We start from the raw sequence: 134,283 nt of genomic DNA on the forward strand, positions 1-134,283 counted from the left end.
GAACTACCTAAAAATCAGTCTTCTTGGGCTGGGATGTTGCTTGGGGGCAAAGCATTTGCCTTGGATGTGCAAAGCCCTGGGTTCAATCCATAGTTCCAAAAAAGAAAAAGGAAAAAAAAAAAAAAAAAAACCCAAACTGATATCAGTCTTCTTTCTATTGATATCATACACTAGCAAATCTGAGTAACATCTGTGATGTAGAGATATTCCCCTCTCAAAAATGAAAATACTTTAATGGCTTAATTTTAAACAATTCTTGCTGTAGTTGAATTTTAATAACATATGTGTGTCTGTTTTGTGTTGCTATAACAGAATAGCACAGATTGGGAAACTTGTATGGAACAAAAATTTATGGGCTTGTGGTTCTAGGAGTTGGGAAGTCCAAGATTGAGGGGCCAGTGTCTGGTGAAGGCCTTCTTCTCATCACTCCATGACAGAAGGGTAAAGTGAGAGCCAGAGAAAGAGCCAAAGGAGGCTGAACTCCCTCTCTGGCTTCCACAATAATGAACCCACACCTGCAATGGTGGCATCAGCCTGTTCATTCTACATTTATGGCCTAGTGGCCTCTCATCAGGCTCCACCCCCCAGCACTGATTCATTGGAGATAAAGTTTCCAACACAAGCTTTTTGAGACACATTCAAATGATAGCAATATGTAAGAAGCTAATTAGAACATTTTATTATTTCTATTTGATTAAATTTCATATTCTGCATAAAAACAAAGACAATTCCCAATTAGTCAACCTGACCCAGAAAACCTTGCTTCAGCTATATAAATTCACATTGAGAGGAAGTCCATTAACAGTTAAAAACCCTCGGAGCTTGCTTCAGGCTAAATTCCTGTTCATGTTTAAACAGTAGCTTCAAAATAAACAATGATAGCACAATGATTGAAAAGACAAAAAGCAGAACTCCAAGGACTTCAACTGTGTATCCCATTATGTTTTAATTTATGTTTACAATCCTTAAAACTGAAGAGACATTTAAAGCCTCTAGAATCCATCACACTATCTTGAAGAAACAAAGATTTGGGACATTGTATTTTCTGGGAGTTATTATTATCTGGAATTTTTTATGATCGCTGCCAAATACATCCTTATGTTTAAGATTTCTCATAATGATTTTGATGCATATTGCTTCAAAGGAAATACATGTTTTGGAATTAGAACTAATACTTTTAAAAATATATATATAAAAGAACTAATACTTTTTTAAAAATAAATATATATATTTATTTATTTATTTATTTTAGTTGTTGATGGCCTTTTATTTTATTCATTTATTTATATGCAGTGCTGAGAATTGAACCCAGTGCCTCACACATGCTAGGCAAGTGCTCTACCACTGAACCACCACCCCAGCCAAATACATATGTTTGTGATCAATTACAAATGAAATAGATTGAAAAATCTAGTTATATTATCATTTACTCAGGAACATATACGTAAGATTAATTATTATAAAGTCATCAACAATTGACAGAAATAAAGCCTTGAAAACAAACTGATGTTTTAACCATGGCAATGAGTGATCATTTGGATATGCATATTCTTCTTTGTTCAAAGAACATTTTATTGTAATGGAAAAGCATTAGTCCATTATTCAATGCTTCTGTTCTGGTTCTTTTTATCATTAATCCTTTAACTTTAAGGTTATTACTAAAACTGATTTTATTTTATAAAGAAGAGTAGTGTTAAGGTAAGATCATCTCTGAATGTCAATTATACTATATCTTTCCCAGGACTTAGCAGATGCAGGTAGCAGGGATTTCCCGTTTTCTCTTGTTTCTTGTGGTGCTGGAGCTGGATTCCAGGGCGTCATACATTCCAGGCTAGTGCTCTACCACTGAGCTACCCCCAGTCCTGGGTAGCAGGTTTTTACCTGCATCTGGACTGAATTTCATGCCAGTTTATTATCTACAATAGAATTTCCTGCACTGTGAAGTTTTCTCAGGGGTCCATTCCTGGAGGGTTAGAGGAATTCTCTTCATGGTGAATCCCACAGCCTTTTGTTCTCAAATAACTATGTCAGGAATAAGTGTTTAGAAGATTGTCTCTCCCCAAAAACATGAACTCCAAGAATATGGGGAATACATATTAACTAATTAGTATCTACTGCATTTCAAGTACTCAGCAAATTCTCCTGAAGTCAATTTATGAATTTACACACATCATGAATAAGTAAGCCTTAATGTTCTTACTTAGGAACATTTGAAATGGATGATATTTTTTTTCTTTATGAGCATACTCTATCCCTAATATCATTAATATTACTTTAAAACCAGGCCTTACTCATGTTAAGTCTTGGTAAATCTGAATAAATGCTTTGGAAATGCTCAAATAGCCACTCACTGATCTGAGGATCGTCCAGGATAGGGTAGTTCCTCAAATTTCAATCAATCCACACCTCTTCATTTTCAGTTTATTTGTATAGTTATTTACTAAATACTTTTTTCTAATTCTACTCAGTTTGAAAAAAAAATTATCATCAGAAAAAACTTCCATGAATTTTGGGGTTTTATGTGCCTATTACATTATTTTTCTAATGCACACTAAAACAGCCACATAAATATCAAAACACCATATGTCCATCCTACTACTGTCTGAAATCACCTTGTGTATACATGGGAAACACTGGCACAGTGGAATGGCCACAGACTTTGTGATAAGAGGAATTCATGCTGGATCTGGAGTTTTGCCACCTACAAAGTAATTTACCTTCCTTAAAAGCCAATGCTCCTGCCTAGCAGGTGGCACATGCCTGTAATCCCAGGAGCTTGGGAGGCTGAGACAGGAGGATTGTAAATTCAAAGCCAGCCTCAGCAAAAGTGAGGCACTAAGCAACTCAGTGAGACCCTGTCTCTAAATAAAATACAAAATAGGGCTGGGGATGTGGCTGAGTGACTGAGTGACCCTAAATTCAATCCCCAGTACCCAACCCCACCAAAAGTCAATATTCCTTATAAATATGGAAATCAGAAAATGACCTCAGAGAATTTCTATGATAATTAAACGAAAAACATACGTCTCTCCTGCATTACTTTTGTGTTCAACAAAGTACAGCTGCTAAAATGATATTGATGCTTCTGCCTTTAAACTGCAGCCTCTCTTTCTCCATTTCTCACTCTAATATTTTGTTGATCACTGACAGAAACTAGATGGTCCAATTTTATGCAAAAGAAACTTGGGTCATAGCAGTTGCATGGAGTGAAAATAGGAAGGGACATGATAGTGTAGGCACAAGAGACAGAATGGCATCGTCTCTGGGCACTGCTCCACTAGTTAGTTATCTCCATCCAAGAAACTCCACATGGGCTCTGTGGGGTCATCTTTATATTTAGTAAAATTGAGGGAGTAAATTATTTTTCCATTCAAAGCGTTATTTGATAAAATGCTTCACTGTTTAATACATCTCCCCTTGCTTTCTTGTTTTCTCTTTCTCCTTTCCCCTTATTTTTATTATGGGAGTATATAGAGAGCAAAGTTCACTGTGAGAATGAAAAGATTTTTCTACTCTGATTTCAAGAAAGGGTTTTTCAAGTTCAAACAGGTTTTAACTTAAGGTTTCTCGATGCTTCTCCTATTGAACCATTAACCCAGCCCCTCAGGAGAGTGTTCTAATCTTCCCGCTTTCTTCCACCCAGGTGGCACCAGTTTGCATTTATTTATTCTTCTCTTCTCTTGTTGTGGGACTTGCACTCTCAGAGAGAAAGTAGGTTAAAAACAAGAGCAGAAATCAATAGCGGGAATTCGAAGAGTGGACAAGAATTTTAGTTTACTTTTTTTTTTTCTCTCCCAGAGAGAAAAGTGCTTAGAGTTTTGATTGTATGGTAGATACCTCTAAAGCATTTAATTAAGATGTCTGAGGCAGATAATAACAAATGTGAGGGACTCCTTGGATGATCATCAAGCAGACACCTTGAGACAAATGTGCAGCAAAGCAAGAATATGCTTCTCCTTTTGCCTCTTCATCCTGTGGACCCAGCCAGCCGACGATGCATAACTCAGAGGTCAGCCCCACTCGTTCTAGGTTAAGACAGATGTGAGTTCAAATCCTAGACCTAGCATCATCAATGGCAGCACTAAATGTTACTTAAATTCTCTGAATCTCAGTTTCCATGGACGGAAATTGAGATTATACAGAATTTTATGGAAATAGAGTGAGGAACTGTTCTGTTGATTTATTACCACATAAAAAGCTATTCTGGGACTTGGTGTAAACATGTCTATGTCATTAAACTCAAGAATTTTGGATATCAGGAGTTCAGGCGACATAGAATGTCTATGTCATCAAACTCAAGAATTTTGGATATCAGGAGTTCAGGTGTGACTCTTCTCCACTCTTCCCTCATCTGGGAAGATTCGTATAGGCTGGGGCTGCCTTGAATGACTGGAGGTTGGAACTTTCTGGAGAGTTCTTCAATTTCATGGCTGGCTCCTGGACCAGAATGACTTATTTAGCTGGACTGGCATCTCTCCTAATATAGTCAAACAGCCTCTCATGTACTATTTCCTTCAGGTCTCTCCATTATGGCAACCTTGAGATGATCAGACTTCTTATGTAGCAACTTGGAATTCCACCAGTGGGGATTCTAGAAAACAAGATGGAAGCTGATTGACCTTTTACAATGTAGTCGCGGAAACCACACAGCATCATTTCATAGGGGATCAGTCTATGCTCCAGCCCTGTCGGAGAGCTAGGGTATGATTGGAGCTCCAGAAATGTTTTAGGTCAGCATACCACAAATTAATCCCCTGTAGTAAAGTGCCTTAGTGAATGGATCAAAATATATTTGAACATGCCCTTCAGAGGGCACACATCTATCTATCCATCCATTAACTCATTATATCACAACACCCTTCTCTATGTAGGAGAAATCTTTTTCCTTAGTATGCAAATAAAGTAAGCTCAGGGAGTTTAAATCTATTTCTCAGCAACCCACAATAAGTGGTGGTGTGGCTGGGAACAAAACTCAAGGTTTCTGATTCATGATGCAATCTGTTTTGTTTTGTAAAGTGAATGGGGGAAACACATTCACTATGTAACTTTCTCTATGAGAGAGCTCTGCTCACCACTGACAATTTCAGCTCAACTATAAAACCTGTTTGTGTATGTGTGTATATATAGTAAGTTCTTTTTAATATATGTTTCCTTTTATTAGCTTAGAAAAGTAAAGTTACATTTCACATCTACATAATGTGGCACTTTCTATGAAAATATTCTTATGGTTAAATCCTCCCCTTTTTGTATTAAGAGAAAAAAGTCCCCCAAAGACTGACTTTCTGGAACCCTTAACAGTTATTTACACCTTGATACAAATGAGTTTCTCAGAGTGTCTTGTGGTAAAGTTATCCATCTCAAAGCTGACAACCCATTGTCTATTCTACTTCTCCCTCAAGTGGGAACTGACCTTAGATCAAGGTGTGGTCTCAATTTATTTCCATTCTACTTGCTAAAGAAAGTTTCAAGAGTGGTCTTGTGACCACATTTCGGCCAATAAACAACAACAACAAGTTTATTGGGGGTCTTCTGGGAAGATTTCCCTAACTCATTGGAGAGACTCTGGAATTCTAGCCCTCTCATTCCTCAGGGATCCAAAGAAGAAATCCGGTTTCCCAGTCGGTTGCAGGAAGTTATCAGACAGTCCTCAGAGAAGAAAGGCTGGAGATCAAATCCATGTTCGGAGAAGGACCATGATCAGGAGACTCTCAGAAAATCACAACTGTAGTGGACACTACTTGCCCTTATCTCCTTTTCCATATGATTGCACACCCACAGCTAGGAGTACTGACTACGAACAGCTAACTGCTGTCCTTCCACCTAAAAATTGCTCTTTGTGGATGAGGAGGCAAACCTTCCACATGCCCTCCACCCCTGAAGTTATGTGTTCCTCTATCCCTGGAATGTCCTGAAGCAATGACTCACAGCCACTGAGATGTGAAATACCACCCTCTTACCTCAGGTGTGACCAGCTTTGTGTTACGATTCATGCTCCAGAGCGTCCATGGGATCAGGCTGAAGCTGACTCCACCACATCTCTGCCTACCACCTCCCCTTGCCCCATCCTGTTTTCCTCACTTCCTGTCTCCTGAGGGTACTTCCTTCATAAATCACCTGGACCCAAATTCCTATCTCAGGTTTTCCTTCTTAAGAACCCAAGCTATGACAATGCCTGAAAGTCTGATTAAACCATATATGACACATGCCCTATCTCTGTTCTTCAAGTTGTGTACACCAGTATGATTCTTTATCTTTGAAGAGACTATGAGTAAGCATTTTATTTTGTTATTGTTGTTGTTGTTGTTGTTTTGTTTGTTTGTTCCTTGTACTCAGAAGCTTCCTAAGGAATGACGTGTAGGCTAATGGGCGTTGATTACGAAATTTGAGTCAGAAAAAGTACATGTCCTAACTTTATATAAAGGACATGTTTTTTGCTACTAGAACCCGGAGTATAGAATTTTGCACTCAGTGAGGGACAAAAGTTTTCTGGGATAAGCATTTTTGAGGGTGTGCTAAATATATGTTTCTGTAAGTGTTATTTGCATATAAAACTCAGAAATTCCAGGAACTTAAGCCAGGTCAGTAGGCTTAAGTTCAGAACATGTATGACCACTGACAGACATGAGGGGTAAGCAGGGCAAGAAGTTGAATCAAATGACCAAATACCACTGTCACTATCTTAAATGACAATGGAAAAAATAATAACTTAATCCCTAAAGGGACTATCTGGGATGTAGAATTGAGGAAATTGACCTTGGGTTTAGGAAGTCACAAGATCCATGTTCCCACCTTAGGATGTAGGTAATGAGGATAGATCTGGGCCTGTGTTAACCAGTTCAGTAGTCATTTATCACAAGCAGCTATTGAGCACTTATATGTGACTAGTCTGAATCAACATATATAGAAAGTGAAAAATATATAATGAAAATCAAAGAATTATTAAAGGGCTGGTCTGTGACTCAGTGGTATAGAGCACTTACCTTATATCAGGTTGGATAATATATACTGTTAAAACTAATCGTACCTGTTTCTTTTCACATTTTTAATGTGGCTATAGAAATTTTAAAATTACCCCTATGGTCACCCTTTTGACCTTGTCCATCCTTTTATTCCTTCTTGGACCCAGATGATAGTTGTAGTTCCTGAGGTCACTTGTCATGTCGAGAATAGAAGAACAAAGAGAGAAGAAACTTATGACATTGTGGATCCACCATAGTCTTCCTCACAGGTAATTCTCCAAGTTTTTTTTTTTCCATATGATGAAAAAGTTGTTCTATTTTCACACTTGTTTAACTGATAAACTTGTGCAACCGAAAAACCTAGGCGATCCCTGGCCTAGGAGAAAGGATAGAGTACACATGATTGGTGGTGAGGAGTGAACAAAACAGAAGCCAAGTAAACTGAGCCACATGGAAATGAGAGAGAGGTTAGGGTGGGGGAAGAAATTCTTTTTGAACTGCATCAACTTTCACTAAGGGGCTCTTCTTGACTGAGGTTCCTTCAGAGGTGCTTTCCATCAATATAATAAATACCCAATTGTCAACTTATAAAGAGAAAAGGTTGGTTTTCAGAGGTTCTAGTCAGTCATCAGTTGGACTCCTTGCTTTGGGCCTAGGGTGAGACAGCAGTTCATGGTGGAGGCTCATATTGGAACAAAACCACTCACCTCACAGTCAGAAAGAGAAACAGAAGCAAAAAGGAGCCAGGGCCCCTCAATCCCTTTCAAGGGTACACACCAGATGTCCTGAAACCTCTCACAAGGCCTCATCTCCAAAAGGTCCCATAGCCTCCCAGTAGTGCTACCCTAGGGACCCAGCCTTCCACAGCCACATATGGACCTCTGGGGAACATCAAGACCCAGACAGCAACAGGCACCCCAGAGCTTCCTTGGTAAAACAAAACTCCTTTAAAATCAGGGCTTGCCACCACTCTGGTCTCACTTCCTTTCACTTTCCCTTCTATTTTTTTTTTTTTTCCTCTACCCTTCCTTTTAAAACCTTAAGCATTAATTCTTTATGAAAAAGGCAAAGTCAAGTGGAAGAATCAGAGATCAAAAGAAGATGAAGAGCAGATAGGTACCAATAAAATCATTAAGCTTGTAAAACCAAGTAGTCATATTGCTTCCTGATGGTTAAATTGTGATTGTGAAGTGGTGACGTTGTGAAGGTAAATCTCTTGTAATAGTAGAGCCAAGTTTTCAGAAGGACAGAGAGACGAGCCCATTTCTTTTCTTTCCTTTACTTCAATTTTTTTTTTTTTTTTTTTTTTTTTTTTTTTTTTTTTTTTTTTGGTACCAGGGATTGAACACAGGGGCACTCAACCACTGAGCCACATCCCCAGCCCTATTTTGTATTTTATTTAGAGACAGGGTCTCACTGAGTTGCTTAGCATCTCCCTTTTACTGAGGCTGGCTTTGAAATTGCTATCCTCCTGCCTCAGCCTCCTGAGTTTCTGGAATCACAGGTGTGTGCCACCACACCCAGCCTGACATGGGCCATTTCTGTCACATCTTTGTGCCATTATTTTCAATACCTGGTGCACGGGTATTGAATTGGCTTTCAACCCAGTAGAGAATGATTTTTCAACTTCATCTCTCTATTCTTTGTCTTTGATATATATCTATCATATATAGACTTCGTTTTTTTACCCAAATTATTGATATATACTTCTTCTTCATCTCCAGTAAATAATGAATCCTCATCCACCCGTATAAACTGAACTTAAAACTTTCTTGAACACTTGTTTTAAATCTTACCAAAATACCTTTCTCAGGTTCATGTATTCATTCAGCAAATATAATAGTGAGATCCTAAAGTTAAAACTTCTGCCTTCATAGTGAAAACACAAACCCCATAATTTAACAGTTATATAAATATAGATATAGAGATATGTATAGAAACATGTTAAGTAAACCATTTCAAAACATTTTATTTGTATATTAAGGAAATGGTGCTTCAAGGAGGATGATTTAAGTTCCACATTAGCTAGTAAGGTCATGATTTTGGAGTCTGAACTTTAGCTATAATGAAACACTTGTCTCATATGAATATGCAGGATTTGTATTTATTCCAAGTCATGATTTGAGGGATACCCAAAGGAGAGTTCATTGTATTTAGACAAAATTTCTGTGTCCTTTTAGTGTTGACTAGAGTCAATATTAACCATATTTGCAATGTCATCTTTATCTGGAATAGATTTTAATTTAAAATGCAATTAAGATTATGTCAGTAAGGACTCCTTACATGCAAGCAACAGAAAGCCCAGATTGAGTAACATAATAAGAGAATGTATTTACTCATGAGATTGGAAATCTCAGAAGTAGGGCAGCTTTGCCTCAAAGTCTCACTGTGTCTCAGGTCTCATTTTCTGGTAATTCTCTCAGGTTCTTCCCTCCTTTGTGTTTGTCCTCATCCTTAGACTACTTTCCTTCATGCAGGGAAAGTAGGAAGACAGCTTCCAGGATATCTAAGGTTCTCCATCTCCGTCACTTCTAGATGGAGAAGATCTCTTCCACCACAATCATCATAGGAAGATCCAAAGTTTCACATTGGATTAGCTTTCATCATATCATCATCTCTAAATTATTAATGTCAGAAGGAGGATGGGAATTCTCTTGATTAACATGAGTTAATTCTACCTCTAGAGCTGGAGGTATATTCAATTTTATATAAAGCGTATGTCTGCTCTTCTGGGAGAAAGGGTTAAACAAATCATTGAGGACCACCAGAATGTCCACTGTCAAAGAAGATAAAGCAATATTCCTAAAGTGTACTATTTGCTCTCATATCATGTTCAGTTATATTAAACCGTATATATGGCTTTATATATATGTGTGTATATTCATCCCTTGGACTGGAAGAACTCACAGATTAGATTTTGTGAAGCTTCCTGACCGGATAATTACAGTCTAGGAGAGTGACTAATAAATGCAATATTATGTGATAAATACCACACCCAACAACAGAAACATAGTCTTGGAATTACATGAGGCTCAGATCCAAGCTCTGCTATACCCGAGCTATGTGGCCTTAGGCACATGTCCTGAAAAATAAAATGTATATAATAGCACTTTATCATTCATGATGGATTCAGCTACAAGTAATACAAAGCCAAAATGAAATTACTTCATGTTAAAGAAGACCAGGTTGATTGCTTCAGATACTTGGTGACATAATTAAGGGCTTGAACTTCCTTGCGTTATGGCTACAGGGGCCCAAACCATCTCTTCACATAGGCCCCCAAAGGGGAAGTCATACATCATCTCTTATTAAGAGCAACAGGACTCCTTGTCAGAAGTCGCTCTTTGGTCTACCCTCCCCCGCACCAGCACACTTCCTCTAATTTGATCAGAATTGCATCACATGCCCATGTCTAACCTCTACCTGGTAAAACTAGTAAAATTGTAAGATCAATTTAGAGTAATGGATATTGATCCTCTTGAAATATGCAGGGAGGAAGCTTTCTTCCTCCAGAATATATAGATATACAGAGAAAAAGCACTAAAAAACCTGGAAGGAAAGTCAGAAAGGAAAAGTCATGTGTTGTTAGAAGTAGAGGTAGATATGGCCAAGATGGACTTGGGAAGCAACCACAATGCCTACTAAACCAGCCCAACAGTTAGTAATGAAAAGATCTTAGAACAGTACATAGAATGTTCAAGGGCTCAATAAATGGTTATTAATGTTAACTTAAAAAAAAAAAAGACAGGTATAGTTGGGGAAGTTTCTCCCAAGATGATTCACGTTGGGTATTAAAGACAAAGATATTATGAAATTGCCTAGTTGAGAAATTACAAAGAAAATGTGCACTTTAAAGGGGTTGTGGAGGTTGTAAAAGTGAACAACTAAAGGGATGCTTCGTTCCAAATTTCTGGTTTGACACGAGGTATAGTAGAGAAATCCAGAAACACTTCAAGCATTATGGCATGAAGTGAACAATATCTATGGATGTCTGTGTCATTTGTTAATACAGAGAAGTGTCAGGTTTGGTTACAGAGATGAGCGGGACCAGGGATGAGCATGATGAGACTGAAGTGTCTGCAGAAGATTCCAGTTCCAAATTAATTGTAGTACAAACTGCCACTATTCAGTCCATTAAGGAAGACTTACTGTATACCTACTGTGTGCTTGGGACTAAATCTAATCATTCAAAGCAATCTTATATAATCTTTTCAACCCTTCTTTAGGATAGTTGCCCACTGATCTCCAACTGTGGCTTTCAAAACCTATTTTGGAATCCATTCACTGGTGCATCACTGATAGTTAATTACATTGTTGGCAGCAGCATTCTCAAACACAAAAGCCACATTGTGTATGTGAGCTCAGGAGTGTGTTTATCTGTCTCTCATTATAATTAGAATCAGCTCTGCTTACTCATTAGCTATTTCTATACACTCAGAACCTGACAGTCAAATGCTTGACAATGCGTTGAGTGAAATAGACTGATGAAATACAAGATTCAGATACCTGTAATGAAATTCTTAATGTTGATAATAAATTACATAAGTATATATACACACAAACACATATATATGTGTGTATATATATATATATATATATATATATATATATATATATTCACACACATACACATGTATAACTTGACACTAGTACTTTACAAGTTATAAAGAATTTTCATAGACATTATCATGGTTATTTTCATGTTGATAGACACTATTTCTTTAACTAAACTTTTATTTTGAGATGTTTTAGATTCACATACAGTCGTTAAGAAACAAGGCAGTGGGATTCCATGCATCCCAAACCTAGTTTTCCCTCAATGGTAACATTGAAAATCTGTCCATCACATCACAATCAAGATATTGACATTGATATAGTCATGATTCCAACATTACTTTGACCTCAATTTTCCCCCCTGTTGCCTCTTTATAGTGACACCAACTTCTTACTGTGTTACCTGCTCCTTAATTTCTGGGAATCACTAATATGTTCTCCATTTTTAAATGTGTATAATTTCAAGACTGTTATATAAATAGAAGCATAAAGCATGTTTTGTTTTGTTTGATTGTTTGTTTGTTTTTGTTTTTGTTTTTGTTTTGCAGTCAGCTTTATTCACTTGGCACGTCCTTCTGGATATTTATCCAGGTTTCGGCTTACATCAATACTTCATTTTTTTTTCCTTGTATTATTCTCATGGCATATCTATATTACAATTTGCTTAACCATTCCCTACTTGATGGACATATGTGTTACTTTGACTGTAGACATATTACAAGTAAACTACTCTAAAGATTCTTGTCCATTTTTTTTTTTTCCACAAACACTTATCTTCATTTTTCTGGGATACATGCCCAGGAGTGAAATTGTTGGATTATATATTATTTTAATGTTCCATTGCTTAAGATATTGCCAAAATGTTTTCCAGAATTCTGATGACATGAATGTTAGATATATCATTACATTCTCACAGGTCCCTGAGGCTCTGTTCACTTTTACTCTTCCTTTAGCTTTGTTAGTGGTCTATATAGGATACACACATACTTTATTATGTATCTTATATATGCATATCTTATTACAGTCCACTCATATCAGTTTATCAGCTTGAGTGACATGTAGAAATATCATCTGTCCTTTCCTTTTACCATCCTCCATTTGTAATACAATTATCTTAAATATTTGCTCTACAAATATTTAAAGCTACATCAGATATAGTGTTATACAATAAAACATGATTTACAAAACCCAAAAGAAGGAAAATATATTGTTTAAACTATGTTTTTTTTATTTATATATAACAGCGGAATGCATTACAATTCTTATTACATATATTTTACTCTTTCCATTGTACTTTCTCCCTCATTTTCAAATTTGCTGGTAAATAGATGGAACTGGAGACTCTCATGCTAAGTGGAAATAAACCAATCCCCCAAAAACAAAGGCCAAATGTTCTCTCTGATATGCGGATGCTAACACACAATAAGGTGGGAGGGGCGGAATAATAGAAATACATTGGATTAGACAAAGGGGAATGAAGAGAAAGGAGGGGGAATAGGAATGGGAAAGACACTAGAATGATTTGGGCATAACTTTCCTATGTTCATATATGAATACACACCAGTGCAACTCCACATCATTTACAACCACAAGAATGGGAAGTTGTACTCCATGTATGTATGACATGTCAAAATATATTCTATGGTCAAGAAGAACAACAATTTTTTTTGTTTTAAAGATATTGAAAGACCCACCGATTCCCTGTCCAAGAAAGACGCACGAGGCACTGGCTGCAAACGCAAGAGGTTTATTCAGACACAGACGCCTGTGGGTGCTCAGCAAAACCTCAGCCGGAGCTTTGGTGAACTGGCACACCAGGCTTTGGGGTACAGGTCTTTTATAGGATAATGGGGCAGGTTTCGCGCACGCGGTAAGCAACAGGTTTCTTATTGGTTATTTTGAACCCAGCATATAGATTAGCTAAAGGGCAAAGTTGTTCTTCACTTTATGTTATCAGTTCCTATTTGCCTAAGAATGCCCTGGGACCTGTTTTTTTTTTTTTTTTGTTCTTTTTCCAACCATCCTGTCCTTTCACAATAGACTACCCTTAACTGATTAACAGATAGACCTCTCCGGTGTTTAGTGGGTTAGCAACACGCCCTGATGGTTTCACAATGGGGCCTGGGGTTTCTGGGCTGGGGTCTTTCATTCCCCCCTTTGTCTGGAAACTTGGGAACCAATCATGGTTCCCTCAGTTGGGGGCCTATTTAGGCAGACTCTACATCTTGGTAAACAGTAATCCTCAGGGGACAGTCTTTAACTTTCCAGACTTACTTAAAATTGGCCTCCTAGACCCAACCTGACTCGATTTACCTATCTACACTGCCTTTCCATTTTTGGCTTTGTTTCCCCCTAATTTTAGAAACTTGTGTGGAGAAGGGGCGATGACTCGTTCTGGCTGCTTCAGAGCTGAAAAAGGGGTGTCGAACATGAGGGGGCTTGAAGACGTGGGGGGCGACTTGGGGGACGTGAGTTCCCATTTAGAAGTCAGTTCCATTTGAGATCTGGTTGGGGAAAAACAGGTTGTCATCTGGGGATGAGTGTTTCTATGAGAGAAACAAAAACCATGAGTACTGAATAAGTGTTGCAAAAGCTGGAACATGTCACTATACATAAGTTCCCTCATCAGGCTTTAACATCCTCAGTTAACAGGACTGTGAACATAACATTTAACTTTTAGGGTTACAGATGTCCTTTCCCTTAAGACACAGTTTAATAATTTAATGTCATCTGATCTTGCAAAATCCTTTTACTAGTTTGACCTCTGTGTCTAATAGAGAAATCTTTAATTCTGTTACTCAGGGCTGGATAACCATACTAGCAAACACCATGCCTACCTGTGTAGGTTAGAAATAAAGGCCTTGAACTAAAAACTACTCTGGCAGTTCCTTTTGATAGTTATTAGGCATTCCTGCCTAAGAATCTCTTTTGTAGCCTCCAGTTCACTTATTTATGGAAGTTACATTTAACTATTATTATTATTTAAAATGCCCAGGAATAGCTGTGATTTGGCTTTGACTGTCTTTGCTAAGTGTTTAAGATGAAGCAGTCAAACTGACTTTTGTTTCTATCTATTGTTAACAGTCAGCTGAGTTTCCCTGGGAGTCCTCGGGAACTTACAGCAGCTTTTCAGATCTGCTAGTGCCATTTGCGCTAGGATGGGTCCAGGCCTTGCTTGACCATGTGGCTTCCCTCGGAAGCATCAGGGATGTCTCCCTTTTCTGATGACCCTCCTCTTCACAGCAAATGCACTGATTGGCTTTCTGTCCTCCACTGGTCTCATTAATCTCCCTGTTCAGGAGGTTATGTGGCCTAGAGTTGCAGAGCCCTTAGGAAAAGTCCCCTATCCCCTGACTCAGACTGACTCAGAGGGCAAGAGCCAAATTTTTAATTTTAAAACTTAATCTTAAACATCCAGCAAATAAGTTTTAACAGCCTTATATTAAGAGCACTGGGCTTTAATGTCTATCTCTCTATCCTGTAGGTGATAACTCCTTATCTTACATTAACCCAGGTTGTGAGTTCTTAAATCAGTACCTCTGCAAAACATTAACAGGCAATCTTTAAGCCATTTTGAAAACTACAAGATAAAATTATCAAGAGTAAAAACATATTTAGTTCATGTAATAGCTACCTTGAATTTTGGTGGAGTTATACATTATATCCCCTGTTTGAGATCCTAGTAATCTTGACAAAAAACAACTTTTGGGCACAACTTTAAATGTACTGAAATCTAGCCTACTTCTTTCATAGTCACTTTCACATGCAGTGAGATGGGACACAGAGCCTTATCTCAAGTAAGGTGGGGCTCTTCATAGATCTTAAATACTATAGTTCTGAAACTGATCTTTGCTTTTTAAACATTATTTTACAAAGCCTACATAAATTGTTGTGAACTTGAGCAAACACAACATAATATCACATCTAAAACATGAATTAAAGAAAGGTTGAAAACTTTTAACCTTTTGTAGAAAAGTAGTAAAGTACTTTTGTGTTTTACAATAAAACCTTTACACAGATTAAGCCCTCATTAACTTAAAAATACACTTGTTGTATCTCAGTGTAAAAAGGTAACATAGAACTGTACATCTTATTGATAACAAGTCCAGTTATAGAACACAAATGATTTAATTATATCTTCAACATGTCTTTCTTTTAAGCCTAAAATTACCATATAACTTTAGAACACCAGCTTGATATAATGCTCTTTCTAAGGCTTCTACCTAACAGACTTGTATACCTGGAAGATGTGAACATATTAATAGCACCAATTACATTGATGTTTATATTAACCAAGTTTAGCTTTTAAAGAGATAACATAGCACAATTCTCTAAAACAATAGCACTTGTTTAACCAGCTGTTTAATTTCTTTAAGATTACTTGCTCAAAAACTTATACTTGTAAGCAACTTACACAGACCTTCTTTATATCATTTACTTAAACTCTTTTAATTACTTAATCATATAGACTCTTATCCAGAAACACATTTTCCCTCTATGAAATCCATACCTAGAACCTTCTAGTTTCTCTTTTTTATCTGTTAACCTCCTTCTGTTCACATTTTGAAACAATACTTGTAAATTTTGAATTTAATCAGATTACTTTATAGACATAAACATTTTGTTAGGTTTTATTTTTGAACACCTAGAAAAACTTATAATAAGCTTAATTTTAAAGACATCTTTACTCTCATCTGTTTACCTAATTTAAATTGAGCCATTTGAATCACGTGAATCAAAGATATTTGGATCCATTTTTAAAATTTTTCATGAGCGCTCCTCATCTGTCAATTGGCATATCACTGCATGATATATGAACATACATACACACATACAGACATACTGACATACAACACGTAACACAGTGTAACACAACACAATAGTAAAGGCCTTGTTGCTTTCTCAGGTGATATCTCATTGCAATGTTAAAAAAACTCCATAGTTGATCAAAAATAGAACTTATCAGAAAAACATTAACTTGTCTATAGGATCAAAATCATGAGCTCAAAAAAAAAAAAAAAAAAAATACAGAATCTAAGAAAAAAAGCAAAAGTCCTAGAAAAAATTGACCGGCCTGTAATTAGTAAATGCCATACAATTTACTCTCTGGTTTAATCTAGTTTGAGTTCCCATAAAAAGACACTTTTACTTTTTTTTTTTTTTTTTCCTTGGGCCTCAGATCTGTCTCCTACTGAGTGCTCCAGGCTTCTTCTATTTGCATATCAGCTTAAGTCCTGGCTGAGGTCTGGGAAAACTGGAATTCTGAGCACAAACCTCATGCCTAAGGCATTTTAACCATAAGTCACAATTTCCAGGTTTGGATGTTGAAAATTATGATACAAGTTTAAGATGCAATTTATAAAATTTCATACCTTTTACATTTTCCTACACTAGAAAAACTTGCTCACACAAAACTGAAAATAGGATCTCTACCATCAGAAGAAATTTATTTAGGATCATTGAGTCACTTTCATTGTTCTGAAGTTCCTAAAGTAGTATTAAGTTTCATTAAATCACCTGGAGAAAATCTTAAAAGAGAACTACACACTACCATGTATATCCAAAATTAAGCTTTTAAAAAAATTTCCAAGACTGTTGCTATTCAATGTTATTTCAATAAGCCAGACCAACGTCCCAATCCAACATTTTTTTTTCCTGAATCTTATACACTAAGGAGAACAGATACCAAATCATAATTTACTATCCTTGCCCAAATTAATGCACTGGTACACCTAGTGAAATCTTTTCAGGCTACCCAGTTCAAAATTGATAAAAAAATAACACTGAATGATTGGGAGTTACTTGCCAACTTGGAAGTAGAGTTCTTTTAATTTTCTATCCTAAGTATCTAATTTCTCTGGCATGAATTATCTGAAATCAAACTAAACAATTACCTAACCCTAACTTTTTACTGCAAGATTGTGCAATGCTTCAAACTCATTTAGATACCAGATGTTACAATGAAACATCCTCTTTTAGACACATTTAGCCTAGATTATCCCCAAGAAACAATCAGACAACTAGATAAGAAAATATCTCTCCAGGTTTTGAACTTCCATTTAATTATGACTCCTATCAGTGGCACCATAGATTTTCCCAGGAGTGGACCAGATGTTTTCACATAGGGGCAACTATAGGTGTAAAATCAAGGGTCTCAGTGTGACTGACTTTACTGCATTCAGGTGGAGTAATCCTTGCAGTGCAGGGAAAGAATGAGGAAATTCCCCAGAGCAAAGATGGCTCTGGCAGCTGCTGAGAAATCCTCAGTTTCCCCTTTACTTATAGGATTAGCACCTTTGGATAGACCCAATCCCAGGCAATCTGGCATATCTCCTAACTTTTCCAGTAGAGTCAGTTTTTATCTGCCTTAGGTCTTGAAGGGGGAAGAGGGAATGTACTTTGATTGGCTCAAGTTTTTTTCTTGACTCTTTTTCTCATGGCAGAACTGTAGACTAAAGGAGCCGCCTAAGTGTTAAGGGATATCTACTGGTTGTAAGGTAGCAGATTACCGGAAGAGTTGATTCTAAAAATGCCTCTCTAGCAGCTTAAAGAACACAGCTCATTTTAAACACTGGGGTGGTAAAACAGACTATTGAAAGTTACCTATGCACCTTAGGGAACCTGGGCAGATTTTGCTAATTATCCCGTGCCTTTCTTAGTCCTGCAACCTGATTTTCTAACATTTCTGACCTGCGAAGGAAGGAGAGCATCCAGGAGGAATGGATGCGAGGTTGTGGGAGTGTTGCGTAGCCCATACGGAGGCAAATGTGATTGGGGCTTTCCCTCAGTGCCATTCATCTACCGATCACCCTAGATACCCCTTAGGGCTGTCGGGAGGGGGCTCAAGAGAAAGGACCAGAATTCCGCAGTTGTTCCAAACTCCTTCCTCCACCTCCACGCATCTGAGGCAGATCGGGATTCGGGACACTGTGTACTCACGCCAATTGCTCTCCGGGCCCAGACAGAAAAGTTGGAAGCGGCTTTGCCTGAACCCAACATGCCTGCTCTGTATTGAACAGGTGATTAAGAGCTGCCTAGGCCGAGAAACCTCTCACCCGAGTCTTGAAGAGTGGCGGCTGCACTAGTTGCGTTTAAGTAGCCGTCGGGTGCCCACCTTACCCTCCAGAGAGAAAGAGAGAGAAAGATGCACCTCAAACAGACATGGGGTGCGTGCACTTACCTCGGTGTAGAATCTCAGTCTGGGACAGAATTTATGACTGAAAGTTCGGCTCCCATTCCCAAAGCCAATTAATGCCAATTTAATAATGAGGACAGGGTTTTGAGAAAAGTTAAAGCGAGATATCAAAGTTTTTAGATCCCCAGCAGGCATTTCTTAACCGCAGTGGGTGCACGCAAGCCAACTACAGGAAGAAAAGAAAACACTGCTTCCCTAATCTCGCTTACAATTTAGGTTAAAATTTAGCTAAAGTTATCTCCACACCTCTAAGGCAGATTGAAATTTGGGACTCTGCATCGGTCCAAAGTAAAACAATGCCATCACACTAAACAGAGACATAAAAAGACACACAGAGACACACAAAGACATAGATTCCCTTTTCAGATTGTCAAAAAAAATGAAAGTGGGTGTTGGCCCCAAGCCAACTGGGGCCTTCCCTTCAGATTTGGGGAGCATCCCCCTCAGATTGGGTCTGACAACGCCAGATTGGGAGATTAGTTCTCTTGCCAGGGTTTTGGGCTGGGGACAGACAGGACAATAGAAACACATAACACAAAATTCGCAACGCGGCCACAAAATTCGCAGCACATCGTGGATTGCTACCCAGAAACTAAAGGCTCAGATGGATCCGTCAGCTACAAAATACTTTACCAAATACTTCACAAAATACTTTACTACAGGCAATCCACTCAGAACCCTGGGACGTCTCCCAGGGTGGCAGGAATCCCTGGGACGTCTCCCAGGGTGGCAGGAGAGAAGTCCGAGTTCGTCAACTCCTTCTCAAGCTGCCCAGAAAACAGAGCGATTACGCGCAATCGTACGGACGCCGCGCACAGACAGATAACGACCAAAGACTGCAAACATAGAACAAAAGAGACACAAAATGACACGAGCTGGCCAGCTTACCTCCCAGTGGTTGCCGGGTGTTCCTCGGGCAGGGATCCGGACGGGGTTACAGGAGTTCTCCTGGCTGGCTCGCCAAATGAAAGACCCACCGATTCCCTGTCCAAGAAAGACGCACGAGGCACTGGCTGCAAACGCAAGAGGTTTATTCAGACACAGACGCCTGTGGGTGCTCAGCAAAACCTCAGCCGGAGCTTTGGTGAACTGGCACACCAGGCTTTGGGGTACAGGTCTTTTATAGGATAATGGGGCAGGTTTCGCGCACGCGGTAAGCAACAGGTTTCTTATTGGTTATTTTGAACCCAGCATATAGATTAGCTAAAGGGCAAAGTTGTTCTTCACTTTATGTTATCAGTTCCTATTTGCCTAAGAATGCCCTGGGACCTGTTTTTTTTTTTTTTTTGTTCTTTTTCCAACCATCCTGTCCTTTCACAATAGACTACCCTTAACTGATTAACAGATAGACCTCTCCGGTGTTTAGTGGGTTAGCAACACGCCCTGATGGTTTCACAATGGGGCCTGGGGTTTCTGGGCTGGGGTCTTTCAATATCTTTTAGTCTAAGTTTTATGGGAAACAGATTCTCTTAGTTGTACTTCATTGAAGAATATCTTCACTTCCCCTCTTTTCCTGAAGGATATTTTTATTAAATTTAGGGGATTCCAGTTTTACAGGTTTTTTTCTTTTCTTTTCAGTGCCTGAAAACATTGTGCAACTTCACTCTGACCTCCATAGTTTCAGAAGAGAAATTCCTGTCTTCATAATTTTTTCTTTCTTTAGGTAAAATGTTATTTTCCTTTGGCTGCTTCAAAATTTGTTTGTTTGTTTTCAGAACTGTTTTTGTGGGTGGTGATGTTGGGGATTGAACCCAGGGCCCCGTGAATGCTAAGGCAAGCACTCTACCAACGGAGCTGTATCCCCAGCCCTTTAGAACTTTAATTATAAGATCATAATGTGTCTTGGCATTGATTTCTTTGGTTTTGTCCTCTTCAGAATTGTTTTCTTCCAGTTTCCTGAATCTGTAAATTTATATTTCTCTGGAGGGAGAAAGTGGAGTTAGCCATTATTTATTCAAATACCTTTTCATCCTGGTGTTTTTTTTTTTTTTTCCTCTTCCTCCAGGATTCTGATGAAATGAATATTAGATATATTATAGTAGTCTAGCAGATCTCTGAGGCTGTGATTTTACCCCTCCCCCCCACTTTTAATTCTATTTTCTCTCTAGTTCGGACTGGGTGATTTCTATTGTTTTAACCCGAATTCATCACTTATTTCTTCTGTCCTTTCCAATCCTATGTTTATTCTATCTACTGAACTTTTTATTTTGGTTATTATGTTTATTTCTTTTATCTTCAGTTTTATTTTTACTTTTTATTTGTTTTACCTATAGATATTTACAGGTTTTGTTGGATTTTTCGGCTTCAAGCCTGGGCTATGTGAAGCAAAAAAAGAAATCCCAGAGACATCACTGAAGCCAGATTTAAAAACAGGCAGTCAGGGTAGATAGATAAATAGGGCCAGATAGAAGAAATCAGGTTTGGGCCCTGAAGGTTGAAGGTTGCGGGAGATTGAAATGTTAATGTCCCAAAGCCCAGCCTTTGCAGCCCTTCCTAAAGAATTGTTAATGAAGCAACTTCTGAGCACACAAGGAACTGCTAATTAATTCACCCTGGGCTCCCAGCCTACCTGTTTCCCATCTTTTGGCCTCCCCACAGGCATTCCTGATTACATGTGCAGAATGAGGGGAAATGAATAAGACGAAGGAGACAAATGCAAAAAACAAGGATTGGGTCCCCTTTTTCCTCCAGGGAGAAGTCTGTTTTACTATCCTTTAAGTAAAGATTCTCACTTTCTACTCTACGCTTGCCTCAGCAGGCTCCTCTGATGTCATGCATCAAACATTTGGGCCAGCAGAACTCGGCCAGGTAACTGGCAATGATGCGGGGGAATCATTGATGTCATGTGATAAGGTCCCAAGATGGCCTGCCTTCACCTCTGCACTTCCCAGAGTCTTCTTATGTTTGTCTTATATATTATAACACTTATGGGGATTTTATTTGTATTCATCAGGGGGAATAGAGTCTGGCAATAGAAGTCTGGCAGGATTATAATTTTGATTTTTAAACTTAAAACCAATTGGATTTGAAAATGTTGGATGAATTGCTGAGGGTCATTTAGCTAAAAGGTGTAAAATCAGCAAAGCAGTTCACAGTAAGTACTGTAGAAAGACACAGGTTGGGTTTGGCTGCCAGAATTACCACTCACTCAAAATATTAGTAGTTAACTTCTTTTCTGAACCTAGAACACTTTCAGAATCTGATAAAAGTTGGTATTCTCTCTTTTGCAAAATGTACTTGTGTAAATACACACAAAAAAATTGCATATTGTGTGGACAAAAAATAGTATACATTTTAGGTTAGGATCTCCTATTAAAAAATTAAAAAAGAAAGCATGCTGAGGATCTGTGTAGAGGGAAGAGTGAAGCCATGCTTCTAAGGATACAGCCAGAAAGCACATTTGGAAAAACCATCTGCTGGATCTCACTGAGATCACGAGGGGATCTCGTCGTCAAGAGGTTCTGAGACCAGACATGAGGAGAAGACAATCGAGGTGGAAACTTGAGAGTGCCAAAACAATGGCCAGATTTGAAGGCAACTGCCCCAGGACCCTACCCACTGTCCTTTCCTGCCTCAAGAGGTGATTGTCCCAAACAGACAGCTATACTAGGAGGCTCACTGTATGGGAATACTGTTTTCCAATTGATCAGTACCAGGCAGAACATGTTATCCTAGGCTCACAGCAGACACTCTGGCTCTAGAACACTCCTGGACCGCTTCTGAAGCAGAAGCAAAGGACAGTTGTTTGGACTTTGGGAACAAACTTCAGCAGGTCAGCGTACCCAGAGCAAGTAACAATGGTGAAAGCTTAACTTATTAGAGACATATAAGCCAGCAGAAAGAAAGGTTCAGAAGGCCATGCAGAATAGAAGAAAGATCACCCAGATAGCTGGATAAGCATTTTGGCTTTTACTAGCTGTGTAGCCTTGGGAAAGTCCCTAATGTCTTAGAATATCAATTTCTTTATCCATAAGGTAATAACACCTACTCTTTATATCAACAACAATACTTGTACAAGTGTTTTCATGAAAAATAAACCCATCACTACATAGAGATTCTTTGTGAATTAGACAAAGATAATCAATATTATTTTTAGATATAACTAGAGATTATATACTTCATCCAAAAGAAAAATTTTATGTACAGATTTTTTTTTTTAATTTTTTGTGAGATAGTCTTGTAAAGGGCCCCGTAGAAAACCTAAGTCATATAATCAAGCTATGATCTAGTTTGAGGCTCTTGAAGACAATTAGCCTGAGGAACATGGGTGTGCCCCATAAAAGAAGTAAATATGTTTCATTAGAGCAGATAGCAGATATGAAAAAAAGTAGAGCAGAATGAAAGTTATCTATCAAATCAGCTAAATAAAACATTAAGCGTTGAGTGAAAATAGCCTAATGTTTTAATTGTCTTTCAGGACATTGTTTTGCATGTGGAGGCAAAATGACAAGAATAAAATTCAAAGGCAGGCTTTCTGAACTACTTACTTCCTCTGGAATCATAAAGAACTGGTAGCATTTTGATAGTCTGTAGGTGAGGAATGACTAAGTGAGGCGGTTGGTAGTTTAATTTTTTATGTCTTGGAGATAAGTATTTACCACGGCAATTCTGAACAACAACCAATGAGTTCATTGTCAACTGTGGGGAGAAGGCAACTCTTTGAAGTGCCTGGAGGCCTAAGCAGCACATACTTTTGCACTGATTCAACAGGTTAATAATTAATATTCTCTTGAGACTTGTGCAAATGATTATGCAAGAGCACACATCACCTGTGCATTCTTTACCCCTGATACACTAAAGCATATGTGTTTTGTCACCAAATACTCTTTGCAATCATTCTTAGTAGTTAATCTAAAGTTTTTGTATTTAGAGAACGGCTGTGAACTGACCACAGTCAATTTGTCATTGACAAATATTTAGTTAAGTTTTGTGGGTGGGAGAAATTAAAAATGGATGAGAACTCAGGGTCTTCCTCACATCCTTGCAACCAGGTGACATGCAAAATTGAAAGTCTCAGATTGAATTCTGCCACACGTACAAATGTTTATCAGCCAACCAGCATTGACCTTTTCTGTAAATCAAGTGAAGATGCTGTTCGTGGTCATTTTACATACTTTCTATTTTAGAGAAAACAGTCACTCTAGGAGACTGTTTAAATTTTCTAGCAGCAGAATATAGTTAGTCTGAGATCAGTGTCAGGCTATTCCAACAGTGGCTGAACATACAGGATATAAGACCTCATGTTCTATGTATGCCAAAGCAGGAGCACCTATATAGTCCTTGAAGCCAATCCACATATTGCCAAGCATCAATCATTTAACAAATAAAAATTCAATTCTGATCTCCATTATGCCAATTAACAAACCCTCTGGAGTTGACTGAAGCTAAAAATGGCTATTCCAAGACGGAAGCTGCCTAGGGTGCAAGCTTTTTATAAGAGATTTCCAGGGGCTGGGGATGTGGCTAAAGTGGTAGCGCGCTCGCCTGGCATGCGTGCGGCCCAGGTTCGATTCTCAGCACAACGTACAAACAAAGATGTTGTGTCTGCCGATAGATAACTACAAAATAAATATTAAAAGATTCTCTCTCTCTCTCTCTCCCTTCTCTCACTCTCTCTTTAAAAAAAAAAAAAAAAAAAAAAAAAAAAAAGAGCTTTCCAAAGGCTATCAAGTACACTTGAAATATTTATCTTTGGTTAGGGTACAAAATTGTTAACCAGAAAATCTCAAGTATTCATTGAATCTAATTAGCGCACATGAATTTGGGTGTTGTAAGATGTGTAATAGCATGGATTTGAATTATGCATTAAATACAGCTCTTAAAATAGTGACCATCATTATTCATCTGACATCAACTAAATAAATCCTCTTTAAGATGCATTGTTAAGTCCGTGAACCTGCATTGTTAAGTGACTGTACTTTTGTGAAATGAACAATTAGAACAGTTTGTTGTAATTATAACAATAACTTATGTTTGATTAAATGTCTAACTTCCAAAGTTTGTGATATAGTTTGGCTAATGACTAGTTATTAAACTGAGTTATTATGACACTTAGGACGCAATGTCCAAATGGGAATGAAGTCCAGCATTTTCCAAGGAAGCAAGTATTGGGCTAGACAGAAAGATTTCAACTGCATTGTTGTAATTTTCTTTTAAAAAGGTAAGAATTAGAGATGAATGTTTTGACAGCACAAAACTGATTATTAATCTCCACTGTGGAGGATATAAACTCTCTCTCTGGAAGTGAAATCTATCCTCATTGGTTTGTACCATTCTCAGTTTGAGAAAACAGTTTTCAGTATTTTAAGAGGAAGTCCATGCTGGTGTTTAAATCCGATGACAAGTATCACCAGACTCGTTCGGTAGTCAGGCATTGAGAGCCATGCGGGTTTTATTTCCCTGAATGCACAACCTCCAAGTCCCACTTCCTGAATATTGTAGAGTTTGTTCATTCACTTGTCCTCCATTGGCATTTATTGAACAGAAAATATGGATCAGGCACAAGAAGCTAAAGATGTGAAAGATACAGTTCCTGCCTTAAGAATATCACAACCATGTGGGGGAGCCTGAGATCTGGCTAACACATGGCAGCAGATGACAGAGTGGCTTGGAGCCCGGTTTCTGCACCCGGTCTTGCTGAGCTATGTTCTAGCTCTGCTGTTACATGACTTCTCTGCGCTACAGTTTCCTCACCTATAAAATGATGTTATAATGCTACCTACTTCTGAGGATTGTTGTGAGGACTAGAGATATTTATTCTCAAACTATCAAGAACAGTATGTGCACAGAGTATCATATGCCCTAGACAATCCACATTGGCTGTAATTATTATTACTAAGTGTAGATTGCTTTGGGAGTTCCTTTCTTCAAAAACACCCCTCCCTGTAACCCCATATCATCCCAAACATAAATTCTGCCCACTCAAGTTTCTTATTATCTTCCTTATCTGTTGACTTCCCTCTTTTCCCTTGACATGACTTTCGTTTGGACTTTTGTTATTTCACACTTGTTTTCTTAACACAGTCCTCTGCCCTCAGATGCATCCTCCAGACCTTCTACTTGCTGACTTGCAAATCTTACCTGATTGTTTCCAATCATCTCCCTCCCTTGATCCAAATTTACTTGAGTGCTTTTTTATCATCTTCATTCAGACATGAAAACAAAAAAAAAAAAAAGAAAAAACAGAGTGTCTTGGAGCTCAAGTTATCCTGAGCCATTCTAGGGTGTTAAAATTCTTTATTGTGCATAAAAAATGAGTAAAGTCTAAAATGAAATCACAAAAATTTTGTACATGTATTTGTTCATAGCATATAAACACTTTGAACACAAATACAAATATATATATTTGGCACAGTTCACATGATCATTGGAGAAGCCATTCCATTCTTCACAGCTGACGTGGCTCAGTATTTGGTACACATGTTGACAGCCACATCTCCCTGTTTCAACTTCATCAGTGGGTTTCTCTGTGTTCATTAGCCTGATGGGGCTGATACTAATTATTTATACAACGTCAGTTAATTATCTCCCATACCTCGATAATGGGGAGTGGGATCACCTTGCTGGTTCTGCTTCTCTTGGTATTTCCTGGGACTAGACAATCTGACATTACTTCTTCACTCAGGCTAAGAAGCTTAGATAGAAGAGCTAGAGTCACTAATGTCTGGCTGGGCATTTCTTTCTCCTTATGGCCTCTTGCATGGCTGGCTTGGGCGTCCTCACAGGACAATGGTCTCATGGCATTTGGAATTTTTAACTGGTAATTGGTTTCTGAGAGAGGAAATCTCTCTTTAAGGTCAGTCCCAGAATAAGCACTGTGTCACTTTCAATTTATATATAATATATATAATTTATTGTGAAAGCAAGTTACAAAGCTGGCCTAGATTTACAGGGAGATAACATTTACAAAACAAACTCCATCCTGCCCATCACTGTGAGGACCAGTATGTTAGTACAGTGAAGGAAGGGAAAGAGAATGGTCACCTTCTTCAAAGAAGATCACTACGCTCAAATCATGTCCACATCGAGATCATTGCTGGTACTGGATCTTTGGTTCTCCTCTGTGACACGTCTGGCTTTCCTCTCATGATGAAGGGTGACTGCAGCATTTGTAATTGTTTTACCCTCCTCCAATTATGCCTAAAGGTAGGTGATCCAACGTGGTGAGTGACAGAATATTCCTTTCAGGTATTTCTTTCTTACTAGGTATTAAAAAAGATTTTCCCCACAAGTCCCATCAGATTTCTTTTTGCATCTCTTTGACCAGAACCGGGTCAAATATGCACACTTGGATAAAGATGGGTTATTCCTTAAGCATCCAGATTCTAAATAAAATTTAACTTTAAAGACAAGTAAGAAGGGGCAAATTCAATTTAGGCAAGCCAGAAACGGTGTTGTCAATATTGTGTAAATGTCTGTAGATAAACTGAGTTTACAGATGAATTGAAAAGTTTAAATTAGAAGCCTACTATCTCGCTATCACCAGGGTGCTCTCCTCAAAATAACCCATGATGTTTTTGCCTATGAGAACCTTCATGATCTTGCTACCTGCCTACTTATTTAGCATCTTTTCCCCATGATCCCCTACCCTTAACATCTCTTCCATTCCAGCTATTGCCTCAAAAATTCTGGATGACAAATTACCCCAGGAGTCAGTGATTTAACAAAATTCATTCTTCTTACTCTCACATATATGGGTTGGCAGTAGGTAGGCTTAAGAGTCTACTAACAGGGTTTGGGTTTTGGTCCAAGTGGGAGATTGAATCTGAATCTCTTCCACATGCCCCTTGACCTCCCTGGGCTAGCTGGTTAACAAGGGCCACTTGGCTCAATGTCATGTAGAACAACTGTCCAAACACCTGTTAGGTCTTCACTTGCTTCATGTCTATTAACACCCTGGTGGCCACAGTGACACAGCCAAACTGAAGGTATGGAGTCAGAAGCCTTTGCTTCTGCTGGAAGGAACTTCATAGCTCTAATGCAAAGAGCATGGATTCAGGGAGGGGCGTAGAATTGGAGCCAAGAATTCCATCTAAAAATCCCTTCAACTCTATACATTAGGCACTCTGAAATCTTCACATTTGCTTCCCACTCTAAGCTTGCCCATCATTTTGTCTTCGCATGCCTGACCTGTGTCTCTGTAAAACCCTCCACGTTCCTTTACCTGTCCACCCAAATGAACTTCTTTCCCTCTGCTGACCTCTACTCTGAGGCTGGAATGGTGGCCTCTTCTGTCTGCTCCTGTGATAACTCTAAGCTTACCATATTTTCATTAAAAACATCACCTTTATGAATCTTATTGGAATACTTATCTATGTCACCTTAGAACATGAAGGCGGCCTAATGCCCTTTAATTAAAGTTAGGGCTACATTTCTGGTTTCTCATGTTCTTGGCATTTAACAGGATTTGGGGTTATAGCAGAGAATAAAATATTAGATGAATGAATAGATGGATGAATCATGGGTTGAAATTCTATCCTGAAATTAGTGATAAGCCACTGAAGAATTTTAAGTGTGACTGTTATTCTTGCATTTGGGCAGGGAACACTCTGGTAGCAGTAGACGATGTAAGAGAATGGAGGGAGACTAGACTGTCAAGCCTGTGAGAAAACTGGAGTCATCCCACGTGAAATAACAAAAGATGGAATTAAGACAATGTCAGTGGAAGTGATGAGAACAGAAGAGACTCAGGAGTATTTAGGAAGCAAATAGGATCCAGTGCATGTTTGGTTCTGAGGAGTAGAGACAAACTCTTAGCTGACTTCTCTACTTCTGGCTTGTGTTACCAGTTGGAGGTAGAGACTCTTCTCCATATAGGGAATATAAAAAGGCAATGTACCTTTGTATTATTTTAGAAAAATGAGCATGTGATGCCAGAGTAACATCTAGGAAAAAAGTCAAATAGGCCAGTGGATGAATTGTCACTTGAGTGAGAAATCAGAAGTTGATAATCAGATCTGAACATCATCATATATTTGAAGTGAAGTCATAAAAGCATACATGTTCTCCCAGGAGGAGTGAGAGAAAAAGTACTGAGGACAGAACTGCATGCATCAGCATTTGACCAATAAATAAGTGGAAGAAAACAAGGCTTTAGAGAGACAGAAAAGGAGCAACTGGCTAGGCAGACAGGAAGCAGGTGTATTTATCTGCCAGGACTGTCATAACCAAACACCATAGACAGCATGTCTTTTTTTTTTAATTATAAAAATTTATATTATATATATTAGTTGTTGATGGACCTTTATTATATTTGTTTATTTATATGTGGTACTGCGAATCAAACACAGTGCCTCACACGTAGAAGCAAGCACTCTACCGCTGAGCTACAATTCCAGCCCCGACAGCAGGTCTTAAACAACAGAAATTTATTTTCTCATGGGTTTGGAGCCTGGAGGTTCAAGACCAAAGCATTGGCAAGTTTGATTTCTCTGCAGCAGCTGCCTCCACCTGTGTTCTCACGTGGCCTTTCCTCTGTGTGCCCACATCCCTGGTGTTGCTTCCTCATTTTAGAAGGACCCCAATCACACGTTGGGTGAAGGGCCTATACTGATGGTCTCATTTAGCCTTAATTATATTTTTGAAGTCCCAGTTGGCAAATATAATCCACGTGGGGATCAGAGCTTCAACAAAGGAAACTTGAGGCAAAGATGTGATCCTCCGTGTGGGAAACAGCAGAAACATGGAAACCAAAGGAGAGAGGATCCCCAGGGAGAGGGTGTGCTAGGCAATCCAAGGGTCAGCAAGCCACTGACCACCTGTTAAAGACAAGGTGTGACTAAGCTGTCAACTTTCCAATGGAGAGGTGACTGCACTAGTTAATGAGTAAGAGGGGAGACGGTGGCAACAGCAAAGGACAGCTTTGATCATTCCAGAGTCACCCAGAACTGCTAGAGCTACTGGGTCAGTGCAGGGGAGGAAAGACGTTCCCTCTCTCCCCTGAGAATTTAAAAAACAGTCCATGAAATAACAAGCAAATCAACTGGAGAAAAGGGACACAAGATTATGAGTATAGGGGTATCACAGGAAACAAAACTGAACACTCAAAATCCCAGTGAGATTTAGGACTTATATATCCCCTTCAAAGGGGATATGAGATGGAGGATGTACATAACTTAGAGGGGAGAAAATGATTTCAGGAAAAGATTAGTACGTCCTCAGAAGAGGTGATGGTGTGTGATAAAGTTTGTCTGGGCAAGGGGTCAACTTCTAGTCTCTCTTCCTGTGATAGGAGTTGATCTTCCCTGGTAGATGAAGCTCTCCAGGAGGGGACCTATGACCACTGAGTTCCTTTTGGAGGATCTGTCTTCAGGCAGAGAAGGGGAGTCAGAAAATGTTTCTCCCTACATTGGCTTGTCTCCAATTACCAATTGCCGCTCAAGGTCATCTGCACACCAAAGCAGCTTTGGGGTGGCATTTCTTGAACTCCTTGACTGGTCAGGACTAACCCTTTGTTCAGCTTTCTCCAGAATGCAGACTCTGAAGCCAGACAGGCCCGAGTGCAAACTTGAGCTCTGTCTCTTACTAATTATGTGACCTTTGCCAAATATGTAATCTCTCTAATCCTCAAATTCTTCATCTGTAAAGGAGAGATTAGAGTAGTTCTGCAAGGATATGCTCTAAAATGCCAACAATGATTATCTTTGGGTAATAGGGTTAAGAATTCTTTTTAATTTTTGGCTTTGGTTTATCTGTATTTTATATATGTTTCCTACCTACAATTAACATACATTGCTTTGTAGTTTAAAAAGTTATGTTTTTCCAAAAGAATCTATTGATACCTTCTGCAAACCTGTGGCATAATTGCAGTTTTTATTAATATCTAAGAAAACTGCAAGAGAGAGGACGGATTAAGAAAACAGATATTCTCATTTTTCCCTTTACTGCAGACCAGGAAACATACCATTGAGTAATTAGTATTTGTAGGGCACAAAGTGGGGATCTAATTTGAAAAGATTTCAAGGATTTTGCAACTGGTGGGATAGAATTCTAAGGAGGAAATAAAAGATCACAATGTAGTGTATGTCATAATGGGGCAAATATTTAAAAATAGATGAATTATGTTCAATGCTGGGTCCTGCCTGGGTGAGGAGTGATCAGATGAGGCTGGGAAATCACAAAGTACTTCCTGGGGGAGTTAGCATCATGGATGGCCCTTAAAGTTGGGTGACCCTCAGCAATTTGCTATTGTCTCAATGCTTATTGGTTTGCTTCACAATAGAAGGAAAACTGGTCAGGAGATAAGAGCTGAGAACACAGAATGATTGATTCATTAGGAGAGGAATCTCCCTGTCCACCAGTTTGGCTGCCAGTAAACTCAACAGCTGTATATCAAAAAGTATAGGGGGGCAGGATGTCTTTCTCTCACCACAATTGAGAAATGCAAGGTTCAAACCAACCACACTTTGATTCAGTTCAATTCTTTGTGCCTATCAGCACAGAGTTTATAAAATTGGAAAAATAAAGATCATCAGGCTGTTTAGCTTTGATTCAAGTTCAAGTTGATTTTTATTGTTTTGCAACTTGGTAAGGGCTTTACAATTACCTTCCCTGTTGTTAAACTCTGAGTTAGCCTTTTTTTTCATTTCCGTGGTAAATGACCCAACCTCTGCATTTATTTATTAACTGGCTGAGCCCACAGAAAATTACAGTAAGCCAAATAAACAATGATAGGTGAAAACAATATCCCCATTGAGAGTATCAGACTTCCCTTTCAAAGAGAATCCCAAAAGGAAGGGCATCTTGACAACTTTTTCAGTTTCAAATTGCAAGATGCATGAGTTTACACTCCTAGGATTTATCATAAAGAATTCTAAAAGACTTGTTGTGGTTTGTACTTGGCAATGCTGAATTCAGATAATCCTTAGCTTTCCAGGTGATTGCATATTCAATCAGAAATGTTAAAAATAAACCAAATTAAAATCTACATTAGTGGCATATGGTGAAAAAGATCACTGGTGAAACATTTCACCACGAATCAAACAGCAGAGAACCAGCGTCTAACTATGTAGGGCACATCCGTGGGATGACAACAGTCTTTGAAACTGCCCAGGTAAGAAAGTACATCTCTATTGTCCAGAGGAACTTGAGCAAATTTGGAGAAAAACAAAAACCAACCAAACAAAAACACCCCCACACTTCTCTATTCTTAGGAAAAGGAAGTAGTGTTGACATCACCTTTGCTGAAACCTAATCTGTTTGTATCTCAAATTATTAGGTAAGAGAATGCCTTCTCCAGACTTATGAAGTACCTATGATGGTTGAGTACAATTTTCTTCCAAATCTCTATCACATCTGCCATTTATTTTTTCAATAAATATCCTGAATCACCTCTAATGGGTTTGTTGCTGGAAACAGTAAGTGGGGGAAATCCACAGTGGTTGCCCTCTAGAAATTTGGAGTTGAATGGGGGATAGGAATAGAAATTAAAGAATGATACACATAATTATAAAACTGAAGCTGTAGTAAGTGCTAAAAGAAGAGAGGCAAATGATTTCAAGAAAACTTATACCAAAAGATGTACTTATGGAGGTGAGAGGAAGGAAAGGACAGAGGAAGGGAAGGACACAAAGGAGAAGGTTTTATCTACTGGGAACACAGAAGCATGTTCGAGGAGTGTAGAGAGGTGCTCAGCAGACAGGGAATAAAGGAAGCCAAATGACAGGTTACAAGAGAGGTGGGGGTTTAAAGGCAAGTACAAGGATTTTGGTTTCTATATTCTCTTTTAATCAGAGGTTGGTGTAGCCAGGAGTGCATTTTGCAAAGCTGATTTCCGCTCTGGTTTGAGAAATTGAAAGAAAGGGCCCAAACCCTGACAGAGAGTGAATGGCTGAGAGATGTTTGCTTAAGGAATGGCAGTGGCATGGGAGGGGTGTTGAGAAGGAAATGAGGAGACCAGGATTTTAAACTCAGTCTTCCTAATCTTCAATAACCTAGCTCTGGCTAGGTTATTGGTGGGCAAGATGTTTAGCCCAACTGATTATCCTGCATCTCCTTTACCCTAAACATGAGGGCTGGGAAGTGCCATTTTCTTAAAAGATACAACATCTCAAGGCAGCTTTTGGTCCTAGTCTGAACAAGACGAAAAATACCAGGATGAAGCAAATGAACTCAGACCAACAGGAAAGATTTCAGGATTGGGTTTGGGGGAGGGCTATTTGCTTAGATTCCCAGCGAACCTGACACCTGCCTCTGCAAGTAATCTTTCTCAAGCAAAGAGATTCATTGCCTGAACAGCTGGAAAATCTCCTGACTACAGCGCTATCCAGAATCTGTATCTTTTCAGAGCTGGAAATAGGTTGACCATATAATTCATTATCTGATCTGAACCCATCTAAGAGAAAAGAGGTTCTATTAGTATTTGAACTGTAAAACAGATGTAAATTAGCATTGTTTTGGGCAAACCTGGAAACCCCAGCAAGAAGGGAAATTTGAAATTTTCTTCCTACTGTTACTTCCTTTCACTTAGAAGCTACAAATTCTCTTTCTTTACTTGGAATGAAAACGTGGGCATCAGCTGTCAAAATTGGGGTACCATGGGAAATCATCAGAAACGTAGAATATCAGGCTATCTCCTTTACCCAATGAATCAGAATGTACGTTTTAACAAGATTCCCACGTGATCAATAATGCACATTAAAATTTGAGAAAAACCTCTAGACTTTAATCCTACAGTAAAATTTTCTTTTTAACAATGTGGTGGAGTGTGTGTGTGTGTGTGTGTGTGTGTGCATATACACACAACCTAAGTTTAACGAAGCAACACTTATCATTATATTATTGGAGAAAAATGTAATCAGGGCTCACTAACTGAATTTCAGGGTCCACTCCTGAATCTCAACTTGTAGTTTGAAAACGCAGCTATAAAGCACCTAGAACAACCCAGAGAAGGTTACCAGGAGGGAGGAGATGCTTCCTGGGGTGCTATGGAAAGTGCAGACACTTTCCATGTTGGTACTTTGTGAAATGCATGCACTTAGTCACTCCTGAGTAAATACTTGGACCAGAGGAACTCCTGGGTGATGTGGGAGGGCGGTGAGGGGCAGCTAAGTCCTCGCAGGGGCCGGTCTTGGGGACGTGATTGGCAGCTAGGAGAGAGCCAAGGCTGGATGCCGAGGAGAGGGAGAAGGCTCTCTGGCGGCTAGAGGTCCTGCCCAGCTGTTGGCGAGGAGTTTCCTGTTTCCCCCGCCCAGCGCCCGAGTAAAGTTGTGAGTCACTCGCGCGCACCGACCGACGACACCCCCGCGCGCGCACACGCTTGGGGCAGGAGCCGGCCTCCTGCGCAGCTCGCCTCGGCCGCCGGGGGCCTCTGCCGGCCTCCAGGCGCCCTCCTAGCTGGCGAGCGGGCACCACATCTGGCCGGCACATCTGTCCGGCCCGCCCGGCGCGGGGGTCCAGAGAGGGCGCGGCGCGGAGGCGCAGCCAGGGGTCTGGGAAGGCTCCCTCCGCTGCGCTCTGGGCTCGGTCTATGACGAGCAGCCGGGTCTGCCATGGGTCGGGGGCTGCTCAGGGGCCTGTGGCCGCTGCACATCGTCCTGTGGACGCGCATCGCCAGCACGATCCCACCGCACGTTCAGAAGTCGGGTGAGTGGCCCCCAGCCTGGGCTGGGCGAGGCGCCTGGGTTCTCTTGGGCGTCTCAGCCCTTCGCTGCGCTTGACAGTCGGCCCCGGGATCCCGGGACTCCGGCCGAAACCGGGAAAGTTTGTCCTGGCGGCACCCAAGCAGCCCGATTCCTGTGGCCGCAGGCATGTGGGGGTTTTACTTGAAAAACAGAAGAAAAGTTCAATTGCCAGGGGGCGCAAGGCATGTCTGGCCCCCTTTGTGCGAGCAGGAAAGGCGTTTTGTTGGCCGCGATCGGAGCGAGCCCTCACCCCCGGAAAGGGAAGTTTGAGAAGTTGGTTATCTGCAGGCGGCCGGGGAGCAGCGGCCCGGGGCAGCAGCCTCTCAGGCCGCCAAAGCAGCTGCACACCTGGGCCCTCTGTGGCCGAAGGCGATGCTGCGTGCACACCCAGCTCTTCCGGAGACACTCCTTCAAATGGCCACTTAATCAGTCCTTAGCTCCTGGAAATGGCCACGCTACCCACCCCAGGCCGGTTTCTTGGCCCTGAATTATTCAATACAAGATTCAAGAAGAGAGATTTCCAAAGTTAATTTGTCTGGGGTTGCCTGGGTGGATAACGGGGCAGTGGAGATAGTAAGGTAGAAAATAAGTTCTAGGCTCTGGAGATGGTTGTCTGGAGCAAGAGAGTCCTGCCTTCAGAGAGTTGAAGGTTCTCTGCAGCTATTATTTGAGGGAATGGTTAAAATGGCAATGGTTAAAATCCAAGAGATGTTTACAAGGAAAAATGCACGAATTACGTTCTTAAAGACTTCTGCAAAGTGCAGAACCCATAAAACGGCGAAGTAGGTATTTTGTTGCTGTGATTCGTACACCTTGGCATGTGCAGCTGAGGTCTGGCAGAATATTCCCCTTTCTAAGTCTCAGTTTCCTCATCTGTAAAATGGCATGGTGGAGATTTGGATGATTTTACATACCTTTCACCTTGTAACATTTTACACCCTCTCCCCCTCTTGGCAACCTGGAGATGTTCTATGAGGATTTTGGGTGAAATGCAGAGGGTTTGGTTCTCCACTATTGCAAGAAAGAAGAACAAATCCTAACACAAATTTGAGTTCTATAGTTCAATAAAATTTGTGTTTCTTTCTTAACTGTTTTCCTTCATTGCAGTAACAGAAGGTGCAGCTGCCTCTGATTTTACTCCAGACTCTCAAAAATAGTTACATTATGTTAATAAATATAAACATGGCACCCTTAATTTTCTGTGCAGATTAAACTTAAGTTTCGGATCAGGAAAGAAAGAAATTAGCAGGCCCTGATTTTGTTAGTGAAGTTTTATTTACATGGATAAAATTTATGATTTGAAAATTTCAGACTCAATAGTCCATGAGTTGGTTTCATTTTATCTATACACGCACTTTTAAACAATCTGCTTTTTAAAAGCCCAGTGATTTTTACTTGGCTTTCAAGTTTTATTAAGCCAACAGCTTTCATATTTTTATGACATTAAAGTTTCAAAATGTTTGAACTAAAGAATCATTGTGAGTTTGTCTTCATTCCATTGGAATTAAATTTTCAAAGTTGATTAAAGTTTGAAGATAGTACAATACTGATGAGAAATGTAATCACACTTACATTTTAATTTTCTATGTAAATAGATAGCTTCAGGTCTTTCTGACATAATTGGCAAAGTGTGAAAACATTCTTTTGCAATACCTTATTGCAAGATAAGGTATAAGGGGATGAGATTACTTACTACCTCCTACTCAATCATTTTTTAAATATAGTAGCTTCACATGTGGGCAAAGAATTTCATTTTAAGAAAAAAATCTAAAAAATGTGTTTTTAAACTTTCAAAAAAAATTTGTTTTTGAATTTTTGACTTAGTACATTCATTCTTCCTACATGCTCAAAAATAAGAAAGGACTATTTTGGGGGAAAAAAAATTGTCCAAAAATTTAAGATCTGAAAAATGAGACTTTTGCTTTTCAGACACCTAAGAAAAGATTCTTGTTGGGGACTAAACAATGTCATAGAAGGTAAATGTTCTTAGTTCCTAAAAACCGCCTTAACAGTATACTTATATTTTTCAGTGTCAGAGACTAAAGATCATTAGCCCTAGAATGTGATCTTTGGTCCACTTGCCCCATTCACCCCCAGAAAGCTCCTATTCACCTCTAGGCCACTTCCTTTAATAGCATTTTATTTTTATCAAGTTATACAAAATACTAACCACATTTTGAATTCATTATCCCCCCCCCCCCCCATCTCTCTCTCTCTTAACCCAGGGGTGCTTTACCCCAGAGCTGTATCCCTGGTCCTTTATTTTTTAATTATTATTTTGAGACAAGGTCTCCCTAAGCTGCCTAGGCTGGCCTTGAACTTGTGATCTTCCCGCCTCAGCCTCCTGAGGCACTGGTTTTACAGGCTTGTGCCACTACACCTGACCATTACCTTCTCTTTTGATTTAGCCTCTCATGGTGACCATTCCTTACCATTATCTATGTATTCAACCAGTTACATGTTTTTTTGATGACTTTTGATTCATCAACATGACTTTTTAAATTTTTGTTTAGGTTTAGTTTTTAACTCTATTTTTCTAATCAATAATGACATCTTATTAGTGACATTGTAAAAAGTGGCTATTTCTTATTCTTCCTTCTCAACAATACTTATTGATTATTTCCTTCTGCCAGGTAGGGAAGCTCAGATCTGGAGACTCCATCCTGAATGTATAAGACAAGCCTGGTCTTTGTCCTCACTAAGTTGATGGCATTGTGTTCCAAGCAAAGAAAGGGATATATATTTTAATCCTGTGTACATGGAAACATTGATGAAAACTGTCCTTATATTTTCTTGATCTTGTTTTCAAAAGCCCATTTTTTTTGTTGTTGTTGTTGTTAAATGTGCTAAGCTAATGTTCATGTGGAATATTTCCTTTTCAGTACCTCTGACTGTATTTTTGAATTGATTTATTCTCACTCTTTTTCCCCCTTTTTTTTTTTAGTCTCTGTAGATAAACAATTGGGCCACCCATGATCCCCTTCTCTGTTCTGTAGCCAGCATGGTGGACCCAGTGTGTCTACCATAGTCTGGAGGTAGAATACCGTAGGGTACAAGCCATGAAATCAAGCCATCTTGAATTCCAAAGCCACCTCCCATTCATTGACTGTGTAGCCTGTCTCAGTCTCTTTTTTTCTAGCTCTCACGTCTGTAAAATGGGGATATAAAGGTGAGGATTAAATAAAATAAAGTTTTCAAGTGCTTAACATAGGGTGCAACCTAGTAAGTGCCCAATAAATACCTGATTTGCTTATTATTAACTCCTTCATCAGGCTGAATGAAGACCTCAGAGACCTGGGTTCCCTGTTGTATCTGTGTCTCCACATCCCACCAAGGACTACATTTTTCCAGTGGAGTTTAGGCTGCTGTGTCTTTATCAAGCTGTTAGTCTTTCTGGAACGTCTGCTACCTGGCTAATTTTCTCTCAGTTGTCAAGACTCAACTTGTGGTTGTCTTTTAAGGAAACCTGCTTTGAATGCCCCAGGTTGAGCTAAGTGCCCCTTCCTGTGTACACTCTCTCTTTCAGCTCATAATAGTAGCAAGTGAAATTATATCTTTATGGAACGCCCTTTCCATTAGACCTTTCAGCAAGGAGTGGGTCTCACTGTCTCAGGGTCTCCCCCAGAGCTGGCACATCATGTAGCATCTGGAAAGTGCATCCTGCAGGATGTCATGCAATTTGGGTCGTGCATTTACCAAACCAACCAGTTACTGTTTATTGGTTATTTGGTCTACAGTAAGATCTTTCAATAAGAATAGTTTTAACTCTGATCAATTAGAACAGCGGTTTGGCTGTTTTTATACTAAATAATTGGACCTTGTATTCTGATATAATATGGCAAAAGATATTTCAGCTTCTAACAAACATGATGAAAAGCTACTAGAAATTTCCATCTAACCCTTCGGAGTCTAAATTTTAAACTAGTGTATGGCATTCAAAGCCATTGCAAAAATTTTTTAAAAAGTTTTCACCAACCAAAATGATCCAATAGATACTGAATTTCTTTCTTTTTTTTTTAACTAGAAGATTGTCATAAAGGAGACTTTTGCTAAAAATGTAGGCTGAATCTCAAATTTAGTTTTTAAGTTTCTTTTTTCATCATGTGTTGTTTTGGTTTATAAGCAGTGAAGCAGAGTTGGTCTAAGAGAAATGTGGTCCTGTCACAGCCACTGTCTGCTCTAGAGCACCTTGAATATTACTTAGGTCAAATGCAAACCACTAAGATACTTTTAAAATAGGGTGCAGGGAAATATACTTCCTGGCTGCAGCTTGATATTATTTAGCCAAGTTCCTCATAAAAACATAACTCTACCACCTTGTTAGCTTCTGCCCTCCAGGTCCATATGTACAGCTTCAGCAGATTTAAATTATGATTTTCAGTGCAAATGTCTCGGCAGATAGGTATTAGCAGCAAACATGCTCACCATGTATTTTGTACTCTCTCCTTTCCTTGCAATATCTTGATCTCCAGGTACGTGTTGCTTCTAAAGGAAGCAAGATAATGGTTATCATGCTTCTTTGCGCAGCATGTCAGAGGGTTTGGAATGCTGCGTGGGCAAATGGACTCAGTTCAGGGAGGAGGTAGGGAGAAGAGAGCCTGGAAGAACTAACCTTAGAGAAGTTACCCTGAACCACCCACTTGACCTTACTTAATGTGATTTTCATGAAGAAACCAAAAGATATGTTTCATTATCTTTATTTCTTAAGTGGAAAGATGGAGCCTGCTCAAGTTTACCTGTGGTGTGTGTATTTGTGTGTGAGTGTTCATTCTAAGCCTGTCCTGTTTAGGTTCTTTGTGTGTGTGTGTGTGTGTGTGTGTGTGTGTGGTGTATTGGGAGGGGTAAAGGAGGGAGACAGAGATGCAGTGTCTGAGGAAAGAGGAAAAACTTGCCATCTAATATCATCAGATGATATTAATGGATTTACCCTGCTTGCTTCATCTCCCTCTTCCTGACTGGCTTGGTCTGATAATTGCGTCACATGGGCCAGATCCACTGTGGATGACCTAGGCCTTGACCATTACAACAGTTGACAGACACCACTTTCAAAGATGTATGTTGTAAACCTTGAGCATGTGGGACCATCCTTTGTTCACAGAGCTCAAACAACTGCTGGCCAGGGCAAGAAGAGCAGATTTTGATCTAACATGATGAAGAATATTTTGACTTCTGAGGTCCAGCTAATTTGAAGCCTTGCAGGTTGAGTCTTCTTCTCAGCTATTCCATCAGGGTTGTTTCTGCCGTTCACTGATTGTGATCAGCGTTTTAGGCCTTGGCATCAGCATGGGGCAAAGGTCTCCTTGGATTGTTCTCAACTTGGAATATTTTCCTCCAAGTATTTTCAGCTCTACAACTAAAATATAGGCCTAGGATACAGTCAAAAGAAGCATCTCTCCTGGGTTTCAGTGAGCATCTGCTCATATTCTCTGCTCAGACCTAGGCCGTGGCATGGGCATACTCCGGGGTCTCCTAATTATACATTCTTCCTATTTTAGATCTTATTTTGGGCCCTGGAAACCCCAAATTCCCTTTCCTAAGCTTGCATCTACTAGGACCCTTTGAGTCCATTTTCCTGAAGGTCTTCAAGGCCATTTGTTGTATACCTTTTGCCTAAGGGAGTGGCCAAGGGGCAGGTTTTGTGTGTGTGTGTGTGTGTGTGTATGTGTGTGTGTATGTGTGTGTGTGAGTGTGTATGTGTGTGTGTTTGATAGAGAGGGAAAAAGGAAGGAAGGGAGAGGGAAAGAGAGAAAGAGACTGTTAGTGTTTTGCGTTTCTCTCTCCATGAATGTATATGTTTGGACAATAATCTTGGTTATCCAAACATACACATTCCTGGAGAGAAAAACGCAAAACACAAACAGGGCTCGGGTCCAGGCCACCCCACAATACCCATTTATTTATTCATTTCTTTAATATTTATTATTTTTTTTAGTTGGTTGGACACAATATATTTATTTTATTTTTATGTTGTGCTGAGGATCGAACCCAGGGCCTCGCACATGTTAGTCGAGCACTCTACCTCTGAGCCACAATCCCAGCGCATGCACCACCCATTTATGAGGTGTGAGTTTGAGTATTGCAGGAGTTCTAAAGTTGAATCTGGTCTTTTGAAATGTTGCAAAGATAGATTTGTCAGCTGAGGTAAAATGATAAAACCTATTTCATTGAGCAATCTGTTAGCTCGATTTGTAACTTTACCTATTTTGATCTATGGTTTGGGCCTGTGTTTGTACTCTTATCCTGGGCCTTCAAGTTTTAGGGATGGATTTACATTAGCAATATTCCTTTACAGAAGTGCTAAGTAAAAATTGGCTTTTATTAATTAATTATATCAAATGTTCCCTGGAGTAGAGAGCATGCTTGTTAATGAAAACGCTGTGAGTTTATACACCGTTGTGTTGTTTTTCCTTTGCAAAATTCAGGTTTTTATAGTTAGTGTTTTCTTGAAGGGAACTGTACATAGCTCTCTATCCATTTGACTTGTTCTGAGTAGTTTCACTTATACATATTTGAGGTTTTCCAGTGTCTTAGTTTCATTTCCTCTATGTATTGAGACCATTAGGGCAAGGCAGAGCTTATCTGAATTTTTTTCTATTGTTATAAATATTTTATTTGAGTAAACGATGGCTTTGTCAAGCCTTTTTTAAAAAACAGGAATATTGGGGCTAAAAAGCCTTCCTGTGCTATAAAAGGCACAAGACTGTCAAAACTATGCACTTTAGAGAACTGCACATTTGGCTGAACAAACACAAATGCCTTTGAAGGAACATGGGGTTTAGGTGCACATTTTCAGCATAGGCCACAGCAGTTCTTTATCTATTGAGGTTGTCAGTCATCACAAAGGATTCATTGACTTTGGGGTGAAATTCACTGCTGCTATGTAGACTACTGCCTATAATTCCAGAACTCTGCAAACATTATCTACATAGGGAAACTGTGTAGTTTTACTCAAGAGATTTCATGGACAAGTTTCCCAGTAATGGCAGGAACTATCACTTATTCAGATCTTGCTACTGCCTGGATCATGCTAAACACTTCATGTGTATTATTTAACCTTCAAAACAACCCTACAAGGGAGGTTTTATAATGCTCATTATAAGTCAGAGATTAAGGAATTTGCCTACGGCTACCCAGTTGGCAGATGATTTTGCTGGGGTTGGAACCAAGATAGTTTAGTCTGGGTATCTGAACTTTCGATTGCTATGCTACGCTGAGACGAGGCTGCCTCACTTGACACGAACACTTGTCCCTTAATGCAGGCTGTTGGAAGGTTCCAGAGGTTAAGAGAAATAATGACAATGTCCAAAATTTGTCTAATGCTTTAGCACTTTTTATATGTTATTATATTTAATTTCCTGAGTGAAATAAAATTAATGTTTAGTTCATATATCAGGTAGTCGAACATCAGAACTGACTTTGACTTCAAGGGGACCATGAAAAATACATATTTAGTGATGATTCTTTGCTGAATCATGGAATAGTTATGCTTTCAGGGAATTTAGGTATTCTGAATAAAACAGGCATTTTATTTGGAAGGATTGGGCGAATTTCAGAATGCATCAAATATGTTGGGGATATATATGGTGGGCCCAGGTGGACCTACTATGAAATGTGTGGAACCTAACCTTCAAGGCTCCTCGCTGGTGTAAGCCCATCTCCTGACCTTGGGAGAGGCCCTGGCAGTATGGTTAGCAAGTTGTCATCAAGTCAGTCAACAGCTACGAAGACTTGAAATGCCCTAAACCCTACAGTTTATATATAAAAAACTGGTGGAAGTTTCCCCAAATTTGGAGGCAATTCCAAAAAATGTATATGACATAAACAATGATGAGTTATGAAGCAGAAAGAAACTTTTCCAAATTTTTTAAGAATAAATTACACATTTTGATCAACAATTCTAGAGAAAAGACTGAATTATTTTTCTGTTCTTTCAGTAGAGAATATTGCAAATTCAGTTGGAGAAGTGAACAAAAAGAATGCAAATAAATAAATAAATAAATATAGAAAAGATATTTCAGAGGTGTTTTCAGTAGCTGATTGATTAAAAATACCTGTTTCCTATTATATTTTGTATTTGAAGCTTTTTGAAATTTATAATTTGTGTGATGCCATGTTAATTCTAAATAATGTTTACTTTAATACCCACATTTCTATGATTAATTTGTGTTATTCTTAAACCGTGCCCCCTGAAATTTACAAGCTTCAGCTTCCTCAAGACCCAAATCCATGACTAATGCTAGGGTTCTCTGTTGTCTTAGAAAATAAATTTTAAAATGCCTCCCCTCCTTTCCCCAGTTGCAAATAGAGACTGAAGTTGCATTATTATATCACCAAACCAGAACTTTACTTTGCTCCAGGTTTAGCTAAACCCGTCATCATTTTCTTACTTTAGAGTCCAGGGCCAAGTAGAAAAGAAGTTGCAGATATGTAATTATCACAAAAACTTGATCTTGAATGGAAGGTGACCCAGAGTTGACCCTTAGTTTATGACCAGAAAAACTCCACCTAGGAGACAAAAAGTGACCCAAGCACGGTGCACCAGGAATCAAGGTGCCCCAATGAACAGGTGGCAGTTTGGTCTCATGGGGTCTTACTTTCCTTCTATGTGCAGTGACAAGAATTGGACAAGATGAGGAGGGTAGAGAGGGGACATGGGAGCAGTAAAAGTGGTGGAATGAGACAGACATCATTACTCTAGGTACATGTATGACTACACATATGGTGCGACACTAAATTGTGCACAACCATGGAAATGTAAAGTTGTAGTACATGTATGAAGACACGAGTTGGTGTCTATAAACATACTTTATAGACAAACAGAGATATGAAAAATTGCGCTGTATATGTGTAATAAGAATTGTAATGCATTCCACTGTCATTTATTTTTTAAGTCAATAAAAAAATGTAAAGTTGTGCTGCAGTTGTGTACAATGAATCAAAGTGCATTCTGCTATCATATATACCTAATTAAAATAAATGCATAAATTAAAAAAAAGAATTGGACTAAAGGAAATTTCTCCTTTTTTTTTTTCTGTTCCAAAATATTTAATTCTTCATGTTGTTAGAGAAAATCATTGAAGTTGACCTAGCAAACATTTATATAATTCTTAACTAATCAAAATAGAAAACTATGAAAAGACAGAGCAGGTCCAAACTGACAAATACCACCAGACATTTACTTGGAGTTTTGTTGAAGATGGCTACTATTAAGAAAAAGAAAAAGAAACCATAGTTATTTTGAAATTTTCCTCCTGCAGGTGTCTTAGTGTACATCCTGACTAAATAGCATGTTTACTTCGGTGTAGAATTCACTCCTTTTGGCTAAAGGAAAGGCTGGCTTGGTTTGGGTGGTAATACCATTTCTCTTGTTAATTATGGTGTTTTCATTCCTCTTTTCCTCTAAATCTGTAAAAATGTCTGCAAGGGTTTTTTCTTAAGGTAGAAAATCATACAATGGTTTGCCATGTTTAGGAAAAGAAGTAAAACCCCAAAGAGATTCTATGTTTTGAGGGAAAGAAGAAAAAGTTGTCTGGATAAAATTAGTGCTTTGTTGCCTTTCAAAGATTTCTCCAACACTTTTCTTAAAATATTCTTAGAAGAGACAGAATTTGCTATAGATTGGCAGTTTTCAGACTGTTGTTTTTAGGCAAGGGAGGAGCTGTTGAGGACCATAATTGCGTTTCTGTATAGTTTGCAGATACTTGTTAGCAGAGAATAGGAATCTTTTTTTCTTTTTTTTTTTTTTTTTGGTACTGAGAATTGAACCCTGGGGCACTTAACACTGAGCTACATCCTCAGTCCTTTTTATTTTTTATTTTGAGTCAGGGTCTTGCTAAGTTGCTTAGGGACTCGCTAAGTTGCTCAGCCTGGCTTTCAACTGTGATCCTCCTGCCTCAGCCTTCTGAGAAGTTGAGATTATAGGCATGAGCCACTGTGCTGGGCAGTGTTTCGAGTAAATATCTTATTGCTACATATCATGTTGATCTTTTATTCTCTAAAATATGTATTATTGGGCTGAGGAGGAAACATCTGATATAATTTTCCCTTCAAATAAGTAGAAAGGAAAAAAAATCCAATCCATACATATGTAGTATTTAATATTTTAGAATCCTTTAAGTTATATTGTTATAAACTAGTTGCTAACAATATTAACTCATCCTGGACATTCTGACTCTTATAATTTTTGTTACTAGAATAGATTTCTTTTGTAATAATTTCTATTGCTTCTCTCATCACCTGCTTATTTCTTCTGATGAGCAAATCTTTTCCTCTGCTGGGCTCCGGTTTTCCATCACCTCCAGCTGTGGACTTGTTTGTTCTACTTTCTCAATCTTTCAGCCGCCTGGCTCATCTCTGAACATTCACATTGCATGAGCTGTAACTGACATTGGGACCCACATCTTGAGCTAAGATTTGCTGACCCTGAAGATGATAGGTTTCTATCTCCTCCTGATAACACCACCTGAAGTTGTCCCAATAACTTGCAGTTTCTAAGGATCCATCAGCATCTGCATCACTGAGAATTAACTAGAAATGCAAATTCTTGGGCTCTTCCTCAGACCTTCAACATCAGAATCCAGCATCTTATAAGGTCTGCAGGTGATGCTGTTCATGTGTAAGAATCTCTATTCTCATACAATTAAAAAGCCTCTTCCCAGGAGGAGTCAAATTTTCTGTAATGATTTTAGTGGATCCCATCAGAATTCTGTCCAGCAGTGAAGAAGAGGAGGATTCCATCCCAGGTTTGGGAGGCTGAGGCAGGAGAATTTCGAGTTCAAAGCCAGCCTCAGCAATTTGGTGAGGCCCTAAGCAACTCAGCGAGACCCTGTCTCTAAATAAAAATATAAAAAGGGCTGGGGATGTGGCTCAGTAGTTAAGTCCCCCTGAGTTCAATCCCTTATACACACACCCCCGCCCCCCTGCCAAAAAAAAAAAAAAAAAATGAGGATTCCAGGGAGAGTTGTTGCAACTTGTTTTTATGAGACTCTTTGGACTCCTTCTAAGTTTCAAGGCCTGTTTTAATTATATGTGACCAATACACACAGGCTAGCAGACCAGAGAGAGTGCACAGGTAGCATGTGAATTACCCCTGTTGGATTTTGACCAGTTTATTTTCCCCCAGCATCTTTCATGGGTCTTTCATCCATTGAATGTCCACATCTTGACCATGAACTATAGAACTGAAGGATCTGTTTCTCTGCGTAAGTAACAACATTAATCATTTTTACCACATTAGATTTTTGATCACAGACTGCTTTGACACATATGAGCCTTAATTCATTCTGAAGCTACTCTTCTGTGGCATTTCTTGAAATATGTCGCACTGCTCCAAACAAGGCATGTACTCAATAATTTAGTGAACTAATGACAAGTTTTTCAGAAATTTCTTCTCTTCAATTCCTTTTGAACCTCCTCTTTTGTTTTGAGAAACTTACTTGGCTAAAGTTCAGTAAAGACTCACTACAGTTTTCTTGAGTCTCTCCACATTTATCTTGAACAAATCTGAGAGTGCCAGTGCAGGCTTTTTCATTGATTGGCTTCTGTATTTTACTCAGCAGAAGGCTGTTTTTGTGTTTGATGACATTTGCCTTCTAAAATTATGGGTCTTTGTCCGTTCTAATGACTTTAATGTGGTGGCTGCAATAACCATGTCTCATAATTTCAGATTTTTCCAAATAATTTTATTTTCTGATTTTGTTTTAACCTTTGACTTTTGAACTATACTTGGGAGAAGAAAGAGTGGGGAGCAGGAGGAAGAAGGGAAGAAGAAAGAAAGAACGAATAAAACCAGAAAAACTTTCTGTTGCAATCCATATCTTATGTTGCTTCTGATTGCATCTAAAGTTATTTATCAGAACAGCAGAGTAATTTTTAAGTCTTAATACCAAGAATCTCTTAATCAGATGTTTACTCACAACAGAAACCTAGTTACATGAACTACATAACCATTTGGTTTCATTTTTCTCTTGACCTGTACTTCCACAATACAAACCTAAACTCTTATTTTGTGTCATCTGTAAGAATCTTTTAATTGTTTTCTGCCCACGGCACCCGTTGTCCTTTTCTTCATCAATACAGATATGTTGTCACCAAACATCCTTCTGAATAGGAGGTCCCTGCTAGAGAGCCTTCCAGGAATCCTTTCCATGAATCCTAGGATATTTGCATGGTTGACCTTCCTCATTGAGGTCAGAGGCTGCCTCGGTGTCCCTGCTCCTGAAACAGTGCCTTGCACACAGATGGGACACAATTTGATGATTGCATGTATGGATAAGGCCAAGTCTCTCCCACTCTCCCTTTTGCATTTCTCACTCCTTGGTTCCTCTTGAACAAAATTTTTTCATGCATCATTTTTTATTTCCAATTTCCTAGCTATGACTATCGCTTCCACTTTTTCATTCCTTCCATTGTTACTATTCCTCCAAATTTTCTCAGTCTCCATGTGCCCTACAATACTTCACTCTTTGAAATCATGCTTGGCTTGAATGTCACTCCCATTGGGTCTCCCTTTAGTATCCAATCTCAATCTCAATCTCCTTCTTTCTCCTCCTCACAGCCTCTCTCACAGTCTCACTCATATGACCTTGTTCACCAAACTGCCAGTGGTTGTGTGTGTGTATGCACACACACATGGACACACACACATGTGCACATGCATGTGTGTATGTGTTGATTCCCTTGTTAGAATAAAAACTCTTGGAGGGGAGACTTCTGTCTGATTCTGTCCTAGTGCACTCACTCAGTAAATGCATTTATTTATATATTGTGTTCATTACTGTTTGGAATTCATTGCTTTTAAAGGCAAAGAGAGCTGCTTGTCATCCAAGACTGGGGGGGGGGTGGAACTTTTCCTTTTTTTTAACCTCCTCCCTGCAAGCGTGGACACCAGTGGCTTTGTTGCTTATAGCCACACACAGCACTGACAGAACCATAGACAGTGGGGAGTCGTGAATCATGTGCTTCATGTAAACTGCTCTTAGCAATGAAAGTTTGCTCTGTCTGCAGTCTTGAGTTTCGGTGAATTTGGGGGTGCTGCAGTGTGTGGGTGTTCAGAGGTCTTGTTGTTCCATACATCTCAGGCTGCCTTTGATTCATTTATTTTCCTGTGTGCAAACTGTTTGTAGAGAGCTCAACACATTATGACTATAGAGGCCAGGAAAAAGTCATAAAGAAAATCATACCATCTGACTCAGGGCAGTTATTTGCTACTCCTCCCTTTTCTTCTTATGAAGCAGGTCATCTCCTGTCATTGGGATTGGGGAGGAGGGGTGGCTGAAGGAGTCTTGAGGCCCAGGAGGGGGCCTGGTGACATTTTTTATATCTGTCTGAGGGCAGGTATCCCCTATTGCAAAGGTGACCCGTGGTTGCAGTTTTTGGAAAGCCCTGTTAAAATAATACATGCTAAGGACCCTTAACCATAAAGCCTTGCTTAAATGGAGGCTTGATGGGGTGAGTCTCCAAGAAGGGTCTTGAAGGCCTTCAGTCTCCATCCTCTCCCTGCAAAGCCACCCTGAGCTTTCCAGATAGGTCTCCCACTTCCCTTCCAGCCAGACCACCTCCCGTGGAGCCCCTCCTCTATGAGAATTCTAGAGCTACCACTGACTGCATAAGGATGCCTCAACTGGCTGTGCCCAATCTGTTTGATCAAAGGGGAAAAGGAGATGAACTAAGAGTTGTAGTATTCTTAGGTCCTAATAATCTATGGGAATGGTTAAAACAAAATTCTTCCAATATGACATGCCACTGCTTAGCTCTCAAAACTGCTGAAAACATTTATCTCTCAAGATTTTAATGATGATGTTGGTGAGGATGTTTGGGGCAACAGTGTAATTACTTATGTTAATTCAGCACTTTACAAAGCATGTTTGCAAACTCAAGAGTGTTGCCTGCTATCAGTATATTAATGAGATGTCTGGGGTACCTTGAGGGACATTGAGAGAATACAGTTTCTTACCAGTTCAGTGTTAACTTCTTGAATAGCAGTTACAATTCACTTTAACCCCTCCTGAGCCAAACCCGTTGGCCCCACCACTCCTAAGGTATAACTCCTTTTATATAAAAACAACTTGACTAGGTAGTACATGCCTGTCTAAGTTATGTTCTGCCAATCCAAACCATTTTGTTCTTCCCTGTATCTTTCTTTAGACATTTATCTTTAAGAAGTTCTGGGAAAGGAAGTGAAAAAAACAATACTTGACCTCTGATACAATGTGCTGTTTTGATTATGATCAGTACTTTGATAGAATTTATCTTCAAGAGCGTCTCTGGAATGAGTCCTGAAAAGCTTGGGAAAGTTTGATTGATCCGGCGTCACCTCTCTTAAATTCTCTTCCTCGCTACTCGACAAGACCATGTAGGTCAACTTGGTTTTCCTGCTTTTTAAACTGAAGCATCTTGAAGTTATAAGAAAACGAAAGAATCAAGAGTGGTCAGGTGATGACTGTTTGGGTTGAAAGCAGCCCCTGAAACCCCAAACCCCAGGGTTTCCCTGGAGGGGAAATTATCAGAGGTGACCAGGGATGCAGTTGGTCTTAACTTAAGTGAACCTTTTTGCCCTCAGTCTTCTTTGGTACATCTATCCTGGGACCACACAACATGTCTTTCTTGGTTAAAATAGCTTTTAAATATAAATTAAAGCAAAAAATCATGAAGATAAATACTCGTCTACTTGTCCAAACAGATTGATAAAAAAAATAGTGCCAGGAAAACAAAAAAGAGAAGTAATTTGAATAACTGGACTGTCAATGAGGCTTATGGAAAATGAGTGCCAGTGAGTGGGAAAAGTATAGCCTGATAAGTTTGAAGAAAACGTATTAATGGTGTCTGGTTATAATAATCTTTCCATAATTCCTTTCATGCATAGAGCATTTTATTGTTTGCAAAACAGTTCCACTTGCATGTCTTATTTAATCTTGGAGACAACCTTCTGAACTGGGGATAATTATCCCATTTTGCAGATGTGGAATTGGAGGCCCAGAAACATGAAACCATCTGCCTAAGCTGTGGTGGGACCCCTCATCCACTGAAACATTGTAATGTATCGTGAATTTCTTTCCCTTATTTTATAATTTTTAGTCATTGTGCTCCCTCATTGCTTAAAGTGTAAGCATTAAGTCTAAGATAAAAATCTGAGGTCCCAGCAGGGCATCTTGGTGCATGCCTGTAATCACTATAGCTCAGGAGACTGAGGCAGGAAGATCACGAGTTCAAAGCCAGCCTCAGCAGTGGTGAGGTGCTAAGCTACTCAGTGAGACTCTGTCTCTAAATAAAATATGAAATGGGGCTGAGGATATGGCTCAGTGACTGAGTGCCATTGTTTTCCTATTTTTGATCAAATGCCTCGTTCTTGTTTTGAAAATTAGAAGCCTTATTTAGGACTGGAGAGTCTCCTTTTCCAAGTCCCACTGCTTTGAGGGTTTGGTCCATGGTCTTTCTGGAGTTCAAACTGTGTAATGAGTCATTTTTCTTTTCCACTTTTCTTGTGGGGAACAGCTTCTCTTTGAAACACCATGAGGTCTGCCTTCTTAAGGGTTCTATCACATTGTCAGCGGGCAAATGTTGTCATCTATAAAAAGGCTGTGCTTGTTGCTACAGGACTGTGGTTTGGCCCTTCCCCAGGGATTCAAGGTGCTTGGCATAATCAGGAATATGGGCATCTTTACGCAGGAAGGGCGCTTCCCCACGTGGACCCAGATCCAATATTAACTGTGGCTTCCTTTCCTAGAACTTTTTCAGGCATGAATAACTGAATAAAGATATAGAGAAGAACAAAATTATTTTAGTGACATTGTAACATAAGCATCTGATAATTCATCAAATTGTTTTTACATAAAAGAGGACATATCTTAAGGAACAGCAAAAGCCAACCTGCACCACTAGGATGGTTCCTAGGGACGTGGTGGAAAGAACATCCTTGATGGGCAGAGCCTGCACTAGCAGGCATAGCGAGCCACTTCTAACTGCTGATTGCCTACATCTCGCTCTCTATAAATGTTACTTCTCCAAGGGCATAAGAAGGGAAGTTGAGTCATGAGATTGTTTGATGTAATTTTGGTTAGCGTGTTGAATAATTAGCTCCCACACTATGGCATGGGCTTCTTCCACCTCTTTTCCTCCAAGTGTTCATCAGGATGATCTTTGCAGTGGGGTTTATAGGGACTGAGCATCATTGTGATCCTTCCTCTTTGGTGGAGATTTTCCCCCAAGGATGGATTCCTTAAACAAGGACTTGATTCGCACCCATACACTGTACGTGGCAAAGTTTTCTCAAATTGTAATAGATTTCAATGTTACTTCCTTATGTATTGGAATCCGTGTCTTATGTGGAATATTTCTTTTGTGTAATACTTAAAAATCATAATTTTTATTTCACACTGATTCCTGTTAGGGGAGATGTTGTACCAAGAAAATACTCAAATTTTTGAACATTTCTGAAATATAGCTAGTGGGTTTTTTTTTGTGTGTGTGTGTATGTGTGTGTGTGTAACGGGATGTATGTTTAATGGACTGAAAATGACATAGAGTTAGCAAAACAAATTAAATTGCAGGAATATGTTAACTTCAGATTTATCACATTTGTGTTGTACCTATGTAGCATTGTGGTTTTCTGAAGGAAAAATTCTCCACAACTATTACCTCTGATCTAAGGAATCATTAGCCTTTCTCATTTCTCTGCTGGATTATGGGTGGAGAAGTGGACACCCTTTCCCACATCGTCCTCCTGAACTCACTATTTATGTTGATTGGTGGGGTCAAAACACTTTAGATATTTCTTGGGAAACCAGCCCCTCCAATCTTTCAAACAGATCTTTCTAACGTAAGCCTATTGTCTCCTGGGTAATTGTCAGAGGATTTCCACCCTTGAAAGAGATGGGAACTTGTACAATATGTACTTAAAAATTAAACCAAAAATGATCTTCCAGGAAGAATTTACACAATGACAAGTAAATTGTCCTGGAGCTAATTGTATTTTATGATTCCTATTTCATCCCCAAAGTGTAGTTGAGTTTGAGTCATATGAGAAGATTCTTTGGGTGGGGCTTGAACATGCCTGCTTATGTTTCTAATAAGGCTCTATCATAATACAACTTGCAGCGTTCCTCGCAGCCAGCTGAAGGCTGAGTTGAAAAGCGTCACTTGTTGGTCATCCACCTCTTACCCCCTGTAAACTACTGGGCTTTTTTATTGCATTCTCCACTCTTGTAGAGTAAGGCCTTTCCTGAACTCTTATTTTTTCAATACTGGCTGCACATTAGAATCATCTGAGAAGTTTAAAAACAATTCCAATGCTTGAACCAAACCCCCAGAAATTCTAATCTATTGCCCTGGGGTAGACCCCTGGCAACTTTATTGTCATAAAAGAACTCCAGATGATTCTGATGTGGAAACCAGGTTGCAACTCACTGATCTGATCTAACCCAGATTCGTTACAGATGAAGAATTTTAGTCAGGAGGTCAAGATACTTACTTGATGTACTGTAATGGAGAAATACCATTCACAGAATCAAAACTCCTGTCTGTTGATGTTAAATCCAGTATAACAAAAAAATGAGCAAAATTTTACAGTTGAGCAATGGGAGAATTAAAAAGTTCTTTGACTTCTGGAAACTCACCCTCAAAATGGTGGAGAGTCTGATCTAATACCTTAAAATTAAGATAGTTAAAAACCAAACCCCTGGAAAAGTTTAGGTTGGAGGTGGGTGGGTAGGACAGCTTTTGAAAGGAGGAAACAGTCATCTTGGGTCTGAAAGCCTAAGTTCAAGGGCTGCGCTGTCCACTTGCTAGCCCGAGGGTCATTCTTTCTCTCTTGCTTCAAGGACATAGCAGAAGCAGGCAAGTGCCTGGCAGGGATGTGTGCCCATCATCTGTGCAGAGGCCATCCTCCAGGTCCATCAGCCATGCCCAGCACAGGCCATCAGTATGTGAGCTGCTTTGGACCACCCGTCTTGGACAGGGTCAGACATCCTTGCAGAGAACATTCTCAGAGTCCCACCCCCATCATGGAAGCCTTATGGCAAAGGCAATGAACTCCTTTCAGGGGCTTGGCAGGCTACCTGGGGGATGATGATTTTCTTGACCTTCTGGTCCATCTGGGGAATCTAGTGCTAGGAGTGGGGAAGACAGAAGGAATTAATAGGTCAAAAGGCTTTGATACAAAGGATTGTTCTGCAGGAAGTACTCAGGTTATGAGCACCTTACATGCCAGGCCATATATATATGTATAGTTTAGGTTTAAATCTGAGTCACTGGTAAATTGTCATTAGGGAAATGATGACACAAAACATTGTAAGGTGAAGAGTTGGCAGTGTAAAGGTAGGGAATCCCTTTCTTCTTTTCCCACAATGTCTCAGTAATTAGCAGAAGGCTGGGGAGCTGTCAGTGCTTCCCTGTTCATCTGGTTAGCTCCTGAGTATTCCATCACCAGCACTTTATGATGATTCTAAAGCAATGCTTCCTTCATTGAACCTGAATGGATGTAGGAGCGAGGTCTGAGAACTCCCAGAGCTTTCAGTCTCTCTCAAAGTATCCTTAGTTTCCATTCAGTCTTCCTGCAGATGCCCTGGACAAGACAAACCAAGGAAACAAAGACGTCAATTGCAGAGAGCACGTTCTTTGTCCTGGACTCACTCAGATATATTCTTGACAAGGGGACCTGTATATATACAGGTATATATATATATATATACCTGTATATACAAAGCTATACATGAAAGCTGGGCACGGTGCCACAAGCCTGTAATCCCAGTGGCTCTGGAGGCTGAGGCAGGAGGATCACAAGTTCAAAGCCAGCCTCAGTAAAAGCGAGGCACTAAGCAACTCAGTGAGACCCTGTCTCTAAATAAAATACAAAATGGGGCTGCGGATGTGGCTCAGTGGTTGAGTGCTCCTGAGTTTAATTCTCAGTACCAAAAAAAAAAAAAAAAAAAAAGACAAAACTTTGCCTCCACTATGGCATTCTGAAGAACATCGCATTTCCATTGATTCCCCTCTAGGGAACACATTTTATTACATCGAATGCCATTTTAATGAGCTCAAAACTGGGAATGATGGGGGTAATTGGACAACACGTGAAACCCTGCTCAGAATTTGCCAGAGTGGAGAAGGCTGCCAATAGCCCAGAGACTCAGCATTTAGGGAGCTTTTACTTTATAATTCCCATGACAAAATCAGGACAAAGGATGTAGTCATGTTAGGGAGCAGCACTGCTCAATATAGTTTTCTGCAGTAAACAAAATATCTTCTTTCTCTGTGGCAACCATTAGTCGTATATAGCTTGAAATGTGGCATGCATAACTAAGGATGTGAATTTTATATATTACTGTATTCAGGTAACTTGAACTTCAATAGCCCATGTGGCTAATGGCTACTATAATGGCCAGGTTAGTTGTGGAGTGTCCTTAAAATTCTCATTTGTCTCAAGTCTTGAAGAGGTACATTCAGGTAATTTCTTGGCACTTAAAATCATAGTGGGACACCTTGAATTATTTGTACCTCTCCAGTCCTATGCTCTGAAATTATAGGCTGTTTCTATTCCTAGAAACTTGATAGTTTAATGTTTGTGCAAATGTGCTTTAATAAATAATACACTCTAATTACAACATATAGGCATCATTTTTTGTTTCTTTTTTCTTTTTTTATATATTTATTGGTGCATTCTAGTTGTACATAATAATGGGATTCATTGTTACATATTGGTACATGCACACGTGTATGTTTTTGATGACTGTATCTATGTGGGTTTGTCTGTGTCTTGTATTCTGTACCATTGGTCTATGTGTCTGTTTTTATGCTAGTACCATTCAGTTTTTGTTACTCTAGCTCTGTAGTATAATTTGAAGTCAGTTACTATAATGCCTCCAGCATTGCCTTTTTGGCTTAGATTGGTCTTGGCTACTCCAGGTCGTTTATTCTTCCAAATGAATTTTAGGACTCTTTTTTTCTGATTCTGTGAAGACTGTCATGATTTTGATGGGGATTACATTGAATTTGTATATTGCTTTTTGTAGCATGGCCATTTTTTAAAAAATATTTTTTATTTGTAGATGGACATGATTCCTTTATTTTATTTATTTATTTTTATATGGTGTTGAGGATTGAACCCAGTGCCTCACACGTGCTAGGCCAGTGCTCTACCATTGAGCCACGACCCCAGCCCCAGCATGGCCATTTTAACAACATGAATTCTGCCTATTCATGACAATGGTGGTCTTTCCATCTTCTTTTATATTCTTCAATGCAGTATAGTTTTCAAAATAGAGGTCTTCTATCTCCTTGGTTAGATTAATTCCTAGGTTTCTTTCTTTCGTTTTGAGGTAACTATGAATGGGATTGTTTTCCTGATTTCTTCCAGCAGGTTCACTATTGATGTATAAGAAAGCTATTGATTTTTGTATGTTGATTATATAACCTGCAACTTGGCTGAATTTGTTTGTTAGCTCTAGGAGTCTTTTGGTAGAGCTTTTTGGAGCTCTTAAATACAGGATCACATCATCTGCAAACAGTCATAATTTGACTCCTTACTTTCCTAACCTTTTTCTTCCTTTTGTTTCCTTCTTGAGTCTAGGCCTCTTCTATCATCTATATTTCTAGTTTTCATCTTATTTAAGGGCTGTGAAATAGTATTGTCTTGTGGGAGCAAAGTATGTTTAAGTTCTATGCAGGAGGAGTGGTAGGGATTATGAGCAGTTCAAACTGCCCTTGGATACAGGAGGGAAAGGGAAGTTAAAGCGGCAGGTAGGAGTCTGCACAGAGCAGACTTGCCCTGGAGGAATGCTTTTAATTGGATTTAGCTTTCATCAGCACAGGCCAGCAGAAGTACTTTTCCCGAGGGCTTTGGGATTTTCCCTGGTGAATAAATTCTCCCCACCATTGGTCACCTCTCTGCTATGTTCTCCAAAATCTCACCCCTTTTTGGCATTCTATGACTTAAATTCTCCAAAAACCTTGAGGGGCGGGGGGGAAAAGAAGCCAATGTTTTTTCTAAAATATTAATTTCCTTGCTCTAGGCTTCTGTCAGCTTTGACTGGAAACTTAATCTGCATGCCTCAGCTCTGCATGATGTTTCAGCCATTGAAATGGGGCTTAATGGGAATTACTTGATACCTTGGGAGTCAGACAAGCCTTACTTTTTAAAAAAAAAAAAAAAAAAAACAGTCTTTTATCCTAGGCCCAGGGATTTGCATTTTGAGAGGTTATGCCAGCTGACTTGAGCCTTTGCCGGGTTTTAACTTGTTGCAAACCTAGTTTGGTCCATTTCTCTCATTTCCAGAACCTTCTGCTACTGCTACTCATTACCCTTTTACCATAGAAGTCTAGTCCTTGTCCCTAGTTATCTGTTCTTACCGCAGCAGTGATGCTTGAGATGACCATCATTTAATACTAGACACATTCCTTAAAAAGCTGGGATGGAATTTATTAGGAACAGCTTTCAAACATCTCCTTCTAGATCCCTTGAGTTCTTCCTCTCTGGTGTGAGGATCCCAAATCCATGTGGATTTCCTTTAGTCAGAATTATCCTATGGAACTTGTCTATGGTGATGAAAACATGTCCCTTCTTCTTAGTGACTTGTGACTATCAGCACTTGGAATGGCTGGTGCAACTTGGAACTGACAAAGTGATTTTACCCAACCTAATTTAAATAAAAATGCAGAAAGCTGTGTGTGCTCAGAGCCATTGTGTAGTACCAGCTTGTGCCCTTGACTTAAGGACAGTGTGACTTGGAAGAGGCATTTTTCAGTTGGCAACTCTAGGGCCCTCCACTTTTCCTGAGCCTGCTCCTCCCAGGAAAGAAACTCTTTGACTTCTAAACTTGTTTCCTTTTACAGCTAATTTTGACTAATGTAAACCTTGAACGACTTATCTTTTTAAAATGATTTATTCCCTCAGAATTGGATTGCCCATGTCTTTTTTTTCCCCCTATTTTCCTTATTCCTTGACCAGTAACTGCAGATACACATTTTTATAAATAAAAGGAATTTATATATAAAAAAAAAAGCAGGTTTTTCCAGGGACTTAAGAATGTGCTACAAAACTTGGTTTCAGAGGACTCAAGATAGAGAGCTATCAATAAGTGCTTTCTGAGTAGCAGCCAGTGTACTTCATGGTGACCAGTGTTTGAGATCCATGGAGTACAACAGTGAACAGACAGGATTTGACTAATTTGTCAGAGGATAGGTACAGGATGAAGAGCAGAGAGAGTGAGGGTAGGTGCGTGTTTGTAATTTTAGGAAGGGTTTTCAAGAAAGGCCTCTTTGATGAGGCTGTGTTTGAGCAGAGATTGGAATCAAGGCAGAGGATAATGAAAGCACATCTCTGGGGCCAGAAGATTGTACTTGGAGGAAGCAACAAGTTGTAGAACCAGTGGGCTTGACATCTCTTCCCTCTCTCCCTCCCACTCCCCTAGGGCTTCTCGTTGTATGAGTCACCTTTACAGTCACATATTTTTACATTGTACTACTCAGGAACCCGAATCAGCCTGCAACCTCACTGGTGTGTTGATAAGATTAGACCAAGATGAGACACTGGGAAACAAAGTTGAAATAGACTGCCCTGGTTACCTGCAGTTTTGTAGCATGCTCCCCATTTCAGCTCTCCAGAAGGAAGAAGGTTTTATGAATGAGATTATTTGAGTAGGGGGTGCCAAAGTTAGGTGCCTACCATGGCTCACTCGGAAAAGTCAGTCTTCAGAAGTAGAAAGCCCTGGAACTTGACCTCCCAGCCAAAGGCCCTTCAAGTCATTTAAAAATTTAGGTTGGATACTCCCTCCTTATCTCTAGAAGTGAATGCTAATTCAGTAACAACCCATGGCCATTTCCCATAGATGGGAGGAGCCAACTTTGTGCTCCAGCAATGTGTCAGGACAATACACCTTAAAGATTTTGCATGTGGTTCTCATTTTCCATGCTAAAATCACAACTGGCCTCTATCTTGACTCTTCACAGCCTCTGACAACTTCCTGTGTAAATGCTTTTCCTAACCAACTGCTGTCATCTGAAGGTGTCCCCTCCCAAATTCACATAGAAACTTGATCTATATTGTGGGAATTTTAAGAAGTGGGGTCTTTGAGGACATAATAGTGGATTCCTCCCATTTTATGGGACTGGAGTTAACTAGCTTAGGCCTGTTTGCCCTTCTGCCTTTTGTCATATGAGGATATAGCCTTTGTCCCCTTCAGGACACATAGCAACAAGCTATCATCTTGGAAGGCGAGAACAGGTCTCTCAACAGACATTAGACCTGCTAGTGGCTGGATATTGAACTTGACAGCCTACAGAACTGTGAAAAATAGAGTTCTGTTCTTTATAAATTACCCAGTCTCCAGTATTCTGTTATAGCAGCACAAGTCACCAATGTTAGTGGAATTGTTTGGACTGGGGGCGGCGGGGGGTGGGGGGGTGGGGGGTGGGGGGGAGTGGTGGCATTTCACACATTGGAGGGTGGCCTCATCCAAGTTGCAGCTACTTATCTCATGAGAGACCTTTATGCTGTTTAGTGCCAATAACATTAAGGTCACAACAGCAATGAGTAATGCCCAGGAAAGATCAGCCTCACACTTTCTCATTTAACTGCAGGATGAGAAAACAAGCAAAATTACCCAGTTTAAGGGCAGATACTCAGATTTCATTTCAAATTTCCTGCCCTTTGTTGTCCTTTCTTGAAGCCTTAACAATGCATGAAGCTTGTTTCTTTTTGATTTTACTTCCTTTGCTTGAAAAACATGAAGGGGGAGGTTTCAAAGTGTTTGGTGTTATCTTGGAAATCAAAGTGAATCAGAACATGCCTTTTCGTCTTCTTCTGCCAACTGGTCAAACGTAGTTTGGCTGCTGGTAATCAAGTGAAAGCTTCCCCAGGTTCTTTTAGAAATGGACCACTGTTTTAATATGATACCGAAACCATGCTAGGAGTAGTTTCCACTTTGAGTTCCTCAAAATGAACTGTATTTCTTTTCCTTAATTTGCATTTGGGGGAAATCAGTGTTGAATAGGTAGCATAGTGAAAAGAGCTTCATCTAGACTTGGACTTTAAATTCAACCAATTTTTATCGAACTGCTATTATATAGCAGACCCTGGGCTGAAGCTGTCCATCATGTAACAAGACAGATGACAGTCCCTATCTCATGTGGCTTACTGCCTGTTATCTGTGCCAACCTTAGCAAGTTACTTAATTATTTTCCTCTTCTGAGAAATAACAATAATGCTAACCTTTCATAACCATTCATCAGATATTATCAAGGGATTGATCATACAATTGTTTTTATACAATCATGCCTGTTTTTATCATTAATTACTTATCATTCAAGCTGAGCCCAGAGAGCACAAAATAACTTTTAAAGCTCTGAGGCTGTTTTAAATGCTTACAGTAAATATCTAGTCTCAATCAGAGTTTCCTCCACATCTCCCCATAAAATTAGAGGAAATGCCTACGATGTCTGGTGGAAAGTGGTCCTTTGTCACCTGACATAATTTTCCTTCCCTCTGACCTTGTGATATACAAATGACTCTGAGTTTGTTCTTGCATGCATGTTCAGCTGCAGTGATCAAGTTTAAGTTTGTGGATGAGTATCGGGGCAGGGATATAGCACTTAAATAGCAAGCTAAGAAGTTTCAAAGAGCAGATTTCTCAATTAGCAAAGAAAATAAGCAAAACATACTATAAATCACATGATCTTGATGGTCTGGAAGCTATTTTTCATAAGCTGGATCATAACATCTCAGTCTGTTTAACCAGGGCTGACAGGTCTACCCTGGACATGTTTTGAGTTATTTAGCTTTCTTGGTTTTGGGGGGGTTGACTTATGAATATTTTTCAAAGTAAAAAGGACCTTAACAATCATCATGTGCAGTCCACTCATATGAATGGCCAGAGAACAGGCACAGAGAGTGTTTGGGTGACTGCCCAAGAACACGGACCCAACTCATGGTCAGTTCCGAGCCATCTCTGTGTCAGCCTGCTTCCACTTCCAGCATGAGTTCTCCTCCAGTGGAAATCTATCAGCAATATTACAAAATTCATTTAAAAACATTTTTTTTTTAGTTGCTGATGGAATTTTATTATTTATATATTTATTTACGTATGGTGCTAAGAACCGAACCCAGTGCCTCACACATGCTACGCAAGTGCTTCACCACCGAACCACAACCCCAGCCCCTACATAATTCATGTTTTCATGAGGAAATGATCTCAAGGAGAAGAAATTTGGAATATTGGTTTCTAGGTATTTGGATGGTGTAAGACACGTTTTTAAGTAGATACTTAAATATCTAATAAAATTGTTCATATTCTTTTCCAATTCTCTCATCTGTTATGAATCAAAATATACCAGTTTTATTTCCTTAAGACAGAAAGCCAGACATAATCAGTATTTCAGAGTTCTACTGTTTTAAGGCACCTCATTGCCCGCACCCCCTACATGTCAAACTCACTAGTATGCCAAATAATACACTAGGTGTCTCAAAGCCAAAGCACATCAGCTCTTGCCTGATAAATGTGTAAGAGTCAGCAAAGGATTTGAAAGTTGAACATGGGTCTCAAGTTACTGCCTATTTGCCAAACCTAAATTGGTTATGGACTATGTTTCAAAACCAGATTATTTGGTTCTAGAAGAGTTGCTTAAAGACCATAAAAGCTCCTAGAATCTTTATCGTAATAATGCTTGATTCCTTTGTATTTTTTGAAAGTTTTGGAATAGAGCAGTAACACAAACATTGTTATATTTCAACTTGTTTATTTATTCAAATTTCCTGAAATTCTTTTTTTTCAAATATCATAAAACTGCTATATTCTATTAATGAGTAGGAATAGATTTTCCCTGTTCTTAATTATCTTGTCATTCCGGTACTTTAATCCTATGGGAGAAAGCAGTTGCATGGAATGTCCCTTTTCTAACAAGAGAGTGCTATGTGACACTTCTTAGGGTATAGGGCTCATTCACATGTACTTCAAGATTGTTGGATCTTGGGGCTGGGGATATAGCTCAGTAATTATGAAAGGCCCAAACCCTTTTCTAAGAAACTTACTATTCCCCCTGCACCCTGTACCCTCCCTTTAAGCCCTAATGACCAGCCCCAATGTCTTCTTTGCCTATCCTGGAATGAGTGTGAAGCTCAGCTCTTGAACTTGTTTAACAGCGATATCTGGTATATTGCAGGGAATCAGGAAGGGTGAGGGCTTGTGTACCACTGTTGGCTTTGCTCCTCATTAGCTGTCTCTCATTGACCTTGGATGTGTTGTTCACTTCTTTGATCCTTAATCTCCTCTTGAATAAATTCATGATGACAAAATTACATGGTGGTTGTCATGAGTGAAATAATCAGCACAACACTGGACTGAGTACTTGGCCTGCACTCAACAGTGATAACAATAATTGTCCTTACTATCACTCAGATCTGATTTCTAAAGTAGATGACCTCTTTCCTTGACCTGAAATGTGATTTTCCACATTAGGGAGTTAAATGCATATTAGAAAGTATCTATATTAGAGAGTTCAATCATGATTTTTTTACATTCCACTTAACCTCTATTATTAGAAGAGAGAATTGAATGGACAGGTTAAATAATCATTAATTATCAAAAGTCAGGCAGCCACAGGCCCAGGAAGGGCAGTAGGTGACCTGAAGGTGTAGCAGGGGTGGGGCAAACCAGAGAACAGGCACCATGTCATGGGGACCATTTCGGGGCCCCATAAGCCAGGGGGATAGTGTAGGTTCACGGTTGCCAAATCTCCCTTTATTCTTAAGTGGAGTTGGAAATCTAGCTTTTCATGTGAAATCGTCTCACTTTAAAACTTGGTTCACATTTTATTAAAAAAAAAAAAATGAGTGTAAGCTGTGAAAATATAGGGATCATCAGTTTTGTCCAACATTCATACATACTCAGTAAAAGTGTAATTGAAAAACCTTCCTGCACTGGGCATGCCCAGGACATGGCAGCAGATTTTGGAAGAGAGGAAGAAGTTACTGTAGAGAAATTTATTAGTGAAAATCCCCATCTGTCAGGAAATTGTCATTCAGACCAAATTTCACACCTCCTTGAAGCAAACAGAGCATCTCAGGTGTTTCTTTTTCTGATTTCCTAATAGTCACTACTTTTTAACAACAACAAAAAATAATGATGTTTTTACCAGATTTCATATTAGGTTTTGCATTTTCCATTACGCTGCTTCAGTTCGTTGAAATGATTTATTGTTTAAATCCTAAATGAATAACGTAATTAAAAGAATGTTTTCTTTGAGACCTTTTCCATTCCCAAACTGCTTTGATAGAAATTATTTTTGTACATGTACTTTGATTCCTTACAAGCCTGTAAGTATCTTAAGTAAAGGATGATGTCTTACATGCCCTTCTCCACCAGGGTTAAATATGAGAGTCCCCACAGGGTGACAAATTGCGTATTTGTTCATGTTGGCTAATAAGTAACAAATTGTCATAGCTGAATTGGAATGTTATAAAACTTCATAAATTGTGCACTCCTTATCTCTCCTTCATAAGACTGTGCCACTTACCAGTGTTGTTTTGACTGTCACCAAGAGAGTTACTTAATCTCTGGGTTATTTTCCTTGCTGCTGTAGCACATCATCCAAGTTATATTAACTGCGGGAGAATCATTTTCTCATTTGCTATCACTTTACATAAAGTACCAACCTTAAAGCACTTCTCAGCAGAAGCATAAAATTATTATTTTGAAAGTCCATGAAGAAGTACCCCATTCTGCTCCTGCATTTGATATACTATCCCATTTACACTGATGTAGTGAAAATTTTTTTCAACAGCCTTCCTCTTTTCCTCCATCTCAGCCCTTGCATTCTCAATTTTGGCTCTTCTCACTGTCCCAATAGTAAGGATTTGCCAGACAAAGGTGCTGTTAAGACCAGCCTTATTCATGAAAAGCTCAAATGGCCAAGGGCTGATGACAGTATTGGCTACCAACTGCTGACCTCTCCCTACCTTTTAGGAGGTATTTCATCCACATGATCCCTATTAAAGATGAAGGAATATGATGGACACAGCCAAAAGCCTTCCAGTTTTTTAAATATGGCAAAGGTACTAGTATTCCGAAATACTCCTTTGGCAATTATACAGATATTGCTGCCTGCAGGAATCATTTTAAATAGTTAGGTTTTGTCTCCTGTTATGTGACATGATTCTGGGCCATAGAACCCCCCACTCCCACTCCCCACCACCACCACCATCAATAAAAGATAGAGAGGAAAAGAAAGGCAAATTCAGTAAATTTTGGGAGAACTCAAACTATGCTTCATTCCTCAGTGATCCAGGAAATTCAGGGATAAACTAGAGCACAGTCTGTGTATCGAGAAGTTATTTGGTATTATTACTTGGGTTAGAGAGTGTTAGGAAAGGATGCAATTGAAACTCCAGCTCAGTTATTTTATGTTTGTCACTGAAGAAAGATATTACTTTTTCACTCAGTTACAGCTTGCTTTATTCTATAGATGTCTTCTTTAAAATTTCCTTGTAAATTGTATTTTAAGAATCTTAAAAGGACAGGTTTTCATTTGAAGAACCCATTGGCTTAATGCATTTGAAACATGGTAACCATTCCTTAGTCCTTTAATTTGCTTTCTTGGTGATACAAATTTATGCTTGTGCATTAAAAAGAAAAAAAACAAAAAACAAACATAGGGAACTATTAAACTCACTTTACTACAAAAGTGTAGTAAATCACTTTGCTACAAAAACAATTTCGTGAGAAGGGGAATTGAAGCATTCAGGACACGTGTCTCTTTCCTTCCTGAGTACTCCATGGTCTCCCTGTGAACTAAGTGATGCTTCTCCAGTACTAATTCTGGTGCATCAGAGATTGTCACAGGAAGGAAAACCCCACCTCTTCTGTGTCAAAATACTGATATATTACGCTGGGAATTAGCACTCAGACACATTTTGAAATTAAAAATAAAGTATGGGATTATATTAAAAGTGTTGATTATGCAGGAGATGTTCAGAGAAGAGAAATGTTCTTAAAATCTTTCTATCTTTGACTTAATCAGGGTGTGCTTTATTTGGTTATAGTCATTGGTGAAGGTATTCGATGGGCTTGCAGATGCCTGTCTTTCATGAAGTCTCCCCGAGTCCTCCAGAACTGCTGGCCTGGCTGCTTTGTTCTGGGTGGGAGGACGTGTGTGACAGGCCGATGGACTTGTCCCACATGGTCTCAAGGGCGTGGGTGTTTGTTGCCAGCATCACAGACCAAGGCGGCTGTCTGCCAGATGGTTGCCTCTGTGTCTGGCTCTGAAATGCCAACTGCAATTAAAAACCTTCTTTCAGAGAACAAGTCTTTCAGTCTCGGGTCCATATGGTGATCAGCACCCCTGGGCCTGTGATCATTTAAGGGGCCAGGCTCAAGAGAAAAGCAGCTGGAAAGTGCTGTAAGATGAGAAATGCCTGTAAAACGGTGCAGAATAGGTTTGGGATTTTACGAATTCCAAAAATCAGTGGAGAAAGGGAAACATTTTGGCCCATCCAAAAGTGGGTCCTCCACGGGTCTCCTGCTCAGCATGTGGCCAGTGGGCCAACAGAGTCCCACGGGGAGCAGCATCTCCTTTCATTTCCTAGCTGGGATAGGCACTGTCAGGTGTACTTAGCCAGGCTCTAATACCCAACTCTTTTGAATCAGACACTGATCTGGTGTTTCTGTGAAGGATTTTGCAGAAGTGACTAACAGCTACAATCACACGTGGACTTCAAGTAACGGAGGTGACCCTCCATAATGGGACCAGCCCTCATCTAGTCAGTTGGATGCTGTTAAGAGCAAAAGCTGAGGTTTTCTGCAGGGGGAGGGGAGAGATTTCTGCCTCAAAACCACAACATCAATTCCTGCCTGAGTTTCTGGCCTTCCTGTCTGACTTATAAATTTCAGACTTGCCAGCCTCCACAATTAGGTGAGCCAATACACTACCCCACACCTGCAGGTTAAAAATACTCCCGAGGGATTGTGTGCTGCACGTTAATATTTGAGAAGCAAAGCTCCAAGGCCCAGTGAGCTCCATTCTCCAGTTGTCATGGGTTTTCCTTTGAGATGCTGCACTTCACTGTGTCAATTTCAGTGGTCCTGCTATGACATACGTAGCACCAAGTCAGTCACCCACAGGGGACTGTGGAATCAACAAACTTTAAGTTCCTCTGGAAGGGGCCAGAAAACAATGCACAAATTCCATGGTACTCAGATATGCTTCTGGCAAGGCATTTAGGACTATTTGTGAAATCTTGATACTTTGCCTAACAATTCTGTTAACCAAGAGGAGATACCATTTTGGAGATAAGGACTAAACAGTCATGTTCAAAATTCCTAATATGTGTATGGAATAAGTCTAAACCTTTTTAGGCTGCACATCTCTGACCCCCAAGTACGGTCCCATAAATGGAGTTAAGCACCTAATTCATATTCTCAAGACCTGGAACCTCTTGCTATCCATGCAGTGATTCTGGGGGAAAATGTGAGACAGACTGAATGAGGAAGGTGGTGTGACCTAGGATGAAGGTCTTCATATTACTCATGGGCATGTTTGAAGAGAAGTGAAATGTGATGGGCCATGTGACACTGTCATATGCTGAGGAAGCTGCCCGTGTTCACTTCCTTCAGTGGAGACTTTCTAGGTGAGAAAGATTCTTACTAGAAACTCTTTTTGGAGAACTTTTTGAAGAATACATTTGCTTGTTAGGAGTAGAAAATTTCCTAAGGATGGTCAGCTGCTCACAGAGGATCTATAGTTATCGTAATACCTTAATACTAGAGCATCTTAACCAAAGAGAGGCAGAATAATCTGACAACTAGATGGGAAGCAATTCTGAATTGGAGTTAGGGTTTGCTAAAGAGCCCATCAGCTGGGTTTTGTTGTGTGGTTGTTTAGGATAATATTTTTATTGCTAGCTATTCACACGGGGTATATTTCTTTGCCTTTCTATTCTGTTGGCTTCTCAAGCATTGTGTATTAAACATAAGGAGATATTGTTGATACCTAAGGTCATGACTGGTACATCTCCTCCTGTGGACTGAAATGCACAGAAACAAGAGAGCAAAGAGTGATTGGCTCTCACCCTCCCACCTCCACCTGTACTGGCCCCTGTCTCACTTTCCTCAGAGCAAGGTACTATTAGGATGTCACAGGACAGTGGTTCTCAAGGACTCAGAGGTAGGACTCAGCTGGGGCTTATGGGCCTTTAGGGAATCAGTGAACCCTCTGAAATGATAAGTAAAAGTGTGTACATGTTTCTCTCCTCCCTATCCAGGAATGAATTTATAAAATCTTTATCAAAATTAGGTGATACCAAAAAGGTTTATGAGTAACTGTCCCTGAACTTACGTACCCTAACTTACCATGCACGTATGCCCAAAGGGCCCCGAGGACTCTGATGCACAGAGGTCAAAAAATGCTGGTTTAAAGCAAAGGTTGGAAATTCATATGCCTTTCAGGGTTGGCAGGAATTGTTGAGGTGGGGAGCATCCTCTGGCCAATTTATAGGCAGTCGCTGGTTGGTGGCGAATGGTAATGAGCATGCTCTGCATAAAGATTTTGTAAATAAATAAGTAAATAATAAACACTGGTCAGCCCCGAAGATGGCAGCTTTTTCTATAACAAGGGGGGAAAATTAGATGTCCCTCGTTAGATGCATTATGAGGGAATGTGCTTTAAATTCTACCTCCTCAGTCATGGTAAACATTTGGTAGGTGAACATTCCCAGTGTACACTGACCACTTTCCCCAAGTGCCTATGCCTCCAACTCCCAGGTGAAGTTGGCTGTTCCCCTTTCCCCATAATTCCACAGGGAGGCTTTGCCTTCAGGCAGCATGCACTGCCCTCCGTTTGCAGAGACTGCACTGCAAAGTGGATCCTACTGAGTTGTGCAAATTTGTGCCCTTTCTTTCTTTCCCTTCCTTTATTTAGTTAGGTGTATGACAGTCTATTTTTTTTTTTTTTTTTTTTTTTGTCTCTTGCCTGATGATTGTGTTTTACAGGCATCAGACCTAAACCACTTAGGCTTGTCAACACGTGTGTGGCAGCCACGGCTGTTCCCAGCACCAGTCTCATCTGTTTTTCTCTCTACCTTATCCCTCCTGACTCCTGTCACTTCTCTCACACTTCTGGGCTTTTGCTGTAAGAGGACTGGCCAACCCAGAAAAGGATTCCTTTCCATCTGAGGTGTAAATGAGCCAATCACATCTCTTTGGTTGTAGGCTTCTCACAAGGAAACTTCCTCCAACTTCTTTGAGAAGCTATTTCTTCACTGTCAAATAAGTTCTATGTGAGTTTTTGCAGGGGAGATGTTGTTTTGTTTTGTGCTTTTTTTTTTTTTTTTTTTTTAATTTCTTCCAGTTAATTTTTGGTCATGGTTCTCTACATTGTAGGTACACTAGAATTACCTGGACAGCTTCTAAAAATCCCTGATGCCCAGGACCCCCCTCCTGAATAATTAAATCAGCATACTTGAAAGTGGACACAGGCTTCACAACTCATCAAGTTCCCCAGCTGACTGATTCCAACCCACCCCCAGAGTTGATAACCACTAATCTGGGCTAACCACTAATCTAGGCTAAAATCCTACTGTGCTGAAAGGCTGAATTCCATGTCAAAGAGATTTGATTTTTATATTTAAAAAACATCATTAGTTTCCTAATGAACAAATAGATATTTGTCTCAAACATACTCTTCACACACACACACACACACACACACACACACACACACAAATCAACTATAGAAAACATGGGCTCATTTTTCTTTGTTTTATTTTGGCAGTGTCTTGTAGGAAAAACTAAAGGGTTAAATAAGTTATCTCACAAATGATTCCAAACATAAACATTGTAGAAAAAATTATATATATATATATATATATATTCATTGTTGTGTTGGTCCCAAATTTAACACAAGGTTCAGAGAGCATTTCTGTCTGTATTTTTAGCTAAGCATAGAGTTCTTGGTCTGGGAGACATCAAGAATTTCAAAATAGTTTGTTACCTAAAAATACACTTCCTGAAATGAACTTGAGGCCTGAAAGGGATGAACGGGTTTGTTTTTTTCTTCTATATTTACTGCTGCCACAAGAAAGCAAATCTTAAATACATACATGTCTATATTTTTAGAGACCCAGGAAACAGGTGCTGTGCCCAAGCAACAAAGAGGGTAGCAGGGCAAGGTATCGACAGAAATCTAAATGTCACAAGACAGAAGGTGACTGTGGGAAGGCATGGAAACTGTTCCTCTCTAGGCAAGAGCATACTTAACACAAGCAGGACACATCAGGTTCTGCTCGGGCGTTCCAAGAGGGATTCCTTGGAGAAATACCTCCCAGATTCCTAAGGGCCAAGGGCTCCTAGTGCAATGTGTGATCTAATCTTTCTTCGTCTGGCAGAACGTATGCTGATGCCTGTTGGTTGGTCCAACCTGGCAGCCTTGAGTTACTTCATTTGGCTTTTCTAACTATGTGTTTTTAACTACCATCAACAATGGAAATGGATCTTATTGAGGAAAAAAGATGGGGAATGGAGTGTTGTACCTTTCTTAGGGCCTCTTGGTATGCATGTGCATTGCAAAAAAAAAAAAAAAAGGTCATCTTTAATATTTTATTGAGAAATTGTGAATAAATATTATGTTTATAATCACTCTTCCCCAAGCTGAGTGAACAAGTTCTGTATCCTGTCCCATTTGGTACAGAGGACCAAATGTGAACTCCTTGTGATTCATGTTTTCACTCATTTATTCAGTAATTATTTTGAGGTTCCTCCTACAATGGCAGGTGCTCTTTGGGGCACTGGAGATTTAGTCATACACAAGGTAGACCAAGTTTCATGGAGCTGACATTTTGGTGGATAGTTTATCAACAAGTATGTGACCCACATCGTTTGTGTGGGTGATAAAAACAGAATCCTGTTGTAGTTACTCGCAGGTAGTTTTAGGATGAAGGGTGACCTTTAATCAGAGACCGGAAAGGTGACAAGAAGTCAGACAAAGGCAATAGAAAGTGAAACGCCTGAGGAGGAGTAATTGTGGCTTCTGCCCCAAAGGAGGCTGAATGACCTTGCAGGTGACAGGTGAGGAGCAGGGAATTGGTGTGGAGGAGTGGTACGGGGCACAGGTGTTTGAGCTAGAATCAGCTCTCATTTGCCTTCAGGACCCCGTTGCCTCACCCCTGCTGGGGACTGTGTCTGGGAGACACTTAGTAAGTGGTGGTGAGTCACCTCAGGGCAATGAGTGGAAGTCAGAGCTCAGGAGAACCCATCTTCTGACAGTGGGCCCCTCTAACCCTTTCAAGTGCAGACTAGGAAAATGGCAGCAAGGTCTTGTGCCCCCATAGAGATTCTCCCCTTTCACTTGGCCCTCTCCCTTCTGTACTTCATGACACTGCTTCGTTGTGACCTTTTCTCTGAATGACTTTTCTCTGGTTCCCGCATTCTTTGTGTCTCCTTCTATTTCGGGTTGTCCTGCCCTGAACCGTCTCCTTGTCTATTCACCCAGCTAAACTATAATTTTCTTAAGGGTACATTCTTTGTGTCTTGTGTTCTCCCAGCATCCTCTGCAATGCAGAGGGCTGGTCTGTTTCTTTATTGAATGATAAGGTTTTGGTATAAAAAAAAAAATGCCTTATGATAATCACTGCTAAAAGCAAGAAGCTACTGTCCTTCCACCACCACCACCACCACCACCACCACCACCACCACCACCATGCAATGGCTCCATTACAGATTGCATTCATGAGGGCATTCTAATCTGATGTGAAGGAATTATTTTGTCCTTTTCCTTATTCATTCTCCTGACATTGAGCTCATTTGAAATTGCATAACATCTTCAGGAACCCATTGGCAAGCTGCCTACAGTTGGATGATTATCTACTGTCTCTTTCCCTCCCTGTAGTTAACAATGACATGATGGTCACTGAAAACAACGGTGCAGTCAAGCTTCCACAGCTGTGCAAATTTTGTGACGTGAGATCTTCCACCTGTGACAACCAGAAATCCTGCATGAGCAACTGCAGCATCACATCCATCTGTGAGAAGCCACACGAAGTGTGTGTGGCCGTGTGGTAAGGGAGCTTTTTTTTTTTTTTAAAGAGGAGAGGGAGGGAGAGAGAGAGAGAGAAGTTTAATATTTATTTTTTAGTTTTTGGCGGACACAACATCTTTGTTTTGTATGTGGTGCTGAGGATCGAACCCAGGCCGTACGCATGCCAGGCGAGCGCGCTACCACTTGAGCCACGTCCCCAGCCCAATAAGGGAGCTTTTAAGAAACCCTTTTTTTCTTTCTTCTCTTTACCAGTCACCTGTGCTTGTTGTCCTTAGAGTTGGTGTGTTCCCAGCCCCCAAGTATACACCCCTATCTTGTTTCCTTTTTATTTAGACCCAATGTCTTTCAATTATTTATAACTCCAGGGATATTCTACATATTTTCAAATAAACATGCATTTGAGTAAATGAGATGACCTTTCATATTTATCATAAATTAGAAAATGCCTCCTTGATTTACCACTAAGCAGAGTTTTAACTGACTCCTCCTCAGTATCCAATAGTGACGCCAGGAGCTTTGTTCTTCTGAGGCCATCTCAGTTCTGCATTGGGGAAGGAAAGGAGGTGAAGCATTGGCTGTTGAAAAGGGAAATAACTGCCAGAAATTGGAAAGCTACTAAGGAAGCCAGAAAAACAGCCCATTGCTCTGTCTGGAGCCCCAGTAATACCAATCATTGGGCAGGACAGCTTTTCTTGGATGAGAGTCTTTATTCTCTCTCTTTCCCTCACTCTCATTTCCTCTACCTCCCCTTCCTCACACATACAAACATCTCAGATATTTCTTCAAACCCATGCAATGAGTACCCATGAATTATTTTATTAATTCGTGGTTGTGGATCAAGAACATGAGCAAGCCATAAACACCCGATGATCATTCAGAGAGTCCCAATTTTATAAAAATGGATTTACACATTTTTTAACATTTTGCAGACATGACCTGATGTTGTGAATTTCTTGGTTATTTTCTTAAAGTAGTTTAGATGGACTCCTGGCTGGTTAGCAAAGAACATGAACCCAAATATCTCTTTCCTTTTTGGGGAATGAGTCCTTTGAGTCTTTCTCCAGCCACAGATTTGCTTGGATGATAGATCTGGAAACCTTTCAAATTTCCGTACATACCAGGGGATGAGCTGGTTTCTTAAGAACTCAAGGAATGTTAAGAGCAAAGGCCTGTTGTGACAGTCTGCTGTACCTGCCAGCTTCACCTAGTTCGGGGCAATGCTTTTGAAGAAGGGATTTTGACAAAGAGCATGTGCTGAGGAAAGGGCCCAGTGTGATTTGAGGTTTAGAAAGCAGGCTATCTGAGGATGGCCCTCGCAGTTAGACATGGCTGATGCAGTAGAAAGAGGACATAGCTTCTACTGAGAGCCACTGAAAAGCTTTTGGTGGAGAATACAATAAACTCATTCTGCATGATTGTGGAGGGAAGAGGAGGATCCCTGATACTGATGAGAGGGCAGACTTGTGCTCAGTGTGAGTTTAAGTGTTTTCATAACCAGAGTTTCCCAGCATCCGAACAGGCTTTCTCCTCTGGAGGTCAATGAACCTGGATGACCTAAAGAGGGAAGATTGACACCCAGACTATAGGGCCTCCCTGCTTCCTTTGGGGTTCGGTTCTCCACTGCTTGTCTTTACTTGGGGCATCTGCTGTGCTTATGAGAGCTTCCTTCTGCTACTCAGAACAGGCTCTTTTAATTAAGATTTTTTTCCCCTCTGATCCATAATACAAGTCCAGATGATGGAATTTAAATCAAGTCCCTTCCAAAGAGAGGCTTTGCTTGTCTCAAAAATGATATGTAGGGGAGAGGAAACCCCACCCCCCTCTTTTTGGTGTCCCAGCTACAAAGAGTAAATATAGTGAACATTATTTTTACGTGTCTTGCCAAAGGCAAATACCTTTATGGAGTTGGTGTGTTGATAATGAGAAAGGGAGACACAGTGGGTGCTGTGGGGCACCTCCCTGTATGGGAGAATCCCTCCAGGGACGTCTTCTCCACTGACAGGAGCTGCTCTATTCATGTGGGACCTCACTCATAGGCAGTTGGCTCATGGGCTGGTGATGCAGAGGTTCAAATTTCTGGCCACTTTGCCTCCACTGGGTCAACTTTAAGAGTTATTCTGGCTTCAGAGCTTCTGGGGCATCAGCTGAGGCCTCTGTTGCAACCTGAATTGCAGTTGAACGTCTCCCTCTGTGATTACTGCTTCCTTCAGTGTCTTACCAGTGCATCTCCAAAAACCTCCTACACAGAAATCTCATAGCCTCAATGTCTATTTCCAGGAAACCCAAACTAGACAGGAGACAATTTTAAAAATAGCCAAGTGTGGAAACAGAAAGACTTCTACCATGGAGAAGGTTCCAATGCTTTCATAGGTTTTGATGATGGTTTTCATTCATACTTTGATTCATTCATTTGACTAATATTGGTTATATAGCCATTGCATGTGAAATGCTTAAGCTTTTCCCAGGTATGGAAATATTTTGGAAATAAAATTTTATTATAGGGATTCTTCTTTCAGTAGGTATTGGCAGCCTGTTCAGTGTCTCAGAGCAAATATTGCAAGACAAAAAAGAAATCTGTACATAGAGTTATTACTGAGTTTTCCCTTCCTGTGCTGAGTTCTCTCCAAAGATGTTTTTCAAACTTAGTTCTGTTGGCAGAGAGCACTGTTTCACGGATAGGTGAGATATCAATTGAGGACTTTACTCAGACTCAAGCTCTGTAATTGTTTTCTCTCTACGATCTTAGCTCGCTCAGCAGCAAGAAGGTGGAAAACCAGAAACTCTGAAAAAGCTGCACAGTGATTATAGAGAAGCTTTATTTCTTGGCTCACAAGCCCTTCCTCCACCTCCAGAAACTTCACGAAGAAGAGTCACTATGCTTTTCTTTAGAAGTTTAGACGATTCAGCCTGCTTTCATTTTATTACCAAACAAACAAAAACAACGTACACCACATATACACATAAAATGGTGGGGGCAGGGCAGATGCTCTTGTCCACAACTTTTGCAAAGACTTCCCAACAGCTTGGAGATTCAGAATGGGGAGGGTTTTTTTTTTTTTCTTTTTTTTTTTTTTTTTTTATGTACATTATTTATGGTGTGATCCTGCCAAGTTTTATTTAGTTTCTTTTAGTTCCCTGATAGCCAGCCTTGAGTAAGGACTTTGATTATCCCTCTTCTTGTAATAATAGGGATCTACCTAGCAAGGGGTTGCTCCCTGCGGTCCCACTGGAGAGTTAGTTCCAGGACCCTTGAGCTTTTTTGCAAAGAGCACTTGTGCTCTGCGGGAGTCAGCTCCCGGCTGCATGGATATCAACACCACTTCCGTGCCTGGTTGGGGTGCTCTGGCTTCACCACATTCCTACTCTTCTGATCTCCCTGCTGACTTACTGACCTTTAGTGTCCTTGAAGTGGGAACCAAGAAGGTGGCTCTGTCAAAGTGCTGTTTCCTTCAGGGGAAAGGCCCCACCTCTCTGTATTAGCTGCCTGTTGCTTCTCATCTGCTTTCCATTTTCCTTTCTGAAAGTACTGTGTGTGTGTAGGGGGGGGAGTGGTGGAGAGGTGGGGGGGTGGAGAGATCGGGGGGTGTTCACATACACACCCATTTGTCACCCATGTGTCAACTCCTACATGCACTCAGAAGCCTTCTCATGGAAGGCTACACTGGCAAACAGACCGGACCTATGTGATCATTTAAGGCTACCTGGCTCTTCCTGAGCTCCCTTTATACATATAGACTATCATTCAAGAGAATAGTTATTTTGCATCCGAAACGGGCTGAGACATCTTTTCTGTTGGACTGAGGTCTCCCAAGATGATGCATTCCTGAAGGAAGCAGAGAAAGTGCTAGAGAGGTGATGCCCTTTTCCAGGGATGCTGAAGTTTTATTTTGAGGTCTGCAATTTTCATTAATTGTGTCGTTTTTAAACGTAAAGGTACACACAGAGCCAACCGAGCATTTCCAAGAGCCCAAGAAAAGTGCAAAATAAGAGATTCTCTGAGCCCTGCGCTGAAGTAGTCTGCAAATATGTGGTTCAAAGGGATTCTAAACATAGAAATAATTCGTTTATGACAACATAAAATATCGCACTGCACTGTAGATGAAGAACAACCTGCAAGTCTTTCCCATGTGTTTTAATTAATTTTTCTTCCTCTCCTGCTCCTTTCTGTAATTCTGGAAGCTGCAATTCTTCATCTGCACTGTTTTTTGTTGTTGTTGTTTGTTTGTTTTCCTTTTGTTGGCAGAACCAGCTGCTGACATGGACTATGCCTCTCACACAGAGTGCCCTGTGGCCCAGCAAAGAAAAAAGAGAATCTACCACCACTTTCCTGGCATCCTTTCTGAAAACCATATAGCTGAACAGGCCCCTGATTCTGTCACATAAGCTAAGGGTGTGATGGGAGCCCTGCAGGACACTCTGGGTGGAAGGTTTAAAATCATCCTGAGTATACCTAAGGAATTGTATGCTTTCCTGTGCCTTCCCCTTTAATGATTCAATTAGGACTTAATGTGTAATATTCTCCAGCAAGACAGTCCCTAAGGAAGCCATCATGTTTATACTCATAAGTGGGTTCTGAGCATAAGCAAGGGAAAAACTGGAAAGAATGGAATAAATACAGGAGATTAAGGGAGAGCCTACTAATGGTGGAGAACAGGAAACAGCGGCCATTGTAAAGACCAGATTGCTTTTCTGTCCAGAGACCATATTCATTCATTCATTCATTCATTCATTCATTCATTCTCTCTCTCCACTCCCATCCAACAAACTGCTACACACCAGGAGGAAGAATGATGAGAACATAACACTAGAGACGGTTTGCCACGACCCCAAGCTCACCTACCATGGATTCATTCTGGAAGATGCTGCTTCTCCAAAGTGTATTATGAAGGAAAAAAAAGTGCTGGGTGAGACTTTCTTCATGTGCTCCTGTAGCTCTGATGAGTGCAACGACCACATCATCTTCTCGGAAGGTGAGTTTTCTTCTCTTGAGGCTCTGCATGGGCTCCTGGAATCCCTGAGGCTGATGCTGGAGAGTGAGTTTATGCCAAGTGGATCATGAGCCCATTCACCTGGTGGGAGCTGCTTCAGCAGGTCCACATGATCGTTTGTCTTTGGCAGATAATTTCCTTCATCCAGTTCAGTAGTTCTCAATGTGTGCTCCCTGGAACCGCAGCAGCAGCAGCAACAGCGTCAACTGGGAATTTGCCTGAAATGCCGATTCTTAGGTGCCACCCCAGACTACTGAATTAGACACTCTGTTTTAGATAAAATCTGAGAACCACCATTCTAGAGATTTGAAGGGAGCTATTGGATACTTGGCAGTAGTGGTGTTGGAAGAGGGTTTCTTTGAATTGACTGAAGAGCTTTAATGTGCCATCCCTTGGATTTGTCTAATAGGTCTTGTTGTTGGTCCCATTTAAGAGAAGAGTTGGAATACAGTGGGAAAATAATGACTCAAAGTTTTGCCCAAGAAGCCAGGGAGAATCTAGACATAACCCTCCATCTTTGAAGTTCAGCATTCACTCAACTTGAAAAGAACACAAACTAGCCCCTGAACTTAAAAAAAAGTTTGATATTTTTTCATTATAAATACAGTATATGTTTCTTATCTAAAATCCAAACAATCCAACAATGTGTGACAATTAAAGATCAAAGCACATTTTCCTCATCCCCCTCACTTCCAAACCAACAGTTAATCTATATTGACAGTTTGCTGGATACAAACATCTCTATTATTCATTTCCTATTGGCTCTCCCTCTTTCCTGTCTCTTCCTACGCCCTCTTTCTCTTCTTCCCTACTTCCCTCCATTCATCCATCTCTCCATCCTTCCATCTGTTCATCCATCTGTCCATCCATTGTAACTATCTTTAGTTCAAATATGTGATTATACTATACATAAAATTTTACATTTTTTTAATCAACCACTTTCACGATTCCTTCTAGACAAAGCAGTACATATAAATATACTACACATCTAATAATTGTTATCTAGAATTCCATAATCTGTGGTCATCTTCTGTGACTGACCTAACCATTCCCCTTTTGGAAGATGGTTTAGATCTCTAGTTTTCTGTTTAATGTTGCATCAAGTTTCTTTGTAAAAAGAAAAAAAAAAAAAAAACTTGTACATTTGTGCTAATAATTTGATAAAACAGCTTGCTAGATGTGAAATTTCAGGATCAGAACGTTTGCACATTTTAGAATATAGATAACTGCTGTCAAATTATTCTTTCCCAAAAGAGATATTTGAGCATATGGATTTCTATGCACCCTCTCCAGCCCTGGACATTAATAAGTCTTTTACTTTTGTCAGCCTGATAGTGAAAATAATATTCTCTTGATTTTAGGAAGTAGATTCATGGTGGAAATGTTAGTTTAGATGAAAATAGGCTTATTTCAATTATAAACATTAGTTTTTGGAAAGTACACGCCACCTGACTTGGAGAAAGACATATTCTCGTGCTTCTTGTGTGGGACCCAGCAGCTCTGCACGTCCAGCTCTTTCGTTTTGTGTGTCCTTTGCCTGCTGCAGTGTCCCTCTCTTTCTGTTTAGCTCTCCACCTATGCCAATGACTCAGTGCCCTAAAATTGGAATAATCATCTTATCAGCACAACATTCACCAAAATCACTCCTCCTACCTGTTTTCTCATCTTATAATTTTTCTTCTGTTTCTATGTGATTTGAGTCATGAGGGAAGAGGTGAACAGATGACAATCACACTATCCTGACTTGATGTGTCCACTTTCCTTTTGAAAGAAAGCCAGGCCAAGCCTAGGAAATTCAGGCAAGTTTATTGCCATCTATAAAACATTCTCTCTCCTTCTGCATATTGGCGTGTTCACAGTGGGAGAGTTTATTTCATCCAGAAGGACAAAAGTTGATAAATGGCCTCTAAGATGGATATGTATTTTACAATAAGCCCTTTGGATAGCAGTGACTGTAGTTTTCAGTGTATTTCATTCAACTTAGATAAGGATCATAGGCATTCGTTCATATTTTCCTTCTTATTCATTATCAGACTGATCTTTCTTTCCTTTTGAGGTGAGAGAATCAGCATAAAGTCAATTTCGCATTGTAGGACCCACAAGAGCCCTAACAGCAGGTGACTCAGATGTCTGGGTGATTTCAGAGTCTGCAGTGCTCCGGGGTGGGGGTGGGGTGGGGTGGAGATGCTTTGTAAACATCTCTCTTCCCTGTGTTGGTATATTTCTCTCCTTCCTAAAAGAGCAGGTATCAGGAGCACCATCTCTCTTCTTGTTACCACTGCCACTTCTTTATACATCACTGAGAAGTGAAAACTCCACAAACAATTTTTATTTCTCCTCTCCACGTGGAACAAGGTGATAAACACAGACGCTATGGAGTACATCGCACTGTGTTATTGGTAGTTTTGTACTTTGTGCTTGTTGCCAGAGTTTGGATCTGTGGCCATAGAACAAAAATTAATCAGAGTCAGAATTCTGTATCTGTGGGTCTTACAGCCAAGGAGTCAACCAACCATGGACTGATAATGTTAAAAAATATATATATTGTGTCCATCCTTAATATACACAGACATATTTTTCTTGTCATTGTTCCCTAAACAATAGAACACAACAACGTAACTCCTGTTAGGTATTCTAGTAATCCAGAGCTGATGAAAATACGGAAGGATATGTTTAGGTTAAATGCAAATACTATACTATTTTATATGAGACACCTGAGCATTGGAGGATTTGGGTATCCACAGGGGTCCAGAAACCAACCCCTCATGGATATTGAGAGGCAACTGACCTTACTTATTTTCTTAAATATGTAAGGGAAAATAGTTAAGCCCCAAGAATTTCTTCTTAAATGTAGATTTTAATTTTTGTTGCTGCTCTTAATGATAGCTACTACTCAGAGAAAACACCCTTTTACTGTGTGGGGTAGAAGCCTTCCCAGGACTCGACCTTATTGCACAGCTTAAAATGTTCAACACTTTGTCCAGGATCAGATAGCTACGGGGTAGCTAAGCTAAGGTGGCTATGGGTGGCACTAAAGCCTATGAGAGTTTTTCTTCTTTCCTCCATTTCCTCCCCTCCTCTCTCTTTCTTCCTTTATCTCTCTATATCTTTTTCTCATTTTTCTAGTCAGATAATACATTTACATGACAAAAAAAAAAAAAATCAAATGCTACCAAATAGGATATGGAAAGGCAAAGCAAGTCTTCCTTTGGGTTTATCCCCTGATCTCCTGTTGCCTGGGAGCCATTGTTAGTAGTTGATCATCCATTCTTCCAGTGAGATTTTTCTGCGTGGAATTATGGATAAATCCTGAATGTGGCAAAGCATATCACTGAGATGTTTTTAAAAGTCAAATTCATTGGTATATGATTTACATAACATAAAATTCACCCTTTCAGAAAATGGAGTTGCTGATCTGCGGTAAATGTATGCAGCTGTGTAACTGCTGCCACAATCAAGATAGGGAACATTTCTGTGACTCACAATATAGTAAATTTCCTCATGCCCTTTTACAGTTACCACTGGGATTTTTGTTCTTATTTTTAAAATGTATTTTGCTTCCTTCCTGTATTTTCTGACTTCCAATTAAAATACTTAACCAAGGAGCCATGACTTAAATCTTCTGAAGAATGGGCACCAGGGTACACCCCAGCTTCCGATGACAAGATGTTGTTGTGGTCCTCTGCCTCTAGACACCTAAGCTGGGTCTAGGAAAACAAGCAAATAACAAATACACACACACACACACACACACACACACCACACACACACACACACACACATGGTAGCTCTCCTTCACCTGCTGCATATACTAAACTTAAGTAGAAGGAGCAGATTACAAAAAGATCTTGTTCATTTTCTTGAGTTTGCAAACCATTGTTCTAGAATAAAAGAGTTTAAGGAGATCTTGCTGGTTTTCTCTTGGAACAAGATGCCACCTTTTACCATTGCAATCCTTGTGCTGTACCTGGTGGTTCCTCTCTACAGTGGCTCAAGAGGAGACAGTCAGGAGAAGAAGAATCACTAAAGCAGGTGGGGGGTCTGCTCTTCATAACTACCCAGCTAAAAGTCCCTTCTCCCTTCTGGTCTCTGAAGATTTCCTCTTGCTAAAAGACTTTGGAGTCAACCCCCACACTCACTAAAATATAACATTCATATTAGAAGAGAAGGTGTCTGGATTGATCATTACTAATGGTCTGCTGATGGCCATCAAGCAGATAACACCTGTTAGGCAGGAGAACTGAAGTCCTTCATAGGGATGTGAAAGAGGAAAGAAATCCCGAGCAAACAGTTGCCCTGTTTACTTGCAATTGACACAGCCATTTTGCAAAGACTGATTGTGGGTATTGATCTCCCACTGAACCTTGCAGAGTCAAATACAATTATTGTTTTATTCATTTCATAAGTGATTTCTTCAGTGTGGTAAAATCACTTAATTTGAAGGACTCTGGGTAAGGAGATGGTTTGTGTGATTTTAGGTAAAAGAGAAACAGTCTAGTACAATGGTCAGGAGAGGTAGCTGGAGGCAGGTGTCCTGGATTTAGGGCCTATTCTATTGCTTCTTAGCTGTGCTGTTCACACGGTGACATGCCACGATCTTGCCTCGGTCCTCTTATCTGTAGAATGGACATTCGAAAGGGGCCAGAGGTGTTGCTGTGAGAATTGAATATATTAATAGAAAGTTCTTACAGCAGTACCTGGCGCAGGGTAAGCAGTCATTGTCCCTTAGCTGTTAATGTCATCTGTGTCCTTTTTTATGGAGGGACTTGGGACTTGTCTGAAAGCAGGAAGCCAGGGGCCTTGTAGCTGTAGGTCTATTTCAGCATTGAAGTTTATGGTTGGATTTGCCCAAGCACAGCATTCAGACACCAAGGTACCGCAGCACCAGCATTTTGGAGGGGTTTGCTTTGTTTTAATCCCTGCCTCATCCAGTTTCTCTTTTTTCTCCCCATGCCTTCACACAGGCAAGAGGAGCATGCTGAGTCTAGGATTTCTAATCAAAGCTAACCACATCCCTGACATTGTTGGATAATATTACAAATTAGGCACGTTGTTCCTGTTTTGACTCAGAATCACAGCAGGAAGCAGCTAAATAAAACTGGAACAACTCACAAGTGCCTTTCAGATCAGTGATTAGAGTAATCGCAGTTCTCTACTTTCCAAAGGGAGTCACCCCCTCTTCTTTATTTCAACGGAAAGCTAGCTCAGGGCCATGTGGCCTTTTCTTTGAGTGTCCACTCCCCTGCTGGCCAGCCAGTGCTGATAATGGCATTCAGAGGTTGTGTAGATTCAAGGAAACGATGCACAGGAGCACCCAGCACTGCAGCTGGCACAAAGTAGAGGTCTCCTGCCTTACCTTGTTGCAACCTGGGCAGGGGAGCACTTCATGCCAAAGGACACACCTCTTCCAGCTTGGTGGTGACCCTTGCTGCTTGGAGGGCCTGCAGACCAGCAGCTGCAGAGTCAAGGGGAGCCTCAACCTCAGGGCCTCCTGGGCCTTTAGTATCATCATCGACCCTAAGACAAGGGCGGTGTGTTCTGTTAGCACAGTGAAGTGGGAGAGGCACTGTTGTGAACTTGCCCAGGAAGGAAGAAACCAGAGACGTGAGTCTTGTTAATTTCATGCTACAAACTCCCTGAAGAGGAATAAATTTGACCTTACATGTGGTCATTTTGAAATGAGCTAAGTATTCTTTACTCAGTTTACTTATGTCCCAGGACTCTTTTGTGATGTGCAGGTCTTTTTATATGTACTCCACAAGTGTTGTTCTAGCGTAGATCTGGGTACAGAAGATGAGACCTGTTATCTGTAAACATTTTAAAAAATGTTTATTTTGAATCTATGCATAGTAATTGTACATATTTATGGGGTACAGTGTGACATTTCAACACATGTACATAATGTGCAATGTCTAATTCGCATATCCCTACAGACATTTATCACATCTTTGTGTTGTGAAAAATCCTCTCTACTAGCTATTTTGAAATATTCAATTAATTATTATACAAATATAATTACCCTGCTGTGCCATGGAACATTAGAAAGAAGCTATTCTATTTAACTGCACCCCTCTTCTGGTTAACCTTCTGGGCAACCATTCTTCCTATTTTCCACTTCTATGAGACCAACACTTTAGTTTCCACACATAAGTGAGAAGACTTGGCATTTGTCATTTTGTGCCTGACCTATTGCACTGAATACAATGTCCTCCAGTGCCATCCACATTACTGGTTACTGCAAATGACAGGATTTCATTCTTTTTTAGTTGCATGGTATTCCATTATGTATAGATAACAATTTTCCTTAATCATAAGTGTATAGATAACACATTTTCCTTATCTGTTCATCCATCAGTGGACACCTAAGTTGATTACATGTCTTGGCTATTGTGAATAGTGCTGCTATCAACAAATGGATGCAGATGTCTCTTTGACATACTAATTTCAGTACTTTTGGGGATATAACTGGTAGTTCTATTTCCAGTTTTTTGAGGGGCCTCTAAATTGTTATTCCTCCCCCCCCTGCTTTTTTTTCTTGCCATGCTAAGGATTGAACCCAAGGCCATGTGCATACTAGGCAAGCACTGTACCACTGAGCTCCATCTCCATGTGGTTTTGCATAATAGCCGGACTAATTTATATTCCCACCAGCCAGTATTTGAGAGTTTCCCTGATCTGTCCTTGCCAGCATTTGTTAGTTTTTGTCTTTTTGCTAATTGCCATTCTAACTGGGGTGAGGTGATATGTCATTGAGGTTTTGATTTGCATTTCCTTGATGATTAGCGATATTGAACATTTTTTCAGACTTCCTAAACGTCTTTTGTTTCTATAGTCATGTTTGTGTTTGTTTACCTGTGGGATTGCCCTCTGTATGTCCCAAAGCCGGAAGACATTTAGGAATGTTTTCAAGATGTATTGTACAAGGTATTGTTCCGAATTGGTTCTAAAAGGATGCCATTTGTTAACCCTGGAGGAGTAATAGTGCGGTATTAAAAAGAGTTCAGCTGAATTGTTTTGCCCTGCAGTTGTTTGGTTTTGTTTATCTGCTACAGAAAGCAAGAATATAATCCACGGGGAATTAAAGGGTTAAAGGAGGTGTATTTCTGGATACTTCCAGTTCCCAAATGACTAGGTTCCCCACCATCCTACCTTTCCTCCTAACTTAGAGCCAAACAGCTCATTCTAGAAATTAGAGGCACGGCAGAGTGCAGGAAGGGGAATTAGTACTGGACTCAAATCCTGTACTTTGAGCAGATTGGCATTAAGGCCAGGGGCCCACTCACTCCATCCTTAACTGAAGTGAAGGCAAGGTGCTACCATCCCTGTGTCCCAGGAAGAGGCAGCTCAGAGAACTGATGTAGAGATGAGGGCTGCCCTGGGTTGTACTTACCTGTGCTAATCATTTTCAGGTATCTTGTTTTACAGAGTCATATAACATTTTTAGGCTGAAATGAAACCACTGAAATTAGCTCATCCAGACTTTTCATTGACAAAGAAATGGGTCTCTGGTGAGGAGCATGGTTTTCCTAGGATCCAGCGTTGGTTCCCTTTCCTTTGTCCAGAGAAGACTCAGAGAGTATTGTCCCCATTTCAAGGAGCACCTGACTCTTGAACATTCCTGTGGTGGCAGGGTGTTGCCTTCTTATCAGTCTTATGCCCCTGGGAGGCTACACATCTCACACAAGGGGCTACTGTTCTGTGCGCCGAATGGCAGCCCAGATTAACATTCTAGCACATTCATGGAAGAAGCGTAACCTCAGGCCTCCACTGGCCCCGTGTCTATGGGGAGGAAGGATTCTACATGATGGTCAGCAGGATGCTCATTGGAGAAGATACAATGGTGTATCTTCTCCTTTTAAAAACAAGGTCATCCCATGTTCAAGTCCCATTTCATTCCTTTACAAGCTGAGTGGTCTCTAGATGAACAGCTTCACTTCAGTTTCCCCTCTGAAAAGTGGGAGGTAAAAATAGTAAGTACCTTAAATAGGATTATTGTGAAGATAAATGAATTCATTTAGGTAGAGAACTTAGAAGAATACCTGGCACATTTGATAAATTTTGGCTGCAAAATGCTACTATCATTCCACTAGATTCAAATACCTTTTCTTGGCTTTTTTTTTTTTTTTTTTTTTTTGTCATCAGGGATTGAATCCAAGGGTGCTTAACCACTGAGCTACATCCCAGCCCTTTTTTTGTATTTTATTTAGAGACAGGGTCTCCCAGAGTTATTTAGTACCTCACTAAGGTGCTAAGGCTGACCTCGAACTTGCAATCCTCATGCCTTGGTCTCCTGGGTCTCTGGGATTGCAGGTGTGTACCATCATGCCTGGTTTGTCTTTGGCTTTTATTGGATCAGTGTTATTCACCTCCTTCCTGAAATTTTCCCATAGGAGTTGTGTTTAGGTGCCATCCATCCTAAGCAAATCAAAGTGTTGTGTTCCCCTCAGAGAGTGTTGTGGACGATGCTGTTCACCACATTGCATCGTTATCTTCATAAGGAGGAAGCCAGGAGACATTTCTTTTAGCTGTCTTGGAAACATTGTTCTCCTTGTGAGGAGCTGTTTGCTTCTGATCTTAGGGATACTTTGAGGGTAGAGAGAAGGGATGAGCAAGCTTCTTTGATAAAAGTCTGGATAATAAATATTTCCAACTCTGAAAAGTACAGATTCCCTATTGCAGCTTCTCTTCTGTTGAAGCAGCCACAGGCAGTATGTAAAAGATTGAACGTGACCTTGCTTCAGTACAACCTCATTTACAAAAACTGGTCTCATGCATTCTGTATACTAATATCATCCTTTCTTTCTTGTTTTTCCCTATTTTCTTGCGTTTACATTCCACTTGTCATAATTTTGGCTCCTATTTTGACTTTTTCCCCTATTATCTCTAACTGTGTCTGTTAGTAACTGCACGTGATTCTTTTTTTTTTTTTTCCTGTTTTGGAACAGGATAGGATTATAAGTCATTTTATCAGTTGCATCTAACTAGCTCAGAAACCAGGACGCTAGAAACCACTTCTGACTCAAAGTTCAACCTATGTGGTTAACAAGGGACGCAGACCATCAAATGTACATCAGATGTCACCCAATGATCCTGTTGATGACCTGCAAGCTCTGTGTGGGTTTCAGCCTCTCTCCTGTTGATGCATACCCTCTAACCTAAGAAGCTGAGAGAAATGAGGAGGAGAGGACTTCTCCAGGCCCCAAAGTTTCATTGTTGTAGAATTTCTTTTAAATGAAAACAGCCTCTCTGGTTTGCAAGCCTCACTCTGGCAGGAAGACAAATGCTTTTTTTTTTTTTTTTTAACAGTATCAGACGCGCGGTTTCCTGTCTATGTTTAACTTGCTAGCAGAACATCTCAGCTAGCTGGTTCCCCCTGGACCTATTGCGACCTTAATGGCATTGCCTCACACCATCCAGCAAGCCCACTCTTGATATCGATCACGTGCCTCAGGCACTTTATGACTTGCATTGCTTTCTGAGGAAGGGAAGACTTAGAAATGTGTCTCCTAACTCCTAAATGCTGGTTTGTGTTTGCCCACCCTTCTCATTAGGGAGCTGACTTCTCCAGGGAAACTCTTCATTCTTGCCTATAAGAGATGAGAAGAAGTCACCATGTGTTGGCGCCTCTGGGGGATTCTGGGTGTGCTGCCTTTGAATCGTGCACTCACTCTCCAGAACAGTCGCTTGCCAGCTGTGCATTTTTATTTTGAGAGATACAGACCAGAATTTACTTTCTGGTCTAAATGCACAAGAAAAAAAAAATAGGTGTGGAAATATGGTTGAGAAAAGTTGTTAGAAGTGGAAGAAAATTATGGATTAAAGTTACTCATCTTATCCCTGGGAAAAGAAATCAGTTATTTGAGGGGATGACTCAGAGCTGAAGGAGCTTTTGGATATGAACAAACTTTGGCTCCCAAGCCTACTGTGAGTCCTTCAAATGGCCCATGTTTGGCCAAGGAGATAATAAAGATGGTGCGTGCAGGAGGGCATTTTGACTCAGTCAAGCGAAGCTTAGAATGTATTTGCAGTGTCTTAAGCAAAGAAACTCACTATTGTGGATTTATTTTCCCTGAGCCGCAAAGTAAACAGAGATGTACTGAGGCCAGATGTGGTTGCTGGTTGTGAATGTGTGTACCCTAGAACCTCTTTCTGACATGAATCACTGCAGAATGGAATCCACTGTGGACACAGACAGTCTCGAGTTCATCCACTGGATGTGAGTGGCCTGTAAAGCAATTGGACCCCTGAGGCTGGCATTGCAGCCAGACTGGTGATTTGTCTACAGTCCCATGTCTCCAGTAATGGCCCATGTGTCCCATAAACTCCACACCCATGGGTGATGGCACAAGGGTCTACTGAGACTCTTCCTGCTGCTTTAATGTTAGAGTCCCAGTGTCCCAGCAGGAAAGAAGACTCAGGGAGCCGGGTGAACACTGTGAAACTTCCCCTCCCACACTAACCTCCAGAGGCTCTATGTACTACCACTTGATCATCTGGCCATCTTGCCTTTGGGAGCTCTTTTCTGATACTAGTCACTCCTGCATGTTGCTAATTATGCGAAGTATCAATTTCACCATCAGTAGTTATTCCTATTTTTTTTTAAAGAAAAAATGAATGCTAGCTTTTAAAGCAACAAATCCTAGTTGCTTTTCTAATCCTCATTAGGAGATACAATTGGTTCCAATATCAAGAACAATTGATCTGAAATTTTGTCATTAGAATACCTTCCCTTCCTTCCATTTTTCAAGGCCCCATCCGATTCAAAATAGTTGTTTCTCCTGCCAATCTGGAGAAGTCACTCCCTGCTGTGGCTGCACACTGAAACACCTGAGGAGCTTTAAAAACGACTCATTAACTAGGTCTTACTCCTGCAGTTTCTGACTTAATTGGTCTGGAGTCTGGTATCAGGAATTTTTTTTTTTAATACCCCAAGATATTCCAGTATGCAGCCAACACTGGAAACCACTGGGCTCAAGGCAGTTTGTTCCACCAAACTCCGTTATATTTTTCATCACGCTCCCCATGTAACCTGGAAAGGGATGGTAACAATTAGAGAATAGTAGCCAGCACAGGAAGGAGCTGAGTGAGAGACAGCCTTCTAAGGTGAGAGGAGGAGACAAACACCTGTGCAAGCCATCCCCAGCAGTAACAGGATGCTATGACACCAGACAGTTGTGTTTTCAACAATTTCCAAGCACTTGGTTCAGATCAAGGGCAAGGACCTTATTAGCAATAGGCATCTGAGGTTTGAGCCCTGATTAAAGGATGCACCAAAGCAAAGCAGGTGGCTGAAAGGCTGGGTGGCAGGGTTTGGTGCTACCATCTTGGCAATGGCACAGTGGTAATGGGAAGGCAAGGCGGCATGCATGGTTTTAGGAGGTAAAAATGCTCAGTGAGAAGGAACTGCAGGGCATTGTCATTTATGTAAAAAGCCAGAAAAATGAAGATGTGCTGTAGAGATCAGTATTGATACTGGGGATAATTAATACACATTTCTAAAAAATCTTGTCTCCCCATTGGAGGACATCCTAAAATAACTTAAGAAAGATATCTCTGTTTGGGGATTTACTGAGTACATGAGAGTCCCATAGAGAAGCAGCAAGTAAAAGAATTAAGTAATCGGGACAGGTGGAGGACCTTAACAAAATCCAAACTTAATAGAAGATGAATGCAAAGCAGAAAATGGAAAAAAAAAAAACCTACTCCAAATTACCAATGTCAAACTTGACTTTCTGCCGATGGAAGAACCTACATGTCATCATTTCTTGGGCAAAACCTGGAATCATGTAGGCACTCTGGTTTACCTCCTTCTAAAATCACCGCAACAGAAGTAGCAAGGATCTATAAAAATCCAAGGCACAATACAAAGCATGGAAAGTGTAGTAGAAGGGGTGCCAAAACCAACAAAGACAGAATCAGGGTTTTAGCTTCCTGAAATGATCGGTTTCCTGAAATCTAACAGGCAGATGTAAAATCAGACATGTAGGTCCAAAGGATCCATTGCAGAGGAGCAGTTATCAGCTGGCTCACTATCTATCTGTTCAGGTGTTCAAGACCCAGGGGTTTAGAGGTGATCTAAGGTCATCCTCAATTCAGGACGCTCTGGTCAAAAGCATCAAAACAAAATAACAGAAAAAGCAAATCATCATTTGTCCTAAACTGTGCTCATGGGAAGAGGAGGCGTAATCCTGTGGTAGTCTCTGCTGCTCAGAGTAGTTCCAGGTGTTGTAGTTGGGTTGAGCCAGACACAGCACGGGGAATCTTGGAGAGCAAGAAGAGTTTCAGAGAACAGATGACTTTATACATAGAAAAGGATCCTAACATTTATTGGATGATACATACGAAGGAGGTCGATTTTAGAGTCTGATGAATTTGTCAGACTTTAGAGTCTGATAAATATATCTTTTGGAAAAATGAATTGTGCCGCAGTCTCTGGCTGGGCACAAAATCACGAGCCACCACACAGCTTGTAGATTCAAACAGCAATTCTTTATTCCCGATCTCACACCAGCCATCTACAAACACGTTCTGGGGGAATCCAGGTTCTCTGCCCAAATCCACTCCTGGGCTTCTGTCTCCCAAATATATTGTCTGACCCTAAGAACTCAAGAGGAACCCAGGCAGCAGGATACGCCCTATTCTAAAGGGGGAACACCCTAATCTCCTATTATGCTAAACCGCCCTATTCTAAAGGGGGAACACCCTAATCTCCTATTATGCTAAACCGGGGACACCCTAAACACGGATCCGCCCTGGTCCTTGAGCAAGGTCACCTTTCAGGAGTCCTTCCACTAGACAGCATGGAAGTAAGCTGGCAAGGAGATTGTCATACCTACTTGGCTGATGGCTCCCAGCATCTCCCCCCTTCTGATTAATTAAACAACAAGTAATGTGGCTTAAGGACCGTGCCTGGTAGGTTGTCCAGTTCAACATATGGTTCTTACCCGTCATTGGAAAACTGACCTTTAGGTGTCAGCCTCCTGTCTTAGGTTGATACCACTGCAACTGGATCATACCCGTCACTGACTACCGGTCCAGCATACAGCCATACTTGTGGATAGGTCTATGCACCAGTGGGGGGGTGAGGTTCTTTGCCTCACCTCTGTTGGCCCCCAAATTTGGCCTTGGTGCCAGTGGGGGAGTGAGGTTAATGTGGCTTAAGGACCGTGCCTGTAGGCGTCAGCCTCCTGTCTTAGGTTGATACCACTGCAATTGGATCATACCCGTCACTGACTACAGGTCCAGCATATAGCCATTGGCCCCCAAATTTTAGACCATCACTAGCAGAAGGGAGGAGGATACAGAAATGCCACGACACCAAGCCAATTGACAGTTCCTTTGGAAAAATTGCATCATTGGTGACACCATCAGCAAAGATATGTCAGCATTACCACAATTAACATGTGGTGCGCTGGCAAGGAAATAAAAATTGCATCACTGGTGACACCATCAGCAAAGATATGCCAGCATTACCACAATTTGCTGCACTAAACGATAGTTACATAGTCCAGGCAAGTTCTGCAAGCGGTTCAAAGTGGAGGAATCTATCAATATGTCCGTCTCCTCCCAAAGTCCGTTGCCTCCCAAAGTAAGTTGACTCCTTGATTGAGCATACTTGTTGAGTTATATTCATTGGGATGAAGATAGGAATTCTGGCAATGATGCTAAAAAGACATTATCCTGAAAAGAATTATTAAATATAATGAAAAGGAAAGGTGAAAGTAAACAAACAGATCTGTTAACCTCCTTAAAAAACAATCCTTAACAGCTGTTTACCTGATTTAAATTAGTAAACAAGCAGATTTATTAACCACCTTTAAAAACAATCCTTAACAGCTGTTTACCTAATTTAAATTAAGCCATTTAAATCACGTGAATAAAAAAAATAATAATTTGGATCCATTTTTCATGAGCGCTCCTCATATATGAAATATGGACATACGCACACACAGACATACAACACAAAACACAAATGTGCAAACAAATGTACAACACATAAGATAATAATAAAGGCCTTGTAGCTTTACCTAGGTGAAATCTCCATTGCAATGCACCTTTCAGGAGTCCTTCCACTAGACAGCATGGGAGTAGCTGGCAAGGAAATTGTCATACCTACTTGGCTGATGGCTCCCAGAAGAATTGAAAGAGGGATGTTCAGCTTGAAAAAGAAATGATTTCCAGAGAGGGATTTAATGTCCAATAGGAGGTTAATAGCTCTCATCTCATAAAACAAGGAATTATTTTGTTGTCTTTTTTTTTTTCCTTTTGGAGATCAGCAGCATGATGACAAAAAAGTACAAGTACAGACATACATGTGTGTGTGTGTGTTTTAATTTCCTCACATGGCTTTGTCTTTCTTTTATTTTTAAAAATTTGTTCTAAAGTAGCTGTACATGACAGTAGAATGAATTTTGACACATTGAACACAAATGGAGCACAACTTCTCATTCCTCTAGCTGTGCATGGTGCAGTCACAGTGGTTGTGTAATCATGCACATATATAAGGTAATAATGTCCATCTCATTCCATCGTCCTTCCTACACCCATACCCCCTCCCTCCTCACTCCCCTCTGCCCAATCCAAAGTTCCTCCATTCTTCCCTAACTACACCCAACCCCCTTTATGGATCAGCATCTACTTGCCAGAGAAAACATTTGGCCTTTTTTTTTTTTTTTTTTTTTTTTCAATATCCTAATGTCTAACCTTTATCCCAGTTCAGCATAAAGGGGCAGGGTCCCTCTGTAGAAATATTTCAACCATTTTTTTTTACCTCTACCTCTCATGAATAGTCCAGGAGAGGTTGTGGTATGGATTAGTCTACATTGTAAGATTCATTTATTGAGGTGAAAGTCAAGAAGAGAATAATACAAAGGAGACTATGTGGTAAGGGGAATAAATGAATTTTGAAATACATACAACTGGAATAAAACTATCACATGGGGAGAAGCCTTCTTCCATCATTTAGGGAAAAAATATTCTCAGGCTGTCCAGAAAGTTTAACAGTGCTGCCAATATACTGGGAGTTAAATTAAATTCTGTATGCCCAGTGAGCTTTCTGTCCTGTTGTTTAATTAAAATGATTTTTATTGTTTGCTTGAATTTGTTTTCTTTTTATTGAGATGATGAATGGGGAATCATATCTCATTCTACACTTCTCCGCTAGTTAATTGACTAGAAAATTCTCATGGACCATTTTTTATTGCCTACTACTGAATATAGTTGTACCAGCACTTTGCAAACAATTCCACTAAAAATTTCTTTGTGAGAGGGAAGCATCTCTGTGGCAGAGCATCAAGGAACTGGCAGAATACCAAGGAACTTACTCTATTTTTGGCTCAAACAGTACTTCTGAAGTTTTAATGTGTAAATGAATCACCTAGGAACTTTTAGTTGCAGATTCTGATTTAGTAGAACTTTTAATACAGTGCTGAGATTCAACATGTCCACTAGGTTCTCAGGTGATGGTGCCTCTGGTCCTGAGACCATACTTTGAATAACAAAATATTTAGAGATGCAGAAGATGGTGGTAAGAGCTTTGAACTCCACCCATGTAAACCATATATATGTAGTGTCATAACTTGGAGTTTCTTTTTTTCTTTTCTTTTTCTGTATGTGTGTACATTAGTGTGTATATATGTACGTGTATGTGCATGTCACAGATACATACATCTATATCATAATACATCTATATCATACACGGACACATATATATATTATAGTCCATATTCACATTTCTTCAGAGCTACATGTCTTTGTTGTCAGTTAAATTCAGAATCCAGTCAAGGGCCACACAATAAATTTGATTGTTTTGCCTCCTTAGTGTGCTTTTTTTCTATGACATTGACTTTGAACAGGCTAGGCAGTTTATTTTTATAGAGGCACGTTCTGGATTTTTCTGATGTTTCTTACTCGATTATATTGTGATTAAATATTTTTGTAAGGATTTTACTGGTGTCTTATTGTGGGATTTTTTTAAACATAATCCTACAAAAAACAAACTCTACATGTGTGTTCTGAGATATTATTACTAAGGAAACTGGAGATACACACTTGGATGATAAAGCCATTGGTTTAAAAACTCAAGGGAATGATAACTGTGAAAGTTAGAAATGGTAGTTACTCTTGGAGGGAGGGAGACAGGGAGGTGTCTGATTGGCTGCGGAACATGAAGGGACTTCTGAGGTGGCTGGCAATCATATTTTTTGACCTGACCAGTGGTAACAAGCATTTACCTTATAATAATTCACTTATTCTAGATACTCATTTTATGTAGTTTTCTGCATAAAAAATCTAAAATATTTTTTACAAGAGAGAAATCAGAACAGTAATTAATGGAGGTCATGCCTTGCCCCTGGGCTAAGGAACCTTGACCCTGGGCTTTCAAATCCCCATAAGAGTTGGGAAAGAGGAAGAGGGAAATCCATGCTGTTGTTTGTTTGTAAGCACCACCTCTTTGTCAGGAACTTCAAATATATAATTGTTCTCAGAATCCTCTTTCCAAGTATTAGTCTCCTTTTAGGGGTAAGAAATGAAAAGTTAGAGTGATTCATTCAACAGCTGCCTGGCTGGTCTGAATATCTTCAGAGCCTTTGTTTTTTCCCACATCACCCCACCGTCTCCCTAGCAATGCACCCGCAGGACTATTGAATAACTGAAAATTTCCAACCACGTATGTCCCACACAGAGAGGCCAGACTTAGTCGCAAATAAGGACCTATCTGCCAATGTCAGAGCCTTAATAAATAAATATTTTTTTAAAAGACAAATGTCAAATTCCTTTTGTTTCCTTCCTTTCGTTTTGGTCTCTAAAAGATAAATGTTAGCATGCTATTAAAAAAAAAAAAGAAGAAGAAGAAGAAAGAAAATTAAAAGTAAAAAAAAAATGGACAGAAACCTCAAGGGGATATCCCGTGGCATACTTTCTTCTGGTGTGACTGAAAAATAAACAAGTTGTCTTCTACTTAAGCAAGAGTGCACACCCATGCACGCACGCACGCACTCAGGAGACGATGAAAACAGGTTGCTCCCAGACTCCTTGAAGTTCCTTATGATGACCCAATCTGATGCGAGTTTCCAAAAGATTCTAACCTCTTTAATGGTTCTAAATAAATGGTTCTAAATAAAAATCACTTACTAAAAAAAAAACTAAATAAGGCAAACACAGCAAAAAAGCCTAAGTGGATTAGTTAATATGTCTTGATAAAAACCAAACCAACATGAATGACTTTGAGAAGTGCACTCTTGCTTTAATAGTTGAGTGACTTTGGCAGATTTTCCACAATAAATGTGTTTGGAGCCAAATATCACCAAGACACTAGGTGATGGTTTTCTGCTCATGTCAAACCCTTGGTATACTAATGAATGTCATGGGAGAAGCAGAGAGATTTCTTGTCATGGATGCCTTAATTATAAAGACGTTCACACACCAACATATTCCCCAAAAGTAACAGAATATATAGGTAATTGGCCAAGACCCAAAGAAGGAAACTGTGCTAAAGAGAGATAGGCTAAGGGGAAGGAGGAACTTCCTGTCTCTAGTTATTATGTTAATCACATATTTAAAAGGACAGCATTCACTTATTTATTGAGCATCTACCAGGGAGAAGCTTTTACTTGGTAGGAATATTTACTTTGCTAAGAATTTTACTTTGGTAAGGATATTGCAGCAGCATCCAAACTCAATACCCTCCCCTGTAAAATGGGGTAACAGCATAACTTGTAGGGTTGCTAGGGAAGTAATGTGAGATGATGTTTATAAGATGAACCACTCAGTTTCTGGTCCCATAAAGCACATGCTGCTTTACTTATCTTTATTATCGTGAGAAGAATTTGAAAGAGAGCTTCTCAGTTCACTACAGAGCTCCCTTCACACTTGACACAAGCTCTGGCTGATGATGTAGTTGCTCCGGCGGAACACACTCAGCAAACCAGGGAGATCTACCATTGGCAGTAGCTACTAACTTCCTAGAGAAACGGATGAATCTCAAAATCTGCTCTGAGGCAAGCCTGGCAGAGAGACCAGTGTCAAATGCCTTCACTTTGCCGAGGGTACTTGGCTTTTTGTATGTGTGTTCTATGGACTTCTTAGATGGCTGAAGCCTCCAGACTCTTTCCTAGAATGATGTTTTCAAATGCACAGAATATAATTCTTAGGATTTGAAAGAAAAAACAATTTATATTGAAATACAGTGACCAAATATTTTAAAAATGAATTTGGATACTTATGTCTTTATTTAGTAGCGCTTTATCAGGATCTAACTGGCAGCAGATCTGAAAATATTGAAAGGTCTAAGTGATGCAGGTAAGCAATAGGTCCAGACACCTGTAACAAACATAGATGGCATAAAAATCAGTGGTTTCTATTGGTGACAAAATCATAGGTAAACCTAATATTGGGAAATGTTAAATTTTAGTTAAAGGTTACAGAAAATTAGAGGTGTAACTTTTGCTCATTTGAATTCACAGAAGCACTGATTTCTATTCCCAGGGCTCAGGCTGAGAAGAGCGGATATTATAGTGTTGAACTTCTTTTTTTTTTTTTTTTTTATGAAACTTAGGGAAATTCCACCCAGCGCTTTATCTAGTTTGATGTTCTATAATAAGAGACTATGTGTGGAAGACTCCAGTGGTTTAATAATTATGTCTTAAGCCCTACTATGTGATAGGCAATGGAATCGTCTTTCAGAAAAGAAAAATTGGGGGAGTTCTCCCCTTGGAAAACCTTTTCTTCCCCAGCAGGGAAAAGGTACATATTTGTATGTTGTTCTTAGTTAAGAACCAAGGAGAACGTACCCAGACGATATACTCTTTTAGATGCCCTGTCCACAGATTGCCAGTATCACCAAAGCAGCGATAAAAGCACTCAGTCCAGCCTCCAATCAAGAAAACCACTTTATCAAGTTGAGAGGCTCTATAAAGTCATCCTTAATTGGCTCTCAACAGTGTGAAGTTTAGGGAACATCATGGCATGAGATTAAGAGCCCTGGCCAATCACACAGAGCTCCTTTCAGATGTCAGCTCTGCTATTACCTGAGTTGATGATCTTTGGGAAATTATTTATAGTTACCTGAACTTCATCTTCTCTATCCGTGAAACAAGGTTTATTATAATAGCCCTTTCTACCTCACAGTAGCTTTCTGTCAATTAAATGTGAATATTGTATAAAACAGCACACCGCCAAAGTTTATGTGTTTCTCTGTAATTGGGGATTGGTAGGAGGAAATGCTTTCTCTTGGTCTCTAGGTGAGATGCCAACAAGCTGTGGGCTTCTCTTGTAGCAACCCAAGGGTTAATACTGCTAGAGGGTGTGGGTGGGTTCTGTTTAGATAGAGCCACATCCCAAGGCTTCCTTCCAGCCTGGTTTGCTATTGTTAGGGTATTTTACCACCTCTTTGATGTTTTAAGATTGACAGATGTTCTTCAAGAATTCCTCTCCCCACAGATTTTTACACATAGGTTTTCAAAAAGAAATCACAGGAAATTTGAGGGGAAAGTAAAAATATGGTTTCTGACTTTGAACTGGGGATTTCTAGAACCTTCCTCATTCAATACCACACATAAACTTCAGGGGATTCCTGTTTTTGTATTTTTACTAGCCTGAAAAGAATTAGAACTGAATAAGGAAGATCCTTTTTACAGATGGCTAGGAATTATAAAATAAAATAAATTATAGAATAAATGAGTAGTTCATTTGCATGTTTTAATGAAATGGAGCCACAGTTGATACTTAAAATTTTCTAATTGCATTCCTTTGTATGTGAAAAAGAATATCACATTGGACTAAAAGTCAACCTTCCCCAAATAGCAAATAGTTTAGGCTTTATAGGCCTTATATGATTTTATTGCAGGAACTTCATGCATGTGTGTTTGTGTGTGTGTGTGTGTGTGTGTGTGTGTGTGTGTAATACTTTTTTAGAATAAAAAATAAATGAATAAATAAATCTTAGGTCATAGGGCTGTATTAAAAACTGGTCCTGGGCCCTGGGACACAGTTTACCAAGCCCTGATAGGGAACCTAAGAAATTTGAGGAATAACCTCTCACATAACACCCATACAACATACATTTGTTGAATATCATTAAGTGGTTTATCCTGCATAAGGTTCATGGTATATCCAGGTGATCAAAATAGAGCTGACCATTGTTCATGTACAGCTTAATTTACTCTGAGAGAAAAGAAATCAGATAATCAAACCAATTTTTGATCTAAGGCATTTTATATAGCTATAGACATGGAGGATTGAAAAAAGCCGGTGCTTGAAGCAAGCACCACCGTGGATTCTTCAGATAAGAGAGATGGAGCTTCAAGGAGCAAATGTTGTAATCTGTGTTGTGCTTGAATGTTATTTCACCTGTCTCTGTAATTTTGCTCTCCAAGTTCATGCTTTGTGGGAAAACAGGGACAGTCCAAACAAATCCACAGGAGCATTTCTCCCCCCAAGGGTCATCAAAAAATTGCATACCTTTTCCATTCTTTTAAGTGCATTATTGTATCTCTCCCCAGAATTGTGATTTGTTTTCCCCCTGAGTTTCTCTAATTCTGAGGGCTTAGGGTCACTTCTCCAGTTTTTAGTGTCATCCAGTCGATTATAAGACCTTAGAATTTATAGTCAATGGAAGTTGATATCCATTTAGAGTTAACCTTAAGAGCAGGTTATATATAACCTTAAGAGCAAGTTATATATAATCATATACCTGAACATTCTAAATTGACATGTGCTGGCTTCATTTCTGCTTTTATTTCATTAAATGATGGTATCAAATACCATTTAGGTGGTGAGTTCCCCTTGAGAAGTTAAGGTTGTCTCCATTCTGCCTGGACTATATTCTCGACACCAGTTTTTGTTGTTGTTGTTGTTCTTTCTTTTTTTGCTTAGACACCTATAGTAAATGAAAACTGTCAATTGAATAATTACATATCTTTTCTCCAACATTAAGTCTGGCTCCATACCCACCTTTTTTCCTTCTATTTCCCTGTGCAGAGCAATTCTAGGATAATTCCCCAGACAGATCATATATCCTTTCTCCTTAACATAACACTGTTTCCATCCATCCTGGACCTTTCCAATCCATCAGTGGCCACCTCAAAAGCAGCCTTTGCCACCATGCCTTCTATGAGTCTCTGAGCTTTTCCACCCTCTACCAGCACACAGACTCTACCACACATTGAGCTCACATCCCAGAGTGTCATATGTATCTGTGTTTTAATCAGGTTTTTTTTTTTTTTCCACTATGTCTAAAAGATCTGACCAGAACAATTTTAGGGAAAAAAAGTTTATTTGAGGGCTCATGGTGTCAGAGGTCTTAGTCCATAAGAGGCCGCTCCATTCCTTTGGGCTCCAGGTGAGGTAGAACATCATGGCGGAAGAGTATGGCAGAAGGAAGCATCTCATATGATGATCAGAAAGCAGAGAGAGAGAGAGAGAGAGAGAGAGAGAGAGAGGGGTTTCCACTTGTCAGGTGCAAATATACACCCCAAAGCCATGCCTCCCAATGCCTACCTCCTCCCACCACACCCTACCACTTCAGTTACCACTCAGTTGATCCCTATCAGGGGATTAATTCATGCACTGGATTAAGACTCTCACAACCCAATCTGAACCTTCTTGCATTGTCTCACATATGAGCTTTTCGGGGACACCTCACATCTAAACCATAACAACCTGCCTTAACCCCTCTACTGAATATTCCTTGAGGGCAGTGTCTTACAGTAGACACCTGGTAGTGTCTTCATCAATCACAGGGGCCTGGTTCTTTGTCCAAGAAAGAAAACTGGAAGCATTTCTATGTTCATCCTCTCTTACTTTGTAGCAGTGTTTTCATTGTTGCTGTTAATTCTTCTTCTTCCATGTAACTACAAATTGTATGTCCACAGCTGGGGATGTAGCATGGTGCTAGAATCCTTGTATAGCCTGAGCATGGCCCTGGGTTCCATCTCCAGTACTGGGGGGAAAATGTATGCACAGTGAAAACAGGAAAATGGGTGGACATGAGGTAATAGATTTCCAAAGAGACTCTCCCCAGAGACCCCTCTCTGCACAACTCATAGGCTCAGAGCTGATGTTTCCAGATAGCCTGAATGCTGATCAGAGTAGAACATGTTAGAGCTTGGAAACGAGCAAAGTCTATGCCAGAACTGTGGCTATCTCTGTTTTTTTTTTTTTTTTTTTTTTTTTTAACTAGATGCCTTATATGCAAGCTTTTTGAAAGCAGGAGCTGTTATCCTCCTGTTTATATTCCCAATGTCTCTGGCAATGCCTTGACCTTAGTGAACATTCAGTAAATGTTTTGTCTTTATTCAACAATATTGAGAACTTGCTGTGTGCTAAGGGCATGTATGATAGTGAAGAAGTGCCTGCCAGCAGGCAGTTCCCTGTCTGCTGGGACTGGGGAGAGAAAAAAAGATGGAGATAAAAACCAAAAAGTGAGGTCCTGGTTATTTGGTTTAAATTGTGCTGAAATGTAACATATGAAAAGAATACCGTGCTATGAGAATATATAAAATAAGACATTTACGTTTTCTTAGACTTCCCTTAGAGACATTTAGGCTGAAGTTTGGGGAAAGAGTAGGAGATGTTTAATGGATAGCTAGAAGTAGAGAAGAATGGACAGGTGTACTTCAGCATAGCTGGAAAAAAAAAAATCCTAATATATTATCCACAAACGCTATACAGATGCTAATGGGTCAAGACTAGAAACCAGGACTCACTCACTACTGAGCTCAACTCCTCCTCTCCCTTGTTTTGTTTCCACATCAGAATATACCACCAACAGTCCTGACCTGCTGTTAGTCATCTTCCAAGTGACAGGCGTTAGCCTCCTGCCACCGCTGGGAATCGCCATAGCGGTCATCATCACCTTCTACTGTTACCGCGTCCATCGGCAGCAAAAGCTGAGCCCATCCTGGGAAACCAGCAAGTCCGGGAAGCTCATAGAGTTCAGCGAGCACTGCGCCATCATTCTGGAGGATGACCGCTCGGACATCAGCTCCACGTGCGCCAACAACATCAACCACAACACGGAGCTGCTGCCCATCGAGCTGGACACCCTGGTGGGGAAAGGCCGCTTCGCCGAGGTCTACAAGGCCAAGCTGAAGCAGAACACTTCAGAGCAGTTTGAGACCGTGGCGGTCAAGATCTTCCCCTATGAGGAGTACGCGTCTTGGAAAACCGAGAAGGACATCTTCTCCGACATCAACCTGAAGCATGAGAACATCCTCCAGTTCCTGACCGCGGAGGAGCGGAAGACAGAGTTGGGCAAACAGTACTGGCTGATCACCGCTTTCCACGCGAAGGGCAACCTGCAGGAGTACCTCACACGGCACGTCATCAGCTGGGAGGACCTGCGCAAGCTGGGCAGCTCCCTCTCCCGGGGCATTGCGCACCTGCACAGTGACCACACCCCCTGCGGGAGGCCCAAGATGCCCATTGTGCACAGGGACCTTAAGAGTTCCAATATCCTGGTGAAGAACGACCTGACCTGTTGCCTGTGCGACTTTGGGCTCTCCCTGCGGCTGGATCCTACTCTGTCTGTAGACGACCTGGCTAACAGTGGGCAGGTAAGGAGAGCTGATGCCACGTCCCTCTTCCCTTGTGTCTGTCCTCCCTCCACCTCTCCATCAGTATCTCCTGCCTCTGTGCCACGCAGGTCTACACCCTGGATCCTTATTTAGGGAGTCTAGCCAAAGTCAGCAGTCTACCCTGGGCATCCTTCATTCTCTCTTGCTGATGGACAACCCTTCTCCTCCTGTCTCCAAATCTTTCCCAATTCAGGGCAATCATTTTTCTCCAAGTCAATCTTCATTTCTCTTCCATCTGCAAATATTTTTCTTGGCTTGGAGCACTGTTGGCATTGAACTCTGTTCTTGACGTCTCTTTTAGTTGTACTTGGCCCCCTGTAACTCTATACTACTGGTAGTTATACTGGTTTCTAGATTCCAGAAGGCAGTCTCCCTGACATCTAGATCCATATCTGTATGGTCACCCAAGACATCCAGCACAGTGCCTTGAAAGTGAAACTGACCTATAAGCTTTTGGTGAGTGAATGAACAATTCCACTTAGGAAGCACTCTCACAGATTAAAATGGAAATCTATTTTGGCCAAGGAGCCAAAAAAGTGGGAGTGATTAAGAATCATCCAGGCATCCTTTGTGAATGGTGGGCTCCATGTTGTCACTCATTGTAGCCCATCAGGATTATCATTACTTTCTCTGGCTCGGCCTGGTGGCAGGGCCTGCTTCTGTAGTGAGCGGTTTCTGCTCAGGCAGTGCTCTGTGTCCATGGCAGCAAGGCAGTGTTGAGGTAAACACGCTGAAACATAAACAGATTGGTGGGCTATGGTAATGAGTCATGCAAGAATTTGTTAAAGAGAAAAATTTCTTCTAATATACACTAATAAGGAGCGTTCCTTGAAATGATGATAGCAAATTACTGGGCCTTCCTTAGATTCTTGGGACAGTAAGGTAATTGTCATTAATCAGGCTGTACATACTTCAGTATCAAATCAAACATTGATTTTTTGAAAATTTTTTTCCTAGAAATATTTTTTCCTTTGGCTTGTGGGCTCCATGTTTGCATGTTCTCAAGTTGTAGAGATCATTGCAGGCCTAAATCAAAGTATAATTTATAAGACACACCCACAACAATTATAATGGAATTCAGGTTTGGTCTTTTATGGTGGAGATATTTTCATACAATTTTAGTGTTTTTGAGATTTATGAAATTATACTACATCCTTGGCACACTGGAATGTGCCATGGGGTAGACAGAGATTAAAATCATCCTCAGTGATCAAAACTGATGGCAATTATTTTTTATCATGAGCCTTGGAGTTACAAAAATGAAAAATTATTGAATTTACAAAAGCAAAAGTAAACATCTAAAATATCACAGATGCTGTCTCTAAGGTTATCTCTGTAAGGATGTCATTGAATAATGTGTTGACATATATCACAGGGCTAGCTAAGGCAGCTCTGAGCTTTGGCACTTCCTTATTTTGGCAAGCTTTGTTTATAGTCTTTAAAGGGTTTTCAGGGAGAGAACATCTATTTTTAAAAATAACCATATATGCCATATCTTTCTGTGCTGTTCTCTTTATCTAAAACAGCATTGTGTTTCTTTTAAAAATCATCTGTGACCTTGAGGGACAAGCATTTCTACACTGAGGAAATAATGATGCACTTGGGCTTCACTGACAGGTCTCAATGTTTATTTTTGCTTTAGGTGGGAACTGCAAGATACATGGCCCCAGAAGTCCTAGAATCCAGGATGAATTTGGAGAATGTTGAGTCCTTTAAGCAGACCGATGTCTACTCCATGGCTCTGGTGCTCTGGGAAATGACATCTCGCTGTAACGCCGTGGGAGGTATGTATGGACCACTATCTATCATGGGGCTGTGGTGGACCAGCCTTCAGAATGATGTGATGTTATTTGCTTCAACCCTTGTTCTAGGGCTTTGCCACTAAGTGGTTAGCTCCACAATAATAGCTAGTTGAGTTCTGCTAGCACACAGTCATTTCCAGAACCATTTGAAATCATGCTAAACAGAAAGCCATGTTTGGAACATAAAATTTTGCAACTCCTTCAATAAGGTTTTGTTTAGTTACTTTTCTCTTGATGCATCACTCCACAAATATTTTAATATCTAGCAGGAGATGAGCACTAATATGGAGAAGAATTATTTGTCGTTATTAAATAGATAATATTCAGATTAGCATCTGGCTTTTGTTTCTTTTTATATTGGAAAGGTTTTTCTTTGTTTTGTTTTTTTTTAATTGCAAGGTCTGGAAAAAGGATTGAACTAAAAATTGACTTAGATAGACATAATACTGTTGTTGATGTTGGGGGTATTGAGGAATGCATCCTTTGGCTGGCTAGGCCTCCAAGACTGATTAGGAGACTGACTTTTCTCCTGGTTTTCCTAGGTAAGCCCCTGGTGATCTGGCTGACCTTCTCTTTTTTCCCCTAAGTTCAGCATTTCCTTTCCTTTCTTGAGCATTCTCTCATGGCTTTCCCAAATTCTTCACAAGTTGCAATCTGAATCTGAGTCCTTTCTGTTGTCAGTGACCTTGACTGCTCTTGACCATGAGAATGTAGATAAGGATGGGCATCCCTTGGGATGCAGGGGTAAACCCATTGTTTTGGAAAGTATTGTCCCCTGATCATCTAGTAGGTGAGAATGGCAGATGTCTGCATAGCTGTACCCTTTGCTGATTCTCTTCTCAGAAATTTTCATCAAGGTCTTGGGTATCACCTGAGAAATGTGTATACCCCAGCCTTGCCCTGGCAGGCTGCCAAATAAAGTCAAGTTAAATTATATATATATATATATATTTAATAATGGGATTGAACCCAGGGGTGCTTAACCACTGAGCCATATCTCCAGCCCTTTTTAATTTTAAATTTAAGACAGGGTCTCACCAAATTGCTTAGGGCCTGGCTAATTTGTTGAGATTGGCCTTGAACTTATGATCCCTCCTGCCTCAGCCTCCTGAATCACTGGGCTTACAGGTGTGCGCCACCATGCCTGGCATTAATTTTATTTTTAGCTTTTTATTTTGTAATAATTTTAGACTTAGAGAATAAATGAAAAAATAGCACAAAGAGTTCCCATCTGCTACTGACTCAACTTTCCCTAATGTTAACATCTAAGCCAAACCATAGTATGCAGTTATCAAAAAAGGAAATTAACATTGGTATCCTGCTGTTAATTATAGACCTTACTTGAAATTCCAGGTCTCTAGGAATAATGTCCTTTTCTGGAACAGGATCCAGTTGGGGGCACACATTGCTATAACCTGGGAGCCTCTGTAGTGTCCTTTACCTCAACTTATCTGTTTTTTATGACCTTGGCTTTTGTGAACTGTTTAGACCAGTCACTTTATAGACCGTCTCATACTTTGGGTTTCTCGATGTTTTCTCAGGATCAGATAGTCATATGAATTCTGGGCAAAGAGATAACTATAGATACGATGTTGGGCCCTTCTGGGTGCATCATGTCAGGGGGCACAACATCACCAGTGGCAGAAGTTAAATCTGACCCCTTTGTTAAAGTTGTATCTGCCACGTTTCTCCCTTGTAAAGATACCATTATTTCATTTGTAATTATTACATACCTCATGGGAAGATACTCTGACCTGTTTCTAAAGATATTAAACACCTGTAAAGATACTTCAGACCTTTTCGTTTTATACACTAACTTGAGGATCCATCAATAATTCTTGCTTTCAATGATTATTGCTGCCATACTTGCCTAATGCAGATTTTCTTTTTTCTTATTCCTTCATTTATTACTAGGTATTCTACTTTAAGGAAGATCTGTCCCTTCTCTCACCAACCCTCGTCATTTTTCATTAACTATGTATTTATACCATCTTGGAATTATGAATGTTAATTTCATTCTATGATTATCCAATAGTGGCATTATCTATGTTGTTGCTGAAATTGCTACCACTTTGGTTAGAGGGCCAACTGCCTGACATTTTGTCCAAGGCAAATTCTTCTGGTATCTTTGCTGGCTCTGAGTCTTCCTCCCTTTCAGAACATGTCAGGAGTGGGTCCGGGTCATCCCCTCCCTCCCTGCACCTTGCTGGGCCCCAGCATGGAGGCATTATTTCCTACCTGGCTTGACCCTGTTATTTTCTGGTTTCCTGCTGAGATTTCTTCCCCAGCCACACTTCCAAAAGTAACTTTGTTTTCCTTGTGCAGTGAAATTTGTTTAACCAAGTTTCAGCCACTAAGAATAATTTTCTGCCTGAAAGCTTTGACAGTTCCAAAATGAATCTTTAGACCGATATGAGCTGTGTCAGAGACAATGCTGTTGTCTCTGTCAGAATAAATTTACCTAGATTCCAGTATCTTCTCCATTGCTTTCAAAACTCGTGATTCTTTAAACATGAGCTGGAGGCTGTGAGTCTCTTTCCCTCTGTCAGCACAGCTAGCTTATTAAGGCCCTGCGTGAGCTCCCTGCCTTCATTGTTATCAATGACTAAAGCCCTTTCCTGTTGATATTTGCTGAGTGTGGAAGAATATAGGCTAATGGGGAAGAACCAAGTCCTCCAACTTTTACGAGTTCTAAAAAGGGATGCAGTGTAAACACGTTTTCCTAAGGAAGGAACAGGATCTGGTTTGTTCAGCTAGTCTAAAAAAAAAAAAAAAAAAAAAAAAACTTTTATAACCTTTAGGATAAGAACAGACAGCATTTAGGGAACCGGAAAGAGGCCATCCCGGTTCTGATTTTGTTTGATCTTAAGCCCACAGTCCTGTTTCTCCCATCTCCACCCAGGCTGCAAACACCAAGGCTATTTACCCATCCTCTCTCTCACCCTGACACAAGCCATTACTTGTTCAAATATGTGATCTTACACAGCAGGCCCCTTCTTCCGTAGAATTTCTACTTTTTGTTTTTAATTATTGATTCATTGCTTTTTATTGTTGTTGTTTTTGATACATCTTGAACACCTTAAAGACATAACTAATTAGAACAAATAAAAACAATTTAAAAACAAAAGATTTTTTTTTGTCTAGTCTTAATTTCAGAGACTTTTTTTTTTTAAGATATAGTAATTTTTATTAAATCTCATTTGGATTTACTTTGGTTACCATTCTGTGAAAATTTAGTACTTTTTATACAATTGAATATTGAATTAATTACCTGTATTTTTTTTTAAATTTTTATTATTAGTTGTTCAAAACATTACATAACTCTTGACATATCATATCTCATACATTTGATTCAAGTGGGTTATGAACTCCCATTTTTACCCCGTATACAGATTGCAGAATCCCATCGGTTACACATCCACTGATTTACATATTGCCATACTAGTGTCTGTTGTGTTCTGTTGCCTTTCCTATCCTCTACTATCCCCCCTCCCCTCCCCTGCCCTCCCATCTTCTCTCCCTACCCCATCTACTGTAATTCATTTCTCCCCCTTGTTTTTTTTTCCCCTTTCCCCTCACTTCCTCTTATATGCAATTTTGTATAACAATGAGGGTCTCCTTCCATTTCCAGAGACTCTTCATTCGCATTCCAAGAGTCCCTTGGAAATCACCTGAAGCCAGAGTACAAATGTTCCTTCCAAGCCTGGGCTCCCTGTGTTGTCTTCTCTCTCGCCCTTATAGAATCACAAAGGGAAGGACAGGCTTGGCCTTAAGAGGTTTACAGTCTATTGAAAACAGAATTTGATTTTCTCCCCTTTTGTGCTTTTTAAAAATTCACACACGCAGGTATCTCTTCCTTTACTAATAACTGATGTTAGATTTTAATGTATAAGGTGCTGGGAAGAGGGAGAGATGAAGCTCTGGCTTCATTCCTAGAACTTGACAGACAGCACAACTTTCCATCAGCGAATCTCATTTCAACAAAGGAAAGGAGTATACTTCTTTTGTCTGATAAATATTGACCAATGCTTTACTTCACTACAGAGATGAACTAATGTCCATTCCAGTTTATTCTAGGGCAGAAAATGTCACAGAAGAGTCTGAAATCCCCTCTCCTGCCCTTTGGTGACTCCATTCCATTCTTCTGGTTGAGTCCAGTGCTTTACGTGTGCTAAGGCCTGGCCCTCGCTTGCCTCTCTAGGCTCACCTGCACGAGCTGTTTTTATTTTGTAGTCCTTATTATGCTTTGGTCTCACCTCTAGGCCTGGCTCATGTTATTCCCTGGCATTAAACAGACTTTTTTTTTTTTTTTTTTCATACTGAGGATTGAGCCTAGAGGCACTTAACCACTGAGCTACATCCCCAGCCCTTTTACTTTTTAAATTTTTGAGACAGGATCATGCTAAGTTGCTTAGCACCTTGCTAAATTGCTGAGGCTGGCTTTGAACTTGCCATCTCCTGCCTCCCGGGCCCCCAAGCTGCTGGGATTACAGATGTGTGTCATCTCACTGGGCTTAAATGGACTTTTTAATAGCCTGGTGATATTTAATTGTAACAATAGCAACAGAAAAGGAAAGCAGTAAGAACAGAGAATGGAATGCCCAGGCCAGATAGAAGGAGACTAATGCTTAGGTCAGGCAATGAGGGTTAGGTCAATTCTTAAAGGAAGAGCCAGGGAGACTCAGGGCTGTCCTTTTGAGTTGCTCTTTTCTCAGCCAGCTTCTCCTCCATACAGGGAAGTAAAGGGTAAATGTGAGACAGATACAACAGCACCTGGAGAAGCCTGGCTCTTATCTGGGGAGAAAGTATAAACAGATGGTAACCGTGCATTTTGATGCCAACTGCTCCTGCCCTGTTTAGCAAGACATTCTGCCAGGGAGCCCAATGGATGGGTTGTCATAAGTGAAGAGAGTGGTCCAAAGAGAAAGGCTTCCTGGTAGACGTAGATTTGATCCAGATGAAGAAAAGTCACAAAGGAGTAATAGTTACTGTGGCTTAAGCACTTGCATCAGGTAACAGCTCACCTAATCTACCAGAAATACTTTGAGGCATGTCCTGTTACAAGCCTCATTTCACAGATGAAAAGATTGAGGTTTCAAGAGGTGGAAAAGTTGTAAAACAGGAATTGAAGCCTTGTTGTCTGACTCAGTAGCCTACAGAGCCTAACCATCCTGGTGCAGAACCAGCCTGGCTGGTGGAGAACATGTCCAATAAATAGCTCCAAGTGTCATTATTTTTACTGATGGGTAGTCAGAGCTACTCTGGCATCCCAGCCATTGACATGAAGCCTTTCGGGGGGTATCGGGCGAGACAATCACACACTTGAGGACCATTCGGTGATGGCCTCACTTCTGAAAGTCTATATCAATTGATTTTCCTGGCTCCTCTGGGCAAATCTCAAATCTCTTGCAGAATACCAAGGCTGATAATTCCTGTGCTTGTCCCAGCCCGCAGTGCCTTAAATCTGAGGTAACTTCCTTATCCTTATTTCCCTGACAATGCATTCACCCATTCATTCATTCACTTCACTCAAGAAATATTTATTGAGTAGCTAATATGTCTCAGGCATTATTCAAAACAAAACAAAACAGGCTTTTCTCCAAGGGACAGGGAGTCCAGTGATAGTATTCTAGAAAGACAGGTAATGAACAAATAGATACATGATATGACAGGAAAAGTTAGATCTGAGTGTGATAATTTTATTTTTTTCCACATAATTTTATTGGTGCATTATATTTGTATGTAATGATAGGATTTGTTGTTACACATTCATATGTGCACACAATGTAACAATTTGGCCAATATCACTCCCCAGCTCTTCCCCCTCCTTCCCGTCCTCTCACCCCCTAGTCTCTTTGCTCTGCTGATCTCCCGGTTGATTTTCATGAGATCCCTGCCACCCACCTTTCTTTTCCTTTTTCCTCTCTAGCTTCCACATATGAGAGAAAACACATGACTCTTTAACCTTTTGAGATTGACTTATTTCGCTTAATGTAATGGTCTCTAGTTCTATCCATTTTCCTGCAAATGACATAATTTCATTTTTCATTACGACCAAATAAAACTCCATTATGTAGATCTACTACATTTACCCATTCATCCCTTGGTTCATTTTAGAAAGAAAAATAAAGTAGGTTTAGGGGACAGGTAAGGACAGAGGGTGTTATTTCTGACACTTCGATCATTGGAAAGAAGACAAAGGGAAAAAACCAAGAAATGAAGTCTTCAGGGTTGTTTGAAGATGGAAAAGCTCAGAAGGAGGTGATTGGTTCCTGTTTTATAAAGGAGCAAAGTCATGAGATCACCTCTTTGCAAAGACAAACCTGGACACTGGCGTTCTTTCATGAAAAATGCCTGTCCCCGCTTTCCATTTGTTTGGTGTCTGTGCAAGGGAGCGCGGCAAGTTGGAGGCGCAGAGGGCAGGCCCAGGGCCCCTGTTGGTGAATGCAGCAGGCACAACATTTGTGTCATCTCAGCCAGAATGGCCCCCCAGGAGCACAGCCTTCCAAATCCTGGGCTCAGCAGCCAGCTGAGCAAGCATTTAAGGAGGGGTAACAACTCCAAGAACAGCTCCTTAGTAGTGACAGTCTGTGAGAAGGACAGAAAATACCAGTGAAAGAAAGGGGGCGGAGGAAAGAGAACAAAAAGAAAGGAGGCGTTGGAGAGAAGGCCCAGGGAAGAACTCAATCTAAGCATTTCATTTCGCTGGATTTGGAGGGAGAGGGCGTGCCATTTGGAAAGCCAACATAAAAACTCAGGGGCGCTGTTTTGGGGAGAACTGTCAACAGCTTTGTTGCCCCGCAGAGTTGAAACTACAGTCAAAACAACAGCTGCGCACCAGATGCTGACGCGGAGGAAGGCCACTGCTGGCCCAGAGACCTGCCTTCCCGGGGCCGCGGCACTGCGGGGAGAGAGGCAAACTTAGTTTCCCTTTGGAGAAGCTGAGAAATGTCCTGAGAAAAATAAAAAGAAGCTGCAAAGTCTGCCACTCCATCAGAGAACAGGCTGCAGCTCCAGGCAGCTGCAGAGAGACAGAAGGGAACCAGGGGTCTTCTCAAACAGCTAGACCGAGAGGTTTCTTGGAAGCGATGTTGTTTGAAGCACTGGGGGAAAGACCTGTCTTTGGGGCTTGGTTTCATGGAATGGTTCTGCTCTGCAGGCATCTGCCTTGGGTTGGGTGCCCTGGAAAAAAGAACACGAATGTGAAGAAGTGTATTGGGGAAGAGATCACAGGAAATGCCAGGAAGGGAATAAGGAAATGAGTCAGGAAAGGGAAGGAAGCCAAGACAGGGTGTCTTATCAGGCGGTTCCCACTGTGGGCAACTGCAGCGCAAGCATGCGTGCAGCAAAGCACGCGCACCAGCCACGGACCACCTGACTTGCAGGAAACTGCTGTTTACCCTCCCCTTCCCATCCATCTTTGATGCAGAGGCACTCCGGGTCAAGGTGGAGAAGTGCCTCCCTAGCACCCCCAGCCCGCCCCACGTGGCACAAGCCAGCCCAAGAGAGAAACCAAGTGCAGAGGGAGCACTGTGTCCCTTGCTACTGACGGGGAGTGAGGAAGGGCACCTGTGACTTTACTCACCTTGTGGATTCAGAAAATGTGGTGCAAAGTCTTTCTTAAATATATTTTAAAATTTTTCCATGACCCCAGATACACACACACACACACACACACACACACACACAGTGTGCAATGATCAGGTCAAAGTAATTGGCCTCTCACCTCAAACATTGACTATTTCTTTGGGTTGGGAGCATTCAAAATGCTCTCTGCTTTCTATTTCCAAATAGATGACTAATTGTTGTTAACTATGGTTACAAAATCTTGACACCTCTTTTCCAAGTCCTCCTACCTAGTTTATGATGAAGCCGGGACAAAAGTAATTTCCCTTCTCAGGGCGAATAGTGCTAACGTGTTTTAAAGTGCTATACTCAGTTTTACTCTCTAAGCTCTGCTTTTCTGCTTAGAGTCAGTTCCATTTTTTAAAAAGATTTTTTATTATTATAGGTGAGCACACTTTCTAGACTAAATCCACTCACCCCTTAAGTCGTTTGCTATGCTGTTCTTCACAGAAAGGAGTTCAGAAGTTGGGCATTTTTAGATCAAACCTGCAAAGAGGAACTCTAGAATATATTTCATTAACTCCACTGCCCACGGTGCTCTGATCTGGTGCCATCTTACACAGCACCCTCTACCTCCACCACCACCACTAACTCCCATCTACGGATCCAAACCCAGAAAGGACATTGTTTGGGTTTATTACAACAAGTTAAGGGGAGGGCTGTTTTTTGTCACTGCTAATTATTATAATTTTATTTTATTTGTGCATGACTTGTTTAGAATTTTCAAACCACAGCCATCCAATAGATCTCATAAGGTTGTCCTTCCTGAGGTCACATGGTGGGGAATGCCTGACCAGGGCAGGGAGAGACACTTGTCACATTTGTCGCAGGCATGTTCTCACTGGGGACTGTCCCAGCTGTGCTTGCTCTGACTGCGGGAGAAGAACTTTCTGAAATGCTCTTTGGAGAGGAGAAAGCCTAAAAGCTTCCTAAAAAGGCAAAGTACTTCCATCAGAGTGACAGTAACACCACGTGCAGTTCTAAGTGTTCTTCCCGGAATCTGGTGTGCTCTTTGGACCTCTGTCTTCTCGACTGAAGCAAAGAGTACTGGAGCACGTCTGAAGGCTTCTTCCACATTCTCTGACTTATTTGAATACCCTACAGTGTGTTGAATAGCTTTAACATTCATTTTCCCCTGTCAAGAGGCAACTCCCATTCCTTGTGAAACAGCTAAAGCTGTTCTGCTCTGAGAGTGGCCTGCAGAAAGTGCTGCTCATTTCAGATTTGCAAGATGATAAGGACACAGAAGCTGCAAGTGGGTGTTTGGTGACTTTGATAGCAATGTGATGTGCTCACAACACCCAAGCAGGGTTCATTTTTCTTGTTATCCATTTGTACTCTTGTTTTACTGAAGCCTCTCCTCCATGAATGGAAGGGGAAAGACCTGCTCTTTCATAAAAAAAAAGGTTGGGAAGTGCCTATTTATGAATAAGAAGGGAAAAGATTTAAATCACTATTCAAACAAAGCTACTTTTGTGAAAGAAGTTAAGGGTTCAGAATGGGAGAGAGATTTACTTTTCTCTGTAAGTCTTCAGTGATGTCATAATATTAATCAAATACATTTTTCAAAACAAAAATATTTTAAGCACTGACATGAAATCAATAAGTAGGCATAAATGATAAGATTTTTCAGAGCTAGCGACTTTGCTAGGGTCGATGGAGCATCACGGCATCCAGGGGAGACAGCTGGAGTTGCAGAGGGCTGGGCCACTGGCTTGTGGCCAGGCACTGCCTGTGCTCTATGGCCCAGGACTATCCTGCAATGGAATGTGGTACTCACCTAGCTAGCAGAGGTCCCCTGCCCTCTGTCCTTCTCTCCCAGAAATCAGGCTCCCACTCAGGTGTCCATAGCCATCCCCTGTGGTGTCCACACAAATCTCTGCCACATCTAGTGGAGTAGTTAGAAAATTGAGGATCAGTTAGGAAATGCCCCCAAGGAGGGAATAGCCTCTGATATGGGGTCTGTAAGTGGACATCTTCCAGATCCTCATGGAAGCCCTGAAAATGGCCAGTGGCCTTGCCTCAGTAGCCATGACAGGGGAAATAAGCTCCTTTGCCTGATTGCCCAGAGCAGGTCTCCAAGATGTTGACAGGGAGGCAGCTGTGTACACAGCTGAGTCTTCTTGGTACACACTGTGGGCATGAGAAAAAAAGTAGGGGTGTGGGTAGGACATTCAAAATGGTTGAAATGAACAAAGAAAGATGAGTTGCAAAAATCCACAATAAGAAAAAAAAGTAAATGTGTATTAGCTGTTTTGGAAATATATATTATATAAATATGACATCTCTCAGGTTGAAGAAAGGTTGACTTAACACATGCACATACTTCAAATCCCCATCCCCACTTGCAACCTGAAAAACCCTTTTTATATCAAGGGATGGGAATATGCCATTTTGGGTCAAATGGCGATCGCACCAGACTTTTTTTGGGGGGGTGGTCACCGGGGATTGAAAGGGGCACTTGACCACTGAGCCACATTCCCCGCCCTATTTTGCACCAGACTTTTCAATTTAAACTTAGAGGCAGAAGATGCATAGGTCCTCCCATTATAGCTCAAGGGCACCGTCCCTTCACCAGCACTTTCCTGACTACCCTTCACCCCCCTCCCTATAATATCTCCTGCAAGTCAAAGAAGGCATCCCTTTGGAATACTGGGGAATCTCACAACTTTCCAAGGGTTTAGGAGAAGTAGGAAGTAGCCTAGTTATGTATCTCCTTGCTCTGGGAAAGGATAATTGCCTTTGTTTCTTCTTCCTCTAAAAATAGTCATTACTTTTTCTTTATGTAAAAAAAATACGCCTAGTACCTTCTTGTCTCATTTCCCATGGAAGTCTGCTTTGGTCCACACAGAACTTAAGAAATTAAAATAAATGCTGTGGTTTATATAGTGACTTTCAAGATTAGGACTTGAAGGGAAGTAAACTAGCCCTGGGTTATGATTCTCCACCATGGTAACTTTTTCTTTGTTCTTAAAGACTATTAATTATGCCAGGTGTGGTGGCGCATGCCTGTAATCCCAGCAGCTTGGGAGGCTGAGGCGGGAGGATTGAAAGTTCAAAGCCAGCCTCAGCAAAAGCAAGGTGCTAAGCAACACAGTGATTCCCTGTCTCTAAATAAAATACAAAATAGAGCTGAGGATGTGGCTCAGTGCTTGAGTGCCTCTGAGTTCAATCCCTGGTACCCCCCCCCCCCAAAAAAAAAGACTATGAGTTGTGAGATTGACAGCTGGGTTTGGTTCTTCCCCTGCTTGTGGTCTTGTTCTGCTCTGTCCCTTCTGAGCACAAGTCTGGGAATTGTTGATGCTTGAGGGATAAATAACTCTTTGACCTTGTTGGTGGAAGGGAAACAGCATGAAATCTTCCTAAAAAAGCAAAGGAGCTTCATCAGAGTTACATCATATGCTGTGCAATTCCAGATGCTCCTCCTGGTTCAGTACTTACAGTTTCTTAAGAAAGGGTGCAAGGCTTCCCCCATGGTCAGATGGTGCAGTTCAACTGAGATGTAGGCCTAGGGAGAAAGGAGAGACTACTTCTTGGCATTTGTGTGATATTTATTGAGGATAAGATCTCAGGAGAAGGAAGTAAGAGAAGCAGAAAAGGGCAGAGGAAGCAGTTAGGTAGACTTGTGATTTGGAGAGAGGTGCAGTCTCAGCCTGATCTCGCAGGAAGCTCTGCAGTTGTGAATTGCACCACAGATTTATCCTGAGAACAAGAAGGTCGGACTGTTGAACTTCCACATTAATTTGTCATTGGCTACAGGCTGCCCCTGGGATAAGTCAGGCATGTCCAGGAATCTCCAGGCTAGGCAGTTCCCATCAGCCCATGACAATCTTTTGGAAGTGAAGATGTGAGCCCTCATGACCCAATACTTTTGGCAGCTGGGGACTGGTGCTCTTGGCTTTGGGAAAGCGCATCAGCACCAGCCACAGCTGCTACAAAATCCAAAACCACTGGAGATAGGCTGTAAACTGACAACAATATCCAGGGGGCAATTAATATTATAAACATCCTAGCAGAGCTAATATCTAATTTGATTAGTTTGGGTTATGAGATAAATCTGGAAGGGAACATGGAGGTCTTTCAGTCCACACATTTTACAGAAGAGAAGCAGCTTCGATCCTCACTTCTGGCTTCTGCTTGAATTCAAGCCAGCTCATTTATTGAATGCCAATTCCGTGTACAGCAAAGACACAAAACTCAGCCTCTATCTTGGGGCTTAGGAATTTATAGTTCGATGGAAGATAGGGAATGGAAGAAAGAAGTAAATAGTATGCAGATCAAAATTCAGATCTCACTCCTGGAGTAGTGTGCCTGAAGTACTTGGGCACTTGAAATCAAAAGCAGACATACAGAATAGAACGGTGGATTGCATTTGTCTCGATGTGACAGTAGGCTTTCACCCCAAATGTTCCTGTATTTCAAAGTATTAAAAAAAAAAAAAAAGAAAAAGAAAAGAAAGAAAACATCCTGGCAGCCTTTCTGTTTGGGTGAAGCTGAAGATGATAAATATGCAAGTAGGGTTCTAGGAAGTGAAAGAAAGAACATAACAAAGCAAAGCAAAAAAAAAAAAAAGAAGCAAATAAATAAATTAGCTATTCATTTGCAAAATGTCATTTTGTTATGAAGCTTCTTCAGTTCTCCACCTGGAAAGGCAAATTATTGAAAGTTTTACTCAATAATTTTACTTTAGTTAGAAGTGATTTTATTTTTTTTTTCCTTTTCTTTCTTTTATTTATTTGTTCATTCATTCATTTTTAGCTAAAAGCCAAGGATCTTACTTTGTGAAAAATGCGGCATTCAGCCCACTGTTCCCATCCAGCTCAGTCATGTTTTAGTCCAGGAGTGTCTTCTGTCTTGTAAATTGTCCTATGCTTCATGGATATGTGTATTGATCTGCTCTTTCTTTTAAATTAGTGTGTCGTTTTATGGTTTGCCTGGAGTTTATGCACTGCCACTGTGGACAGGACCTGAGATTCACTCACTCATTCACTCACTCACTAAAGTGCCCCTTGAGAGCTCTCGTTGGATGGACGCCCCTTGCCACAGGCACTAGGAATAGGCAGAAAGGGATTTTTCTCTTGAAAACTCCCCATCTGAGTGACAAATGAACAGTGATCATAGGTAAAGCTGATACATGTGGAAGTCAGGCTGAGCCCAGGACATCTAGCCAGGGAGACCTGGGGGAGGCTCCAGGAAGCTCGCATGAGGAAGTTGACCAAAGCTGAAACCTGCAGACCCAGTGTAGGGCCATGTCATCCAGTTGTTTTCGTCACAGCATGTAATTGAAAGAAAATTACCTTCTACTCTTTTGTTAATGCTGATATAATATGTCCCTCTGTTAACCCATCAAGATAGTATTTTTTTCAACCTTTTATTCATTATTCCTATCATAAAGAGCCTTTGTAGACAATTTTCCTTCATAATCCTATGCTTTTTTTTCCATGTGAGAAATACACAAAATTTAAACGTTGCCATATTGAACATTTTTAGCCATTTTAAAGTACATTTGCAATGTTGTGCCAGTGTACCCCTATTTCTATAAGTTTTCATCTTCCCCAACTGAAACTTTTTATCCATCAGTGTTAACTCTACCTTCCCATACTCCTCTCCTCCTTCCTGTCCCCACATCCCTTGTCAGCCACCACTTTACTTTTTCTTTTCTTACTCATTTGCCTATTCAAGTATCTTAGTCACTTTTCTGTTACTATAACAAAATACCTGGGTAATTTAGAAAGGAAAGAGATTTATTTTGGCTCTTGGTTCTGGAGATAGAGAGGTCCAACAGTATGGCACCCTCTTACTGGCAGGGACTCCGCAGAGTCCTAAGGCAGCACATGTGGCAAGAGGGGCACAAATAAGAGACAGGGCCAATCTGGCTTTTATAACAGACCCACTCTTAAAATGGATTAATCCACCAATCAATTAATCCCTGGAAGGTTTAATCTATCCATGAAGGCAGAGCTCTCCTGACTTGATCACCTCTTAAAGGTCTCACTCTTAATACCTCACGATGACAATTCAATTTCAACGTGAGCTTTGGTGGAATAATGTAAATCATTGCATCAAAGTACCTCCCGGAAGGGGAATCATATGACATCTGTCCTTTTGCATTGGGCTTATTTCCTTTAGCCTCATGCCTTTAAGTTCCATCAGCGGGTGTATCTGAACTCCATGCCTTTGTATGGCTGAATAGCCCTCAGGAAGTTCAGCAATACTTATTAAGTGTGTGTATGGTGGATCTCTAGAGGACTACAAACCATTGCAATATGTATGGTTTCCCTGCCTCCCAAGAACCAATTTCATCCCTTTGGGGTAATATCATCCCATTGAGAATTAGATTTAAATGCATTAAAATGTAACCTGTGTGGCATTATCCTCCTGGTTCTCCATCCATTCTGTTGCCAGCCACTAGCTCTGTGTCACATGGAAGGTATTCAGCAGTTATTAGTTGAGTATTTCCCAGGATCCTTCACAACCACTCTTTTCTCCTTATTTTAATCTACTACTACTAAAAATCACTCTTAGAGTATTTACATATGTACTGCGACTCTCAGTGCCTTGTGCTGCCCCTCCAGCCCAGCATGTCTATGTGCTCATATCCCCAAGTCACACACACAATGCTCAGTTGACCTGTGTCTGCCTCTTGCTTCACAGAAGTGAAAGATTACGAGCCTCCCTTCGGTTCCAAAGTGCGGGAGCACCCCTGTGTTGAGAGCATGAAGGACAATGTATTGAGAGACCGAGGGCGACCAGAAATCCCCAGCTTCTGGCTCAATCACCAGGTAAGGAGTGACCGCTTTGAAAAGTGAGTAAGAGTCATCCAAAGGAACCTCTAACTTACTTAGAGAGAATTCTGGGATATTGGGCTTAAATCAGAAGGCAGGTCCCCTGGTGTCCTATAACCCTCTTCAATTAGTTTAAAAAGACATTTCAATACAGTTGATGATCCTATTTTAAGTTGCAAGCAGCAGATATACATAGCATTCCGAGAGCTCACAAGTAACCATTTGAAGAGCATTTGTCACATTTTCCAGGCCCCCTTGGTTCTGAGTTAAAATGCTTGCTTGTAGTCTCTGCTGTTCACTCTCATGCCTTCATATCAGGAGTTTATGTCTCAATCCCTCTGGGTTCCAAGTCATTTCCTCTGGGATTCTTCATCTCCGGAAAGAAATACTTAATGATTGCAAAACAACCAGGGTTGTCAGGCAGCTGGGCTGAAAGGGGGCTGTGGTGTGCAGGGGCCATGAGTAGGTGTTTGCAGGCTGTGCCTGCAGAGCTGGGAGAGGCTCATGTGCGCACACCTAGGGAAAAGGGGCTGGCTTGCCACTGTGGATGCAGGAAGGCAAAGAAGAGGAAAATGCCAGGGAAAGAGGGGGAGGCCTGTGTGTTGGGAACATCCTAATGGCTTCTTAATTTTTCTTTTTAAGAAATAGAAGCTTGGGGCTGGCTCAGTGGTAGAGCACTTGCCTAACATGTGTGAGGCACTGGGTTCAATCCTTAGCATTACATAAAAATAAATAAATAAAGTTTTAAAAAAAGGTATTGTGTTCCTCTACAACTAAAAAAAAAAAAAAAAAAAAAGTATTTTTTTAAAATAGGTCATCTTTGTTAGTTAGAAAGAAAGAAAGAAAGAAAGAAGAAATAGAAGCTAAGTTCCAGGCTTGGTGGTACACGCCTGTAATCCTAACAGCTCTGGAGCCTGAGGCAGGAAAATCATGAATTCAAAGCCAGCCTCAGCAAAAGCAAGGTGCTAAAGCAACTCAGTGAGACACTGTCTCTAAAGAGAGTTGGGAATGTGGCTCAGTGGTCGAGGGCCCCTGAGTTCAATCCCCTGTACCACAAAAAAAAAAAAAAAAAAAAGGAACTAAAAGCTAAGACTTCCCCTAGCAAGCCATAGTCTGGACTTCCCAGGAGGCTTGTCAAAATTCTTTGCTTTGGGGTGCACTTGAGGGCAGTTATCAAAGAAAAAGGAGACAACAATAGGTTGTGAATGAAAGATAACTGGCCCTATGTCTGATACATCCACGAAAGAGCCCTTGGTGAAGAATAAGAGAGAAGAATACCCCCCTCCCACACCCCCAGTTCACTGACAAAACAGTTCTTTCTACCAAGCAAAACCCTTGCCGACCTCCTTTGGAATGACCTCCTTTGGATGGATTCCGTCATCCATAAAGTCATCCATAAAGGCGAGGCTATGTCACAGGTTTTCCTAAGGGCAAGGCAAATTCAGATAAGAAACAGAAACAACAAATCAGGCGTAATCGGGAAGACAAATGGAGCAGGAAGCCTGGTCTGAGCCAGTCCTGGCCCAGAGTCCCAGCAGAGGACAGATGGAAATAAGTCAAGAGTGTGGAGGGTCAGGGGTTTCTCTGGGGCTTCAGGAGAATTGTCTCCGACTCTAAAAATGCAAGACTGTTTGCATAAACTCTAAAGTCAGAAGGTACTGGAGTGGTATGTTCCTTTCAAACCCTGTTACCTCCTCTGTTGTACGTTTCTTATAATGAAGTCATTATTCATGATGATAAAATTCTGGAAAGAATTTGCATAATACATTTTTTCTCTTAATGAGATTTGTTGCCCTATTGATTTCAAGTTAATGCTTAATATTTAATTTAATTTACTGCCTGTAATTACAGTGTCAGAATAAAATAAATGTTACCGAGTACCAACAATAACACTCTACTCTTAACAGGGCCATCAATCAATACCGTCAATTAGGTGAATTATGCAATTAATTCAACATCAAGAACTCATGGGGTAGGGAGGGAGAGAGGGATTCCTAGGTGTGTTGGGAAAGTTGCTGGTATTGGAAAGCATATGCCAGCAATCCAAAACAGTGTGAAGGTATGTGTCCCACTCCAGCCACCTATGGGAGAGATCATCAATGGCAATATTGACCCTCTATATGAGAGGAACTCTTTTTATTTCTGTCTATCAGCCTGTTTAACTCCTACCTGCTTTTTTTTTTTTTTTTAAAGAAAGGACTTGAGATGGAAACAAAAACACTAGCAATACAAAATAAAAGTTAAGCCAGTGGGAGAAAACTCTCACCACATTCCTGGGCAGCATTTCCTGAATGGGCTTATTGGATCAGGGTGGTACAGTGGACCCTAGGAAGTAGCTTACAGTCAAGTACCTCTGACATACAAAGACAGCGGTATCACCAGGTCCAGCCTGATATCCACAGAGGTCATCCTTGGCAGCTCTTGGAAGCTGCTACTGAGTCACAGACTTTACAAATGAAAGGAGGCTAATGTCTGTCTGTCCACCACTCTGGCTTGGGGTATTGGCCCTGTTACAATAGAAAGGAACAAATGATCCAGGTATAAAAACTGTAGACAATAAAAGGCAAGGGAACTGGGTACAGTGGGGCACGCTTGTAATCCCAGTGGTTCAGGAGGCTGAGGCAGGAGGATCCTGAGTTCAAAGCCTTTTTGGTTGGCAGCGAGGCGCTTAGAAACTCAGTGAGACCCTGTTTCTAAATAAAATATAAAATAAGGCTGGGGATGTGGCTCAGTGGTCGAGTGCCCCTGAGTTTAATCCTGGGTACCCATCCCACCCCACCCCCCTAAAAAAAAGGCCAGGAAAGGAGGGAGAGAGGGAGCACTGAACCGGTGGAGCACAGGGAAGGTGGGGAGTGCAGAGGAACTGCACCATGTTATACTATAATGGCAGATACATGTCGTTACAAATTTGCCAAAACCCACAAGACACACAACACCAAGAGTGAGCCTCGATCTGAACTCAGAACCTGGTAAATGATGTTATCACTGTTAGTTCCACAGGCCCCACCCACTGATGGTCCTCTTTGACACTGTCTCTCCCACTCTAGGGCATCCAAATGGTGTGCGAGACGCTGACTGAGTGCTGGGACCACGACCCCGAGGCCCGGCTCACCGCCCAGTGTGTGGCCGAGCGCTTCAGTGAGCTGGAGCACCTGGACAGACTCTCGGGGAGGAGCTGCTCTGAGGAGAAGATTCCAGAAGACGGCTCACTGAACACTACCAAATAGCTCGACTGGAGCAGGGCAGGCTGGGCCAGGTCCAAAGAGGCTGCCCCTCTCACCAAAGAACAGAGGCAGCAGGAAGCTGCCCCTGGACGGATGCTTCCCAGAAAACCAAGGGCGTCGCTCCCTCCCTATGAGCTGTGGATGAGCAGAAAAGCAGCGGCGTCAGGGAGTGGGTGACAGAGAGCATTCTATGCCTTTGACGTTGTCATAGGATAAGCTGTGTTAGCACTTCCTCAGGAAATGAGATTGATTTTTACAATAGCCAATAACATTTGCACTTTATTAATGCCTGTATATAAATATGGAATAGCTATGTTTTATATATATATATATATATCCATATATGTCTATATCTATATCTATAGCCATACTCTGAAAAGAGACGAGGAAAAAGATCAAATATTCCCAGGAAACTGGTTTTATTGTAGAGCTCCAGAACCGAGCAGAGAAGGAAGGATCCATGACAGCATTGGCACTTGACAATCACACAGGCGATGGTTCTCTGACTCTCCACTTGGGGAGCTTTGCATTAGGAGAGAGGACCCGTGTCTCCGAGCCTGCTTTGGCCACGTTGCACTTGCTTTTGCAATAAATATTGCCCACAGGAGAGTTCTCTTCTGGTCCTGGAGCTGAGTATACACTTGCACTGTGTTTGGGGATCAGTGTTCCTGGGGATCCTGTGTGCCGATTTTCTCCTGGACTTTTTGATTGGCAGCCAAAACCTGCAACTGATTTTGAACCTCCTTCCTCACAACCTAGTTCAGATACTCAGACCCCTATAATACTTTAAAGGGTTATCCCCATCTTTCACAGGCTGCAGAAAACAAGAACAAATTTCCCACCCAGGATATTGCCACACCACCTATTAATTAGGTATTTCTTCTTTGTTAATTTTCCCCCTACACTTGGACTACTCTTTGTCCATTCATCCTTTCCTTAAAGCAAAACAAAAACAAGACCCCCCAACTCTAGGGCTCTTTTTTTTTTTTTTTTTTTTTTTTGTCACACTGGGCTTGAGTCCCCTGCTTTCTATGCAAACTCCAATAGGTTTCATTTTTCTTGGCTCCTGAATGCTCTAGCACATTCTGGTCTAGAAAGGATTTCAACTCCCCAACACTGTTGCTGTCAGGGTGGTGTCCTCAGGCACTCTGAATATACGTTTCATTTGGCCAACAGAGCATTTTTGAAAAGTTGAGCCACTTTTTTAAATATCTGGAGATTTTGCAAAAAAAAAAAAAATTTGGATCCCAGGTAAGGAGAGCAGATGGTTTCCAGTTTTCTCCAGTCCTCATCATTTACAAAAAGAAGGTATGGACTCACTTAAAAAGCTGCTTCTCTTCTCACTGTAAACGTTTGTGCTTTCCACTGTTCCACTTCCCACACATGCACCCTAGTTATCAAACCTGCCCCTAATTAAGATCCCTTATAAGAAGTATGCATTCAAGCTGTCCTTCTGGCCCTACATAACAGGGTTTTGACTATCTTTTCTAGTGTTAAGATTTGAAGCTTTTACTGGACTAAATAAAGGGGGTCTCCTTTATGTGGTCCTGGTTAACGGAAGTCTTTTTTGCTTCTGCGTTAAAAAAGTTTTTTTTTTTTTTTTCCTTCTGCATTAAGGAGAGAAGCTCCTTACTCCAGGAAGTTTTCTCATGATAACTTCTCTCTGCATCACACCAGCCTTCAACCCTTTGCAGAAATTATTCTTGAGGACTTGAATGTGGGATCTAAGAATCCCATTTGCAGTTAGGAAAACCTGGGTCCACGTGGACCTGAGCAAAGAATGAGCTTTAATACTCCATAGGAAACTTGTTAATCCACAAACAAGTGTTAATGCTGCAAGTAACAATCTCTTTTTTAAAACATGTTTTTGAAGCTACTTATTTTTCAGCCAAATAGGAATATTAGAGAGGAACTGAGAGCAAATGAGCTCTATTTGGATTGTGGAAGCCCTGATCTCATTGAGGTTTTAGGGTACACGCTGAATTGGGGATGTACCTTCTAGGCACCCTGTTCCATGTGGGTGGGCTCAGTTAAGGACAACCTGGCTGCAATATCATGGAGGCATCCAGAAATTCCACTTGCACTTAGGTCTTGCTGATGCCATCCCAATCGTTGTTGCTCATTGACCTCTAGTGGTGAATTTCTAGAATACTGGTCCATCCGTGGGATATGCCAAGATTTAAGAGTGTTACCACATCCAGGTCATCAGCATCATAAACTGGAATGTAGTATCAGATGATACTGTGGCTTGTTTTGTTTATTTTTCTTATACCAGAAAAAAGACCAAGGAATAACATTCTGTAGTTCCTAAACATACTGACTTTCATTCACTACTATACTTAAAGGGAAAAGTTTTATTCTTCTATGGAACACTTCAGCTGTACTCATGTATTAAAATAGGAATGTGAATGCTAGATACTCTTTTATATCAAAAATCTCAAGCACTTATTTTCATTCTATGCATTGTTTGTCTTTTATATAAATAAAATGTTTATTAGATTGAATAAAGCCAAAATACTCAGGTGAGCATCCTGCCTCCTGTTTCTCTTCCTAGTAGTGAAACCTATTTGGCTCATTGGATTATTTTGTGATTTATAAAGAAAGCGTCACCAGAAAAATCCTCTCCAACTTTTCCATATTTATTATCTTCCTCCTTCAATGGTCCATCTCAGTTTTCTTTAAATAAATAAATAAAACAGTCACAGAAGCTCACTAATACTAGATGAAGCGGAGCTCACTAATACTAGATGAAGCAGCTGCTATTGGCCTGCTCCTTATCCTTGTGTCCTGGCCGGTGTCCCTCTCTATGCCCACAGGACCTGTGTTCTCCCAGATTTGCCTTTATCCACAGCATCCCAGAGTTTGTGCCTGCCTCTGTTTTCTCCATCCTGCCCACCATCAGGCCATTGTCTATCTTCTTGACAGCTGTCATGAGATGAGCTTCTCCCCTATGCCTTCTTCCCAGATGTTGCATCTTGTATGTTTTGTCTTATCTGAATGGCAAGATGAATGTGCCCTAGGAAGTTGACTCCAGGTTATTGTCTGACCAAGTGGATGAGATTTTCTGCCTGAACTTCAAACTGTCTGTCTGAAAATGAGAGATTTTTGTGGTTGCTTCTGAGTTATCGACTGGACTCTTCATAACCAATGCAGCAGTGCTTACACCAGGGTTTCTCACCCATTGTACTGCTGATATTTGGGCTAGAGTAAGCCTCTGTTGGGGAGAGGGAGGTTGTCTTGTGTATTGTAGGGAGATTGGCAGAATCCCTGGTCTCTACCCCCTAGACTCCAGTAATGTTTACCCCATAGCTCTGGGCACCAAAAATGTCTGCAGACGTTGCCAAGCATCCCTGGAAAACAAATCCCTCTCAGCCAAGATTCACTGAGCTAGATGATGTGGTCCTACTGTGGGTGTTAGTTATAGCCTTGTTTCAGCTAGTAGCAACTTAATGGTTACTAGTTTTAGTGGTTACTTGCCCCTCCATTTAGTAACTGTGCAATCCAGTCAAATTGCACAACCTCTCGGTGCCTCAGTTTATCATGTTTAAAATGGATTTTAATAAGCCTTATTATATACAAAATGTACCCTTGTGATAAGGAATACATGCAAGACTCTAGAGTTGCATCTTAAATCTGGAAAGCCTTCAATACATTTTGGGCAATACTAAGCTGGTTTAGGAAATACCAAGTGCTCCTCTTGCAAAGAGGCAGATTTTGAGATAAATCTTAGCATCAACAACATAGGAAAACAGACACATTTTACATGCTATAGGATAGGAGTGAGAGAGTGTGCTTATTCACTAAGTATTTACCATGGTATTAGATTTAATCCCCCACTAACTGAGTGAGATGGTGCTATGACCCATTTTGCAGTTGAGAAAATACATTATCAGAGAACTCAGGCAAGGAGCTCAGGGTCTCCCAAAGTAGAATCAGGATGCAAAGCTAAGTTGCCCCGGAACTGGAATTTGTAACAGCTGAGATACTTGGTTCTTTTAAGGAACTGGCCTGTCCAACAGGATAAAACCTCACTCCATGAGGAAATGCCCACTCCTCCATCAACACACATGATTGACATTGTTACCTCCCTCCCCTATGGCTCTGTTTGCTCTGTGAGAGCCTGGGAGGGGCTTGTTCATCTCTATGGCTCAGTTTTCTCTCCACTCACCTGATAAGAATTGTTTAACTGCTCGCTGAAAGAATGATTGGGAGAGAGTGAGGCAAGGGGTGCAGACTATGTTTCTTAATGTACAAAATGTATACCGGTATCTGAGACGATTTCAGAATGTGCCAGACTTTAAAAATATTATTTTAGTTCGTCTGTTTTGATTTTAAAATGTATTAGAAAAACCTATTAACACATTAAGCCTCAGCTTTCACAACTATTATTGCTTAAAATGTGACCGAGTGAAAACATTGAATTGATTTTTTAAAAATAGACTAAGTAGATAATAGTACGTATTTGTGGCAATTATAGGAGATGTGACTATGAATGATTGCAGTCAGAGAGATCCACCAAGGGAAGCTCGTTCATATCAATTGCTAACATTTTACTGGGCACTTGGTAAGCACCATGCATTATTCTCTGCTTGACTTTCTTTATCTGCATTAATCCTCATGAATAACCTATAGAAGTAGTCTTACTTCCATTTTATAGATGAGGAAACTGAGGCAGAGAGCAAGGTCTTGCTAACAGTCCTGTAGCTGGTAATTACTAGCATCAGAATTTGAACTGAAGCAGTTGGACTCCAGAGCTCAAATTTCTATCCCAAACACCAGATAAAGCTGGAATGAGAGACAACAATATGCAGTCTCTGAGGGACTTGAGGGTCTGGTTCAATAGTTCAAAATATGGAGGAGGGAGAGGCTGTTAGTACTGAAGAAGTGGGTTTGGTCATCAGGAGCCCAGGGGAAGAAAGTCATTCCTCAAACCAAACACACAAGGACTCTGGGCTCAAGCCCAAGAGCTTCAGCCAAAACAGGAGCCAAGGTCCTCTGACACCCTTGCAGGCTCTGTGCTGCTGGGGTTATTTCAGTTCTTGCTACTGCAAGGTCAGGAGCATTCCCAGCTGGCAGTATGCCACCAAGTGCCCTCAACAGGGACCTAGTCCCTTGCACCATTCAACATCTTTTGAATGCAAGGTTCTCTTTGTGCCCAAGAGTTCCCATTTTGTGGTGACTGTTTTTGTTTTAAGCTTTCTATGCAAATGACATGCTAATGGTCCAGTCCTGAGGGAAATCCCTTCCCAAGGTGACAGACAGGGAATTTTCATTTCAACAGTGTGCCTATCCTTTTCTGCTGAAGCCACCACAGTTGGCATCTGCTCATTTTGTTCATTTTCCTCCTGAAATAGGCTGCCTAATCATTGCTTATCACATTTCTAATTAGTTTCTTTTTTTACTTGAATAATTATAGCTCCACACTCCATGGGTTTGGGGCCATGCCTTTCAGGCCTACTTTGCAAACTATGCTGATAAAGATAAGGCTGCGAACTTGCCCACATAACATGGCCTGCCAATCAGCCTCACAGTGTAATTTAATTCTAATATACCTCCTGATCTTTGGTGCATTTAAAAATAACTTGTTAATAGTTTTCCTATTCTAATTAAGCTAAAATTGCACACACTGAAATGCTTGCTCTTTTGCATGCTCTCTCTCTCTTTCTTTCTCTCTCTCTCTCTCTCTCTCTCTCTCTCTCTCTCTCTCTCCACACACACACACACACACACACACACACACAAAATGATCCTTAAAAATCATTTCTGTATGGCACCTATGCAGCACAGTGCTTCTGAAATTGTCTCCAAGTTCTTCCCTTAACCCATTCCCATAATGGAAAACCACAGAACACAACAATTAGCCCTGGCATCTTAGGGTCATCAAAATATTCATAATGAAGTCTAAATATTGATAACAAAGTGAATAAAGTAGAAACTCCTGAAGCTAGATGCCATTAGTTCAGATCCCAGCTCTGCCGCTTATTGTGTAACTTTGGGCAAATCCCCCAACTATTTCCATTTCTTGTTTCCTTAATGTATACAATGCTGACCATGATAGGCCCTACCTAGAAATGTTGTGAGAACTAAACAAGATGCCTTTTTAAAAGTGGTTAGAACAAAAGCATTAGTTATTAGTTGTTGTTATTATTATTATTATTACATTCCTTAAAATGAAGTTGTGCTGATGGAATATTTGAAGGATGTATTTTTCCCCAAATCTTGGAGTTAAATCAACTTCTTTGAGGGGGCTATTTAATGCAGGTAAGTAGCATGGCTGAGAGGTAAACAAGGGGCCTGTGAGACAGGAAGCCTTAGCTATTAGTCTGGCTCCACCTGCTCAACAGAGGTTTGGCCCATCTGAAAAATCATCCCTGCCCTACCTATATAGAAAGCTGGAGAAAATGAAATGAAAGAAGAAATAAAAGACATGAGAAAAGTACCCAAATATCCTTAATGTGAGGTATAAACTCTCTAGGAACATTAGGCCTTTATTCATTAGTAACATTAGTGGAATTTTCAAATATAACATTTATGTATGGCATGGATTTATACATATGCGAATTATCCTAAGCTCTATAAAGGAGGTATTATTTTCTTTTACAGTTAAGGAAATTGAGATAAGTATCTTATTCAAGTTCACTACTCCTCTGAACTATTTTTCTCTGTATTTTTTTTCCTTCATCTGACATTCATAAGTGGAATACAACATGGTACATTATCCAATATCTGCTGGCATCTTAAAAGCAAGAAATATATGCAACTCCGCATCTTATCCCAGCACCTAGCACTGAGTGGAGCATACAGTAGTCTTCTAATAAATGTGAAGAAAGAAATGGAGGCTCTTGGCCTTTAGAAGTCTGATCCACTTGAGGAGACAGACATACAAACTGCATGTCATCAGGATGTCCTCATCAGCAATGTCTTTTGGAATAAAACACCCTCTAGCTAAAACTTCCTGGATTTTGCAAAGAAACTCCGAGCATGAGCCTGATTATTGTCCAGCATCTGCCCTTGTGGCACTAGCCATGGTCTTGTTCCTTGGTATCTTACAACTCTCAATGAGCTTGTATTAGTTTCCTAGGGCTAATGTCACAAACCACCACAATCTACAAACCACCATGATCTTGGCAGCTTAAACCAATGGAAATTATTATTTGAGAGACTAGAAGCCTGAAAACAAGGTGAATGCAGATCCACATGGCCTCTGAAAGCACTAAGGGAGAATCTAGACCAGACAGTCTCAGTCTGGCTTTGCCTAGCTTCTATGGGCTCCAGGTGTCCCACAGCATTCTTGACTGTAGGCACATCACTCCAATCTCTGCCTCCCTCCTCAAATCACTTCATCCTTTTCTCTGTGTGTTTCTCATGAGGATATTTGTCATTTGATTTAGGTCTCACCTGGATAATCCAGGATCATCTCATCTCAAAATCCATAACTTAGTTACATTACTAAAGATCCTTTTTCCAAAGAGGATCACTCACAGGTTCCAGGGATTGGGACATGGACATATCTCCTTGGGGACACCATTCAACTACTACAGAGCTTTAACCAATTCCCCTGGTATGAATTCTTCTGAAGTGAAAAATCGCAAGTTTTTAACTCTCAATCATGCAAAGACTTTTCAAAAATGATTCTGACAGATCCACAAATCTCATTTGGTTCCATTTTCTATCTTAATGAAATAATGGAGATGTTTACACTGTATAGTAATTAAAATATCATCTAAGGATTACTTTTTCTTTCACTGATTTCGTATACTTTTTTACACAGCTATCATTTTTGCAGCAGTTATAATTTTTCTCTCCAGGACCATAAGAATGAGATGAAGTTGGCAAGTCCATCCTGCTGGGCTTGTTAGGTCTTTCTGCTCCCTGGGTTCTTGCCTTGCTGGGGCCTTGGAATTATTCTGGGCAAGTGTCACAAGTCTAAACCTGCTCTGTGGTGGGCCAGGGTTCCCTTTGTAGCCAGCACTTGGGAGCATCAGTTAGACACTCTCAGCTCAGAGACCACCACCATGGTAACTCCTTCAGGACCTGGGGATTCTATCTCTTCACCTTTCCTGTTGTCCTGGCTGGCTCTACTCCTGCTCTTTTCTCAATAAGTGTTGGTAGCCTTTCAATTTGGAACTTGAATCACCAAATACGTAGTTCACTTAATCTTTAAACCTTCCCTGTAGAAGGACATATTTGTATCTCATCTTTCTTGTGCTTCAAAGGAAGGCAAGATGAATCAAATGATTGTTTTTCCACAGTAAGAGTGAATGCTCACTTTCTGCTACAAAAGAACACAGGAAGCTTATTGATATGCATTGCCTATCCCCCAGAATAACAAAGGGACTCCCACTTCCCTCTGGTAGTTTGTTTGGGACTGTGTTTGACTACTTCCTAAATCTCCTGGGTCGGATGGGAGAATAGCCTCTTCCACAACTGAAGTCACTGAAGAAATGCCAAAAAAGAGAACAAAATGGTGGGCTCAGCGTTTATTGTTGGGATTATACAAATCCATGATCCCTTATGTTCTATATCACATCCAAAAACTGAGAAAAATCTAAATAAATTTTCTAGCTCATTGGCCTTTTAAACCTGACCCAAGCTGGTGTGAAGCAGCTACTTATAGTCTTAATTTACCCCAGGATGATTTTCAGGGTAAGCTTGTTAAACTGAAAAAAACGTTTTACATTTCAAAACCTTGAGCTTTGAATGTCAAGTGACAATCTGGGGCCCAATGGGGGTGGGGGTGGGGCTCTACATAGGCAGAGGACGGAAACATCAGAACAGACAGGGCTCCTGTTTCCCATGACCAAATCTAGTTAAAATTTTCTAGTTAAGGAATTATGATAACATCAGATGTCCATGAGTTCAGTGATCAATATGCTACACACCTAGAGGAAGCATGCAGATTGAAGCTAATTTATAATTCAGAGATTATCCAAACCTCATCAGAGTAGTACCTTATACTGTCAGCCCAAGGACATATCAGGGATGCAAAGTCAGCAATTAGGACACCTAGAATCCATTCACCTGAGCATCATATGTCTCCTGTGCTAAGGAGTTACATCAGTAGTCTTGTTCATGTTGGAACTGAGAAAATGACACTCCAAAGTTTGGCATTAGGACATGCTGAGCTGGAGAAACATTCTCAGAACCAGCGTTTCTTTGACTTTACGTCATCTCCCTCCCACCCTGTCTCTGGATCCTCATTTTTTTTTTTTTTTTTTTCTGAAGTTCAGGGAGAGACTTGTTCACGAAGTTCCTTATCTACCTGAATACCAGATTCACTAAAAAATTGCTTTCAAATCTCCTTAATAAAATGCCATTAAGAGGAAGATTAAACTTGTATCATAGATGAAGGGACTAAAAACCAAACATCACACCTAGAGTCCAGAGGAATACTGTCCCAAGCCATTGTCTGTTGTCTGCACTTCTTTTCTCCCCTAGAAATCATTTACTACCCGTAATGGTTAATCTGAATTGCCAACTTGATTGGATTAAGATATGCCAAGGATTGTGGGTGTATCAATGAGAGTGTGTCTAGGAATGATTGACATGTGGGATAGCCAACTGAAATGGAGTCCCTCCCTAAGTGTGGGCAGCACTGATCAATAGGATGATTGATGGCTTGGATGAACTAAAAGTTGGAAGAACAAGGAAGCTGCAGCAGACACAAGTTCAGTTCTTCTTGAAGTTTAACTCTCAGACTCGGAAGGTTAAAGTGAGTGGTCTGCTTGGAAAAGAATGGGATCCTTCAAATTGGGATGATGATATATGGGAGGAGCCTAGTAGGGCTGGGGTCACTGAACTGTCATCTTCTAATGAGTTTATTTTGCTAGAAGTTGTTCAATTCCCACCCTTAACCACCACTGAGACATCCCAACCCCTACCCTCTGTTGCTTTGGCTTCTCTACCCTTCCTGGAGGGAACTAATCCTGCTTTGTTTATGGAAACAGTAAAAACTTTTGGTGACTCAGTTGCTCAGCATGAAGATGTTGATTCTACTCAGGATTCACCCTCACCACCCACTTTTGCTTCCAGGCCTATAACTAGATCCAAATCTAAGCAGACCCCTAGAGTGAGGTATAGAAAGTGGCCCATGAGGATATACACTACACTCTGAAGGAACTTCTTGAGTTTTCTAATTCATATAAACAGAGGTCTTGGGAACATGTGTGGGAATGAATTTTAAGGGTGTATGATAATGGTGGAAAGAATATAAACTTATCAGGTTGAACTTATTGATATTGATACATTAAGCAGAGATTCTAGATTTAATGTAATAGCTCGCAGCGTTAAAAAAGGGTACTAATTATTTGGCTGAAGTGTGGGTTCAAAGATGGTCTACTATAAATGAGCCGGAAATGCCTAACCTCCCTTAGTTTAGTGTTGATGAGAGAATTCAGAATCTCAGAGAATTTGGAATGCCGGAGTAGATCTGTCATGTACTAGCTTCTGCTCTATACTTGGCTGGTCCAGAAGATGTGCCTTCACCAAAACTATAAGAAACAAATATGCGAGGGAGCACCAGCATCCTTGAAGATCTCTGTTGTTGCTCTTCTTTGCATGCCAGACCTTACTGGGGGGAGCTGTGGTCTAATCAATTGGAAGACTTAAATACAATGGGCATGATTGGATCTCGGGCAGGAACAGGCCAAGTGGCAGCCCTCAATCACCAAAAACAGGATGGTCATAGTTATCATAATGGACAGCAAAAGGGAAGAAATTGACATAATGTCCTGACTCATGTAGGTCTCTGGTGTTGGCTAATTGATCATGGTGTCTTAGAAGCCAAATAGTTGAGAAACACACCAAATTCTTACTTGACTTATACAAGCAGAAAAATTGCAGGGCAAATGTACAGAAGTATGCCCTTGATCATAGCAGCAAAGAATCACCACCCCTCAACCACTTTCCAAATTTGAGTCAATTTACAGACCTCTAACCTTTTGAATAAAGGGGAGGCCAGATCCCCTTGAGGAAGGACCCTAGTACACTACCAAAAATCTTTACTGTTAATCTTTTTCCCATCCTTCCCTAAAGCTACCTAAGGCCTTTTCCCAGATAGCTGTGCATTAGGGAAAAGGCAATGATCAGAACTTTGGGGGACTACTAGACATAGGCTCTGAATTGACATTGATTCTGGGAGACCCAAAACATCAGTGTGGCCCTCCAGTAAAAGTAGGAGCTTATGGAGGTCAGGTGATCAATGGAGTTTCGGCCAAGGTCTGACTCACTGTGGGTCCAGTGGGCCCCCAAAGTCATCCTGTGTTTATTTCTCCAGTCCTGGAATGTATAATCAGGGTAGATACACTTAGCACTTGGCAAAACTCCTGTTGGATCCTGTTTGCCTAAAGATGGAGAGAATATTTATAATATTTCTAGCCCATTCACATATCCAGAACGCCAATAATTTCATCAATGAATACACATTTGCACAACTATTATGATCATTACCAAAACCTCTGCTTATTGATATACTAAAGATAGGTGAAATGCTTGTAGTAACAATTTTTGAATTGGAACAGAACTGGATTTGTTGGAGTGCCACATCACTGTGGCTTCTATGGACTATTCTAGTCATGAGGATGCCAGTATGGCTCTGTTGTTGGCACCAATGGTGCCAATTGAAAAGCCGTTCATGTAGGCCATGCCGTGTGGCTTTGTTTCATGAGAAAGGTACTGTTAACAACACAGATATTGTGTTAGGAAATTAAATCATTCACATAACAGCATTGTATTAAGAAAATTAAGCCCTTCCAATGTTATACATCCTCACGAATAGATACTAAGTGTGATTTCTTAAAGTTTTAATACTGAGTTTTTAAATTTAACATGGAATATTTGAAATTTGAGCAGGCGATAACAGAGGTGACTAAGTAAATGCAGTCAGTTTACCCCAAGAAAATTAAATGACAACTAAAAGAAAATGGTAAGGCACAGAACATGCTACCCCAAAATACTGGCATTCCAGAGAACAACAGAAGCAGGAAGGCCACTCTCACCTGTCCCTCACCCTTCTGACTCTATCCCCTTATGAACACTCCCATTGCATTTCTATTTAGGAAATAATTGACTTTCCAAAGATCCAGTTGTTATAGCCTATTTTGTATTGTTAACAATACCAGTATTACACAAGACCAGGGACTGGGTGATTTAAAAAGGAAAAAAAAAAATTATTTCCCACAGTTGTGGAGGCTGGGAAACATGACCAAGGGACTAGTATCTGGTGGTGCAGAGCTGCCATCTTGCTATGACATTGCACAGTGAAAATCATCAGCTGGGAGGAAGTGAGGGTGACAGGCCAGAGGCTGGATGCCTGCTTTTATAAGGAACCTACTCTGAAGATCACAAACCCACTTCCAGGCTAATGGCAAGTCCTCAAAGCCTGATCACTCCTTTGAGGCCCACCTCCCAACCCCACATTGGGGATCGAGTTTCTAATATGTGAACTTTGGGGGACACATTCAAATGATAACACCAATAGATATCCAGTTCTATTTTCTTAACGATTTTCTATGGCATTGTTTTCAAATAATCGGTTATTTATTCACTCAAGGATTTATTAAGTTGTATGGTATGGGCTTGACTGAAGATTATTTAGGTTTTCTAATTGCTCACCAATGACTGCAAAAATGATGGAGCGAAACATTGAAGGACAAACAGGATATTTGCACAGCCTTAAATTTCTCTCCCCAAATGTTTATTAGTTACTGCTGGTGATTTTACCAAATGTCTACAAAGTCTTTGAGACTCTTCCCTCTAGGAAATGGAGCTTAATTCTCCTCCACTGGGATTCAGATTGGGTTTAGTAACTCAGTTCTAAGGAATAGCATGTGAAAAGGAGAAAAAGCGAAAACAATACCTTTACTGTGGAGAAACAAACCAGGCACCATCTTTACCAAGTAATAAAGTTAGCATCACCATTAATAAAACTGGACACAGGTCAGATGTCTTAGTCTGTGGTTAATTTTGTCCTGCTACCAAAGCAAGGACTTTCTGTGTCTGCTACCCAATGTCCTGTGAATCATGAGTTTTTTTCCAGTACAGCTGGACAAAGAACACAATATTCCAGGTCCTGCGTGAACAATGGATGCTGTCTTTTAGTTTGTCTGAGGAGTTATTAGTCCAGCCACAGGCAATTTCCTTTAGTCATATGTCCTGAGACCTCTATGTACCTGGTCTGTGCAGCTCTCTAATATGTCTCCTTACCTCAGGGAGTCTGCTGAGCTCCTCTTGGGTTCACATCCCTGAGCCACCCCCTAAAACTCACTCTTTCAATGAAGTGCTACAATAATGTCTTCAGCTTATGGGTTTCCTGATTCTCAGAGATCACTGCCTTTCATTGCCTAATGTCCAACATCTTGAAAACTCTCGTGTCATAGTTCTTTCCAGTTAGTTGTTTAGCTGTTTGGGGCAGGACAGTCAATGTGGTTCCTGTTGAAATAGATAAATTCCTGATGGAATTGTCCGTCTATTCCATCTTGGATGAAATCAGAAGACCACTTTTGTTACTTCTTTCTATCTTTTACATCTATCACCTAATCTTTTGGTCTCTGTGTTCATTTATTTGGCACAAGACAGTTTCTCAAGTTAATTTCTGCTTAATTTATTTTAAATATCCAAGTATTTTATATTTAGTTTTTTTATGATCAAAATAACAAAGCATCATTGCATTTAGTCATTTATTATCAAAATACCAAAGCATCAAAGCAACCATATGGGTTGTTTCCAGTGCAGGGCTGAACTGTAAAAGCATAATGAGGAACGTGCAGAATGTGCAGATAAGTTAATGAATCGATAACGTTTCCTTTACAGAGCTGTTGTAAAAATTAATCAAATAATATTTGGGTAAGTGTCTAGCACTAGAATGTGTTTAAAAATATTTTATTTCTATTTTCAAATGTCACTGATTTCTCTCCTTTTATTAATTGATTCTCTGAGGTCAAATTATTAATCTTTTCCTTCTAATATGCTGCTTTTCATTCCCTTCCAGGTCATTTGGATCTGGATTTAAAGTTCCTAAGGAACCCGTAGGTGCTTGAACTGGTCGAGTGTGAGGCTCCACTCCACCATTGCTGTTCACTCAAGCTAGGGAAGGAATCTGATACACAACCCTGGCAGAATCTAAAATGTGCTTGAATTCTGTGATATAGAATGACTGTTGCTGAGTATTCTCCCCTCATTTTCATTATTTAAGGGCTATTCTGATGGATAAGAGGTAGAAGGATTTCAGGGACAATTATACTTCAAATTAAGAAAGATTATCAGCAAAATCAATTTTCAATAGAGTCCCAAGTTATCCACACATCTAGCTACTGTGTTTAATTCAGCACGCTCCTCAATGAACATTCATCGGAACTATCTTATTTTTATTATTTTGACAATAAAAACTAGAAGGAATTCATTTATGTAGGAACAGACCCAAGACTTTAAGACATCCAGCTATCAATCAGGCAGGCGATATTGCAAAATGCTGAGTTCACATGAAGTCTCAGGTCAGCAGCAGCAGCACAAATGCCAATCATTGATTTCTAATTACCAGGCACTTTCTAGAAGACAGTAGCTGGCACTGCTGCTGGTGACCCAGTTTTTGTTCAGTCTTCATATGAATGGTAATGTATGGTTGTTGGCTTGTTTTAGTTTTCTGAATTATATCTCTTGTATTGCTCAGACAAATTCTTTCCTCCACCTGCTTGCTAAATTAGAACCTCTCCAATGTTTTTCTGGTGATGACAACTGTGTCTCTATTTACCAAGCATCGAAGATTTGCACGGATCTTCTCCAAATGCCCTTACTCATAAGAGTCCACCCTGAACGTGTCCTTCAGAATAGGATAATCCATACACATCACATGTATTAAACTTCTGTCCTTGAAGGTATAACTTAAACATAAACTAGTGTTCAGATCCATTACCTTGGGACCAATTCAATCTCACTTAGAAATATAATTGTTAGGCACGAGTAACTCTCTTATGCTAACTGGATTTGATTGTTTAGATTTAGCCTCTATAGCATTCAATCTATTCTTTTCTCGAGATATAAACGTAGTGGTGTTGCTGGATCACTGCTTTCCAGTTCAAGTTTTCTAGTGCCTTTCTGATTTCCTCTGTTCAACATATTGATCAAGTCAGCCCCCAACCCATGATCCCCATACCTTAAAACCTATAGTCCAGTCCCCAATATATAGCTATACACACAATATAGGTTAAGAGTAGGATTTTTGTCAATATCTATTGAGGTCACATTTTTTTATGATGAGACTAATACAGCTAGGGGGTGCTATGCTGTAGCATAAACATGCAGTATTAGTCACATGAGTGCTATTCCAGTGGTTTAGCTACGGATGAGAACAGGCCCACCTGCCACATAATCAGTTTAAGTGTAATCTCCAGGATTGGTTCTTCAATGTTGGTTGTTTACATTAGAAGATGCAAGAATTTCCACTGCGACTTTATTATATGGATACAACTACATATGGACATCCTAAGCTTGCAGAGTAGAGAATTAAGGAAAAAAAAAAAAAAACCCAACCACACACACACACACACACACACACACACACTCACATTTGTACACCAAATTAGTAAATTATCTGGAAGACCAGCAAGCCCCTATAACAAAAATGTGAAACCTCCCTAGATGTTATATAGGTTAAATTGTATAGCTCTGCCCCCAAGAAGGTGAGGGATGTCAAAATTCATCTGCAGGTTTCAGACAGCTGTCCGTAAAACACTGAGCTTGGGCTACCAGTCCCAGAATGAGAAAATTATTTCCTCTACACCTAAATCTCAGAGAGACTTTAGGGAAAAATGGTGTTTAGGTCCTTGAATTCTTGACTAATCATTCAACTAAAGAATTCAACTTATATGTTGATGTAGGCATGAGGTGGAAGACATCATTTAAGATTTATCATGGGTTCTTAAATGCCCAAGAATAGGAAGGTGAAGAGGTAATGGAATTCTTTCAAGAATCCATTGCTCATTCCTTTCCCTGCCCAGTCCACCATCAGGATGGGACCACACCTGCAGGGAGAAAATCTATTTCTATTAGAGTTTCACAACTCTCTCATCCCTTGATCTCTGGCACAGCACGACCCACCCACAGAAACCTCAAAGCCGTCTAATAACATAGAATCTATTTAGGACTCACCATCCCCTATGAACTAAGTTTCTACTATTTGTGTACTATACTGTTATCATCTACAGTTGGAATTTCAAATTCTGGTCTATTTTATACATAAACCTGTACCAGATTGTGCTAATGAAATGTTAAAAATGCATCTATGGCTTGTGCTGTTTTAATGTGGATGTACTTTCTTGTAAAAAAAAATATTTAGAAATCAAAATCATGTTTATTCCAAGAAATTTTTTTCTGAGATAAATCTAAATTAAATTTTAAGTAGAAACATTTTTCTTCTTTAGTGCATTTACCAATGAGAGCACTGATTTCTCAGCTTGTAGAAAGGGTTTTAAGATTAAAGGTGATTTTTTTTTTTTGAGTTTTCTCTAAGACAACAGATTAGTTGTTTAACATTTATCTACCTAAATGCCTCCTCAAATTAAAAAAAAATTCATATCAAAGGCAATTTAACAGACCAACCTACCAATCACTCTTACTTCTACAATTATTTATTGAACAATTACTATGTGCCAAGTTCCCTATGTGACAGTTTATGTGGCTAAAGATACCTTTTGGGTAGATGGAGGACAAGCAGAGAAACTATCCCTAAAAGGAACAGAGAATCAAGTTGACATCTGATAGGTAAGCATACATTTTGTCAGGTGAAGAGACAGAAAAGGGAAATATCATTTAAGGAAGAAGTACTAAATTCAACGGTTTTGACATGTAGATAAACAGGGTGGGATCTAAAGGAAGGCTGCATTTTCTGGACCTCAGTGTGAAGAAGTCTGCTCCACATAAATCTGAAACTTCATAGGAGTTGGAAGG

General features: G+C 40.4%; 1 protein-coding gene across 1 annotated transcript; it reads left to right on the plus strand.

Annotated features, from left to right (window-relative positions):
• The first annotated feature begins 33,905 nt into the window (after positions 1-33,905).
• Tgfbr2 (transforming growth factor beta receptor 2) lies at positions 33,906-119,868 on the plus strand. Its single transcript, XM_076843117.1, has 7 exons — positions 33,906-34,290; positions 69,192-69,360; positions 74,121-74,311; positions 97,085-97,884; positions 99,548-99,689; positions 113,988-114,115; positions 117,166-119,868. The coding sequence occupies exons 1-7, from the start codon at positions 34,197-34,199 to the stop codon at positions 117,343-117,345; spliced, it is 1,704 nt and encodes a 567-aa protein (XP_076699232.1). The 5' UTR covers positions 33,906-34,196; the 3' UTR covers positions 117,346-119,868.
• Positions 119,869-134,283: the final 14,415 nt, after the last annotated feature.

Source organism: Callospermophilus lateralis, chromosome 1 (assembly GCF_048772815.1).
Source record: "Callospermophilus lateralis isolate mCalLat2 chromosome 1, mCalLat2.hap1, whole genome shotgun sequence".
Lineage (NCBI taxonomy): Eukaryota > Metazoa > Chordata > Mammalia > Rodentia > Sciuridae > Callospermophilus > Callospermophilus lateralis.

Excerpts from the sequence above, each read along its gene's own strand:
- Tgfbr2 (XM_076843117.1), top strand. The coding sequence starts at position 34,197 with ATGGGTCGGGGGCTGCTCAGGGGCCTGTGGCCGCTGCACATCGTCCTG. Across the intron at positions 34,291-69,191 it reads ACCGCACGTTCAGAAGTCGG|TTAACAATGACATGATGGTC; the intron begins GTGAGTGGCCCC and ends CCCTCCCTGTAG. Across the intron at positions 114,116-117,165 it reads GCTTCTGGCTCAATCACCAG|GGCATCCAAATGGTGTGCGA; the intron begins GTAAGGAGTGAC and ends CTCCCACTCTAG.